The sequence below is a fragment of the Gopherus evgoodei genome, chromosome 10 (assembly GCF_007399415.2).
Source record: "Gopherus evgoodei ecotype Sinaloan lineage chromosome 10, rGopEvg1_v1.p, whole genome shotgun sequence".
In the NCBI taxonomy this organism is placed as follows: Eukaryota; Metazoa; Chordata; order Testudines; family Testudinidae; genus Gopherus; species Gopherus evgoodei.
This window is the reverse complement of record NC_044331.1, coordinates 35,923,104-36,044,999: the sequence shown is the minus strand read 5'-3', so window position 1 is coordinate 36,044,999 and position 121,896 is coordinate 35,923,104. Positions and strand designations below refer to the sequence as shown.

At 42.1% G+C, this 121,896-nt stretch overlaps 2 protein-coding genes across 6 annotated transcripts; both read right to left on the bottom strand.

The window, feature by feature from the left end:
- Positions 1–470: 470 nt before the first annotated feature.
- On the bottom strand, positions 471–17,806 carry FBXO22 (F-box protein 22). 2 transcript variants are annotated; one of them, XM_030578880.1, is made up of 7 exons: positions 13,896–17,806; positions 12,500–12,632; positions 9,977–10,064; positions 6,074–6,169; positions 4,684–4,833; positions 3,598–3,763; positions 471–1,592 (listed from the first exon to the last, which is right to left on the bottom strand). In XM_030578880.1, exons 1-7 carry the CDS (start codon positions 14,084–14,086, stop codon positions 1,166–1,168), a joined length of 1,251 nt encoding a protein of 416 aa, XP_030434740.1. In that variant the 5' UTR covers positions 14,087–17,806; the 3' UTR covers positions 471–1,165. The 2 variants fall into 2 exon arrangements, with proteins under 2 accessions (XP_030434740.1, XP_030434739.1); XM_030578879.1 differs by having other exon boundaries at positions 13,755–14,341.
- Positions 17,807–17,812: 6 nt separating this feature from the next.
- Positions 17,813–96,275, bottom strand: UBE2Q2 (ubiquitin conjugating enzyme E2 Q2). Of its 4 annotated transcripts, none has more exons than XM_030578885.1 (13): positions 96,253–96,275; positions 71,735–71,839; positions 50,203–50,307; positions 46,202–46,258; positions 43,860–44,000; positions 33,078–33,162; positions 30,101–30,161; positions 28,022–28,112; positions 27,264–27,322; positions 25,494–25,542; positions 24,268–24,363; positions 22,033–22,099; positions 17,813–17,937 (listed from the first exon to the last, which is right to left on the bottom strand). In XM_030578885.1, exons 3-13 carry the CDS (start codon positions 50,230–50,232, stop codon positions 17,906–17,908), a joined length of 768 nt encoding a protein of 255 aa, XP_030434745.1. In that variant the 5' UTR covers positions 50,233–50,307; positions 71,735–71,839; positions 96,253–96,275; the 3' UTR covers positions 17,813–17,905. The 4 variants fall into 4 exon arrangements, with proteins under 4 accessions (XP_030434745.1, XP_030434741.1, XP_030434744.1 ...); XM_030578881.1 differs by lacking the exon at positions 96,253–96,275 and adding an exon at positions 95,465–95,938; XM_030578884.1 differs by lacking the exons at positions 43,860–44,000; positions 96,253–96,275 and adding an exon at positions 95,465–95,949.
- Positions 96,276–121,896: the final 25,621 nt, after the last annotated feature.

Sequence of the window (121,896 nt, the reverse complement as noted above, 5' to 3'; positions counted from 1 at the left end):
CTGAATGTATAAATTCAGTATCTAGTAAAGTTAATATTTTGTCAATTCAGCTGTATTGCTCCGAGTGGGTAATAAAAGAAAAACTGCATTTAAAAACTTATGCCCAAAGAAGCCTGGGAAAAATTCTCTGTTCATTATAGTAAAAGTGAGAAAAATGTAACAACAAAGACCTTTTTGCAAAAACTAATTTATAAAAGAGATATGGCTTGGTCTAAGCTTGGCCCACATTTTAGGGTCAGTAAAAATGTCCAGAACTTTTAAGGAACTTGAGGCCAATGGAAACATTTCCATTTTTATTTTTAAGCTTCCACAGGATGTTTTTAAATGAATAAACAGCCCTTTGCAGCATCTGCAACCTCCACAATGCATCATTGTGCTTGTACTGAAGAATCTAAGAGCAAAGGTGACTGGTACATTTTCATTGTCCAAGCTGAGAAATGCAAAAGTAAAACAGCAGACACAGTAAAGAGTATGTCAGATACTTAAAATTGTTTTAATCCAAGGTGTTCTTGAAGGGACTCAGTTTGTAACCTGATAGTGTCCCTTTAAATTGGCTTTTTTCTCTAAACATAGAAGACACTGTACCTTTTACATATATTTTGTATTTTATTTAATAAACACTTCATGATTATTCCTCAAATATTCTCATCCATTTGATCTAATAAAGAGGTATTATTGCTTGTAGGCAGGGCCCAGTTCTAAGTCTGGATGGAATGTACATATCTCTGTTGAGAGAAGACTCAGGTAAAGGTGGAACCGGACACATACATATCAGTAGCTTTTATGTATACTAGAGATCACATCAAAATACTGATGGTTCATTTCTCTATACTGTTGAGCATTTTTGCTGGACTACACTGGCATTTGTGCACTCTTCTAGCCTTAAGAGAAAGAAAGAAAAGCTTCCTTCTGTTGTAAAATTTGAACACATGTACATTTACCTGCAGTTCTGACTTTTGCACAGTATTACACAAAATGCAAAGCGTCCCCATACCTACTGCATTAAACACTATCCTGACTACATGATTTTACAACAATACAAAAGTGATTACTTTAGATTTTGGAAGGTGCTTTTATAGTAAATATATACACATCATTCCAGATTTTTCAGTTCTCTGGAATGGAAACAACAAAGAAGCTCAGCTGGTGTATTTAAAAAACATGTTTAAACTTGGTTTGCTTTAGTTGAACCAAGATGAATAAGAGTCATAACTGTAGTATAACCATGGAGTAGATCATCCTTTATGTCATTGCATTCTCTCAGTATGAAATTCCCAGTGACTATTCGATCACATCCTATTTCTCCATGTCCAAAAAAGCCAAATAGGGGAACATTAGGGAAAAACTTCCTAAATGCATCTGCTTCAAGATTCCCTTTGGTTTTATAATACTGGTGTCCTCTGCCAACACATGCAAACATGAACCCAATGGTGTTGTGCTCAGGAATGTTTGCTGCTTTAAGACGCTGCATTGCTGCTTCTACAGTCCGTTCATCAATTACATCCTGGTCTAACAAAACTGCAGCACTCTGTAGCTGGGGTCCACTGAAAGCCAATCCAACCACACCACAGGAATCGCCAGCCTCAGTGTTACTGAAAGACAACATGCACCAAATTAGAAAAGATTCCAAAGGATCTGGTCTACATTTAAATACAAAGGCTGCACTAGAACTTTATACAAACTGAACACCCATTATAGACGACAATATTCTAAAGAGATTTTTTCAGTCACCCACAAAAGCAACAAAGATGCTCCAATAAATCAAGTCAAAGGCAGATACCTCCTATTCACAAGCCAATGGCAAACCTTTCCTATGCCTCAGCAATGGAAAGATGTTCTTCTTGGACATTTGGCATAAACCCACCTTTGAGCACCAATAATGATTTGATCTGTGGGATCACCTAACCAGGTGCCAGGTTCAGTAGTTTGCAGGGACTCCATCTATTTAGTCCTTGAAATTATATAGGCCTGATACGCTCTGGACAAATTAGTACTCAGAATTCAAGTAACCAAACTGGGCAGCAGGAGGAAGGAGCTAGACAATAAAAGCTCATGATTGCTGTTGCTTCACCCTTTTTCTTAGTTACCAGGAAATGCTGGCTTTTCTCTTAGCCATAATGGACATATACTGATGTCTGCCCGAGTTGAACCCTTCCCCTGGCAAACATACTATAGCACAGCATTCTCCAACTTGCAATACCTACGCACAATGGGGTTTAAAGAGTACTTAAAATCAGAACATTGTCTGAGCATCCATTACTATAGCTACTAGGGCTGTCAATTGCAGTTAAAGCCTGCGATTAACTGAAAGTAAAATTAACATGTTAATCGCATACCTGTGGGTGGGGTGGGAAGCATCGGTGGCAGGAGCAGCCCTAGCCCACAGCTCCCCGGATGGTGGGGAGGGGAATGGAGCCCAGCGCCCCAAACCTCAAGAGCGACTGAAGCCCCATGCCCCCAGCTCTGATCCTATATTTGAAAACATAGAAAACCCCCAAAATATTTAAATGGTATTCTAATATTTTTTAACAGTTCGATTAAAAATGTGATTAAGATTAATTTTTTTAATCGCTTGACAGACCTAGTAGCTACATATTGAAGCAGCATCTTATTGCTAGTCTCAGTCTCTACAATTTTTCAAAAGTTAGGAATCCCAGGCCACAGAATTTTCAGAAACCCAGGGGATTATCACTGACATTGCAACACCTGACAGGAAGTAATTAAGTACAATGGACCCCCGCTAGAACGTGGGGTTTTGGATCCATGCGCAGTCCTGCGTTAACATGGATTCCAATGAAGGTAATTACATTTGGGATCCATGCGTGCTCCCGTGCTATAACCGAATTCATGCTATAAAGACACACGTTCTAGTGAAGGTCTGCTGTATTTGTTTCACATTACAATGGACAAAAATGGAAGTAATACACTTAAGGAATAATTTAACACACAAATTGGAAGACATGATAGGTGCCAGCCACACACACCCCCACACAATGATGAAATCTGAAATGTAAAGCCTTTATAAACTGGCTGGCAAGACTGGCCTTTCTAAAAATGACCAAGCAATTAGAGTGTTACTATATAATGCATAATGAGAAAGAAAAGAGCACAAATGCTGAAGATTAAAGCTTACAGAAGGCAGAATCGATTTCAAGCAAAGAACTGCCAAACTGGAATAAACTCTCACCAGTAGAGAATCTTCAAAGCAGAAAATGTCGTCTAATTCACCTGAAAGTTGCTCTCTAGAATCCAAGATTTAAAACTACTTTTTGTAACAGGCCACAAAGCAAAGCCATATGACAAAGTCTCCAGCTTTTCCTACTGGACCACACAGCAGCAGCAGCCCTGTATCATCTTTCACTGTGATTTCAAGACTTTCCTTAATACTTCATTACTATTATGAAAAACAACACTGGTTAGAAAAAGAAAGTCCTTTGGCATTTCCTCTCCCTGCATAAAAATGACATCACTGTGCTTAGATGGTGCCTTTCACAGATGTCTGACTCAGCCCTATTCACAGAGGTTTCATGTCCAGTGCTGTACCCTGCTATGATTCCACAACGTTTCATCACAAATTAACTTGAAAGAGATACCCACTTCTCAGAGGTCAGTGACGTCAAGTTCTCCACATACCCCCCAGCCAAGATGATACTTTTTTCATTTAAAGGATTGATTATCTGACTAAGAAACCGATCAGCTCCCGGCTTCCAAGAATTGTAGACAAATAGAAGAACCACACGGAGCTCTGGATTATTTTTAAGACCTGGGAATACAAAACAAATAAAGTAATTTTTGTTACCTTTAAGGCAGGGTCTCAGTCTCTGAAATCCAAGCATTTGAATTATTCTCATTATATTTATTTACACCTACTCACAAACACCTTCAGTAATGCTGTCTAGCTCACTGCTGTCGCAGTAATCCTGTGCCCTCAAGTGGTGGGCTGGACAGTTTGCATTTTCAAACACACACACTCTTCTATAGTGCTCAAAGGCTGGCTCTGTTAGCAGGAGGACTGTACAAACCCCTTCTAGCTCTCATCAATATTTAGTGTTTGGGGTTTTTCCAGTCACAGATGAGGTACCTGTCAATTTGCAGAAGTGAGCAAGCTCAAAAACACAAACTGGCCAAATTACAATTTACATTACTTTATATTCCCCGGGGGACTCTTGCTCTCTTCTCCACACCGCTGCTCCTCACCATGGCATACAATTTGGGGACTATGGATGTTGAAGTATGAAAAAATCACCCTGAGCCCCGGTTTAAAAAAACCCAAACAATCTGAAATATTTCCAGTTGCACAGTCCTGATTATTGTGTGATGACTGTTCAATAATGAAGGCGGCTACCAAAAGAGAATGACTGTAGCCAGGATTGCAACATCCCCACTCATGCACTGAGCTGGAACAACAGGACTGCTCAAATTTAACTGAAGAAATCCAAGATCACCTCTCAAGATTACACTTTGTACTTTAGTACCCTGCTGGGGGGACAAAGTTATCAATCACTGGCAGCCTTGCATTTATATCGCGATCCATGCTTCCAGGGAACCTGTGCCCGCCCACCCAGCCAGGAGGCAACAACTTGAGTTTTGCAGTCACAAATACAACAACTCACTTCACACAGAGCCCCTACAAAACCGAGGCTATGGCACACAAAGTATTTGATATAAAATTAAATGACTTGCCTGCTTCAGTCAATTTGCTTTCATCAAAGACTTTTTTAAAGTGGAAGGTATGGATTTTCACACCATCAATTTTAGGGAACAATAAAGCAAAGCCAGCTTCGCCGTCTTCGATTTCTTTAGGTCGATTGCTGCTTGAGCCCATTGGAGTAACTGATAAGGAAGTGTAACATGAATATCTTGTTTATTTTGATAAAAATACTTTTGCCCACGTAATGACATATATAAAGGGAAACTGGGTAAAAAATGAGGATGCAGGTGCTTTTGAAAATATTACCTATCGTCAAGTTGAAAGCTAGTCAAATTAAAAACAAAGTCTCATTTGGTATAGCTGACCCCTGCAAATTTCTGTAGGTTTACAACCACGTGTTCATACTTTTAAAATTTGATGACTCATTCAAACTGGGGAAAATATATACAAAGAGTCAAATGCTTAAGTAAACTAAAAATAAAGGAAAATTCCCTCAATTCTTTCAGTGATAGCCATTGCATGTCCCTTGTAACACAGAAAGTAAAAAAAAAAATGAAGTGCCATTTTTAAATCCATGGTGTTTCTTTAAATTTTGAAGAAACAGATCCAGGGAAGCTTGGCCAAGTTATCTGGATCAATGAGTTTATTAGAGATAGACTCCTCAAATATGGAAGATTTTCTTAACATACACCTAGGGGACTGGTCAGAAACATGACCCCAACCAAAAAATGTAATGTGTGCTTCATGCCATCTTCTGCCTAGGAGACATAGAGAGTACAGCCTATGACCTCTCTGCATAGTCACCTCTTATTTTGGAGCTGCAGTCATATCAAGGATTAAGAAATGTGAACACTGTACAACTCACTTGGACAAAAAGTATCACTTGGATCTTAAAATAATGAAAACACCATAATAATTGGGTGTGGAAGCTAATATGATCACAACTGGGATAGAGTTTATAGTGCTTTCCGAAGTTTGTGTCTGAAATCCCAGAAATCATGTAAGAGTTGGTCAAGTCTGCTATACCATTGACCTTTATATTTGACTGCTGAGCAGGTTTCTCCAGAAGAAATTCCATAATAGCCATCAGCTGATACTGAGGCCTTTGATCCTTGTTCAAATATCTAGCACATCCAATTTTTTCCAAAGTCAATCTTTTCTAGGCAAACTGAAAAACGTGAGTTTAAGAATTTTCAAGTCACATCATATAACTAAGCAGCACTGTCATGAATTCTTTAAATTGTGATAGACATTGAGCAATTTGGAATTAGTAGACAGTGAGATACTAGTATGGTCTACATACAAATCTGTAGGACTGTGCCTCAGTTTGAGAGCATTTGGGAGTCTAATAAATAGTAGTCTGAGAAAGTTAACCATTTGAACTATATCTTGAAATCAGATTGTTATATCGCTTCCTCTTACCTACAATTCCAGGAGTGACCAGGCCCAAAACTTGGCATCGTTTTGGCAACAGCTTTTCTAGTGCAATTGCTGTTTCTTTACTATTTCTTTTCCTTGCTGTAACAAAAGAGGAAAAACTAAGGCACAGAAAGGTTAAAGGTTACAAATTCATATGCAATAGAATTGACTTTGCATATGGATTAAAACAGTGCCTTACCATCAAATCAATGCAATCAAACAATGCAGCTCATTGGCCACCTCATTCAGCACATGACAAATCCTATACAGCTAATGTATGTTACAAAACTATAGTATACAGAATATGAAAAACTAAAGATCCTGAATAGGATGAGGTAAAAAATGAGTTCTAGTACACCCTGATGTATAATTATTATTAGGACTGTCAAGCCATTAAAAAAATTAATCATGATTAATTGCACTGTTAAACAATATTAGAATATCATTTATTTAAATATTTTGGGGTGTTTTCTACATTTTCAAATAGAGTAACTCTTCACTTAACGTGGTCCCGATTAATGATGTTACGTTGCTGATCAATTAGAGAACATGCTTGTTTAAAGCTGTGCAATGCTCCCTTATAAAATCACTTGGCAGCTGCCTGCTTTGTCCACTGCTTGCAGAAAAAGCAGCTTGTTGGAGCTAGCTGGTGGGGGCTTGGAACCAGCGTGGGCCACAGCTCCCTCCCCCATCCCCAATCAGTTCCCCGCTCCTTTAAGTTCCCTGTGCAGCAGCCGCCCAGCAGGCTATCAATTGCCAGGCAGTTCAGGTGTCCCTCCACGCACTGCCGTGTTGCTCCTACCCTCTGCACTGGAGCTGCTCCTGGGACCCTCCTGCTTGCTGTGTGGGGGGGAGACGGGTGTGCGTGTGGGAAAGACGGGTGCTAATGTCAGGGTGTGTCTCTCCCTGCTCCCCCGCTCCTTTACTCCTTCTCCACAGAGCAGTGATAGGGACATGACAGGGCTCAGGACTAGGACGCAGGGAGCTTGCTGGCAGCAGCTGCTGTCTCAACTTGCTGATCAACTGAAAACGGCAATGTACTTAGAGTGGGGTCAGTGTACTTAAAGGGGCAATACACATCTCTCTCTTTCTCACACACAGGGTGTATGTTTCTGTCTCTCTCTGCCGTGCTGTCTCCTCTTCCTCCATTCGTGCTGCCTTGCAGAGTGCGAGGCTACATTAACAATGTGTTAACCTTTGAGGGCTCAGTGGAGTGCAAGTTCATCATTTAGAAGTAAGGCATCCTCAGGAAATATCCCACCCTCTGACTTTACCACCTCAACCAAGTTTCACAATCATCATTGCTGTGAACAGCATTAAACTGTTTGTTTAAAACTTACATACAAAGTTAGGCAAAAAAAATTTCCCTGGAACCTAACCTCCATATTTACATTAATTCTTATGGGGAAATTGCATTTGCTTAACATCGTTTCACTTAAAATAGCATTTTTCAGGAACATAACTACAACGTTAAGCAAGGAGTTACTGTATATTGATTTTAATTACAACAGAGTACAAAGTGTACAGTGCTCACTTTATATTTATTCTTTCTTACAAATATTCGCACTGTAAAGAAGAAATAGTATTTTTCAATTCACCTAATACAAGTACTGTAGTGCAATCTCTATCATGAAAGCTGAACTTACAAATGTAGAATTACATACAACCCCCCCCACATTCAAAACAAAACAATGTAAAACTTTACAGCCTACAAGTCCACTCAGTCCTACTTCTTTGTTCAGCCAATCACTCAGACAAATAAGTTTGTTTACATTTGCAGATGATAATGTTGCTCGCTTATTTACAATGTCACTTGAAAGTGAGAACAGGCATTTACATGGCACTGTTGTAGCTGGCATCTCAAGATATTTACATGCCATATGTGCTAAAGATTCACATGTCCCTTGATGCTTCAATCACCATTCCAGAGGACATACATGATAACTATCCAAAGCAGTGCGGATGAACGCATGTTCATTTTCATGATCTGAGTCAGATGCCACCAGCAGAAGGTTGATTTTTTGTTGTTGGTGGTTTGGGTTCTGTAGTTTCCACATCAGACTGTTGCTCTTTTAAGACTTCTGAAAGCATGCTGCACACCTCGCCCTCTCAGATTTTGGAAGGCACTTCAGATTCTTAAATCTTGGGTTGAGTGCTGTAGCTATCTTTAGAAATTTCACACACTGTTCTCACTTTCAGGTGACATTGTAATTAAGCATTATACAAATTTGTTTCTCTTAGTGATTGGCTGAACAAGAAGTAGGACTGAGTGGACTTGCAGGCTCTAAAGTTTTACATTGTTTTGTTTTTTAATGCAGTTATGTAAAACAAAAAAATCTACATTTGTAAGTTGCACTTTTATGACACAGAGATTGCACTACAGTACTTGTATGAGGTGAATTGAAAAATACTATTTATTTTGTTTAATCATTTTTACAGTGCAAATATTTGTAATAAAAATAATATAAAGTGAGCACTGTACACTTTGTATTCTGTGTTATAATTAAATTAATATGTGAAAATGTAGAAAAAGATCCAAAAATATTTAATAAATTTAGGTATTCTATTGTTTAACAGTGCAATTAATCGTGATTAACTTTTTTGAGTTAATCGCGTGAATTAACTGTGATTAATCAACAGCCTTAATTATTATATGAACCTATAAAGATAGGGCCCTACCAAATTCCAGGTCCATTTTGGTAAATTTCAAAATCATAGGATTTTAAAATTTTAAATTTCACCATTTCAGATATTTAAATCTGAAATTTCATGGTGTTCCAGCCACAGTGGTCCCGACCCAAAAGGGTATTGTGGAGGGAAGTTGCAAGGCTACTGCAGTGGGGATGCGATATTGCCACCCTTACTTTTTGCACCACTTCTGACAGCGGGGCAAATTTCAGAACTGGGCTCCCAGCCAGCAGCCACAGAGCTTCCGGCAGCCAGTGGAGGTTCCCAGAGGTGGGTCTGACCCAGCCCCAGGAGTGTTACATGCAGGGGAAGAGGAAGTCCCATCCATCTTCAGTCCAGCTGGACTAGCAGCTGGAGCCCGGCGCAATGCAGGATCGCCTGGCCGGTGCACCCCCAGCCTGGCCCCTCTCCAGGTCCAGCACTTGTGGGTTTAAGGGACCATGCTCAGGGTTTAGCTGATCGCCATATTTGGGGTCGGGAAGGAATTTTCCTCCAGGGCGGATTGGCAGGGGCCCTGGAGGTTTTTCGCCTTCCCCTGCAGCGTGGGGCACGGGTCACTTGCTGGTGGTTTCTCTGCAGCTTGAGGTCTTCAAACCAATTTTGAGGATTTCAATAACTCTGTCCTGGGTTAGGGGTTGTTATAAAATTGGATGGGTGGGGTTCTGTGGCCTGCCTTGTGCAGGAGGTCAGACTAGATGATCAGATTGGTCCCTTCTGACCTATGAGTCTGTGAGTCTATGTGTGTGTTTGGGAGGGGAAGGGATGAGGACACAGAACCAAAGTGCCCTGGGCATACCCGCCCTGACCCCCTGCAAAAAATGACAAACCCTGCCCCCCACTATACCATACTGCCCTCACTTCTGTGCTGCTGCTGGTGCTGCCTTCAGAGCTCGGCTCTCCAGCAGCTGCTGCTCTACACTCTCCAGCTGCCCAGCTCTGAAGGCAGCACAGAAGTAAGGGTGGCAATTCTGCAACCCTCCTACAATACCATATTTCACGGTCCGCAACATGTTTTTTCATGGCTGTGAATTTGGTAGGGCCCTATATATAGAATTGCCTACATTTACGTGGCTCACATCTCTTGATGCAAACACAAGATGACAATGCCCTCTTGACAATATCACATTACCGGATTGTTTTCCTTTAAGCATCCTACTCCATTACAGTTGTACATAACAAGGTTCTCTTAAAAAAGTACATATGGGATTTAACACATACCCCTCTTTTGTCTGTGACACTCTTCATATCCAATGAAAGTCTCTGCATCTGCTATGTAGAGCACTGTTCGTGGCAGCACGTGCACATTCTGTAAAATACAAAAAGATAAATGAAAAACACAGTATAAGAAAAGCAGACTCTGCTACCTAACTGCAGGCTGCCACACCTTTGTTCCACAAAGAAAATCAAAATGAACTTGAGGCAAGAGAGGGAGATTCCTGGAAGTCAGTGATAGGAATGATTTGGCTATGACAAGCATGGGTACATCTCCTAGTGCCTTTTATCAAAGAACCTCAGTGCACTTTACTGACATTAATTCTGTAACTGGCCAAACAGCTGTTAGATGGGAACAACTTTGACACTACTGATATAGCCCACATTTGTGGCCCTAAAGACAGAGCACTCCATGTCCAGTTGTAAATCCCTACAGCCATCCAGTTACCACTTCAAGAGCTGATTTATATAAACAATAAATCTGTCCAACTGTAGTGATTTGAACACCTGTGTTTCCAGAGAAATATTCTATTTAAATATTCACTGATGTTTGGAACTAGAAATACTTTACTCTTTTGATATTCGGTGGTCCATGTTCTCTGAAGTTTGTATCAGTAGCAGTGAACGTCACCTGCTTCAGCTTTGCTCATTTTAAAGTGCTGTAAACCATGCATTGATCATTCTCTAGTGTGTATTTAAGTAAGGTGTTAGAACTTTTAAAAATTGTAGATGAAAAATGATGGCTTATATTCTCCAGAATGCTGAAAAAATGGGACCCCAGACTTGTCACAGATAACTTACTACCTGGCACTGTTTCCTAGTCGGTACTGCTGTCTGCCTGGTTAGACTAAGTTGCTTAAAATTCTCTCAAATTAAGGATGAGTGTAAACATAAGAATATATTTTAAAATGAACTTTCCTTACCATGCTATCACGATCACCTTTAATTACTAAAACTCAAATGAAAATTTACAATCCAGTTTAAAAACTGGAATCTTGCCTATTACAGCCTGGCTCAGTCCCACTCTCTGAACAGACATCAGTCTGGCGCGAGTGGACCTAACCCACTGGATCCAATGTGTGTTTAACCCCCTTGGGTCTCAGCAGTGACCACTCAGTGTTTGTAGCTGCATGTCTCTCAGGCATACTCCCAAGAGCAGAACCCCATGTCTGGCACTCTTCTTGGGTAGTGGGACCCTGTATTCCAGCTGCCTGGACTTGGGAATCAGTGCCACAGCCTTCCTGGACTCCCAATTGCTTAGACATGTTACCTCCAGAATTCCCCTGGCTTGGGAGCTCTGGCTGCTAGCTAAACTATTCTGAGACAATGTGGCAGAGAAGCAAAGAACACAGGCTTAGCAAAGGAACTTCTTAACTATAGAAAGTTTTCTCTTAAAAAGCATTAGCAAGTTAAAGAACACAAAAACTAACAAAATCCTGACCACAGCCCCCCTGCTCCAAGTCTGATCTCTCCCCTTCTAAGTGTCTTGGCTTTGGACAGTGTCCTTAGACATGGCAGCCTTTCCTGCCCTCTTTAGTTTGGTCTTTTTACCTGTGACAGTGGACTGACCCCCTTGCTTAGCGAAGCACCCCTCTTTTAAAACAGTCTCTGCTTCCTTTGGTCCACATGCTTCAGCTGGTGAAGTCCTTCCTCCCCCCAGATTTAAAGTCAATGGTCCTACCAATAGAACCCTGTCATCTTCCAGAGGGAAGAATCATTCAGTGTTGATTGTGACAGCAATCAAGGGCCGCTTTCCCCCCTCCCGCAGATGCTCTAATCCACACAAGAACTTGCAAGACAACATTAAGGTCACACTTCAAAATGAAGGTTACAATACAAAGCATAGCTCGTGAAATACAATGGGGATCACAAAACAAAAATGGGTTTCTCTGACTTCAATGGATAAAGGGGTCAAGACCAGAAAAAATGAATCGAAATATGTCTGATTTGTATGACCAAACCAAGCTTTATAATGTTTTTTTAGTGAAAGAGTCAGACAAATCATGAAACTGCATAATGTGATACTTAAGGCCAAGCGGCTGAACATTCCATAACCATAAAACAGCTGCATAAGGACATAGAAACATGAGAGTGGTCATACTGGGTCAGACCAAAGGTCCATCTAGCCCAGTATCCTGTCTTTCAACAGTTGCCAATGCCAAGTGCCCCAGAGGAAATGAACAGAATAGGTAATCAAGTGGGTGACAGAGACTGGATCACTTAATGATTACCTGTTCTGTTCATTCCCTCTGGGGCACTTGGCATTAGCCACTATCAAAGACAGGATACTGGGCTAGACGGACCTTTGGTCTGATGCAGTGTGGCCGCTCTTATGTTATATCCTTATATAGCTGTGTATAGATATGAACTGAAACTTAAAATGTGCACAACAACAACAGTATGGAAGAACTGACTTTAGAAAAATGTATCACCACAGACTCGCAAGTGTGCATGTGGATTATACCACAGTAGTTATAAATTCATATTGGAATGGCCAATGTATGCATTTAACAGTGGTATTTTACCTACCTCAAGTTCTTCGGCTAATGCACGGACCAGAGAATGACTATCAGATGGACCAGGCTCAAGTGCAGAGACCCACGCTATGCTCTGCTGTGTTCTCAGTAATCTACGGGCACATTCTCTCCATAACCGGCAAACACTAAAATACAAAAATTTACTACAATATATAAAAAGGAATTTTAGCAGCTGTCATTTGACCTTCGGGGTTTTTTTTAAATTTTTGACTTGGAAGTATCTATCTCACATTCTTATGAGAAACTCTTGCACTTAAAAAAAAAAATCAAGTTTAAATCAAAGTGTAAATTGTTGACTGGCTTTCTAACATCTATTAAAGAACAAACTGAATGCATTATTTGTATGGGTTCTGTTTTAAGATTTGTTTCTGAATTTCAAAAAATGCCAGCAACTTTGATAATGAATTGCCCTGTTCAGTACCATAAATTAAGCAAATAATGTGTCAGGGGCACTTGTCAAAAGAGCATACTGAACAATTCACTCCCAGCTCTTCTCTACAGCACAAATATATAAATCAGCAAAACAAAATACTGTCAGAGTAGAAGGTAACCTTGTTTTATGCTGCTAGGACTCCTTTGATCTGAGGAGCACAAAATACTTTGTCAACATTTACAAACATGGCAAGCACTATCACGAGCTTCTCCCAGAGCCGGGCGGCTGCCTGATAGCAACAGAGAACTAGATAAGCAACAACCCTGGTGTGGCAGCACCGCGGGCTCTCTCGCTGCTTGGCTGACGTAAAGAGCGCGGTTTTAAGCCGCTCTGAGGGCGGGGCTGACTTCACGAGAGGCTGGGAAACAGGGGCTGTTCCCGCAACGCATCCCCTGCTCACCTCCCTGCAGAAGCAGCGAGGCCTGATCAGCCCGGAGCAGGGCCGAGTCCAGCCCTTGCTTCCTCTTACATATTGTTCTCGGGACTGGAGCCTGTGCGCTGGCTTCACGTCACCCCGGCCACGGGCCCAGCCGTTCCCCCGCCGGCGCGGGGAGTGACGCTCGCGTCACAGGCCCGGGCACGCGCTCCTCGGAGCGGACCGTGCTCTTGGATCCCAAACTGTCCTCGGGCTCCCGCTACGCACGGGGCGGGGAACAACCGGGGCCCGGTTCCAGGGGAGAGCGGGGCCCAGCCAGCTCTCAGGGCGACACCGGGGCTGTCTAAGGGAAGGAGCTGGGAGGCGAGGGTTCAGCCCGCGGGGGCAGACCCCAACTCCCCCGGTGCGGATCGAGGGGAAGCCCGGGGCCGTCCTCACCAGGCCGCCCGCAGCAATGCCTTGGTGGGCAGGAAGCTCAGGATCCGCTCCACCACCTCAGCCAGGTTACTCAGCACATAGGCCCCCTTGCCGTCCGACTCCATGGCAACCGCCACCCACGCCTCTGTTCCCGGCACCTGCCTCGCGCACCAAGAGGCGGGCAGGGAGCCGGAAGCCTTGACAGCGGCGCATTCTGAGTACGTCATCCGCACGGCGCCCACTTCCGGTCTCCGCCTCCAGAGCACGTGACCACCTACAAAGGGCTTCCCTGTCGTGGGGATGGTGTATATGCAGACCGGGCGGCTAACGTCTGCGAAGTGACCACGTGACATTACGACAGCCGGTGGAGCCGTGACTTCCGGTTCTTGGCGATGGGGGTTGGGACATGTGTGACTGGTGCAGCCTGCAGAGCCCTGGGTTCGGTTCCCTGCTCAGCTGTGGCCTTCGTGTCTGACTTTGGGCAAGTCTCGTAGCGTCGCCGTGACTCCTGCCCAGTTGTACTCTGAGGACAGCGGCTGAGGAGAAATACCTTGAAGGTTGTGGTGGGGTTTGTTGTTAACGCTGCCGGGGATCGGGGAGGGAGAGACACCGATGCCTGCCCGGGGGGAGGTAGCTTTAGAATGGGGGTGAGGGGGAGGGAGAAAAGGGATACGACAGCCTAAGCCGCAGCCCACAAAAGACAAACAGGCTTCAAAAGCGTGCAGTGCCTCATGCCTGGATGCCCTCCCTTTACATGCTGTCCAAGCATTGCACGAGGAAAGGAGAATCTATCAGGTATGGGTCAGACCACTGGCATAACAAGAGTCCAGCCTAAAAGCTGCATTAACTGGGCCTGGAACAAGTGGATTGATGTGAGAAAGTAAAAGCTACGCATTTTCCTCTGCTCCTCAAAAAAACAAAAAAAACAGAAAAAAAAACCAAACAACTTCCTGTCTCAAGGTGTTTGTTCCAGGCTCAGTTACATATGTGAGTGAGTGATTTTAAGGTACAGGCTGTAGCTGGATTAGAGTTGATCAGCAGCCCTTCTCAACCTAGATGAATAAGAAAAAAAGGGACATAAACCTTCAGCAGCACATCTTAAGGTAAAATCCCCCCCATCCTGCACAACATTTTACTCCTCTATAAAGTAACTATTAAGCCAACTGCACAGTTCTCTGGCAGGAAGGGGGAGGGGGAAGAGAATGAAAATTTTAAAATCATGTACAAAAAAAGGCAGGTAAGGGAGATCTGGGCAGCTGTAGTACCAAACACTGTTTTTTAAGTGTCCTTTTAGAAACCCGGAGCAGCTCTGTCTCGCTCAAAATCTCCTCTGTCTCTTCCACCAGCAAAAGATATTTGAACATCTCACCCATCTTTTCTCTCTCTCATATCCTAGGACTAACAACTACAACACTGTAAACAACTTTCAGAAATGGTCAGCAGTTACTATGTTAATATCCCTTTAATGCAGGAGATTTCTATACAGAGAATAAGACTTGAAAGTTACTTTAGTGTCACCTATATTGAAGGTGACAATTCCTCTACCCACATGCAGCTCAAAACTGCTGAGGATAGAACCATTTTTGTCTTACAGTGGCAATGTCATATGGCAGTCTAAGTTAAAGTAGAGTTGAGGTGAGGTGCACTCTAATGCATTTTTAATTCTTTAGGTTTAGGAAGATTTTCCAATTTTTGCAAAGTAAATGGGGATCAAACTCTCATATGCTCTTCCTGGAAAACAATTATTTTGTTTCCTGTTTCTGATTTAGACTGTGAACTCAAGGCCGGGATTGTGTTAGTTGTTTGACAAAGGGCAATTGTGGGGTAGCCCAGCATTCAGTGTTGTCTGCTTCTATTTACCAAATGAGGCAGGTTTGGCTACATGGCTAATGATTTTCAACTCAGTCTGATTGTGATTGTGTAGGCTTTTGGCTTTCCCAGCATTCACTCAAGATTCGACGATTAGATGAGGGCTGGTATGGGAGGCTTGATTCCAAGGAAGTTAAGGTGTTTGGATGAAGAGGAAGATATTCAGAGAGGTGGAAGATTGAATCTGATTGCTTTCCTCCCATTTGCTCACTTGTTGGTTAACAAGATGTGCAGTTTGAAGGTCCCATTGATCTTAGAGGACAAAGTAGCAGGAGTGAATGAGTATTTCTCATCTGTTGCTGTGCAAGTCCATTTCCCCCTCCCCACCATGGGCATTACTACCAGTGATCCATGTGATTTTTATACTTTAGATTATAGTGTACTTTATGGGGCCATACCTGAAGTCAATTTAGGAACTTCATCTAGTGCAGAATGCATTAGTCTACATACTTAGTGGTGCTTTTCATATAAGCATTTTACACCTGTGCTTATGAGCCTGAAATTCAAAGAGGTTTTGACCTGTTGACCAGTTTTTCCTTTTATACATTGCATTGGTTGGGAACACACACATGTTCACGAACAGAAAGCTATCTATATTCAAAGACTAACCACAAACAGACTAATTCTTAAAATGGTTCTTTATTCATAAACTTGATGCAAGTTTACAAATTACTGTACATTGCCAAATAATTCTGCAATGAAAAATGAAATCCAAAACAAAGCATGCCAAGTGTGCATCTGTCAACCTGCTAGCCCATTAGAATATTAAAGAATTCAATAATGTATTCAAAGATTTTAGCCTCAGGTTTTAAGGAACTTTAATGCTTAAAGAGTTCTGCCTTTCACTTAAGGTTGCTATCTGAGCAATTGGTTATCAGGATTCTATATGAATATATGTACAACCAAGTAAGCAGAAAGGCTGGCAAGTCATCCACTATACTCCCTAGAAGACTATTTGAAACAACACAGTACGTATCAGGAGTAGTGCCAAATTCCTTCAATCTGTTCTTTCAAGCTTAAAAACTGGATCTAGAAGCAAATGCACAAAGGCCCATGAGTGCCTGATAGAGAAAAGAAGAAGAGCACAAATTTGATAGTTGTAACTAAAAACCACGTGCTTCTGGGCTAAAAAAGTGCTTAATCCATGGTACACACCCTTATATCAATCCCTGGCAGTACAAAGGTCTAATCACTAATACTACAACCAAAATAGAATTGATTTAGGTAAGGCAATGAAATATAGTAATTACACAGACCCAGATTCATTTCCTAATAATGAAAGAATAGTTCCTGTTAGTCTTTCAATAACAAAAAGCACTGTCATGACTATGGCAACATTATTTTTACAACTCTGAATCAGGTAATGTCTTTTTTGTGTTTTATTGTAGCTTTTATATAAAAACTTTTGTTCAAGGATTTTCATTTTGATTTGTGCCAATCACTTTAAGTTCATTAGTTTACAAATGATTGCAACAACCCGTTAATAAAATGGAACACCTAAAAAGATTTTTAGTATCTTAAATAACTTCAAGCTTCATACTGTGGCTCCTTTTGTTAAGTAGCTTGAGCCAACAAGTAGCAGAAACAGCCCAGCAAGATTCTGATGCCCCAGTGGAAGTGACTAGTTACAAGGTTTTATTGGCACAGCCTTGCTCTGCTTAAAAATACAACAATCTAATAAAAAGTATCTCTTCCAAGGAACAGTTCATATCCTCACACAACCATGAAAAAAGTTTAATGACTTAACATACATGTTGTTTTCCTATATCTTTAATTTGGCAATACTACAAATGTTTTCATTTTAGACCAGAAAAACTACTGTGATTTACAAGACCTGAAATTTCCTAAAACAGTATTAAACAAACAATGTATTAAACTTTGTTGGCTTTAAATGAAACATTACAATGCAAGTCTCTGCAGTCCACATTCTGCAAAAGGTAAGTAGTAGTGAGTGACTCCTATTGAATGATCTTTTAGTAACTCAATAGCCAGCTTTAAAAAGTTTGCACTTTTAAACAAAAATGGAGAAGGAAGGGAGTGGCCCAAATATGCTTAATCCATAGGGACAAATACAGTAAAGGCCAAAACTGCTCAGTCCAAGATACCTAATAAGAGCAAAATGGTAAGGCTGTAAACTATACTGGATGTGTCTGACAGATTATCCACTAACTTATCTAATAGCTAAAGTCTTCAGTACTGCTGTTATAGGGGCACTCGTAGCTTGAATCTGTGTGTGTGTGTGTTGGAAAGAAATAAAAAAAGAGCTGTCTGACATTGGTCCAGGTGTACAGCAGTCCACAATATTAACCATCTTCTTTTGGAGGAGTGTACCAGCCTATAGAAGAACAAAGAAACACATTAGGCACTCTTAACTTTAGTGCGACACAGCTTTAGGCTCTATTTTGATGTATACTTGAAATTTAAATTGTATTTGAAAACTAGAACAATCCACCACAGACTCTAAACTCCTATTGATTTCAGTGGAAGTTAAAGCACTCAAGATCAGACCCAGTATTTGTATTTGAAAATAAAGCATTAACATTGAGCTCCTGTTGGCAACAGCCATCCTGCTGAATTAGACAAATCTTAAGACACCAATATAGACAGCAAAGAGTAATGTGATCTAGTTTCCATCTGCTTTAGTTAAGACAAAGGTCCAGATTCTGGGATGTATTAGCAGGAATGTTGTAAGCAAGACATGAAAAGTAATTCTTCCACTCTACTCAGCACTTACAAGGCCTCAACACTGGAGTATTGTGACCAGTTCTGGGCATCACACTTCAGGAAAGATGGACAAGTTGGAGAAAGTCCAAAGGAGAGCAACAAAAAATGATTATAGGTCTAGAAACATGACTATGAGGAAAGATTGAGAAACTGGGTTTTAGTCTGGAGAAGAGAACATAACAGTCTTCAAGTATGTAAAAGGTTGTTATAAAGAGGAGGGTGATATATTTTTCTCTAACCACTGGAGACAGGACAAGAAATAATGGGCTTAAAATTGCAGCAACAGAAATTCAGGTTAGACATTAGGAAAACCTCCCCAGTTGTAAGGGTAGTTAACCACAGGAATAAGTTACCTAGAGAAGCAGGTTTAGACAAACAGCTGTCAGGGATGGTCTAGATCAAGGGTCGGCAACCTATGGTACGTGTGCCAACGGTGGCATGCGAGCAGATTTTTGATGGCATGCGGGGCGGGATGAGCCACTCAGCCCGCCGGCACTCTGAGGTTCCCGTTGCTGGCCCCTTGCTAGCCGGGGTCCCATTCAGTGCCCGCTGCTGGACTGGGGAAGAAACCCCAAGCTGGCAGCGGGCTGTGAGCCCAGCTGACAGGAGCCGACAGCTGAAACTCCAAAGCGGTGGCAGGCTGCCACTCGGGGGTTTCCACCGCCAGCTCGGGTCCCACTCAGCACCCGCTGCTGGCCTGGGGGAAGAAACCCCAGGCTTGCAGCAGGCTGAGACCCCAGCTGGCAGGAGCCGGTGGTGGAAACCCCAGAGGGGGGCTGGCAGAGATGCTCAGCCCACCCCTGAAACCCTATAGCTGGGCAGGCTGACCCGCCCAGCCCGCTGCCGCTCTGGGGTTCTGGCTGCTGGCTCCTTACCAGCCAGGGTTCCCACCACAGCCCCCCTCACCTTGCTTCCAGCGCAGGACCCCTGCCAGACAGGGTCCAGGCTTCCGGCCCTGCTCAGCCCTACCAGTCGCCAGCTCCACTCACCTCAGCTGCCGATCTGGGGTTCCAGCCACTGACCTCCTGCCAGCTGGTTATCAGCATATAACTCAGAAGCCTGTGTGCAGCTTAAAGTATCTAAATATGTGCCACCAGATATTGGAAAACTCAGCAAGGAAAAGCAAGGGCAAGGATCACGCTAAACTAATAAGAACTGCATTTTAAAATTTAAATTAAGCTTCTGAAATATTTGGAAAACCTTGTTTACTTTGCATATAACAGTAGTTTGGTTATACAGTATAGACTTATAGAGAGACCTTCTAAAAAATGTTAAATGTATTGCTGGCACGCGAAGCCTTAAATTAGAGTGTATACGTGAAGACTCAGCACACCACTGCTGAAAGGTTGCCGACCCCTGGTCTAGATAATACTTAGTCCTGCCTCAGTGCAAGGGACGACTAGATGACCTATTGAGGTCCATTCCTGACCTATATTTCTATGATTTTTCAATCCTGCAAGCCTTGCATACAGTCATTTGTTTGATTATATTGGTATATGCATATGAATATCCCATTTTGCAAGTGCACACTCAACTTTTGCACGAGTGTTTGAAAATATAGACCAAGACGTTCCTGGTGTTACAAGTCTGTTTCATCCTGCTGAGGACGGAATGGGAATGATGAACTATAACCGCAAGTTCAGAAATGCCAACAAAGCAATTTACCTTTCAATATATATTTCAGTTGCTACACACCCAGAATATATTTCAGTTGCTACGCACCCAGAATAACTTGTGATCATGTGAAGGTTCAGTCTGTGAGACCAAGGTGTGCATGATTTTGTTTTGTTTAAATGGACACTGCCAAAATCAAAAGTATCTATTTAATTCTATCCACCATGCTAGCAAAAGTTTTAAGAGATCTGCCTCAAGTTTTGTATGATTAGTACAGTGCCTACTTAAGCTGTTCCTGAGGACCTACAGTAGCCATAAGTTAACAAAGAAGCCTTTAAACATCTTTAATACTGTGGCTGCTGTGTGTATTTGTAAATCAGTTAAGCGTATAGGTAGAACTAAAACAAAGAGCCATATTGACTTTTTTAGAATGAAAACAACCAGAAAGCTCAAGTAATAGCAGCTAATCATAACATTTCAAAGTGTTTTAGAATCAACTATTTCCAATATACATCTCTTCCACTGGTACAGAAGACATGCTTATTGTACAGATGTGTGCCTCAGTTTCCCTGAAAAACATATCCAAAGTCCAACTGAGACAGAGCTCTCCTGGCTCCCAGTGCCAGGTTTTAACCACTGGATCACACCCTGTCCCTAGATGAAGATTCTTTGATAAGTAAGTCAGCAAAGCAAGGCAGTATAAATAATAGCTACAGTAATTCCTCACTTAAAGTCATCCTACTTAACGTTGTTTCATTGCTGATCAATTAGGGAACATACTCATTTCAAATTGTGCAATGCTCCACTCTTACATTGTTTGGCTGCCTGCTTTCTCCACATGACAGCCTCCCCAGCCCCAGCCTCCAGCGCCTTCCTGCTCCCTTCCCCACCTCCTGCCCAAGGCAATCAGCTGGCTTGTGGCATTTTGGAGGCAGGAGGGAGGGGAAGGAGCAAGGACTCAGTGCACAGGCTCCCTGCTCCCTCCTGAACGTGGCAATCAGCTGGCTTGTGGCATTTGGGGAGGAGCCAGGACACAGCATGCGAAGTAAGGGGGAGGAGGTGGGGGGGAAGAAGAGGCGGGTCAAGGGTGAAGTGGGTGGGCTGAGGGTTGAGCCCCCCGCCCCTGGTGCTTGCAGAGTAGGGGAAGCTGCCCTGGAACTTAACCATCCCATTTACATTAATTGTTGAGGAAATTGGATTCACTTAACATAGTTTCACTTAAAGTCGCATTTTTCAGGAACATGACTACAACATTAAGTGAGGAGTTACTGTACTTCTCTTTGTAACAGCCTTGTCAACTTTAAAAGTAGTTGACTAGTCTAGGTGAATTGTCTAGTTGCAAAACAATGCCAAATCGTGATGTAGGATGTTAGATCAGTTATCTGCTCCCAGGTGGCTCACTGAAGCTGGAAAGTAGTAATACTAATATCTAGAGGGAGCCATGTCCACCTTACCACACAACAGGTGAACAGCAGCACAGCTGGTGGCAACTGGTTTTGTATGGGGGAAAGCATATCTCCCCGCCTTCAGAGCCAGACTGAACAGTTTTCAGGCTACATATTTTAATTTGTACTTTCTAACCCTTCTACTCCATTCTCTCATTGATTATTGCTTTCACATGTCTTGGCTATATTTAGATAAGCTCTTTGGAAATGGAAGACATCTCTTCCAAATAAACCAGGTAAAAGTTTGTATTGTATGGCAATTATATTAGGCCTGGTATACATGGGGGGGGGCAACTGATCTAAGATACGCAACTTCAGCTACGAGAATAGCGCAGCTGAAGTTGACATATCTTAGATCGACTTACCTCCCGTCTTCACGGTGTGGGATCAACGGCCGCAGCTCCCCTGTCAACTTCGCTTCAGCCTCTCACTCTGGTGGAGTTCTGGAGTCGACAGGGAGCGCGTTCAGGGATTGATTTATCGTGTCTAGACAAGATGTGATAAAATCGATCCCCAATATATCGATCACTACCCACCCATCCAGCGGGTAGCGTGGACGTACCCTTAGTTTCAAGCATTACTATCTTTTCCATGCCACTGTACAATTTGTACAGACAAGAACATACAAAATGTAAACATTTACATACCATTTTTCTCATGTATCTGTACTAGAGACTTATAGGACTGCTGTGCTCTTGCTAGATTATATTGGTTCTGAAATAAAAATAAGTCATTTAATACTACCATCAAGTAGTGACATCAAGTCATGCAGGACCAAAAAAAATGGGCAGATACTTAAGCAAAACAAAGTAACTGTTTGAAAAGTTAGACAGTACTATAAGTAGAACAAAAAATTGTCTATTAAGAGGTGCCATGCAAGAAAACCAACTGCAGTCTTAACCTGCAAAATCCATGGCCTCGGGGACTGAAGAGTCCATTCTCATCATACTAAAAAGCCACGTACAGTGGTTGTGTGATGGGACTTGCTAACTGACAAAATACAGGGCTTCAGGTTTCAAAGTACATTGTATTAAAGTGCTGTTCTTGCACCTAGTCTTTTTTTAGGGGGACATGAAATATGCTATCTTAAGCCACTGCATTCTGAATCATGTACAAGTTAAAATTTTTCCACATAGTGCCAATACAGGCAAATATTAGGACAGTAATGGTATGGCTACACTGCAATAAAAACACCCCCGGCTGCCCTGTATCAGCTGACTTGTGCTTGAGGGGCTCAGTCTGCAGGGCTATAAAATTGCAGTGTAGACCTCTGGGCTCAGGCTAGAGCCTGGACTCTGGGACCCTGAAAGGGGGAAGGACCCCAGAGCCTGGGTTCCAGCCTGAGCCTAGACATCTACTCTGCAATTTTAAAGTCCCGCAGCTGACAAAGGCCAGCCAAAGGTGTTTTATTGCAGTGTAGACATAACATTTCATAGATGAATGACTTTTAGGGTAAGGGACATTCCAGGTGGATAGATTTAAAAAAGTCAACCTACCTAACGTGTTTTAAAAGGATTCTTACTGTCAAACTAATTAGCCATCTTCCACACAAGGCTTGTAATATTAAAAACCTGGCTCTCAGGGTAAGACATTCTTTTTTAAAAAAGTGGAGCAGGCAGAAGTAGAAATGGCACAGTTTGCATGCACTCAATATCGGAAATGGCTCCAGCATTAACAGGCTCACAAATTTGAGATGGTTCACAAATTTGTGCTACACTTTGGAGCTGTGAGGCCTAAATAGCCTGCAGACTCTAGCACTCCACTTGACCATAGCAATGCACATCTGATCAGTGTTATAATTTAATGCCCTAAGATGAAATTTAAGTTGATAAGAACAGCAAAACTGCTTAACTTTTAACAGTCAATGGACTGGACCAATAGGATAGCAGTCTCCTGCCACAGGGTAAGTAGAAGCAATAGGTAAAATGCATTTTAAGGGTGCCTACATGATCTAGTCTCCTAATTCATTCATAACTTAAGCCCTTATGAAAGGTCCATGGGACTTAGAATTAAGTGCCTAAGCCACTTTGAAAGTGGGATCTGGGTAAACATTTTTAAGAATACCTAACATGGTTTGTCTCTCTCATTTTATGGTGAATTACTAATCTGTTTCTGTGCAGGTGTCCCCTTAATAGTGGTAAGATCAGACAACTTTTAGAGTCACATACAAAGATCTATGATAGTTATTTCATTAATTTTTCATCCTTTATTAAAATATTTAGTGTTTACCAAAAAGCTTTCTTCAGGTACTTTTTCTCAACTACCAAGAGAAGGCAAAAAGTTGTTTAAAAGTTAGTTTGGATGCAACAATCTCCCTGTACCAGAGTGACATGCTCCAGAATCCTGCATAGGAATGCAGGGCTCCTCACTCATCCTGGCATGAAAATACAGGATGGATTCAGTCAGCACTAATCAGAATTTAAGAAGGGTTGGAGCCTGTCCTCAGGAGCACAGAGAACTAAGGACAGAGTGACAGAGCACTGGCAAAGAAAGCCTTAAGAAGAGTCAATCTTGGGAGAAAGTTCAGGCTGAAGTTTATGCTGCATTAAATTACTAACAGAAGCCAGAACGAGGACAGTAGGAGCTTCACCTGCTTCTTTTACCCTTCCATGTAAACAAATATTTGTCCTTTGGCTCACACACAAATTGTTTCCTAACAAACCCATAACATTCATTTCCAGCAAACTAGCCACAAATATACCAATATGTTTCAGCACACAAAAATGAATCAAAAGTTTATATGGACATTAAATTAATCTTAAAACCAAATGGTTGTTTTATACTTGAGCTTTCTATAAGAGTCAACATAAAATGCAAAATAAAACAAGTATCTACCCACAACACAAAAAAGTCACTTCAATAATTATACATAATATATTTACCTTATTGGCTCCAAACTGTACTCTAGCTTTTCCTTTGACTAAAGTGGCATTGATCTGCATGATGACCGATTCTATTGAATAGGCACTACTCCAGCCCTAAAGGAAGAAGGAAATACTTCTACAGAATATGTGCTTGTATTCTTACGCTCACCTTGCAAATCCACTCTGGAAAGTATGTTGCTTTTTGCTAAACTCTAGCAAACGATGGTATTTTTGGTTAATAGCTTTTAAAACTATAAAACAATTAGTTATTCCCAAGAGAAACACAAGAAACTAAAGTAAACTATGTTAGCATAAAGAGCTTGTAGGAAAAAGGAAAAAGCCAAGTTGCACACATTTCCAGAATCTGGTAAGACAAAAAACAAAGAAAAACACAACTACATTATAGAATTCTACTCATTTTCAGCTAGCTTTACAATAGCAATTACAGCTTTAAAAAAACTCCTTTTAATGACTCAATTAAGCAATTAAGTGAGCAAAAAGATCCTGTTTCCACACACATCTGGGCAGCCTCTCTGGCACTGTTTTACCTTTCCAGGGTTCACACAAGTCTCTAGACTTCTACACGAGCTATTTTTGTAGGGGAGATGCTGTCCACTGCAATCTTCTTTCCATAGGCAGCAGCTATCTACTCCTAAATTAACACTGCTTCAAGCAACATTCACCGAAGCTCAGCACCTGCACCCCCCCCATCAGATTTTGTGGGGCAGCTGCTAGGATAGAAGGTGGGGGAGGGAGGGGGTTCAAAGGAGCAGGACAAAATGATCTCGCCTTTTACTGAATCTGGGTCCCTCTCTCACAGACTCCAGGAATCCATCAAGTTTGGGGTGGGGAGAAAGAACAGGACTTCTTGTTTCCTCTCCCTCCCCAGTCCCTCCAGGGTGAAGAGGAAGATCTGATGGAAGTTCAGTAAGGTGACCCTTACAGAGCTCAAGCTTCCTGGACCTTGTTCCCCTATAGCAAGCATTTCCACAGGAGTGTATGATTTGGCCCTTTGTTCCTAACAGGCAGTGGTGTTTAAGCAAACATACAAAACACACCTTCTTATTACTATTCTTAAGAAATATTCTTTGTTCTAGTCAGGATGCTAACTGCTATTACAATCACCTCCTCCCCCCCCCCCCCCCCAACTAAGCATTGCACCCTTTCACCATTACTCTTGACAATTAAAAAACCAAAAAAACCACACACAAAGAAAATACAAAAGATTTTGATTTTATATTCACCTGTTTAGTAAGAAGTTCCATGCATAATGCACCCCCACCCAGGACATACCTAAAAATAAATGTTAGATTAGAAATTTTGAATTCAACATGGCTTTTATTTGGCATCTTTCAAGACCAGTTTGTAAAGAGATTACAATGCAGTTATACCCTCAGGCTGTTATGAGTTAACCTGTCATGCTGTTTGCTCATCTATAAAAAATTAGAGAGCACTTTCAAGGGCAATATATTGCAGTATGTTAGCCATATACATTTATTTATATAGAGCAGAATGATGTCTGGAGACAAGAGAAACTAATTTGCTTTGTCCAACCACAAGGGAAGTCTTAGTGAGAATCAGTGACTCAGCTAGTCTGGACAGTTTACACAGTCAGAATTGAAAAATGTGGCAGAGGGATGCTATTTTTGATGGCTCTATTGTGGACATAGTACAAATGGATCGTTTTTAGAGTTACTTCCAAAAAGGAATTTAACATAACTCCAGCAACTTTACAAGTATGTGCAATGGCCTCCTCTTCACAGAAGAGACAGGCTAGAGGGGCATTCATTATTTAATCTTAAAACTCACCTTCTCACGCATTTTGTCACTTCTAAACCAAATAACTCCCCAACATGCACTATACATACTGTGAAGTCACTCTGAACGAACATCAGCAATTCACAGCATGCCACGGCAACAAAGGGAATGGGATGGAGTACCACGAGTTTTAAGCCCCAAAGTGCAGACTGTTTTCCTTCATCTGGACTATCAGAGGCATGCTGGACACATTTCTGAAGTTGGAATTGTGTTACATTCCTCTCCGATAGTCATGAAAAAAATCTAGATTTTTAGAGCTATTAACCTTTTCTTTTCCAGCAATTTTGCACCAGGAAGAATGAGTTTAAGGAAGAGAGTGCGCTTCTAAATGGGTAATGAATGTGCACTGTTTTCATATTACTTTTTATATATTTGTGTGACAGCAGCAGTCATGTCTACAATTCAAAATTACTATTTCTTGAATTAAGGTTGACAATAAGTTACGGCAGAGTCAGAATCAGTGCCAGTTTCCACTAAATTCAGACTATTTTTTTTTTTTTAATAAGAATGTCACTTATCTTCCTGCAACACTGATGCCGAATTCCATCCCATCCCAATAAATATCTATAAGCGTCCCCAACACCGCCCAACTAATGTACTTCAGTAATACTCTAAAGGAATCATCCTTAGGAGTAAGGTCATCAAGTTAAATGCTTCTGGGCTATGCTTGCACTAACTTTTCCCCTAAAACTCCCCACTGTTACAGAGATGCAGTTCCCCCTGTGTGAAAGCCAGTATAGACTGGCCAGCAGCGTTATAACCACCACGTCATCTGCTCTGAGCACAGCAGGATTAAATCACATGGAGGTAACGACACCGGCAGTTATCCTTACTGTTACACCTATCATTGCTACCGCTAACATCAATAGCAGGAATTCTAGGGAAAAGAATTAGTGTACATACACACTTTGCAAGGTCACAGTGGACTAAACCAACACATTTCATATAGGCAGCTAGCTGGAAGCTACTTTAGCTCACTGATTTGAATTAGCAGTGATTGAGAAGCAAGCCTCTGTGTCTGTCTGATTTCCTGAGCACTGTCATAGTTTCTTGTCCTACAGCAGTTCATCAATATACATTGTGGGGTCTTGCCTTAAAATCCAGTTGCAGTTCCCAGAAATCAAGGGTGTCTTCAGCAGAGTTTCTACTACAAACCTTTTTATACGAGTTAAAAAAAACAAAAACAAAAAACTTACCCTCCTGTGAGCACAGGAGATACCACTCGCACAAAGGGTGGATCAAAAGGAAAATTATCCTGAAAACAAAGTATAGAGTTAAAAGCTATGCTGCAATACTGATTTCCAGTAAGAAAAGGATATTTCAATTTATTCTTTGGGAAATGCATAGTTTATAGAGTTAGAAAAGTTCAATCTTCACCTTGCATTCATGTAGAAGTTTACATTGCCTCTAGCAGAACATCAGCCTTGGAATGATAGTAATATATTAAAAATCGTATTTGTTTTTGAAAGCTATACCATCATCTTTCAAACAGAGCAGTGGTTCTCAAACTGTGGGTCAGGACCCCAAGGTGGGTTGCCACCCCCTTTGAATGGGGTCGCCATGGCTGGCTTAGATTTGCTGGGGCCCGGGACTGAAGCCTGAGCCCCACGGCCAAAGCCAAAGCCCAAGGGCTTCAGCCCTGGGCAGCAGGACTCAGGTTGCAGGCCCCCTACCTGGGGCTGAAGCCCTTGAGCTTCAGCTTTGGCCCCCCCTGCCCAGAGCAGAGGGCTCAGGCTTTGCCCTCCCCACACCCGGGGCAGTGGGACTTGGGCAGGCTCAGACTTCAGTCCCCACTTCTGGGGTTGTGAAGTAATTTTTGTTGTCAGAAGGGGGTCACAGTGCAACGAAGTCTGAGAACCCCTGAAATACAGCACATGGCCTATTACCATTTAAAATGGTTTCTACATCCAGACAGTAAAAATTTCCTCTCAGTACTATATTGATACCCATTTACCTTAAATGAGAAGTTGAGCAAAATGTATTCTACGCCTTCTTTTTCTTTTAAGACCTGAAGATCACTATGTAACGGGCTGTCAGGATCAACTCTAGGAATTAAACAGGTGGGAAAAGCAAACAGAAATGAAATGAATTATTTCGCTTTCCACAGAAGAGAAAATTACCCTTTAAGAGTTCCTTTATCTCCTTTAATGTTCTTGCAGTTTCAATTAACTTTTATAATTCTTAAATCAAAGCACAAATGCAGGTACACTCTGCAGTTGAAAGTAGCAGCAAGAAGATTCACTGTGATGTATCATGTTCTTACCATACTTATGTTATTCAAGGATTTGAAATGTAGACATAAAAAAAAAAAAAAAAAAAAACCACACAAACCCCTTTTGTTTGAAAATAGTAATTCATTTTCTCGTCACTGAAATTTGATATCCTTCTAAAAGTTAAATGCTTTTAAATGAAGGGATTTTTACGTTGTACTCAAACCTTCAATGTCTACTAACTGAACTAGTTACATTTGATGTATAGTGCAGAGTTCTAGATTACCATAGGTTTCAGAGTAGCAGCCGTGTTAGTCTGTATCCGCAAAAAGAACAAGAGTACTTGTGGCATCTTAGAAACTAACAAATTTATTTGAGCATAAGCTTTCGTGGGCTACAGCCCACTTCTTCGGATTACCATAGAATCAGAAATTCTGCGTCTGTGGCATTAGTAAAGCCGACGGTGTTTGCTATCAGCACAATTTCAACAACCCTGTTTATAAGCAGACACTGATGGCAGGATTACAAAAAAGCAGCCCGTTATCAGTTCTTGCAGTGCTAGGTTAATTCTACCTCAAGAACTGGAATCTCAATAAACTTTTTAGTAAGAACACAGAGAGAGTCCCTTGTAAGTTTGTTTAAATATGGACTGGATGCATCACGCACTTTGCTGAAGACCAGAGATATTCCACTGGAAGCCAGTAGCACTTCTCTGAATGCCTACAACCACACTAAGGCTATGTCTACACTGATAATTGAACGACACAATTGTGTCTTTCAGAGGTGTTAAACCCCCCAGAAAGACAAAAGTTTTGCTACAACAAGCATCAGTGTGACCAGAGCCTTGTCAGGAGGAGAACACAAATGCCACTCGTTGCGGGAGGAAGTTTTGATGGCAGAAGAGCCGACAAACAGTGGCTATACTGCCTGACTTTTAGTGGCACGGCTGTAGCAACACAGCTGTGTTGCTAAAAGCTGTTTAGTGAAGACAAGCCCTCAGAGAGGGAAACAAGGCTTGTGCTCATGGCAGCTGGGGGCGGGTCAGGGTTCCATCCAGAGAGGGTTCCCTCACTGCAGTTGTCCTGTGTCTCCATACAGTTCTGGGAGAACCTCATAGCAGTGTGATGGAATCCACTTCACCACTTCTAGGGGACAGATGTAACTAGCTTGGTTTGGGGTATGTTTTTCCTTCTTAGAGGTTAATCTGTAGGTTAGCATGTTACCCTATCACCAGGGATGATTTCAAGGGAATTGCTCTGGGAATAAGGTAAAAGATATATACACATTAAAAAGTATAGCTATGTCAGTAATATTGGCCAACATGTGCAGTAAAAATTCTAAGATTTTCAATCTTGTTAACATTTCATAGTTCACACACAGTGATTAGGACTGTATCCTGGAATTGTAATTTTTTCATTGTAGGCATATGTCATTGTTGAGCCATAAAAATAAAAGCTGCTAAAGCCAGTAAAGCAGTTCTGTTCTTTTGTATAACTCAAAAAGAATACCTATTTATTCTTCAAGTTAAAATATTATTCAGTATGACAGGTTCACCAATTTTGTAAGGGTTTGGGGAGAGAATCTTGGTGGTCAAAAATTATGGTAAAAGAGCACTGGTTTGACAGTGTAAATTCAGGCATATTCTGTGCCAGCTCTACCAATGCACTTCAGTTCAGTGTGCATTAATTCCAAAGACCTCTATCCAGGAAGGTTTCATAGTACATTCCAGCTAGACAGTGTCAATTCCACATTGTAATCTGTGTAACAGCATTAACATAGGTTCTTTAGGAGAGAGAGTGTTTTAAAAATAAATGTAAACTTACTTTAGAAGTTTAACGTGCCACTCATACAGGCTGTCATTTACAAGTTCCACTGAATAAATCCCTATGGAAGTATTAGACAAGACAAGTTATTAAGGAACCAGAATGTACTGTTCTGAATTAACTGTGTAACACCATCCCAAACAGATTATGTTTTATCATTAATAAGGAAAAGCATATAAAATCTATTATATCCTTTTAAATGCCTGACCAGGCCAGTCTGTGGCTATAAGCAAGGATTAATCTATCAGATACATCAAGGGATAAGAGCCACAATTCAAGATATGGTTATCTAAGGGAAACCATAAGTACTTTCAGAATAAGGTAGCAAAAAAAAACAAAGTCTCCTAATAGTTTCAAATGGGAATACCACACAAATCAAGAGTGTCCTTTCCCATTCTAGAATTTTTCCACTTCTGTTCTCTTCATATTTCCTAACATATATAGCCACATCTCATTCAATGCTAAACAGGCTTCATCTCCTGTATGTATGCACAAGGATTAGTATTATGCACGTTAATCCAAACCAACAATTTCCTAATTTGCAGGTGGGGGCTGATCCAATCAATGTTGCCAGAAAGGTAACCACCGAATAGAAAATAAAAAGGGGGTTGCTATCACAGTGGGTAGTGACAGACTCTCTAACGGCAGACCAAAAGGATGTCAGTCTCTGGCAGTCTGTAAACAGCATGATTTGAGACTCTGATCTGTGTATGTTTAAACTATTTATTGTACAAATTAGAGTTACAGAATATACTGAAAATGTGCCTGTTGCCTTACATAACTAAACTTCACCACAGCATTTTACAGGAGTCAGTATATTAAGTACAGGGAACATAAACAGTCAAGTAAACCTTTCACTGCATAAGACAAGACTGGTACGTTTTTAAAGATGTAATTTTTACATGGATTTAAAAAAAAAAAATCACATCATTACACAGGCAGGAATATTCTGAAGATTTTAATTCCAACAGGAGAGCCTGGTAACTATGCAATCTGTAGAAATCTCATTCCTTTCTGAAGGAAGATACAACTCCAGTAATCACTTCCACCATCTGATTCTTTGATACCAAAGGCTGTGATTTTATCACTGGTAATCAATTATAAGTTATTATTCTCATCCCTCTAACACCAAGACAATCAGTAGGGAGGAAAAAAATTATCTATGGGGCTCTCAGGCTACAGTATTTGACAATCACGTGGTTTCAATACTTTCACTCTAAAAAGTAGCATAATCTTAGCAAATTGTCCACCTATAGACTGGCATAATGGGCCAATCTCCTAAACACTTCACAGAGGCATTGAAATAAGGCACCCTGGGTCAGCAGTTGCATCTAAAATGACTCAATACCATTAAATCCACCTGAGACAGTGCACATGCATATTTAATGAAGACTTTAGCAACCAGGTTTCTTGCCTTTCAAAAGGATACTGCTCTTGATGGAAACGGCTTTCCTAAAATGAACCTGAAATCCCCAAAGAGACAGCAAAACACACTCCATGATTTAATGCAGATTAGAGCAAATGGCCTAACTGTAGATTCTTCTCAGCCTCACTGACTAGTCTGTGCTGGCTTAAAGGGGTAATCTGAACAAAAAGACAGTGGTGGATAGTGTCACAAAATGAATACTCGACAGTAGCATGTAACATGAGCTTAGCACTGTTCTGTATGATCAGATCTGTATTTCAGACCAGATAAAATATAGGAAATCCATAACAACATTAAAGTAAATATTCTGAAAGTGAGACAGTCTCAGACTGGTGGTCTTACTTGTTCAGTTCTGTCGTCTCTTAAATATAAATTAAAATACCAAAGCCACTGAATGAGGGTCAGGCACACTAGAATGAGAAAACTGGCACAGTAACTCAAAATAGGACAGGCAAAATGCAGAAAAATGCCTTTAGACAAAATCAGAGCAGCAATCATTCTTTTTAATTTATTTGAGAACAAGGCTTCCTATCCTGACAGCTGGGACAGGCATTTTCCTGTCAGACAAGCAAATCTGAAGACTTTTGATCAGGAATTGCCCCTATTCCCACCCTGACCTGTACTTGTACTCTTGTCCCTTGTGTGGGCAAGAAATAAGACATTAGGGCTAAGCCAGTATGGCTATGTTCTGCTCAGGAAGTTATAGTAAATTCATCTGCAGTAACAACCATATTATAAAACTTTTACTCACTACAGAAAGCGACCAGACAACACAATCCACTCACCCCATTGTTGTGCTATTTCAGGCAATTTCTATATACGGCACAAAGAGAATAGCCAGCCTTTATCTGACTAAGCTAATCTATTGGGGTAAAATGATCAACACTTGTTTACAAAATAAACATACAACCATGCTTTTTTCAATCGTTTGAGTAGTTGAAAGGGCAAGACGTGTATGTGTTAATTGTATGCATACAGAATCCGAGCATCAGAGTGTGTTATCAAAGGAGAACTGATAGATAAAAATATGGCTAAGACTAATTCTCACTTATTGCATTCAATAGAAAAGGGCTTTTGAATCAAGTACAATCCCTTGTGTGGCAGGAATATTTAAATTGCTTCAGATGTAGCATGCAGTACCACGTGACCAGGACACCACTGCAAGATTTTTGCCCTATGTACCTGGGGTGGGAGGGCTAGATCCCAAGAGATGCTGAAAAACGACAATTCCCACTAAAGTCAATGTGATCTATGGAGTTCAGCATCACCTCTAGACGGCACTCAAGCGGTTATATTAATGCTACTACTGTTAACATGAAATTGTATGTAGCAAAAAAGCCAGGTTAGAAAAATATGAAAGCCAGTAAAAAGAAATTTTACAGCTGGAATTTTTAAAAAAAATTCAAGTAATTCAACTTCAAAATCTAAAGCTAAGATTAAAAAAAAATGCACATAAAGTACAAAACAAAGAGCTATTAGCAGAAGATATTTACCAAGAGATAAAAAGCTTCTGAACTGCATTTCTAAGGAGAGAAATGTAGAATACTTTACCTGTTTTATAACTCTGTGATCTGTATATATCCCTGAGCTCTTTCATAAGCCGATCTGAAGCCTGGACTGACCCAGACACTGCACCCTAAAATTAAAAAACAGGCAACAGTTAACAGCTTCATTTGTATTACTAATGCTTTAAAAAAAAAAGCCTGTATACTCGCAAAGTCTATTCAACTCTATTAAGGTACCACAAAATGGTAGAGTATATTAATTTCACAGATCTAGCATTCATGCAAGTTGAGAAGTCAAGTACCGATGTAGTCAGAATCCCCAAGTCAGTCCCACAATCCTAGTTTAGCAACATTTCACATACTGAATAGTATGGTACATTGTATTTACATTTAACAAAGAAAACAGCAATACAAGAATATATACATGTGACAATGCTTTAGGGAAGAAGTGCAAAAGATTGCAGCAACAAATTTAAGGAAAAAACCCAAAGTTCCTTTAATGTAGTTCAGATAGAGTGGCTGCAATCCAGTGGTGCTTAGGAACTGTGCAGCCACAGTATCTTCAAAATGCGTACCAGTTTTCAAGGGCAAACAAAAAATACTAATGCTTCTACACAAAGCTGCTGGCTTTAAACATCTATCTTTTTATACATGTAGCTTGTTTTCAAATCTTGTAGAAAATTAGCCACGTCTAAATACATTAACTCCTCACTTAAAGTCGTCCCGGTTAACGTTGTTTTGTTGCTGATCAGTAAGGGAGCATGCTCATTTAAAGTTGCGTAATGCTCCTTTCTAATGTTCGTTTGGCAGCCACCTGCTTTGTCCACTGCTTGCAGGAAGGGCAGCCCAGTGGAGCTAGCTGGTGGGTGGTTGGAACCAGGGTGGACCGACAGCTTCCCCACCCCCTCAATCAGCTCCTCACTCCCCTAAGTTCCCTGTACGGCAGCTACCCAGCAGGCTAGCAATTGCAGCTGTTCCTCCCCAAACAGCCACATGCTGCTCCTCCCTTCTGCCTTGGAGCTGCTCCCCGAGACTCCTGCTTGCTGGGGAGGGGAGGGCTAATGTCAGGGCGTCTACCTCCTCCCGCACCCTGCTTACCCCATCTTCCATAGAACAAGGACAACACATGACAGAGGGAGCTTCCAGGCAGTAGCAGCTTCAGTCTGGTCTCAGCTTGCTGATCTAATTACCAAGGCAGTGCACTTTTGACTCCACTCTTCATACTGAAAGGGGAAAACATGCATCTCTCTCTCACACTCACAGTGTGTCTCTGTCTGCCTACCTCCTTTCCTGCTGCCTTGTACAGTAGAGTGCGAGAGTTAACCTTTGAGGGCTCAACCAACGGCTAGATCATTCAGTAGTAAGGCATTCCCTGGAAATATCCCACCCTCTGACTCCTCCACCTCAACCAAGCTTCACAACAGTATTAAATTGTTTGTTTAAAACTTATTGTGTGTGTGGGGGGGGAAATTTCCCAGGAACCTACCCCCCTCATTTACATTAATTCTTATGGGGAAACTAGATTCACTTAACATCATTTCGCTTAAAGTCGCATTTTTCAGGACCATAAATGCAATGTTAAGTGAGGAGTTACAGTATTTAAATGTTCACAGTTGCGGAAAATTATGGGGTGGTGGTAAAATAATTGTCAACCTCCATTGTTTGTGACAGATGCTGAGATTAAAAAAAGTTAAAGCTTTATCTTTGTTAAAACACAAACTGCAATATCACATCTCAATATACAAACTATATTATATCCTTAAATCAAACTTCAATAAGTTCTTAAGCAACTTTTTTTTTTTAAACTCTGCCTATCTGTACATTTCTTATATCAATGGGAATATATTTTGTCAGTTTCTGTGCACAGTGAAATATACTGATAATCTATCCTTCCAAGCCTACCTATACAGTGTACCAGTAAAGCACTCGTCGTGCAGACATGGCTCTTGTCTTTCAACCCAATCTATTATATTGTACCAGCGAGCACATTAGATGAAGAAAATGCAGGGGCTCTGTAAAATTGCCCATAAAATGTAACTGTTAATTCCCCTTTTCAGAAGTAATCAGCTCCTTAGAAAAGGGCTGTAAAGAGTATTGTATTATTGCTCACTTAAGACACACAGGAATGACATTTCAGATTCTTGCCTAGATTTACAAACCTGATACCTCATTCAAATGCCTCAAAACATGTGGGGGGTGGTCAAAGGGGTTTCTCCCCTGACTCCCAGCTTCTCCTCTGCAAAAAATTTCCCCACTAGTTGTTGTCCTGGCCCATCAGGGTAAGCAGCTGGCGCGCCGGGACACTTTGTTTACTTAGGTTTACCTCTGTGCCTGTGGACACTCGAGGTAAATAAACCATGTCAGCTCACCAGCAGCTTATCCTGATGGCCCAGAAGCCAAAGTTTGCTGAACCCTGAATTACAGGGTCATCTTATGAACGGGTTATAAAAATTTTCCATTTTTACTTATCCATCTTTGGGGGGGGGGGGGTCAGATTATAAGTGAACTGGCTTATAATCAAGTATATATGGTATCTACCTCTTTATGAAGCTACAGCAAACTAAACTGGATATTGTACTTCAGAGGGATTTTTCACCACACCTATTCAGTGAATTTAAAAATAATAAAATAAAATTAAATAATAATAATAATAGGGACTTATTTAAAAGCCTCTTCCTGAAATGGAGCACAAAGTCGGAGATAGCAAATAAAATGTGGTTTCACTCAAGTTACATTTCCATTAACAAGAGCCAAGCATATAGGCACACTTTTCAGTTTATTAGTAGCTGAACTCAGATAGCAGAAATCTGAATGAGTCTGATGGGATAAACTTTCTCTAGGAAATTGGCTATTACCTAAAACTGAGAGAAATTAATGGTGTTTGAAGATCCAGAGGATGTGGGGGAAAGCAATAATGGTCGTAATGTTTCACTCCATATTCTTTATTAAAATATACTTATATGACTGTGACATAACAGATATACTTTACGCAAGATGGGTCTTAAGATATTATTGGAAAAGTTATGAGTTCCTGAATGTTATCTGATTTGTAATTATGTTTCATTTATGTATCTAAAGTTAGAAATATGAACTATGTAACAATTACAACTAGGTGTGTATTGGGAAGACATTCACCAGATGACAGGCCATCAAATCTGATAAGCCATCAGAAAGGAACAACGAAGCCATGAAGATACTAATCTCTCTCCCTCCTAGGAGGCATCGGGGACAACTGTGACAGTACAAGGTCAAGTGGTCTTGTCACCTGATATTAAACATTACCTGGGATTGTCTGTAACTTTCCTCTGGAAGGGAAGGGGTGGGGTGGTTCAAGTTTGGGAAACAAATAGGATTTACATAAGGCAGGAATCCTTTAAGGATGGGGAGAAAGGCAAAACGGGACTTCTCCTCTCCATGGCCTTCTGCCCGAGAGGAGAAACTGCTAAAGCCACCTGAAGAGAAGGCAGGGGGGAGTCCAGCCTGAGACAAGGATCCAATCTGAAAAGAAATATAACTGGAACTCTAAACTACAGAAACGTTGCAACCTGCCTAAAATATTATGTGTAAGAAATTACATTCTGTAACTTGTTTCTTAAGTATTTTGAGCTTAGCTTGCATACTTTGTTGTATTTGTTCAGTAAACTTTTCTTATATTCAGTTAAAATTCACCTTTTGTAGTTAATAAAATTTGTTTTGTTTATTATTTAACCTAGTTTCTGTAATTTCTAAATAGGAGGGCAAGAAGTCATGCACATCTCTCTTCACAGTGGGGAAGAGGGCAAGTTTTATGAGCTTGCACTGTACAAATATTTCTCTACAGTGCAAGACAGTAGTATTTTGGTTTGGTCTCCCAAAAGGGGTGGGTACGTGAGTGTGGGGGTAGCCATCTCACACAGAGCTGATTTCAGAGCGTGTGTGTGCGCGCATGTGCGCGCATGTTTTCCAAGAGGCCAGAGAGCCTAATTCAGCAAAGCAGTAAGAGGGAACCCAGGCTGATTAAGCAGGGGAGGCTCAGTTAAACCACAGCACATCAGGTGGCATCCCAGAAGGGGGGTCCAATCCGTCACACTGGCTTCCTTACTTTGGATGAAAAAGACAAAATTTGAGAACTCAAAAAGCCGTATCTGGTAATATTAGCTCCCTCCCCACCAAATACAAAATGTGTAGAGCAGGGACTGGCAAACTTTTTGGCCTGAGGGCCACATCTGGGTGGTGAAATTGTATGCAGGGCCATGAATGTAGGGCTGGGGCAGGGGGTTGGTGTGCAGGGTGCGGGGGGGGGTGTGGTGTACAGGAAGGGGTTCAGGGCAAGGGGTTGGGGTACAGGAGGGATTCAGGGTACAGGCTCCGGCCCGGCACCGCTTACCTCGAGCGGCACCGGAGTGGCAGTGGCATACTACCTACCTGCCTTTGCTCTGCGCCGCTCCTGGAAATGGCCAGCATGTCTGGCAGTGGCTCCTGGGGATGGGGCACCCCTGAAGCTCCCATTGCCTGTGGTTCCCCATTCCCGGCCCCAGGGAGCTGCAGGGGTGGTGCCTGCGGGTGGGGGCAGCGCATGGAACCCTCTGCCTTCCCGCCCATCCCCCAGGCACATGGTAGTGGCCACTTCGGGGAGCGGCACCTTAGCCCTACTGCACTATGGGGCTGGCAATCCTGCGGGTTGGACTGAAAGCCCTGACAGACCAGATTTGGCCCACGAGTCAGTTTATCCTCCCCTGATGTAGGGGCTAGAATACATGCAAACAGTCAGGATAAATATATGAAACTCAAACTTTAATGTCTTTAAACTTTTAAATGATAACCAGAATTCAAAGCAAAACCTAGAAAAAGCAAAATTTCATGTTTACCTAGCACTCCACTTAAGACCAATTTATTATCAGCATAAAACACATCTACGTACTCTAAAGTTATGGATTTTAACATTCAGTATTTTCCTATACTTGATTGGTCCAAAACTCTGGTGAAAAAATCAGGATAAACCAAACAGCTTTTGTAAAACCCAGGAGCTTTTCAGTAATAAAAAAGTAAGACAAACCCAAAGGCCTTATGGATGGCAAAGCATTCCTCCCATGAATGCAGAGAGCTAGTAACCCTGCTCCTGTCTGAGGAACAAGCTACACTAGCAAAAGTACTGGGAGCTCTTGCTGGCACCACTATGTCAGTCAGGGATCACAGCTTTTCTCAGCCCTGACAGACACAGCTGTGTCAACAGAAGTCCATAGTGTAGAAACAGCCAAAGGATATTACTCTTGGGCCATCCATCTTAGTGTTCCATTGGATCTGCATACACAAACTGAAATTCCACTCATTTTTCTTAATACACAGAACTTGTGAAATATGATCTGCAATTAGGCATGCAGACAGAGGCAGAGGCTCCTCTGAAGCTCTGTCTCCTTTCATTTGGTATGCACAGGTACACGATAAGGAGGTAATACTTCAAAGGAACCATGGTTCATTGTCCAGATAAAAAAAAAAGGCTTTTCTGACTCCTCCTCCCTCCTTACAAATACCCTCCTCTTCTGGTCACCCATGGAGGAAGGGCACAAATCCCTCTGCTGACCTGGTCAGACCCTCCCTGTTTCCTAGGTGGACCAGGTAAACCTTCTGTGTGCATGGAGAAGAGGGGAGAGAGAAGCAAAGCCTTTACAGTAGCAACTGACTACTTGTCTCCATTAAGCCAGACAAAGAGCCGACCCCTTAATATGCAATGGGGGCATTCTCCAGTAGCCTTTGCCTCACTAGTTGATGTAACTGGGCAGAGAAGAGAGTTCTATTGCTGTTTAGCAGTTGCACATGGATGGAATTTTAAAGATACCCACTAGAGATTCCATATAAAAGCCGTATTAGATGAAAGTTCAGACTGCAAAATGAAGCATTCAAGTCTGTAAATGCAAAGTTAAGGTTGTCTGTGTAACCTGAACTCACAAGGGGACACAGAGTTATCATACAGAGTTGTGTGGTTTAATAGGTGTGGGTTCAAAGGAGCACTACCTCACGTGCTGCAGAATAGGAACAATATATAGTGAATGAGAGGGGATCATCAAGAAGTGCAACGTCCACATACAGATCTCCAGCTTTTTCAGTACTCTTGGATGCAAGTTAAGGTGCTTGCTTGGACCATTAATGCTGATTTTCAATAAGTTCCAGAAGACTGGAAGAAATCTAATGTTGGGGAAACAAGATGACCCAAGTAATTATAGGCCTATCAATCTGACATCCATGCTGGGCAAGAGAAAAGAGCAGCTGATACAGGACTTAATTATATCACCTTCCTTTAATTCTGTATTAATCAATGCCCATCAATTTAGGTTGATTGAAACTAAATATCATCAAACTCACTTGTTATCTTTTTTATGATATTATAAGTTTGGGTGATAAAAGTAATAGTATTAATGAAACATACTTAGATTTGTGTACGGCATTGACTTGGTACCACATGACATTTGATTAAAAGAGACTATAACTATATAAAATTAACACAGTACATATTAAATGGATTAAAAATTGGCAGCTGATACATTTCGAAATGTAACTGTAAACAGGGAATCAAACAGGTGCAATTCCAGTGGGATCCCACAAGGATCGGGTTTTGGCCCCATACTATTTAACATTTTTATCGATGACCTGGAACAAAACAAAGTCACTAATAAAGTTTGCAGATGACACAAAAATTGGGGAGTAGTAAATAAGAGGACAGGGCACTGATACAGAGCAATCTGGATCACTTAGTAGGCTGGGCACAAAACCAATATGCATTTTAATATGGCTAAATATAAATGCATACATCCAAGAACAAAGAATATAGGACATTTACACAATGGGGGACTATCCTGGAAAGCAGGGACTCTGAAAAAGATTGAGGTCATGGTGGATAAACTGAACACAAGCTCCCAGTGCAATGCTGTGACCAAAAAGAACTAATGCAATCTTTGAATGCATGAACAGGGGAAACTCTAGCAGGAGTAGATAGGTTATTTAATCCTTATATTTGGCACTAATGTGACTGCTGCTGGAATGCTGTGTCCAGTTCTGGTGTCACAATTCAAGAAGTATGTTAAACAATTGGAGAGGTTACAGAGAAGAGCCATGAGAAAGATTAAAGGATTAGAAAACATGCCTTATAGCAAAAGACTCAAGGAGCTCAAACTATTTTGTTTAAGCGAAGGTGAACTGTTAATAGTCTGCAAGTACCTACATGAGGAATGGATATTTAATAATATGCTCTTCAATCTAACAGAGAAAGGTACAACATGATCCAATGGCTGGAAGTTGAAGCTAGACAAATTCTGGTGGGAAATAATGTGTTTTTTTTAAACAGTGAAGGTAATTAACCATTGGAACAACTTACCAAGGATTGTGGTGGACTCTCCATTATTGACAATTTTTAAATCAAGATTGAATGTTTCTCTAAAAGATCTGCTCAGGGAATTATTTTGGGTAAATTCTATGACCTATGTTATACAGGAGGTCAGACTAGATGATCATGATGGTGGTCCCTTCTGGCCTTGGAATCTATCAATCTATGAAAATGAGCACAAAGCAACCAGTGAAACTCTGGATTCCAATACCCACTTGGTGCTGTGCTGACTGTCAGAAAGCCCTTACTAAATTAAACCGCAGATAAACTTGAAACATAACAAATATGGGTGGACTGGTACATATAGTTTTATTTGGGATCCCAAATAAAACTAACTAGTTATCGTCTGCCTCCTCCTTTAAATTATTTTGAATTTGAAGGTTTGATGGGTATTAAAAATGTGATTCCTTTTTCTAATTCCGTATGTACTTGTTTGTTTTGCATCCTCTGAAGATAAAGTTGACAGTAATTGCATAAAAACCAAGGCAGGAATTTGCGATTTGCCTTTGTGCCTTAATGCACTGAAAGAATTCTCCATCATACTGTGCTATAAGAAAAGAAAGCCTAATGCCAAAGAGTTTAGAGTCAAAGTTCATTTTTTCTTACTATGTAGGGCACATTGCATACCATTTTAGAATCATTCTGCTATGGTTCCACCATCTGTTGTCTAGTAGTGCAGCAGTGGACATTAATGCAAGTAGGAGATTAATTAATGCAATTTTAGCTCAGTGGTATATCTGTAGCTTTCAGATCTCAGCTCTGAAGGAACAAAATCTTTTAAGGCATTTAACCAGAACAGGAGCTACTATTTCTGGTGACCCACAAAAATACTGTGGTTCTTTACAGGAGTTGAAGACACCATTCCCTGGGCTCAGATGACCTTGTTGATGCTCGTGCATAAACAAGAGTGTGTTGGCATGAGAAAGCTATTATGTAAGTTGAAGCTGCTGCTGTGAAACAAACAACAAAAAAAAACAGCAATGTTCATTTCAGCTCCGAAAGAGAGAAGAAAAAGCCAACGTTTGCCAAATGGAAGTACATAATCTGTCAGGAAAGAAAATTCACAGCTTAACCATAAAGAATAAAATTAACACTACGGGGCCTATTTTCAACTCCATTTAATTTCCATGGACCGTCAGACTGACTTGATTGTGTCACCTCACACTGTTGTGCAAGTTTTTGGTTTTTTAACTACAATCATTGTACCGTCATCATAAGATCATGTATTTTAGATATACATATTCCTCTAAGTGGTGTCTATCCTGAAGCTCTAAGCGGTTGTACATATTTTAAAAAATGTTTAAAAACCAAAATCAAGCTTCAATGGTCAAGTCCTGGGATGGCAAAAGCAGAGTCCAGTTTGACTTGTTATGCTTAATACTGCTTTTTTGCTCCTAGATACTTTCTGCTATTTTTTTTGCAATGAGGTAGGTGGCCTATACATATTTTAAAGACAAAGTTAGGGATAACATTCTGAACTGCATAACTTTCTGACCCAAGAACCTGAAGTCAGGGTATGGGAATATAGAAGAATCACTCAACAAAAAGCACAGTGCCCTCCATTCAGCCACCCTATTTCCTTCAATCCACCATCTCAAGAAAAGCACAACTCTCAGAATGCTCCACCAGGCTTAAATTCAACCAGTGTCAGACTGATGGGGGGACAGGAGCAGTTCCAGTTGAGGAACCTTCATGGTGGATACCTTGCAACTGTGCAGTGCCTCCACTTATTTTAAAGTGTGATGTTACTGAACAGGAAGAAGCTGTCTCAAGTAGCCAGATTCTAAACTATTTAGAGCTTCATAGGTGGCACAGGCTAACAATCACAAGAAAAGCTTAAAATAGATCTGGATATGTCCCTGACCCAGCTACTGAGATTGTATTATTGGCTCCAGTCATAAGCAGAACCACTTTTTGTCCAATATTTTCATTCTAGACAGATGACAGTCTCCAAATACCCATATCTACTGAAATACCAACAGCAAATCAAAGATTCCTTATGAGTGGGACAGTCATGATAAAGATTTAGGGACAAAACAGCATGAGTATGTAGACGGTCCTCAAAAATCCCACTCAGAAAAGCGTTAAAGAAGATACTATACTGAACCAACTATATTTTATTTTATAGCAAGCATGCCGTGGTCTCTAATCGAATTTCCATTTCTTTAGCAGGAGTCTTGGTTCCAGGAATAGAAGGTTTCAAAAGCTGTTTTATTTGAATCACCTCAATTTAAAAATCAAGAAAAAAAATCTTGACTTAGAGATGTATGCTAATTTTTATTAAGAAAAGAAACTCACCCATAAAAAGAATGGTCTATTTCATTAACGGGTCATAGAATTCCCTCCCAGAATGAACCTGTGGAGATGGAAGATTATTTGGCAGACAGTGTGATTTGCTAAATGAAGTTCCCAAGCCTCTGAGGAGAGGATAGATGCTACAAGGCTAAGCAGTGCTTTTACTGTTAGATTTTCTAGAGGGATTTCTATTGGCTTTCCAAAGGATGATACTATAGATCAAAACTGCTCCCAGTTCTGCCTCCTGAAAGTAACACCTACAAACACTAACACCTCAACTGCAGTGAGATTTCCACCATCAGAAAGAAGGAAGGTGTTTTGCAGCCTACAGCTTGCTTTCTGTGGTTATCAAACAGATTTTGCTAGTCGTCAAGCTTCTTTGATATACTCTGTGCCAAAGTCGAGAGGGCGATAGGACTCCACTTTTTTTAAATTTTTAAATAAAGTGCACAAATGTGTAAAAATACTTCAGAAAGGTGTAAAACTAACTCAGTCAGTACTTGCAGAGATTACTGTACTTTGCGTTTTATATCTTTAATTGTTCTAAAGAGGTATGAGCAACATCTCTTGCTTACAACCTAGCTGCTTGCTGTTGATCCTGCAGAGAAAACAGTCCTCCCATCAGAGGCGGCAAGTAGGAGACAGACTAGGGAGAAGGAAAACCAGGCTAGATACCTCTGGCAAGAGACCTACGAAATGTTATGAAGTGTGAAAAATGGATTTGGTGCAAGTTTTCACTCTCACCAGCGCGAAAGTCGTTTTTCAGCTGAAATGTCAGAAATTCTTTAATCTACCTTACAAAACAAATTAAATTTAAATTGGGCATTTTCCAGCTCAGATGAAAGAGGGCATGCCATGGAGCACTTTGAAGTGGTCACAGTGCCTCTCTGGGACCCAGGCTTCTAGCAGATCCCCTTCAGAGCGAAGGATTTTGAGAAGACATTAGGGTAGTGATCAGTTCACTCTGGAGTTTTAGAAGTCTTTTACCAAAATCAGCTTAACAGAGTTTAGCTTCTCCTCTTAAGTTTCACGGCTTGAGGCTTCTTTTCCCAACACATGGTAGAAGTCAGCTACAATGTTTGCATACATAGTAGCAAACTTTATTTGCTAGATCTATGTAACACTGGGTTCTGCTGCAGTGTAAGTGTATTAAGTCCAATACCTAGGTACACTTACATTTAGGTGGTCTTGTCTTTGATTCTTTCTGATTTTTTCTAAAATTGCAAGGTTCTCTTTTTCAATGCCTTCATCCTCAGATTTCTTTCCATCAACAGGCTCTTCCTCCTTCATGTCATAGTGATCTAGGTCTTCAATGTCCTACAAGATGGAGGAAAATTCACTGAAACACATGAATTGTAAAGTCCAGTTAGCACAAAAGATTACTCTCCATGCTGGGGTTTGGGGGCACAGATTGTGTACTGTGAAGAGTACCGAATTAGTCATCTTTTGATGTTACTTTTATTTTGCCTAGCCTTTGCTATCACCATTAACAGGACATTCTCTTGTAATTTAGAGAGGCTGTGTGATTGTACACAAGGCCCAGACTCATCTATACTTCTGCAGGCAGACTCTGCTGGCAAAAAGGCATCTTTGTGGGAAGGGGAGGTTGCAGTTTACCAGTCCACTGAGACAGGTAGAAAAAATGGGTCTAGAACACCTTTGAAGGGAGCAGAAGGAACGTGACCAGAGAAGCTGTAAATGAACCTGTCCAGAGCATCCTCTACAGAATCTTAAATGCAACTTTCCACTTCCACAGTAGAAACTCAGCAGTTGTAAGATTTTTACTAATCCACATTTGGTGCTTGCCAAACATGAAAGACAGAAAAACAAAAGTACATGTAGTTCACTACGTGAAGCTTTCATCTGAAAGAGGCTAGAGGGAGCATCTATATTACATGGACATTAAAAAAGGACAGAGGTGGTATGTGTCACGGTTGAAGACATTAGACCTCAACCCAGATCTGGGTTCAAATCTCAGTTCTACAGTCATTCTGACCTTGGACAAGTCATTTAACCTCCGTGCCTTTAAAAACAGTGGGAACAGTACTTCCCTACCTCAAAGGATGTTGTGAGGCTAACATCATTATTTGTAAGTTGTTCAAAGTACTAGGATTATGAGGGCCATGCAAATACCTAGATAGGTAAGAGTTCATAAGTTACTAAAAAGCAGGATATTACATCCTCCTTGCTAAACAGAGGCTGAATTTCAGTAATGCCGCAAGTATACAGGATGTGACATAATTTGTATTGAAGGATTACAAAGTAAATGTTATTTACCCAAGAGCCAGACTGGGAGTATAAAACTATATGCTGGAAACCTTGAGGTAGTCAGAGATGACCTGAAAACTAGGAAAGGTTTTAGAAGTATCTTCACTTACTTGATGCATTTGATAGCATTTTGTGTGCATTTCCCATCTGTGAGGTTCTTTCAGATGAAACATTTTTAAAAAGGATATAATCATAAGCAATGCTACTGGTATAAATACTCCAAATTATATGGTTTTAAAAACTGGACTAGATTTCAAATGGATTATTTCTGACACTCATCTGACTTCATAGAAGCAATGTATTGCTTCTATACAGTGAAGACAACCCTTTTGCCCAGTGTCATTTATACAGAAATATGGGGTTGGCAGAAAGCAAGCAAGTTCTAAGACACTTCTAGAAATGCTCCAACCCTAGTTAAATCTGCTCTACCTAGTAGCTGGCCACAGCAGATTCCTTTAGAGTTATTCCATTCCATGAGGTACGTATATTTAGGTTCTTTTTGAAAAAAAGTTGTATTAAATTCTCAATTCCAAAAACAAAGGGAACTGAATTTAATATCCTTTTTATTAAAAATATAAATTTTAAGCCTGAACAGTTCTTGTCTAATGAAACCTTTATATTGTTTAAACACAGACATTTGCTTCTCCCTGAGCCATTCTAGCATATTATGGAAGTAATTTGAGGTGGGAGTTGCATATATGAAGGAGCTTATTAAAATTAGCATCATGTTGCTATACAATTATATTACCCACTTAAAGTTTGATCTCTTCAATATAGCTCTAGTTAAGTTTTTTTTAAATGGTTCAGCTGATTTGTGAGAGTTAGTGAACAAATTTGCTCTCAACATGAAGCCTCAGTTTCAACTTGGGAAACTTTTTAAAACATAAACAAAGCCAATTCATAGACTATTGGAAATAAAGGTTCACAATGCAAACTTGCCGATATGGCACAAGCTTTTAATATATTGTTGGAATAAACAAATGAACAGATGTCCATGTTTTAACATACAAGTACCTCATTTTGAGCAGAATACTTTGAGAAGCTATATTTTCATGGATGAAGGGTTATCTGAGAACACCAGCAAAGCTTTGAACTTTTTGGTCAATGTTCATACTGCAGCACTTTTCACAGGGCCATTTTTGCCTAGAATATGTGCATTTTGTTTTCATTAGCAATCAAGGCAAGGATCATGCAGCCTCTTGAACACAAACATCAGATTTACAGTATAACAAATTCTCATATGCACATACTTCACCCATATCTTCTTCCTCCTCCTCCTCTGATGTTACTTCTTCAGTCGTTCCATTCTGGAATACAAAATTAGGTTTCATGAATTGTATGGATTTTTTTTTAAATTAGCATCACAGTAGCAGCTCTGGTATGGCAGGAAAGAAATGCAGTACATATGACATTTACATTTACCAAGATTCACACAGGACTGCAGCTTAATCTAAATGGATCAAACAGAAAGGTGATGCATGCACAGTCTTATTTATTCCATAACCAGGAAAAGTGGCACAGATATATTCCTGTGCAAAGTCCAAGTTAAAATGCTGCCATGACATTATTAGTTTAGCTACTGTAACATTAAAATCTAACACAGTGGGAGCTTAAAAGGATATGATACAAGGATATCTATTTAAAGACAGTGGTAACCTACTAAAATGAAATAACTTTCTGATGTCATGACAATCATCTAGGTTTTCAGAACATTCAGAGTCCACATGGATATTATGATGGCCTCAATTAAGTCATGAGCTAACTAAAATCTGTTTACTTCTATAGTAAATATGAATTGTGCAGCAATTATTGTAAGGTATTGACTATGTGGTTTAGTTTGAATTTTTAATGAATTGTCGCATATTATAGGGAATAGCAAGTTGAATCAATTCTTCAGTAACTTGCTGTAGATTATCTCAGGTTTGCCTCGAGCTTCCTGGTGTGACCAGAACTGTTCAGTGAAACTACTTTCTTTTTCTGATGATCTAGTGACTCACAAGTCCATCCCAGAGTGGAGTTTCATTTTCCTTGTGTGTAACTGGGGAAAGACAGATACACTATGCAACTAAAATCTTGCTCATTTTTGGTCACATTCCAGTTTAGTCATTACTATATTACTGTAAGTTATATTACCACATGACAACCATTTGCTGTTCTACAGAAGTTTAGAAGCCACGTTGTTATCTTAACACATACAAATAAAAGGAATATTCTCAGAGCTTATTACATATACTTAGGGCTCTGTCAAATTCATGGCCATGAAAAATGCATCACGAACCATGAGATCTTGTCTCCCACCTCGAAATCTTGTCTTCTGTGTGTGTTAACCCTACACTACACAGATTTCATGGGGGAGACCAGGGTTTCTCAAATTGGGGGCCCTGACACAAAAGGGAGTTGCGGGGGGGGGGGAAGAGCCGCAAGGTTATTTTAGAGGGGGTCACAGTATTGCCACCCTCATTTCTGCACTGCCTTCAGAGCTGGGCAGCCGGAGAGCAGCAGCTGTTGGCTGGGAGCCCAGCTCTGAAGGCAGCGCCCTGACAGTAGCAGCGCAGATGTAAGGGTGGCAATACCATACCATACATACTTCTGCACTTCTGCTTTCAGAGCTGGGTGGCTGGAGAGTGGTGGTTGCTGACTGGGGGCCCAGATCTGTAGGCAGCAGCACAGAAGTAAGGGTGGGAATACCATACCATGCCATCCTTAATTCTACACTGCTGCTGGTGGTGGCTCTGCCTTCAGAGCTGGGCTCCTGGCCAACAGCCACCGCTCTCCAGCTGTCCAGCTCTGAAGGCAGCGCCACCACCAGCAGCAGCGCAGAAGTAAGGGTAGCTGTACCACAAATCCCCCTACAACAACCTTGCAAGCCACCCCGACAAATCCTTTTGGGTCAGGACCTCTACAATTACAGAGTTAAATAGCTGAAAACACAAAAGGAGAAAGCCATGTCAGATTTAGGCAAAGGCTCTGTGAGATAGGAACAAGATGTTATGTGCAATACACAGGGAAGTAGAAAAGTGACTCAAGTTGCGGTGGGAAATAGTCAGACAAAATGAATCCAAATTATTTAACAAAAGATTAGACTAGCTAAAGCAGGAGCTAGTTAGGCTGCCTAAGCAATTTGGCTATGGGGACCAGAAAGTGGAGTGGGTGAATTTTGAAGCATCAGAGGAAAGAGCAACAGGATGGCACAGCCTGGATGTTTATGTATTTGGCTGGAGAAGGGAGGAGTTGAAAATTCTAGGTAAGAGCCCATGCTGACAGGGAGAATGGTAAGTTAATTGTAACAAAGCATCTGGGAAGAAAGATATGCTCAGTTGCGGCCCTGGGGAGCCTGAGATAACAAAACCATCCAGGCAGAGATGTCTAAGACAGCCAGATATGACATCCAAAGTGGAGAAGTACAATTGAGTAGACAGGCCCATGTGAGTGGAATCTCTCAGGGTTCTATTTTTGGACTCCTCTTCCAGAGGAGGAGATGCCACCAAAGAAACCACTGACAAAGTGGTTGGAGACGTAAGAGGAAAGAACAGTAATGAAAGCCAAGAAAAGGTGGGTTAAGAATCAATAGTATCAGAGGCACATGAGAGATCAAAGAGGACTAAACATAGGCCCCCTATGACAGCCAGAAAGAGAATGAGCAAGTGACATCAATTTCCATGAAATGGAGATGGTGGAAGGTAGATTACAATAGATCCAGTGGTCTGAGGTGAGGAAGTTAATGCAGCGGTTGTAGGCAGCCTGTTTAAGTTGAAAGATGAAGTAGAAGGAGGCGGCAATATATTAGTCAGAGTCAAAGCTTTTGTTTTTAAGAGGATGTGGCTTACCAAAGCTTATTTGACCCTTTCCATTCTGTGTACAAAGGAGACTTTTATGGTTTATGAGAGGCTGGCTGTCAGAGGAGTATGAGTCGGAAGAGAATAGGTGAGAGATAAAGATCTGTTACTAGCAAGAGCAGGAGGGTAGGAATAAATGAAGATATCAAAATACAACTCTCTCCTTGAGGATGAAGCAGCATGTTAGATAAGAGGGGACTAAGAAAGCAGTTGAAGATGGCAGACAGACAATGGATTCAAGGAGGAAGTAGTAGAGTCATTTGGGGAGCTAGACAGTAATGGCAAAAGATTAAGGGAAAGTTTGCATTGTCAGAAGTTCTCTAGATTTTTCTCCAGAGATTTCAATGCCATGGGAGACAATATGGGTCATGGCTGGAGCGAAGTACATTTGTGGAGAGGGGTAGCGGTGGCAGCAGTGCAGTTGGTGAAAGTCAGATTGGGAGGACAGACTAGAGATGTGAAGGACAACAAGAACAGTGGAAAATTCAGAGATTCTGATAGTCTGAAAGTCACAAACGACAGTTGTGGGATGCTGATGTATTGGCCTGAGATCAGGAATTCAGCAAGAGAGGTAATAGAGAGACCCATGCTTAGTGAAGACTAGGTCCAAGGAATGGCTGTCATTTCATATGACAGAGCTGAGTCAGGACTGAAGACCAAATGAGATGGGGAGAGAGAAAGTAGAAGGCCAATGAGTCAGATGAGACAGTCAATATAATAAATTAAAGTCACCATGGATAAGAGTAGATGACAGATGAAGAAGAGAGGGGAGCCAGGAGTTGTGAGGCAGTATGTGACAGCCAAGTGGAAGGGGAATGGTGGAGTTAATTTTGACAGATGAGCTCCAAGGATGGTAAATAGATAGGAGGAGAACAACAACATAAAAAAGGCAAATCGTTGTCAACATGCCTCTTGCTAGCTGCTTCAGGGCATAGAGTGATGGAGAAGGAATGTCCTTTGTTCACTACGGACCTCCTGATACATGCAGTAAGACTATGAAAATTGTTACTCAAAGTTGTTCTAGAAGCATGGAAAATATTCTACATGGGGTTTGTTTGTTTTTGAGTCCCCAAACTAAAATCTTGGGCCAAGTTCACAACTGACAGTCCAGAGGTTGTACACATGAACACTTCCCCACAACCTCTAACTCATTCGGAATTGGGATGGGGGTGGGGGAGGGGGGGTAAGGGGGAGCTGTACATTATTCTGTCAATGATAGAAAAGGTAAGTAAATCCTACAACAAAATTAAAAAGGAAGGACAGGTGCCCTAAATTTTGGTATAAAGCAATAGTGCTGTGTGTCCAAACACTGGCTACTTTAAGATCATTCCTTTCCTTCTTGCTGTTTATAATCTTGTTAGAATTAAAAAACAGGCTTTTAATTTCCAGTAGATGTCTAGATCTTTTGGATTTACCTGTCCTGTTGGTAATGGCTGATCTAACATCTCAACATCTGGATGTTGAGGAAGGTTGTATAATCTGCAGAGGTCACATATCAATCGCTTCAGTTGTTGAAGAAGCTATAAAAATTAAAAAAAAAAAAGACAAAAGTTTTATTTTAAACACAATTTAACACATTTCTAAGTTTCTGCACTGGAAGATACTGAACATTTAGCCTGTAATTTTAACATATAAAAGTACAGAACTAAGTCCACACAGTATTAAGTCTACAGAATGGTAACATGAGTAATTAAGTTTCAGACACTATTTCTCTAGAATGATCACACTTCTATAAATTCCTAAATCAGAAAAACACCAGCATGGCAAGTCAACAATGGAAACTGTAGAAGCCTTCTGGGTTTCATAGCTCAAGTATCAAATTTGTGCCAGCAACGTCCATGAAGCTGCTCTATTCTCAGAGCAGTGAAATGGATTAGATCTCAAGAGGCACAATCTCTCAGCTTCTTGTCTTGGAAAAATGTGCTTTTTAAATATGAATGCAGCCTACTACCCCACAGCCTAGAGCCATGTGGCCAGGCATTACCCTTTTTCAACCCACTTTGGGGTAACAGCCCTGGAGCAGTGGGAGCTAGCAGTCCCAGCATAAGCAATGAGACTGGCCCTTGTGCAGGGATAAGAGGAAGAGTAATCTCCTCACCTCACACCGGTCCTACTGTAATAGGCTCAGGCATAATCTCAGCCCAAATTACTAGAACTAGTGGATTCCAGCAGTTAATGTGCTATTGATTACTGTATCTTGCAATAAAGTTATAATATGTAAATGAAGAGACTTCACATGGTCATGGTATCCACACATAGGCTGCAGAACTGGGAGTGGGTGAGGCCACCGTGATCATGGTCTGACCACCTTTTGACTGAGCCAAACCTTAGTGACAATGCGATTGGGTGGTGTTGCAACCAGGCACATGGCTTGCTGCACCACTCAGATTTTCACAGGTCACACTCATTAAAATTCACAAGGGGCAGGTGTAGATATTCATGGCTCATGTCAGGCTGCTGATGGTGGAGGAAGGGGAAGAGGAGGGTCAGGTGTCGGGGACGAAGAGGGAGGAGATCTATGCCTTTTCCCACTTCCCTGCATAGAATAAATTCCTTTATTTCTCCATGTGAGGAATAGTGGCATTAATTTTGCCTCTTACCACTACACTTGAACTGTGCACATTAATTCATTTCCATGATTACTAACATTCCAAACCTCTGAGCAACTCACAAACACCAAAAAAAAAAATAAAAAATAAAAAAAATAAAATCACAAAATGTTTCCTTCCTTTCTCCTTTCCAAGCCCTCAAACAACATGAATTAGGCAAAGAAGCAGGGATTTCAGATAATATATTTGCTATATGATCAACAAGGACTATGTATTATAATACAGAAGATGAAGCCTGAATAAGGTTGCCAAACCCTCCAGAACTGTCCTGGAGTCTCCAGGAATTAAAGATAAATCTTTGATTAAAGATTATATCATGTGACAAAATCTCCAGGAATACGGCCAACCAAAGTGGCAACCTTACCTGCAGGAGCTGGAGATAAGGTACTAACTGCAGCCAGGAACAGATCTCCCTTCTGCAAGATATTAGGAAAAGCTTTCCTGACACTTTCAGAGTGCAAAACAAGATTTCTGTTTACACAGGTCTTTCTGAAGTAGAAGCAGCTATTTTTAGGCCAGAAAGCCCCAATTCCCTTTAAGGAGGCAATCCAGCCTCATCAGTCAGGACAAGGCAGATACTTCAATTAGTTTATTTTGGTGTTTAGATGCCCTGGTGATTAGTAATTATATTCCTTCACATCGCTAGTCCTGGAATTGGCAGCCATTTTAAAGATACAAGGCCTTGTGACTAGCTGAGCTAGATACACTTGATTTATCCCACTGGAGCTGAAAATCCAGGTTATCCAATGGCACAAAGCACTTGTTTCTAGCTCAGACTAGTAGCAAGACAATGATTTTTAAGAGACCTCTTAGCTGACAGAAAAGCTGCTTTCAAAAAGTTTATAAAAAATGTTATGAGTAATTGTTTTCCCACTTTGTACCCTGATGTTCCTTAAAAAGGAAGTTAGTTGCAGGCAGAAAGCTATGAATTACAGTACCAGAACATTAATAAAAAGTCTAAATAGCTCTTTTGTATCTTACTTATGCCACACTTTCTATGGGTACGTCTACATCTACAATTTTGCAGCGCTGGTTGTTACAGCTGTATTAGTACAGCTGTATAGTGCCAGCGCTGCAGAGTGGCCACACTTACAGCAACCAGCGCTGCAAGTGGTGTTAGATGTGGCCACACTGCAGCGCTGTTGGGTGGCTTCAAGGGGGGTTCGGGGAACGCGAGAGCAAACCGCGGGGAAGCTGGTCTCCTTCCCCGGTTTGCTCTCGCGTTCCCCGAACCCCCCCCGTGCAAGCAGGTCTCCTTCCCCGCGGTTTGCTCTCGTGTTCCCCGAACCCCCCTGCAAACCGCGGGGAAGGAGACCTGCTTGCACGGGGGTTCGGGGAACGCGAGAGCACACCGCGGGGAAGGAGACCTGCTTGCACAGAGGGGGTTCGGGGAACACTGGAGCAAGCCGGGGAAGGAGACCTGCTTCCCCGCGGTTTGCTCTCGCGTTCCCCGAACCCCCCTGCAAACCGTGGGGAAGGAGACCCGCTTGGGGGGGGATTCGGAGAACACCGGAGCAAACCGCGGGGAAGGAGACCTGCTTGATTACCAGAGAGGCTTCCTCAGGTATGCTGGGATACCTGCTTATTCCACGGAGGTCAAGAAAAACGCTGGTAAGTGTCTACACTTGATTACCAGCGCTGGATCACCAGCGCTGGATCCTCTACACCCGAGACAAAACGGGAGTACGGCCAGCGCTGCAAACAGGGAGTTGCAGCGCTGGTGATGCCCTGCAGATGTGTACACCTCCTAAGTTGCAGCGCTGTAACCCCCTCACCAGCGCTGCAACTTTGTGATGTAGACAAGCCCAAAGTCTCTGAGACTTGCAGGTCATCCTGACAACTGCTCATGAATAACATAGGTCATGCCAATAAAGCCTGTGTACTACCAACATACATCTAGAGGAAAGTGTGTGGTGGAAATATTCAGACAACACAGTTGGGAAGACTGCACTCCTCATGTGTTGTGCTATTTTTCTGTAGCTTTTTATTTTCTAAAAGCAGCTGACACTTCTATGTATTCTGAATGTTAAGAGTCCTAAGGAGACTGATTAGTGGGTGGAGTGCAGGTGAGGCAGCCATAGGCAGATGATAAATATCACATTGATGTCTCTACCACATATGTATACAGGGCCAATCAGAGGGGGGCCCAGGAGGGCCATTCGGCCTGGGCCTCAAATTCAAAGGGGGCCGCAAATTTACACACTTGTTAATTTTTTGGCATTTGATAAGTGTCAACTTTTTCTATGCGCATCCCTATTGAATCAAAATGTGACTCTCTCAGCTTAGAGCTGCAAATTTAAGCAAATAAGATGTGACTTGGTAAATGACAATTTTTTTTTGTTAACTGATATAGATTTAGTCATAAAGAGTTAAAAATGTTCATAAATATTAATAAAAAATATATTAGTTCTGATGGCACAAAATTATATCATGTGTCATCATTTTTTATTTTTATTATGGCTAGTGGCCTCAAAAGCTGGAAGTGGTCCAGACCTCTCTGCACCTCTGAGAGGGCCTGTGTGTATATACACCTGGGAATAGAATAAAAGCACTAAAATTCAGGGATAAATGGAGTCAACATTATTTAAAATTTTATTTTAAAAAGTGAATTTTATTGTAAGAGACCACTCCCCAGCAGGAGCATTTCTAAAGGCGCAAGAGCTGTAGTTAAACTTCTAAAGAGTCTAGTCATTTTTTACATGGCTATCTATAGCTTCTGAGCACATGGACTTTAAGGCAATGTCCATGCTACCAAATTATGTCAGCCTAACTTACATTGCCATACAGCCACCGCAGTTATTAAATATCACTTGTGTGCACATGCATGCACTTAGCTTGCGGCAGGAGTGCACGTCCTCACCAGGAATGCTTGTATCGATTGTATTATCTGTGTTGGGCATTGTGGGACAAATCCTGAAAGCCAGTAACAATCCATGTAAGCAATGCAGTGTGTAAACTGAACAGTGTGTCGACCTAATTACATTGACTGCGACTCTACACTGCTCGGGGGAAGTGGTGTTATTAAATCAGCATAGGAAAGCACTTACATCAGCGGGAGCCAAATTTAAGCGAAGATACTTCAACAGCAAGATCCATGCAAGGCATCTTACATTGCCCTAACCCAGTAGTGTAGACTAAAGACTAAAATTTAGCTCAACTATTACTAATGGGGGCGGGGAACAAGCCTACGAGCAGCAACATAGAGTGGGGTGTGATTGCAGAAAAGAGGACAAAAGTTTCATTATTTCCCTTTAAAAAGTGGTGGGAGGAGGGGAGCAAGGACAGAAGTAAAGGGGGATTATGAGAGAATAAAAAGACACTTTCTCCCTCTCGCTATGGGATACAAGGATGAGAGAAGCTCCCAAAGTCAGGGGTTGGAAGGAAAAAGGTTCCCATTGTCCTGCATCCAAGAGGATGAAGAGGAGTTCTTCCTTGCTTCCAGCAATTGAAATGAGGCACCTTGAAACAACTTCCAAAATTATTTAATCCCTACTAGACAAGTGTGACATTGCACCCCATATGTTTATGGAAATATGCTTATGAGTGTGAATATAGTGTAACTGGAATATGCTTTATGGAAAAGTTCTCTTGTAAGGTATCATTACTAAGCTTAATCTACTGAGTGTTCATCCTATTTGTATGAATGTATCATTCTTGTATCTGAAGCTAAAAATATGAAGTACTACTCTAAAGTCCTACTGTAATTATGCGAAGGGTGGGCCATTAATGGTGGTTTAGAATCTTGATGGCTCCAATTGACTAGGACAATTGGTTGTAAATGGCTCTATTTACTTGCAAGCCTTCCTATGAGCCAGGCCGGGAAGAATGGAGGTTTGGGGTCTCACAGGACATGTGACCATGCCACCTGGTACTGGAATCCTGCCTTGTGCCAAAGATATAAAAGCGGGTGGAACAGAACTAAGGGGGCTGCCAGTCATGAGAAATCCCCTAGTTACCACCTTAGCTGGAACTAACAAGAACTATACTGGGGAAAGGATTGGGCCCAGACTAGGAAGGCATCTAGTCTGTGAAAGAAGCTTATTGGAACATTTGAGGGTGAGATTTACCTGCATTCAGTTTCTTAATGAATTAGGCTTAGACTTGTGTGTTTTGTTTTAATGTTGCTTGATAACTTTGTTCTGTCTGTTATTACATAAAATCACTTAAATCCTACTTTTTATACTTAATAAAAATCACTTTTGTTTATTAGTAAACCCAGAGTAAGTGATTAATACTTGGGGAGCAAACAGCTGTGCATCTCTCTCTATCAGTGTTATAGAGAGGAGACAATTTATGAGTTTTCCCTGTGTAAGCTTTATACAGAGTAAAACCAATTTATTTGGTGTTTGGATCCCACCGGGAGCTGGGTGTCTGGGTGCTGGAAATAAGTGACTTGCTGAGCAGTTTTTGGTTAAAGACTGCAGTTTGGGGGGCATGGCCCAGACCTGGGTCTGTGTTCCAGCAGACTAGCATGTCTGGCTCAGCAGGGCAGGGTTCTGGAGTCCCAAGCTGACAGAGAAAATGGGCTCAGAGGTAGTTTCAGCACATCAGGTGACAGTCCCAAGGTGGTCTCTGTGACCAAACCCATCACAAGAGCTATGGAAATAGTGTACAATAGGCGTCTCATCATGGGCTGCCCATAGACCCAGTTATCTCCTACCTTACCCACTTCTTTCTGGATAGTAAAAAATACTTAGAATTTGAGCTGTTCCAGAGGGAATGTGTTATTGAATTGCTATCTCAACTGCCCTGTGAGGTATGCAAGTAACCTCATTTACGGAAAGAGAAACAGACATCAAGTAAAACTATTTGCTCTAGGTCACACAAAGGCTGCAAAGCTGGGAACTGAACCCCAGTTGGCATATCAACCACACGGCAATTTTTTCCCATCCAGTCTGGCTATTTCCAGGAGTGCACCAATCTGTCTGAGACATTAGCTCCCCCTGATAAAGGTCACCACCACCTTCCTTAAAACCAGCAAGGTTAGCAAGCCACAAATTCCCCAGCAATCAGAACAATGTATAAAGATGCTGTGATGAAAAGTGTCTGTATTACTTGTGTGACTCAATTTCTCTGGCCAGTTTTGTACTGTGACCTGCCTGAATGCACAGTGCTAAAATCAGAGGAAGCTACAGAAGGGGGGAGGGAGGTTACAGAACACAGCACGTGAGATAAAGCCATGGCAGAAATAAGTGAGCCTTAGGCCTGGTCTACACTACGCGTTTAAACTGATTTTAGAAGCGTTAAACCGATTTAATGCTGTACCCGTCCACACTACGAGGCCCTTTATAGCGATAAAAAGGGCTCTTTATATTTTGATTTCTGTAATCCTCCCCAACGAAAGGAGTAGCGTTAAAATCGGTATTACCATATCGGATTAGGGTTAGTGTGGCCGCAAATCGACAGTATTGGCCTCCGGGCAGTATCCCACAGTGCACCACTGTGACCACTCTGGACAGCAATCTCAGCTCGGATGCAGTGGCCAGGTAAACAGGAAAAGCCCCGTGAAATTTTGATTTTCATTTCCTGTTTGCCCAGCGTGGAGCTCTGATCAGCACAGGTGGCAATGCAGTCCCAAATCCAAAAAGAGCTCCAGCATGGACCGTACGGGAGATACTGAATCTGATCACTGTATGGGGAAATAAATCTGTTCTATCAGAGCTCCATTACAGAAGACGAAATGCCAAAGCGTTTTGAAAAAAAAAAAAAAAAATCTACAGGCTACACAGTGCTGCGTGACAAGCGTAATGGGAAGCCAGAGACTCAAACGGAGGGAGGGGGTACTGAGGACTCCAGCTATCCCACAGTCCACAGCAGTCTCCGAAAAGTATTTGCATTCTTGGCTGAGCTCCCAATGCCTGTAGGGTCAAACACATTGTCCGGCGTGGTTCAGGGAATAGCTCGTCAATTTACTCCCTCCCCCACCCCACGTGAAAGAAAAGGGAAAGAAATCATTTGACTTTTTTCAATGTCACCCTATGTCTACTGAATGCTGCTGGTAGACGCGATGCTGCAGCAGTGAAGAGCAGTATCCACTCCTCTCCCCTCCCTGGTGACAGACGGTACATGCTTGATAACTGCTGAATACCCCTGGATGGCCTCAGCACCTGGGTAAAAATAGGAATGATTCCTGGTCATTCCCAGTAGATGGCACAGAACGGCTGGTAACTGTCCTCATCATAGCAACTGGGGGCTGAGCTCCATCAGCCCCCTCCCTTTCTGGTGTAAAGAAAAGATTCTCTACTGCTTGGACTATCGTCGCAGCGGGATGCTTGGCTCCTCTCCCCCACACCGCTTAATGTCATGCCTGGACTGTCATAGCACGGGGAGGCTGCCTCCCCCTCATTTTATCTCACTAACAAGTCACTGTTTCTTATTCCTGCATTCTTTATAACGTCATGACACAAATGGGGGGGGGGACACTGCCACAGTAGCCCAGGAAGGTTGGGGGAGGAGGGAAGCAACGGGTGGGGTTGTTGCAGGGGCACCCCCTGTGAATGGCATGTAGCTCATCATTTCTGCGGGATCTGACATGGAGCAGCTGTACTCTGATACACTACTTCTCTACTACACTTGCTCCAAATTCTAGGCAGGACTGACTATTTTTAGAAACCATAAAGGAGGAATTGACTCGGGGAGTCATTCCCACTTTTGCTTTTGCGCCCCCAGCCCACCTCAGCCAGGGGCACCCATGATAGCAGCAGATAGCACAGAAGAACAGATAATTGTCATCTCATTGCCAAATTACCCTGGCAGCAGACAGTACAGAATGACTGGTAACCATCTCTGCTATCATGCAAAAGCAAATTAATGCTGCTGTGTACCTCTGGAGTATCGCCTCTGTCCGCGGCATCCAGTACACATATGGTGACTGTAAAAAAAAAAAAAAAAAAAAAAAAAAAAAAAAACTGAATGGGCTCCATGGTTGCCATGCTATGGTGTCTGCAAGGACAATCCAGGGAAAAAGGGCGCAAAATGATTGTCTGCCGTTGCTTTCCCGGAGGAAGGAATGACTGACGACATTTACCCAGAACCACCCGCGACAATGATTTTTGCCCCATCTGCCACTGGGCTCTCAATCTAGAATTCTAAGGGGCAGGGGAGACTGCGGGAACTATGGGATAGCTACGGAATAGCTACCCACAGTGCAACGCTCCGGAAATCGACGGACCATGGACGCACACTGCCAAATTAATGAGCTTAGTGTGGCCGCGTGCACTCGACTTTATACAATCTGTTTTATAAAACCAGTTTATGTAAAATCGGAATTATCTCGTAGTGTAGACATACCCTTACATACACAGCTTTAAAGGAGTTAAGGTAATGATGGTTGGGCCATCAAGTGGCAGGAGAATTTACCTCGCTGGCTCCATGCATCCTAGGATGTTTTACTCTTCCCAAGACTAAACCTGGGATCAAAGAAGATTTACAAAATCACACAGACCCTAGAAAAGGGAGGCATTATTTTTGGGTGAGCTGAAAGAGACTGGCCAGGATGTATCAGTGAAACGATCGACAGAAAGTCAGAGACAGGGAGAAGGCTGCAAGCAGTGTAAGCGGCTTCTCCCAAATCAGAGATGTGGAATAAGACAAACTTCCCTGAGATGGGTCTAGAGGCTAAGTTTAGGCAAGGGACTACACTTGTAGGTCTGCTTTTTTAAAATCCATTCTGGCCAAAATAAGCCAGTCTTTGTTTGGAAGAAGCTGTTTCAATCTCACAGCAATTATATACTACCACAGGCTCCCAAAGGATAAACCCTGGTGGACCTGCTGAATCAGTCACTGTTGGTACCCAAGGGGCTGTAACCCAATCATGGGTCAGTGTGGACAACTTGTAGAATTCCACTCAAGCAAAGGTAGAAGCCTGATACCAGTGTGTGTTTGGAGGGGGGCGGGGAAAGAGATGCACTCAAAGAGCCATTTACAGGTTAGCAGTGACACTGATTCCAACAGGCTGGCAGCCTTTTCTTGTCAAAAGATACGTCATTAACATTTTCCCTGCTACATGCACTTGGTAGGGGTTGGAAATGAATAGTTCATAAGGTTTTATTTCTCCAGGCCACAAGAAACCTGTTTGTACCTTACCATGTTCATTTTTCTACTAGCAGCACAGGCATCAGAAAGATTGCAACTTTGCATTCTGCCTTCTACTGCAGATGAGCTCTTCACTTAAAAGTCCTTAGGGTATGGCTACACTTGAAATTTCAAAACGCTGCCACGGCAGCGCTTTGAAGTGTGAGTGTAGTCGGAGCGCCAGCGCTGGGAGAGAGCTCTCCCAGCGCTGCACGTAAACCACATCCCTTACGGGTGTAGCTTGCAGAGCTGGGAGCCACGCTCCCAGCGCTGCAGCACTGATTACACTGAGGTTTTACAGCGCTGTATCTTGCAGCGCTCAGGGGGGTGTTTTTTCACACCCCTGAGCATGAAAGTTGCAGTGCTGTAAAGTGCCAGTGTAGCCATGGCCTTAATCTTTTCTCACAAATGAGGCAGCTGACCATCATGACTGAAGGATAGACATCTCTTGTGATTAACCCCCGTGTTCTGTTTCAAGGGCTTGAAAAGAAGCCAGAAAAATCAGCCACTATTCCAGAAGGAATGCAGCTACTTCTGAAAGGCATTAAAATCAGACAATTGTTTTAATTGGTATTAACCAGCAAGCAGCATAAATGGTTGTACTAATGCTCTGACAAGTCTAGGGCCCGGTCTACACTACGAGTTTAGGTTGAATTTAGCAATATGTTAAATCAAATTAACCCTGCATCTGTCCACACAAAGCCATTTTAGTCGACATAAAGGGCTCTTAAAATCTATTTCTATACTCCTTCCCGATGAGGGAAGTAGCGCTGAAATAGACATTGCTGGTTCAAATTAGGGTTAGTGTGGACACAGATACATGGTATTGGCCTCCGGGAGCTATCCCACAGTGCACCATTGTGACCGCTCTGGACAACGATCTGAACTCAGATGCACTGCCCAGGTAGACAGGAAAAGCCCTATAAACTTTTGAATTTCATTTCCTGTTTGCCCAACGTGGAGACCTGATCAGCACAAGTGACAATGCAGTCCCAGAATCGAAAAAGAGCTCCAGCATGGACCGTACGGGAGGTACTGGATCCGATCGCTGCATGGGGAAAATGAATCTGTGCTATCAGAATTCCTTTTCAAAAAGACAGAATGCCAAAGAATTTGAAAAAAATCTCCAAGTCCATGATGGACAAAGGCCACAACAGGGACTCGCAGTGCCCCGTGAAACTTAAGGAGCTGAGACAAGCGTACCAGAAAGCCAAAGAATCAAATGGACACTCCAGGACAGAGCTGCAGACATGACACTTCTACGCTGAGCTGCAGGCAATTTGGGGGAGGGGGTAGCGCCCCCACTACCCCACCCCTGTCTGTGGACTCCAATGAGATGATGGGGTACTCTCAGTCATCATGCTGGAGGATTTTGTGGATGGAGAAGATGAGAAGGAGGACGACGATGACAACAATGAGGAGGTTGAGGAGAGCAAACAGCATGCCGTTCTCCCCAACTGCCAGGATCTTTTTCTCACCCTGACTGAAATACCCTCCTATGGTGGTATCCCGGACCATGAAGCCGTAGAAGGTACCTCTGGTGAGTGTACCTTTGTGAATATAAAACAGTTTAAAAGCAAGCGTTTTTTAGATGATTAATTTGCCCTGAGGACTTGGGATGCAGTTGTGGCCAGTACAGCTACTGGAAAACTCTTAATGTGTCTCCGGATGGAGCGGAAATCCTCCAGGGACATCACCATGAAGCTCTCCTGGAGGTACTCTAAAAGCCTTTGCAGAAGGTTTCTGGGGAGAGCAGCCTTATTCTGTCCTTCATGGTAGGACACTTTACCACGTCATGCTAGTAGCAAGTAATCTGGTATCATTGCATGACAAAGCCTGGCAGCATATGGTCCCAGTGTTTGCTGGCATTCAAGCAACATCCATTCTTTATCTCCTCAGGAGAGTGATATCGTTCATGGTAACCTGGTTGAAATACGGGAATTTAATTAAGGGGACATTCATAGGTGGCTCTGAGGAAGGGGCGACTGACGACTGTAGCTATCCCACAGTTCCCGCAGTCTCCGCCAACCATTTGAATTCTGGGTTGAGCTCCCAGTGCCTGATGGTCAAAAACATTGTCATGGGTGGGTACATGTCACATCAGCGCCCCTCGTGAAAGCAACTGGGGAAAAAAAAAAAAAACAAAAAACTCATTTCTTGCCTTTTTCCCCCCATTGTCACCATTATGTCTACTGGATGCTGCTGGCAGACATGATATTGCAGCGCTACATAGCGGCATCCCCTTGCCTTGCCGATGGCAGACGGTACAGTATGACTGGTAGCTATCATTGTCATCCCGTGGGTGCTCCTGGCTGGCCTCTGTGAGGTTGGTTGAGAGCGCCTGGACAAAAATGAGAATGACTTCAGGTCATTCTCTAAGTTTTTGTAATGGAGATTCAGTCCTGCCTGGAATATCATGCCACCTGGAGGCTTCTGCCTCAGGCTGTTCTCCGAGTCGTCAGTACTGCACGGTCACACCTACCCCAGCCTACCCCTTGCTCTCATGGCTCATGAAGCCTGGACAGTAGTAATGAGCAGTCCACCTACAGGCTGAGCAAGTGCAGAATGGTGGTTCACTCTATTTCCCTGTAAGCCATCCGCCCTCCCCTCCTCCCTTTGATCTCTGACTTTATTGCCTCTGCAAGCAGTGTTTCAAATTCATTCACTCTTTATTACTTCATCACACAAATGGGGGGCTAACTGCCACGGTAGCCCAGTGGGGTGGTGGAGGAGGGAAGCAACAGGTGGGGTTGATGCAGGGGCACCTCCTAGAATGGCATGCAGCTCATTTCTGCGGGATATCTGGGACTCTGACCCAGAGCAGCCGTTTGCATCTGTGGTTCTTTAGCAGGCTTGCCTGATATTCTAGGCAAGACTGAATCTCCATTAGATAAAACTTAAAGAGAATGAACCTGAGGAGTCATTCCCATTTTTGTCCAGGCGCCCCCAACCGACCTCACCGAGGCTGGCCAGGAGCACCCATGACAGCAGCAGACGGTACACTATGACTGGTAACAGTCTTTGCCAACTTGCAAAGGCAAGGAGCTGCTGCTGAGTAGCACTGCAGTACTGAGTCTGTCAGCAGCACCCAGCAGACGTACAGGACAGCGAGCTGAGCAGACTCCATGCTCGCCGTGGTATGTCATCTGCACAGGTAACCCAGCAAACAAGGCAAGAAACGATTTTTCCCGTTGCTTTCATGGGGGGGAGGGGGGGAGGGGGCTGACGACCTGCACCCAGAACCACCTGCGCCAATGTTTTTACCCCATGAGGCATTGGGAGCGCAACCCAGAATTCTAATGGGGGGGGGTGGAGACTATGGGAACTGTGGGATAGTTACCACAGTGCAATGCTCCAAAAGTCGATGCTAGCCTCGACACTGTGGACGCACACCGCCGACTTAATGCGCTTAGTGGGGACACACAAAGGACAGTATCAAATTGTTTTTTGTTTTTTTAGAAATCAAACAAACAAACAAACAGACTTCTATTAAATTGAACTAATTTCATAGTGTAGACATACCCTCAGAGGAAACACCCAGTTAACAGCTCAAAACCAAAGAGGAAGCTGTATTCTGAGAGCCTTTCCTGCTAAGACACACTAAAGAGAAACTCTGGCCACAGTCAGATGCCTTCCCCTCACTCCCTCTGCCCCAAATTGCTCTTCTGAAACAATCATTGTCAGCTTTTATCCTGCACTATTCTGGCTGCCATGTCAAGCCATTTCTCAGGTGAGAGAATGTACCTTCCAGTCTATCATCTGCTTTGTCCAATTCATTCTATGTTTAGTGTCACTGAGTTGTTTGTTTTGGGGAGTTTTGTTTGTTATTTAAATGTACGGCTCCCAAATTCTCAGAAAATCTGGGCTAGATATTATAGATCCAGGCTATCAAAGAAAGATGCAATCTCTAAGACAGAACACCAGTGACTCTTGTGCATTAGATTCCTCTTCCCTGCCAAGTATCTGAGTACAGCCTAGATTTGAGAAGCCAGAGAATCTTCAGAAGATAGGTGCCATAACAGGATGACTTAGAGAGGGATATGACCATAGCTGATGAGACCTACTGTCATAAACAGATTGTTAAGGGTTAATGTCTCTTCTACCTGTAAAGGGTTACAGGCAGGGAACTGGACACCTGACCAGAAGACCAATCAGAAGACAAGATACTTTTAAAATTGGGTGGAGGGAATCTTTTGTGTGTGTTCTTTGTCCGTTGTGTGTTCTTCTCTTGGAGGGTCTGAGAGAGACCAGACATTACTACAGGCTCTCTAAGTTTCTTTCCAAATAGTAAGTAAAAACAGGAGGTTTAGGCTTTTTGATTGTTTTACTCTATTTGCAATTGTGGATCTGGCTGGTTAACTTTTAAATGTGTAGTTGCTGGGAATATTTTGATTTGTATTGGTAGTGGGGGGAAGTCTCTCTGGAGTCTGTAAGCTATAGGACCTTGTACTATTTACATCTTGAAGTTACAGAGATAATTCTTTCCTTTCTTTTATTAAAAGATTTCTTTTAGAGAACCTGATTGATTTTTTTTTGTTTCCCCTGTTTTATTCCAGGGGATTGGGATAACTCACCAGGACCGGGGGGGGGGTGGGGGGAGAGAGAGAGATAGATTCAAGGAAAACCAGAGAGAGATTCTGTTTGCCTCTTTGTGGAAGGGAAGGGAGATGCTTCTCTGTATGGTGATTTAAGAGGTTGGCTCAATATCTCTCAGGATAGCCCAGGGAGGGAAATTCTGGGAGGGGGAAAGATGGGGGAATGGTTTATTTTTTCCTTGTTTTAAGAACCCAAGGGATCTGGGTTCTTGGGGTCCCCAGGGAAGGTTGGGGAGGTCAGAGTGCCCCAAAACACTATTTTTGGGTGGTGGCAGCGCTATCAGATCTAAGCTGGTAATTAAGCTTAGAGGATTCAGGTGCCAATATCTCATTTTCTGAACTCTTAGGTTCAGATCTGAGAAGGAATGCTATGATATCTACCCACCTCAACTTGTGCACCATTTTAATGAAAACTTCAGTTGTAGGCTGACTGAGACACTTCTCATATCTCAATACCTGACTGTTAATCCTGATATTAAAAACTTACCAAGAAAAATCTACTTTTATTCTTTTAGCAGAATCTTACATCAAAAAAGATTCTGCAGGAGGCAGAAGGACATTAGGATGTTTTCCTAAAAAACACAAACACCACAAGAGAACTGTGAAATAGTCTTACACTCACCCGAGTTATATCATGGTAACTGAGTGACTCCAAGTAGAGCTATGAAATTATTTATACCCCTCTGGGGTCCTGCAAACTTGTTCTTGCAATTGCTGTGATAGTGTTATAGTTCTAAGAGATTTTTAGAGACATTTATTTCAAATTCCTGTGTTCACGTTTTATGAATATGACAACAAGTTTTATTTAACTCTGGCCCACACAAGAGGCCCTTTTATATGTTCTTCAGAGATTTTCTATTACAGCACAAAGAATTTTAGGGATCCTTAATTGTAAAATTAACGTATTCCCTGGCTCCACTGTGAAGCATAGTGCCTTTGACCACCTAGGAAACACACTGGATAAAAGAATACATAGCAATGCAGCAGTAAGTGCTAGCCTTCCACTCTAGGAAATAGCTAGAGAATATGGCGGGGAGGGACAGCATGAAGGGGAAGAGAGAGGGGAAAAAAAAAAAAAGGTAGAGAATATCTTGCTTCATATGTGTCACTCTATTTAAAGAAACATCAACTCTTACTATGACTGAAATATTGCGTCCAAGCATGTCCCATAGCTGTTTAAAGTTTTAGCAGAACAAAAATGAAGCTTCCATCCTACATTATCCCTTAGTATACGTCTACATTATGGTTAAAAACCTGCAACTAGCCCAAGCCAGATGACTCTGGTTTGGGCTAAGGGGCTGTTTCATTGCAGTGTGGACATTCATGCTCTGGCTGGACCCTGGGCTGCATCCTGGCCCCAAATGACTACATTGCAATTAAATAGCCCCTTATCCTGAGCCCCCAAGTCCAAGTCAGCCAGCACAGGCCAGCCGCGTCTAACACATACCCTTAGTGATCCCAGCAGAAACACAGTTGCTACTGTTTGAATAATTTGTATGAGGGAGATTATGTTCTTCACTGAAATAAGAAAAATTTAAAGTGTTTTAATTCATAAATCAGGAAGTTTTAATATGCTCATAGTTACATTAACTTATCCACATTACAGATATCTGTATTGTGTCAAAAAATATTAAAAAACACATTATCAAGGTTGCAAAGTCAAGCACTCAAAATTTCAGAAATGCCAGAAATAAAGTTGTCCATGCAACCCTCATTCAGCTCCCTTGCGCATATGAATTATGATGGTCTTTAATCACAAATTTTTGAAGTAGTATAGTTGGATAAATAGTAGTTTCCCACTTTTTAAAGAAAAAACTGAAAAAAAAAACAAGTGGTATGTGGAACCATATTGATGCCTAATTTGGGTCATCAGCAGGGTCCAGATCCTCAGATGCACAGCACAGATCTCTACTACTCTAACTAGTAGCTCTAGTAGTCTGTTTTCCTTTATGTAGATAAGACACTAGAAAAGGGATGAGAGAGACTGTCAGTGGGTTTTACAGCTACGGACTGACAGAGGAAAGAAAAGACTAAGGACCTAAAACTGCACCTAGGAGCCCCAGAGGAGAATGTGTTCAGACATCCTTCTGCCCCCTGCCATATACCCCAGCTAACCACTCATGCACCTTCCCCTCCTCTGAAGGCCTCCACCCCCACACTCCCTGCATTTGAGTCATGCTGTTTTCTCCTCCTTTCTGATTGGCCACCAGCTGGATGAGCACTGAAAACACGGGAGCAATTGTCTCCCTGCTCTCAGTGCCTCTGCCCAGATAAGTACCCTCTGGCTGCCAGGAAGACTCCTGCTCACCCCAGGCTGGAGCATGCCTGGTGCTGACTGAACATTTAGAGAGACTTAACTCACTTGTGCAGGTACAAACTGCATTTTTTCCAGAGGCTTACAATTTGACCAGAGTTGGGGAAAATTTACACAGGGATAGCAGCAAAAAGGCACACCTGAAACTAGGGTCACCTCTCTACCATGTCTAGAGTCCCTGCAGATTTCCCTCAGCATGGCTTCTTTACTCTTAAGCCACTCCCTGCCTGTGGTAGCTAGCTCCTCTCTCTTGTGTGGTCCAGGATGGCTAACGGGACACAGTTACTTCTGGGCCCTGCTTGGAATCCCTGGCTGTCTGACTAAACCACTCGCCTGTCCCTCTGAGGCCCGGGACAGGCAGTATATCCTATAAAACTACAATGGTGAGATGAACAGGTCACTGCTAGGTGTCACTAACAAAATAAGTAACTTTCCCTACGAAGGTAGCATTCCTGATGAAGTGCATAACGAAAAATCTGTGTTCACTCCTCCAGCCATGAGCTTTGTATTTGCACACACAAAACAGACACTGTGCATATATGCAATGCAATTCAACAAGACAAACCATGGACAAGTTTGTGACAAGTTTTACTGCTTTGTCACAAGTTCTCATGTAGTTCTCTAAACTAGGGCTGTTGATTAAAACGCAGTTAACTAATGAGATGAACTCAAATTAATTGTAATTAAAAATCAATCACAATTACATCGCAGTTTTAATCACACTGTTAAACAATGGAATACAAATTTAAATTCATTAAATATTTTGGATGTTTTTCTACATTTTCAAATATATTGATTTCAGTTACAACACAGAATACAAAAAGTGTACAGTGCTCACTTTTTATTTATTACAAATATATGCACTGTAAAAAATGATAGACAAAAGAAACAGTATTTTTCAATTACCTCATACAAGTACCAGAGTGCATATTTTTATTGTGAAAAAACAAAAAATCTACATTCGTAAGTTTGTGCTGTTATGCAACTGCACTCAAATAACAAAACAATGTAAAACTTTAGAGCCTACATGTCCACTCACTCTTACTTCTTGTTCACGCAATTGCTCAGACAAACAGGGTTGTATACATTTATGGGAGATAGTGCTGCCCAAAGTGAGAACAGACATTCACATGACACTTTTGTAGCCGGCACTGCAAGGTATTTACATGCCAGATATGCTAAACATTTGTATGCCCCTTCATGCTTTAGCCACCCTTCCAGAGGATATGCTTCCATGTTGATGACACTTGTTAAAAATAAATAAATAAATAATACACTAATTAAATTTGTGACTGAACTCCTTGGGGGAGAACTATGTCTCATGCTCTGTGTTTTACCCACATTCTGCCATATGTTTCCTTTTATAGCAGTCTCAGATGGATAACCCAGCATGTTGTTCATTTTAACATTTACACTTCAGATCTGACAAAAATGCAAAGAAGGTACCAATGTGAGATTTCTAAAGATAGCTACAGCACTAAACCCAAAATTTAAGAATCTTCAGTGCCTTCCAAAATCTGAGAGGGACGAGGTGTGGACCTTGCTTTCAGAGTTCTTAAAAGAGTAACACTCCAATGCAGAAACTACAGAATCCGAACCGTCAAGAAAGTTGATTTTTCTTACTGCTGATGGCATCTGACTCAGATGATGAAAATGAGCATGTGTCAGTTCGCACTGCCTTGGATCATTATTGAGCAGAACCCATCATCAGCGTGGACATGTGTCCTCTGGAATGGTGGTTGGAGTATGAAGGGACATATGAAACTTTAGTGCATCTGGCACATAAATATATCTTACAACACCAGCTACAACAGTGCCATGTGAACACCTGTTCTCACTTTCAGATGACATTGTAAATAAGTGGGCAGCATTATTTCCTGTAAATGCAAACAAACTTGTTTGTCTAAGTGATTGGCTAAATAAGTAAGAGGACTCAGTGGACTTGTAGGCTCTAAAGTTTTACATTGTTTTGGCTTTGAGCGCAGTTATTCTTTGTACATAATTCTACATTTGTAAATTCAACTTCCATGATAAAGATATTGCACTACAGTACTTGTATTAAGTGAACTGAAAAATACAACTTTTTATTTCTACAGTGCAAATATTTATAATTAAAAACAAATAAAATGAGCACTTTACACTTTGCATTCTGTGCTATAATTGAAATCAATATATTTGAAAATGTGGAAAAACATCCAAAAATATTTATATAAATAGTATTATTGCTTAACAGCATAATTATTTTTTTTTAATCGCTTGACAGCCCGAATCTAAACATAAAAGCAAAAGTATTCCGTGCTTATTGAATAATTTGTTACTATTGAACAATGATGAATTCACAAAGAGACTAAACAAGCCAAGCGTTTTGGAAAGTTCTTCAAACAAATGGTGTCTTAGGATACAATTGGCCATATGGTCTACTGATGATCACTGCCAGAACCTGAACACATAACCATCATTATAACCCCTCCTGCTAAAGGTTGTATTAAAAAGCTAAATTGTTCAAAACTAAACCAAGAACTACAGTGAGAAGAATGTTCCACTTATACCGAAAGCAACAAGGAAATCCACAACTGATGGTGAAGTTTACCATATTTCCTCTCATAAGTAGGTCCAACAGGGTGCATTAAGTCGTTAAGGGGGTGCCCCTTCAGGTATGTGCACATAGCATTATGGAGCCTCCAGGAGTGAACCTTGCAGCCTGCGTCAGACTCTGGTAGCAGGACTCATGCTAGCGCTCTAAATACAGCCATATAGACAGCACTTTGGACGGGACCTTAGGCTCTGAAGCCCATCCCCCTCCTTAGGGTTTGGCTACACTTGCAGCTGTACAGTGCTGGGAGTTAAAGCTGTCTTTGTACAGCTCTATAGGGAAAGCACTGTAGTGTGGCCACATTTGCAGCAGTGTTGGGAGTGGTGTATTATGGGTAGCTATCCCAGCATTCAAGTGGCTGCAAAGTGTTTTTCAAAAAAGGCGGGGTGGGGTGGAGTGTGACAGGGAGCGTGGATTTTTGGAGCTGACACTGTGTCAGCTCCCTGCCTTGCAAGTTCTAAGGACTTGAAGATGCACAGCACCAACCTTCAATCATTTTAAAAGTTTTGACCCCTTCCCCAACCCCTCTCTCATTCACTAAATGCAGATAGCCTTCAGACCAGATAAGCAGCTGCTCCAAAACGGACCCCTACTCCCTCTGGGCTGCTTCTCTCCTCAAAAAAAAAAACACTAGGGGATCCCCCTGCCTGCCTATGCTTGAGCAAACAGGAGTTGTGTTTGTTTTTTAGATAAACAGCTCCGGGAGCCCCAAATTCACAACAAAACAAAGAGAGGCATCGCAACAAAACAAAGTGTTATCTTTACTTAAAAAGCATTATGGGAAGGTTTTGGAGGTCAGTTACAGTGTAGTAAGATTAATCACTGTTTACACTGGCAGCCCAGTGCTGCAAGAACAGCGCTATAGTCATTATTCCCCAGGCTGAGGTGGAGTACAACCTGGCCTGTAGCCAGCGAGATACAGCGCTGTATGTACCTTGCCAGTGTGGATGGGGAGTAAGTTACAGCGCTGTAAAGCCACCACCAGCACTGTAACTTTCAAGTGTAGCCAAGCCCTTAACAATCTTTAGTACATTAGCGCAAGCTTCACTAACCCAAGTCTGTTGACCTGAGCTGGGAGCCTTCTTCCTGAAGGCTCCAAAATGCTTGTGTTGACATTAACAACTGAAGATGAAATTACCCTTTATGTCTAATTATTGGAAGACATGGTAATTTCCTTGCTATTTCTGCATGGTCTCCTAAATGTAGTTTATACTGTGCATTTTTACATCCAGATAATTAAAAGCCACATGTCAAGAACCAAGTCTACATGCTGAACATTTCCCCCCACCCTCAAACAAATGAATATATGATGAATCATATATAACCAATATTAATCCACATGGCAACTAATATCCTGCAAAAAAAATTAGTATCACCCCCCCTTTTTTTAAAAAACAAAAACCAAAAGCATTGTAGCAATCAAAAGTCACCTTCCTTAAAATACAAGAAAATTTCATTTTATTAGGCAGTTATATTTTACCCTAAAAAAAAAAAAATAAATAAATTACTAAATACACAGCCCTACCCCGCTATAACGCGACCCGATATAACACAGGTTCACATATAGTGCGGTAGCAGCGGGGCTCCGGTGGCGCTTTAAAGGGTCCAGGGCTCCGGCTGCTGCGGGTAGCCCAGGGCCCTTTAAATCACTGCCAGAGCCCTGCTGCTGCTACCCGGGGCTGTGGCAGCAGGGCTGGGCTGGCAATTTAAAGGGCACCAGCTCCTTGCAGCGTCTGGAGCCTGGAGCTCCTTAAATCACCGCTGCAGCCCTCCCACCGCTATCCCAATATAACAGCATTTCACTTATAACGCAGTATGGATCTTTGGGTCCCCGTGACCACATTATATCGGGGTAGCAGTGTACCTTTAAAAATAATGTTTTCTGATTTTTACAAATATATTTTGATTGGCATATCAGGTTTTTCTTCACTGTATTGTAGAGAGAGTTCATAGCATTACAAAAAACACTAAGCATATATGTATCAAAAATTAATAATTCTTCCAAATTATATTAAAATAAGCCATTCCTTCCTTGCACAGTATAAGAAAGTAATGTTTTGATTTGATACAATTCTAATAATTGCACCAAAGGGTTCTCACGCCAGAAATAATGCCACCAAATAGCCTTTACTGGTACAGAACTTTCACTCCAGCAGGTTTCAATTTAAACAATCTGTACATTACAGTCCTCCAAGTCCATCATGTCAGTGGCCAATTTCATTGCCACCTGATGCAAAGCTGTCTAGGACAAATTAGTTATCTGTTAAAAATCTTTCCTACTAAAAGCAAAGAGTCTGAAAAGTGTTCAGGTTTAAGTTTGAGAAATTTTACAGCTGTTGAAACCACAGTTCCAGCTGAATTCTGTAGCACAACTTACTCTAAAACCACACATTAAACTACTCCAAAAGTAATGAAATAATTATATTTCCATTATGCAGAAATTACCAATGACTAATATTCAAATGCTTCCCATTAAGAAATTAATAGGTTTTAAGTTCTTATGTGCAAAACTACTTTGAGTGCATAAGTTACATCACTGACAATTTAACAAATGTTCTCTCAGACAGTTTCAAGTCACGCAAAAAACTCAAGCCTTTTGGAATTACTATTTAAGTACTTTAAAAAGAGCTGCCTGTATTCTGATGTGAAAGTATATGCAAAACAGCCAAAAAAGTGTTGGGGTGGGAGTGCAGCCTTGCCACGTGAAACCACTTTTCATTTAATCTGAACTGCAGTTAAAGTAAAAAAACACTAGTTCCTCACCAGAGTATTGCTCTTCTTAATATCTTCTAATCGCTCCAACACTGAAGTCAGGTTTGGGTCATCTGATTCCACAAACCATATTGGTGATGAAGAGGGATAAGACTCCTGTAATAGAAATGATATAGTTAACACACAGCCATATCAATAGTTAAGTAATATTAGTGTCAGACTAATTTAAAACTGTTAGATTATGTAGTAGCATTGATGCTTTTACCTCAGATTTACTTTAAAGAAAAAAAAAAAACCACATTTTCCCCAGCCTCGCTACCTCAACTTGTTACTCAAGCCTCTTCCTGCAGTTTTAAACTTCAGCCTGTTTTTCTCTCAGTCCAACAGTGGACATAGATAAGATTGAGGTTTAAAACTAATTTTCGTCCACTTCTGAAGTTTAAATCTAGAGGGCAGTGGACACCACAGAAAGTCAGTGAACCTAGTACAGTCAGAGTCATTACATATTGTAAGCTAGACCTATATTTTGAAGGACAAGAGTCAGATATACCTACATCCCAATTTCCTGTTTGTCAACAAAGTTTTAGATTCACTGAAGTAAGTGAAACAAAAACATGAAAGCATTTGGTACCTATTCACAATACTGACAGTACTGCAGAAGAGGACCCAACATTTAACCCTGGAACAAGTTTCTCCTAACTGCTTTGGAAGTGTGCTCTAGTGTACATGAATAAATAATTCATTTAACATGTCCCCATTATGTCCTCCAAGACCAGGACTTTCAGAGGCACCAATTTTATCTATGCTTCTGCTACTGTGGGCTTCTGAAAAGCCCTCCAGAGAGTTTAAAGACTGCCTCCTGGAGAGCAGGGTCTCAAAAACCTACTTCAAGGCTGCTTTCAAGACACCACTATGACGGAAAAAGGGTTTTAAAATTTGTTTTATAGCAAAATGCCAAATATATTTATAAGCTAGTTAGAATAAAAAGAATTCTGCACAATCATAAAGCAAGTCTTTTATGCTATTTAGAAGATACTAAAGCTAAACTCAAAAAGTTAAAACTGCTACGCTACTTATAAGACAGGTTTACTACTCCATCCTGCACTTACTTAACATTCAATATTCCTACGAATTGTTTTTGCAGCTTTTTAGGAAATTCTCAGACTCTTCAGAAGAAGCCTGCTGTGAGAGTTACTGAATAACCCTGGTAGTTAGGATCAGCAGACCATCTGTCCCAGCATAGATAAGTTTGTAAAAGAGGAGTCTCTTCAGCTTTGTGCACTCCCCACAAAAACAGAGGCACAATTAAGGCTATGTCTAGTACACTACACTTTCAGTGACACAGCTGTGCCGCTACAGCCGTGCCACTAAAAGGCACGCAGTATAGCCACTGTTTGTTGGCAGGAGGGAGCTCTCCTGCAGACAAAAAACTTCCACCCCCAATGAGTGGTGGTAGTTTTGTCGGCACGAGAGTTGTCCCACCAACAAAGTGCTGTTCATACCAGCACTTTCTGTCATTCAGGGGTGTGTGTTTTTTTCCCCACAAAAGTTTTACTGATGAAAGTCCAGTGTAGACAAAGCCATAGGCTGGTACTGCCAGGGTCTGCCAAGCCCAAAGCAAGACAGCATCTTACAGTAGATGTAGTGTTGGAATGAGGAGAGAAGGCAGGTGGGAGAAACTCCAAGAGAAGGTGTATAAATGCTATACACTATACAGCACATACCCCAGTGCTTCAAGGTATTCTACCTGCCTCTAACCCTGTGGACATACACTATGCATAGGAACATGCACCTTCAGTATACTTGCATATCTCCCACATATTTCAGAAAAAAAAACAAAGCCACAATTTAACCTCATAGTAAACAAGATAAATCAAAGAACAAAATATATTTTGAGACACTATCATCACTTACACAACTGTATTTAATTTTAAAATTTTTAATATTTTTAAAGTGTATTTGCATTTGTAAGTAATGAAATATTGAGGCCTAACTTCAATCCTCTGCCATTCTTCAGAAATCTGAGATATGGGGAAATTAGCGGCTTCCCCCAGAAAGAGACACAAATTATGCAAGTCAGTAGTAAACTTTTGCCCACCCATCCCCATTTCCTTGATCATGACCACATGGCTAAGCACAACTAAATTGTGCCCAGGAGACCTCTGTTGATGGCCAAGTTCCATGCTTCACCTCCTCAGCCACTCACTGAACTTCACTAGTTTAGACATCCAGACATTGTCATCTGCAACCTATCAACACTATACAAAACTGGATGGGGGAGGGGAAGATGTATAACAAAAAAAATTAAAGGTTTTTTTAATTCACTGAAGCGCCATTGAAAACACCTCAAAAATATCTTTTCCAGGCTGTGAGTGCACTAGTATCTGCACAATCACTATGCTTAAGTTAAAGTTCATTTCACTGCTTACTAACTGCAAGATTACCGGTTGTTTTAGTGACTAATGAAATTAATGGTAGCATTCAAATGTGTACTATCACTATGTCCTTACACGGTTTCCTTCTTGTGATATTTATTCTTTGTTTGACAGTACCACAGAGAGTGTGCCGGGAATTTTTACAGAAGACATGATTCCTGCCCCTGACTTTTAAAATCTAATGTTACCATTCAGTCATTAAAACCCCAAACAAAGTTTTGAACAAGCTTTGGAAGTGAATATTACGGATAAAAAAATACTTTTCTAGATCTTCCTACTTAGGGTTAGGCATTTTGATCATTTGCAAAATCACTATGTTTTTAAAACAGATGTGCAGAGTATGTACTGTCAGACTTTTAAATAGAGAAACACTAGCATAGTAGAATTGGCTCTTATTAACAGTAGACCTGCTTTACAGATAATCCTAACTGAAGAAAAGCTGATTTTTTTTGCAAGAGGTCACAGGACTAGACAAGGTGCAGCAGGTTTTGGCAATAAAGATAGTTGAGTGCAGAATGCATCCCCAACATCATACAACAAAAAGACTCCAACCTCAGAGTTTATAAGATGTCAGTAGATAAGACTGCTTTATAGACAAATTCACAGAAACAAAATTCTACTAGTAACTGACAGTTTTATAAAACTCAGTTTTACAAGACTCCAGAGAAGCTACTTTTCCCTAAATGTACAAATTGCTTAAGAGTATCATACAGGAAGACTGTGTGTGTTACATAGTGAGAAGCAGTGTTAAAGAAAAAAAAAAAAAAAAGGTCATTTTCCCTTTGTTTTCAAGCATGCTGTAAATAAAGCAGGGCCCCTGAGATATCTATCAAGTTTTAGCTACCAGAAATAGTCGAAAGTGTTTTCCAAGATACAGAAATAATTCTCTGTCCAAGGCACCCAGAGTTTGGGGGGGCTTTCTGGGAATGAGCTAGGGTGAAATCAGGCCAACAAGTTTCCAAAAGTAGATTTGTGTTTATTAAATAAATTGTCCAAAACAGCCAGGTTTGGTTATTCACTTTCTTCCTTTTCTCAAGATATTTGTATGTTTAGTGGTCATCTTAATTCAATTTTTTATTCACAAACAGGTTCTTTGTGGAGCCTATTAACCTCCAATTAAGGAGCAAGTTTATTATTGAGCACCACATAGCACTCTTCCTTCCCCAACACCTTACACCTGACATTCTCAGCCACTGGCAACCTAGCCAATTTTACTTTGAAAGTGGGAGGGAGCAGGGTGCAATTCTTTCCAAGATTAAAGCCACTGAATGTGGTAGTTTTTGATCATATATGTCAGATGTCTTCCTATCTTAAGGATATTTTAGACACCCTTTTAGCAAAGGGTTACAATTTTTATCAGAAGACAAGCAATTTTATCAGAAGATAAGCAATACCACACTATACAAACTGATAAAATCGAAAGTTATACTGCATTTAAAATATTCCACTTTGTAGTAATGGAGATCTCTTTTGTAATAGTCCCATCCTCCTGCAATAGTATTGGGCCCTTCTATAACACTCTTCCATTTAAAGATTTCAAAGTGCTTCATGAATGAGTTAAGACTTACTTTTGTGAGGCAGAGACATTATGCAAGGGACTGATCCTGGAATCTGCATTTATATGACCACGGCTGCAGGATGAAGCCTTAAGATTTTCCTGCTGCAGAATATTTTCCAGGGGTCTGCCTACTCTAGCTACATCTCAAGACACTTAGAGCTTCCACTAATCACTATATAAAGTAACTACAGAAAATAGGATTGACAGGTGTCTGGTTTTCGACTGGAACAGCCGGTCAAAAAGGCACCCTGGCAGCTCTGGTCAGAACTGCTGACCAAGCCACTAAAAGTTCAGTTGGCGCAGGGCTGGAAGTCTCCCTACCTGACTCTGCAAAGCTTCCCAGCTCCTAGGCGGAGGTACAGATGGACAAGGTGGCTCTGCACGCTGCCTCCACTCACAGGTGCCACCCCAGCAGCTCCCACTGGCCGCAGTTCCTGGCCAAATGGAAGCTGTGGAGCTGGTGCTCAGGGCAGGAGCAGCACACAGAGCTCCCTTGTCCGTCCCTCTGCCTAGGAGCTGAGGGATATGTTGCCACTTCTGGGGAGCCACCCGAGGCAAGCGCCACCTGGAACCCACACCCTCTCCTGCACCCCAACCCCCTGCCCTAGCCCCTTCCCATACCCTGAACCCCTCATTTCTGACCCCACCCTGGAGCCTGCACCCCCAGCCCAGAGCCCTCATCCCCTTCTGCACTTCCAACCCCCTGCCTCAGCCTGGCAAAAGTGAGTGAGCGAGGGTGGAGGAGAGCGAGTGACAGATGGAGGGCAGATGGAGTGATTGGGGGACGGGGCCTTGGAGAAGAGGCAAGACAGGGGTGTTCAGTTTTGTGCAATTAGAAAGTTGGCAACCCCAACAGAGAAGTTGATATAGAGAGAAAGATCTGAGCAACTGACAGAGGGGTCCAACAATATTTCAACAATCCCTATGGGAGAAGTAAATATGCCAAAAATCCTTCCAACAAGAGACCTGATGTCACTGTCTTCTTCACAGACTTCATATACTAAGCTAGACAGTGATTCTATTCCAGAAAATTCTGATACAATGCCATGAAAAAACTAATAATTTAGATTCTGTAGATGAGCATATTAGAAATCCATCTGTCATTGTAATGAGGGGGAAGACAACCCACTGAAGGTGGAACAACAGAGGGCTAGAGGTCTGCACTGATTCTGACATGTAAATCAATCTGATTATATGGAAAAGAAAATGTGTTCTGCTTGGAGGCAGACTATTCTGGGATGTTCTTTCTGAGGGGCAGTCCTAAGTACTGGCTCAGAGCAAAGATCTGGTCTGCCTCCAAGTGCCACACAGAGAGTCTTCACCATGGGGCATTCCTTATCTGATATGGAGGGGATGGAGAAGCGTACCTTGAAAATAAAGCCTATATTACCAAGTTTTAGAAATCGTTAAAACAGCTGCTACAAGTCTGCAGAATTAAAATTTTCCTCCACCAGGCCTCCTATGCACCCACTGTAACTGAATTTAGCCACTGGTCTCCTGGTTTACAATTGAAAGTGTATATATAGATATAGGAGTTCTTGAACAAACGGAAATTTTTAAAGTCCTGTATTTTCTTTACATCCACAGGTGATCGCAATAAGTCATTCATTATATGCTGCAGAGATGACAAGTAAACTCCAAAAATTTTTGGATTTACTGAACCTTTCTAATTGTATTCTTGCCTTGGTAAAGAGAAGGAAAGATTTTAGAAACATTAAATGCTATTTGAGAGACCCAGATGATATACGTTATTCCATCCAGGCAAACGATCTCATGACAAAGAGACACTGTCAACTTCCATGGAAGCTGGGCATTTGGTTAAGTAATTTAAATCTTAAGTATGAATCTCCCTATTTAATTATCTTCCATATATTAGAGTGATTAGTTACTTGCCCAGAGTTGTGTCAACCTGCCTTTGGGTGCAAAGGGAGATGGGAGGAGACAACATCTTACTCACAATTCATTCTTCCAAACTATGCATTTGGAATCTGTGGGACAGTAGTTTTTTTTATTTATATTCTTTCCCTAGAATTCTAAAGGCTCTTCTCTCACACCACCACATGCCCCCAGCAGTACTAAGATATCCAGAGTAGACTTCTTCAGCTTTGTGAGCAAAATAACCTCAGTCTGGAGGACCCATGCAATACCTTCTGCACCATTTAGAATAACCAGTGTGTTGGGGAGGAGAAATGACAGCAGGGCAGCCTCCAAGACCACCACTAGATTTGTGGATCTGGTGGTCCTAATATGTAAGTTGGGTTGAGTGGCTGACAGGATATGCAGGTATCCTGCATTGGATGATGTTCACCTTCCCACCCTCCCTTCCCATTCCAACACTTAACTGGATTTTCTGCAAGTAAAGTAAATCTCACCCTGTGAGGAAGCATGTTAAGACACAGGCAATATCCAGTCTTGTTTTTGTATGGCACGATACACTTGTCATTAGGCACTTATTTTCTCTTCTATATTCTCAAGCTCTGTGTTTGCTTTTTCTACTTAAAAAAAAAAAAAAAAAAAAAAAAGTAGATTACAGTGACCGTATACTAAGCATAGTATTAATGGGAGTTGAACATGCAAAAGGAAAAGCATGTTCAAGTTCAATACCAGTCCTATGCAGTCAGTGCATGAGAAAAAAAAAAAAAAAAACTTAGCGAGTTAACATTTTAGTTTTTAAACTAATTGTGCATGCACACACTTGTATATTCCAGTCTGGCACATAATCAAGGTATTTAAAGTTGACTCTTAATGGATATAGTCACAATTGTGTGTGAGTGTAACAGCTTTTTAAAAAAAAGCTAAATAACATCAAAAGATTCTATAGATGAACAGATAATATTAACTATTCTGTGACATCATTTGTGTTATACTATGAGTCACCACCCGTTTTGGAATATGGAATATAAACAAGCTCTTCAAACATTCAATCTGTAAATATAAAGACGTCCAATTGAGATCTGTAATGAAACAAAAAGCCATGGTACTTCGGATATGGCAAAAAGTTCAACTGTACTCATGGTTTGGGAGGTCATCTGAATTACTCAGCAGAACCAGGACTTGTAAAAATTTACTAGATGACTAAACCTACCTACAAGCAGCTGATCTGAGAGGGTTGGTGGTTTGTTTTTTTGTAAGAGGAGGAGGGGTGGCATTGGGGTGTGAAGACGAAGAAAAGAAAAATATCCATGTGGTATATAGGGACAACAGCTTCACCTGTGCATCTCTTTACCAAAAAAAAAAAAAATTTATATATATAGCCCAGTTATGACATTTTAGGAAAGCAACCCTTCAATTTGAGAAATACCACTGTATTGATACCTACTGTTATAAATATTACTGTTATTTCTCAGGTAGTTGAAGGATACTTTACCTTGGGCCTTTTGCCACACAAAATTCAACCGGAGATGAGGTTGTATATTGTTTAGATGCAGAGTTACTGTTCACATTAAACGGTTGGCTGTCTTATTATAGCAGTTCTGGAAGGGAACAATTTCTTGCTCTCTACAATGAGAGCAGGAATGTGTTACAAGTAAAGCCTGCATGCTTAAATTTGTGTAGCTTTTTACAAGCTAATCTGTGTACTGTAAAAATTGCTCAGTAACAACAACCAACAACACTTGACATACTGAGCAATTACATCACATCTAAAGCGTACTGAGGCCCAAAGACAAAGGCTCAATGTTCACAGCCAACGTAGATAGTTACAACTCATAGTATCCTTACATTTGGGAGAGCCTTTGTACTAACAAGAGGCCAGATTTGTTGTGAGAAACCCCAAATCTTTGTCTAGTACCCACACGATATAAAAGCATCCAACAGCTAAACAATATCAAGATAGCTGTTAAAACTGGCCCATTAATAAAAGCCAAGGACATGAGAGGGAAGAGCTCTTAGGAGCTTGCCAATGAAGCACAATTTTAGAACTACATGTCAGTTAGTGTAATGCTTTTTCATAAAGCCACCACACAAGGAAGGATGAGAGGTTACACTGAGATACCACTAGTGTGATGTATCAGAGGGGTAGCCGTGTTAGTCTGGATCTGTAAACAGACGTATTGGAGAATGAGCTTTCGTGGCTGAATATCCACTTCGTCGGATGCATCCGACGAAGTGGATATTCACCCACAAAAGCTCTTGCTCCAATACATCTGTTAGTCTATAAGGTGCCACAGGACTCTTTGCTGCTTTCACTAGAATGATAAAATTCACACTGTGAAGCCATGGCTACATAGGCAGCAGGCTGGCTTAGCCACCGCCTTGTAGCTACAGTTACATTGCTAATTTTAGTGCATCGGTTTTAGCGGAGCAGGTATACATACATCCATCTGAGCAAGAATTACACCTCCCAGCTTTTGTGCAGATGTACCCTTAAAATGCATAGGGTTTATCCCTCACTAGACAACCTATTGTACTATTACCAAAGCCATAGTGGATAAATTTAGAAATCACTAGTTTTAATCAAGTCAGCAAGCAAAAAACCTCAGTTTAAGCCATCTAATTGAATCTTGGTTTTGCATTTGTACTTTTTAGTTACTTTCCTAAAGAAAGGTTCATTCTTTGTGGTTGGTTTAACCACCAAAACTGTTTATTTGAAACTAAATATACTCAAACTAGATTTTGTACTAACCAGGAGGATGCAATATAAACTCATTAGATATATAGATATAGATATCTTAACATAACTTAGAATACAAATGTTTCTTATTTGAAAATTGGCATTTCTTACTTCCAAGTTTAAAACAAAAAATCTAGTTTGTGTAAGTTACATTTAGATGGAAATTGGAATTCAACTGAGGATGCACAAAAACATTTAAAAAACTGTTTTTATTAATTAAAACTACTTTAAATGCACTGATACATTAGGAAAAAAATAAAAAATTAAAGACTTGTTTTGCATTTAAAACTGATTAAACAAAGTTTAACTGTAGAATCAGTGAGCTGACAGATGCAAAATGACTTTTATAAACCTTGAGTTGACCTCAAAAGTTGCAGATTTTTCACCTCAATTTTGTATTAAAAAAGCAGCATCTTTTTACTCATTACAATTTGAGGTGTCTGTGTGCGCGCTCATTAACGTAGTGTATTATGTTTCATTACACTGTTTTTAATAGATTACAATAGCTTTAGGCCTTAACATAAAAGTTTTCATTTCAAATTTTAACCAGATTTATTTTTAGAAAAGAGGCATGTGTAAAAAGCCAAAATTTTAAAAATAGATTTGTATCCGCCCTGAAAAAGGCAGACATTTTTAACTGCTTTTCCATCAGGGTTCCCTTACACAAGCCATGTAAATACCTACCACCTACTTCTTTCCATTAATGCACAATAAACAAATCCAACTGTATTCATACAGTTTCAGTTAAGCAGATATATTTTTTTAAAGTTTCCACATAATATAGGTAGAATGCTTATGACAATAAAAAGGTTATTTTTCTTTCACCCTCCCTACAGTCAAAAGCCCACATACTCTATGATAAGCAATATATGTTTTGTGGGAGATTCCCTGGATTGTGTGGCAGGAGTGCAGAAGACTAGAAGTTCTGTTAAAGCTTCATTTAAGATTAAAAAAAAAAATAGATAAAAAAGAGGCTATTATAGTAAGTGTTCCATATGTTCATATTCAGTTCATTAATTTTTATAAAAAATTCAATATGATGCTGTTCCTATACAGATTTTGTATTGACAAGGTATAACTATACTGGAAGAGAGTCATGAAGGTAACTCGAGGTTTTTGTGGTTATGCAGATGACAGTGGGGGCTTTAGTCATATGGGGAGGTGTGGGAGGCATGTTAGAGAAGAACTGTTCTATATAGGCTCTAATACTGTGCTCATCATGATAGTATCCAAGCCCTTTCAGTAGTGCATTAAGCAATGGAACTAATATCTGTCATGTATTTGTTCTTACTCCCTCCCTAGGGGGAGAAGTGTGTGCAGTAGAGTGTTTTGTTCATTGTTTTTTAAAAAAATAAATCCACACTCAACTATGTGTTTGATAAGTCAGGGATCAAAGAAATGTACCTTGCACTAAAAGTGGGACGTGGTGAGGTCTGTGATGGTACTCCGGGTCCTGGGGGAGTTTATTCGAGTCTTGGGCCAGCCTACGTGAGACAGATCTGACTCCCACACAGAAAAGCTTTACTCTTGTAGAAAGTTTTGTTAACATTAGTTAGAAGTTTCTGCTTGAAATAAGCAGAAAATAGTCAGCAAATATTTAACCAATCATTTCTAAGTTTCACAATTAAAACCCTGTTGAGAAGACTGCGGCAGTTCACACCTCTGAGCTATCATTTCAGCCTTTTATAGATTCAGGCAGACCATTATCTCACTGTACATATTTCAGTGTTTTCTTTGCAAGCATATAGATTAGAAATATTTTGTAAGTAAAATGAAAGTTTAGATTATGGATTACAATTCTGCAGCAGGTGGTGGACTCAGTGGCTATGGTGACCAGATGTCCTGATTTTATAGAGACAGTCTGGATTTTTGGGTCTCTCTTATATAGGCTCCTATTACCCCCCCACACCCCCATCTGGATTTGTCACACTTGACGTCTGGTCATCCTATCAGATGCATGCCAGGGCTGTATTCACAGGACAGTGACCACAAAGCAACTATATATACATGCATTAAGTGGGCAAATATTTGGGTGAGAGTTCTCACATGTGCTGGAAGCTATTCCAAAACCATGCAGCTTACAGTAAGTACAAGTTAGTTCTACAGAATTTTCTCGGATTTGTTACAGAATCTATAAGTGCAGCTGAATTGAAAAAAAGTTAAGACAGTAAGTAAAATATTTTAGAGATCAAGATTACTACTTTGGCATAAGGAAAAACCTTTTCAAAAACTTGTTTTTAATTTAAGATGGTCTAAAGTGTAATAATTCTGAAAAATAAAATGGATAGATAAAGCTGATTGCAATTTTGAGTCTCTCTACCCTGTGTAGACACACATGTAACCTCCCACCCCAGCCCATACACTTTTCCTAAAACAAAAAACACATACACAAAAAACCACCACCCACAGTTCTCTAGTATTAATACATCTTACAATAAGCCAGGGTATGTGCAAAGGAAGGTAATAGTCAAAGAATAGATTTCAGTTAAATTGTCATGGTCATGAATGTAGACATATGTCATAGGATACAGTTATTAGGCTTCTTGTCGGCAGAGTTCTATAGCCACTTAAGTTGGGTTTATTATTCAAGATAATACCTACTGTTTCAATGAATGCAATGTGTGAAACACCACATCAACCTTGGGGAGATTATGGGTTGGGTAAACCAGTCTAGGAAGAGAGTCTGCCAGACTGCACACATTTCAGTTGGCACATACCCTTGCTAAATGATTATAAAACAAACAAAAGAAAAGTATCTTGCTTATTGGTTTGTAGTTTTAATACTGAGTGGTATAATTAAAGCAAGCCAATGAGGATGGGGGAGAGAGAAGGACACATAAAAGAAGAGCATATTCTTATTTATTTGAACAATGAAAGGTCACTTTTTTTTTTTTTTTAAGAAGAAACTAGTAACTGGAATTTTTAAAAAGCTACACTATGAGGAGGTAAAGCAATATATATTTATTCTCTAACATATAGTCACCAAAATGTACACTTTAATATTATGCTTTTGATACTGTTCATACAAAAGATATTCACAGTTCAGGTGGATACCACTAAACTTTTGTGAAAGAACAAAACTCTCCTCCATACGCACTTCTCTCCCATCATGGCAGGAAATAAGTAATTAAGCTGTGGCTGCTAACACATCTACAAGAGATGCAGCTTCGTGCTGAAGTTGGTTTACCATCAAGCATAACCAAAGATGAACAGTGTTATGCAGTTTCAGAAGTCAAGGTAAAATGCTGCTTTTAAACTGGAATTAGTCCTCAACTATACTGTAATTAAACCAGGTTCAAGGGCACCCTTTAGCTAACACTTTTGTCAGCAACAGATGATTCTCAGTGTAGACAAGACTAGAGAGGTCAAGTGACTTCCCAAGAGCATAAAGATTACTAGGAAGCCTGTAGCAGAGCTGAGAGCCCAGATCTCCAACTCTGTCTTTTCTATTAACCACAATATCATCCTACAAAATAGAGAGACTTCACAAACGCACAGGATCTTGGCTTTAGTTTATATGCCAATAGAGTATTACAAAATGGTCAGCCAGATCAAGTTATAATACAAGAAAGCTCATTACCCAGTAGGAATTTTGAGCCCTGAATTTTCTGACTTGTCACATTTGTGCAACAATCTTGACTAGTGACTCTCACTTTTTTTTTTTTTACTGGTGACCCCTTTCACACAGCAAGTCTTCGAGTATGACCCCCCCTTATAAATTAAAATACATTAAAAAGCGTTAACACCATTATAAATGCTGGAGGCAAAGCAGGGTTCAGGGTGGAGGTTGACCGCTCGCAACCCCCATGTAATAACCTCATGACCCCCTGAAGGGTCCCAACCCCCAGTTTGAGAACCCCTGCTTTAAGACAATTCCTTCATCCATCATTCAGTCAGATGTCTCCTTTCTGCTCTTATTCTGACATTCATGCCTTCTCACTTTTATTATCTCTTCCTCAAGGATTTCTGATTTTTCCATGGGTGGACCATATCCTACTAGTATGTGGAGGTATCCATGAGACACTCTCCTCTTGCACCAGTGAGTAATGCTCACTAGGTTCTCTACATCCTCTTGCCACTGTACCAGTGTTCCACCTAACCTTCTTAGCCCTCATCTACACTACGAGTTTAGGTCAAATTTAGCAGCGTTAGATCAATTTAATCCTGCACCCATCCACATGATAAAGCCATTTTTGTCAATTTAAAGGGCTCTTAAATAGATTTCTGTACTCCTCCCTGATGAGGAGATTAGCGCTAAAATCGACATCGCCGGGTCAAATTTGGGGTAGTGTGGACGCAATTCAACAGTATTGGCTTCCGGGAGCTATCCCAGAGTGCTCCATTGTGACCGCTGTGGACAGCGCTCTCAACTCAGATGCACTGGCCAGGTAGACAGGAAAGCCCTGCAAACTTTTGAATTTCATCTCCTATTTGGCCAGCGTGGCAAGCTGATCAGCACAGGTGATCATGCAGAGCTCATCAGCAGAGGTGACTATGGAATCCCAGAATTGCAAAAGAGCTCCAGCATGGACCGAATGGGAGGTACTGGATCTGATAGCACGGATTTGTCTCCCCACACAGCGATCAGAACTCCATTCCAAATAGTGAAACGCAAAATATTGGGGGGGGCCTCCAAGGGCATGAAGGACAGAGGCTATAACAGGGATCTGCAGCAGTGCCGTGTGAAAGTTAAGGAGCTCAGGCAAGCCTTCCAAAACGGCAAACGGCAGCTCTGGGTCAGACTCCCAGACACGCCACTTCTATGATAACCTGCATGCAATCCTAGTGGGTGCCCCCACCACTACCCCACCTCTGCTCGTGAACTCCTGCAAGGGGAGGTGGGAGGGGAGTCTCACGCAACAGAAATGAGGATTTTGGGGATGAGGAAGATGAGGGTAGCGCACGGCAGGCAAGCAGAGAAAGCATTCTCCCCGACAGCCAGGAACTGTTTTATCACCTTGGAGACAATACCCTCCCAAGGTGGGCTCCCAGACCTTGAAGGCAGAGAAGGCACCTCTGGTGAGTGTACCTTTGTAACTATACTACATAGTCTAAAAGCAAACATGTTTAATGATTAATTTGCCCTGAAGACTTGGGATGCATTCGCAGCCAGTACAGCTACTGGAATGCATTCAAGCAACATCCGTTCTTTATCTCCGTGTTGTACTCAGGAGAGTGATATCATTCATGTCACCTGGTTGAAATACAGGAATTTTATTAAGGGGACATTCAGAGGCAAAATGCAACCTTGTACCGAAAGTACATGTGCTATGTAATGTTAACAGCTTGGTTCACCGTGAAAGAGTCTACCCATTATTCTCTAAAAATAAAAAATTGGTCTTTTTAAATACTACTCTCCCTTTCCCCCCCTCCTGCAGCTGCAAATGTTTCAACACCCCCCCATCATCTCTGTCCCAGAGGCTAGATAAAAAGGAGGGGGGGGAAGCACTTGCGATGAAGTGTTCTGAGCTCATACAGTCCTCCCGCACTGAAAGAGCTTAGCAAAATGCATGGAGGCAGACAATGTCAGAGTCCAGGAAAGCACAAAATGAACGTGAGGATGGAGGGACATGCAAGAGGACAGGTGGTGGGAGCAAGAGGAGAGGTGGCGGGATGCAATGCTGATGCTACTGGAGGGTCAAACTGATATGTTCCAGTGTATGGTTGAGCTGCAGGAAAAGCAATAGGAGCATACACAGGGGCTGCAGCGGCAGTCTAACGACCGCTCTCCTCCCCAAGTTCCATATTTTCCTCACCCAAATGCCCAAGAACATGTGGGAGGGGGGCCTCCGGGCACCCAACCACTGCACCCCAGAGGGCTGCCCAAGCAACAGAAGGCTGGCATTCAATAAGTTTTGAAGTACAGTGTGGCCTTATCCTTCCCTACTCCACCCCACCCCACCCGGACCCAGAGTGTAGAAAATTGTGTCTGCTGCTGGCGCAGATGTATTATCTCTGCTCTAGATGCACACAGACGGTGGAGTGCTGTGCTGGAGGAAGGAGGGCACAAGAGACATAACAAGCAGGAGAAAAGGTGAGAGGGAATAAGAGAAAGCAGCAGGAGCTGCTGGGAGAGAGAGAGGAGGAGCAGCCTCTTATCTACTTCTCTAGCACCCCCAGGAGCCTGGGCTGATTAACACCAGCTTCTCAGGGAGCTTCCTGCTGCTTCCCTGAACCCACTGGAGGAGAACGGGCAGTCAGCTGAAGTAGTAGGAGCTAGTTAGGCCCTTAAGATGCTGCTATCTTCCCTCACTCAGGCCCTGCTACCAGCCTGCTTATCTGTCCCCTTCAACTGAGTGTTGAGAGCCACTATAGCTGGGACAGAAAAGCAGTCATGAGTGAAAGAAGAAACCACCCTTTGGGGCAGCATTCAGAAAAAGAAGAAAAGCTTCCTTTGCTTTCTTATCTAAGCAGGAAGGAGCTCTCCTGAGATACATAGACACAAATGTTCACGGTGAGACTTCCGGCCCCAGTGAGGAGGTGAGTGATGAGGAGATGCCTGATCTTCCAGTTAGTCAGAATGCAGGTGACCTGGCAGATACTGCAGCATCCATATTTCCATCTTAAATGGATGTAACCATGCACATTCCTGAAGAAAAGTGTAGATCAGATAGGAGTGTGGTGGAGTCGCAAGAAACAGCTGCTGCTGAGTTTAGTTCCTTAAGTCTAGATGATCCAGGACTGTGGACCCACTTGAGCAGCAGCCTGAGGGACTTCCTTGTACTGCATGGGCGACAGCAAGTGAAAAACTTCATGTCCCCCAAAGACAATGAAAATAGAAGTTTCCATCCAACACATTACTGGCATGAAAACCCCAATGGTGACAAAATGGAGAGGCCATGGCTTATGTACTCAAAACCCCAGAATGCTGTACACTGTTTTTGTTGCAAACTCTTCCAGTCTAATGTTCCAGACACATTGGGTTCTACAGGAACAAAGAACTGGAAACATCTGGCTAGAAATCTGGCATGCCATGAGAAGGCAGCAAATCACCAGAGAGCATTCCATAGGCGGAAAGAGCTTGAGATGATACTAAAATTAAAGGCCACCATAGATGATTAGCATCAAGAGAAGACTGCATCAGAGTCTCTTTACTGGCAAAATGGTCTGAAAAGGCTCATTGCCATTGTGAGAATGCTTGCTACCCAAAACCTAGCACTGAGTGGCACTTCAGATCAGCTGTATGTGCCAAACAATGGAAGCTTCCTTAAAATTGTGGAGCTGATGGCTGAGTTTGATGCTGTACTCCAGGAGCATCTAAGAACAGTCACCACCCAAGAAATGGACACACGCCACTACCTTGGAAAAACAATTCAAAATGAGATCATACAGTTACTGGCAACAAAAGTCAAACAGAAGATTGTGGCAGATCTGAAGTCAGCAAGATATTACTCTATTATTCTGGACTGCACACCTGACATCAGCCATATGGCACAAACAACTTCAATAGGGCATTTTGTAACAGAATTTAGTGAAAATGTCCCTGCAATGGTGACTGTCAGAGAAAAGCTGGAAGATATGGGAATTGCAATAGCCGACATGAGAGGTCATGGCTACAATAATGGTGCCAATATGAGAGGAAAGAACAGAGAAGTGCAAACACAGATCCGAGAGTTAAACCCTTGAGCTTTTTTTGTTTAATGCAGTTCTCATTCACTTAACTTGGTGGTTAGTGATGAGGCATCAGCTTCTAGCAAGGCTGCTGAATTTTTCAATGTAATTCAAATCATCTACGTATTTTTCTCTGCATCAACTCATTGATGTCAAATTTTAAAGCAACATCTGGGAACATCCTCTCTGACACTGAAACCACTGAGCACCACACAATGGGAAAGTCGAGTGGAGGTGATAAAGCCTAACACACACCAAATTGGGAAGATAGAGGATGCCATAGTTGCCATTATGGAGGATAATGCCATGACGGGAACTGTTCGTGGGAGAACAGTGGCAGAGGGAAATGGAATCACCAGAAACATACGTACCTTCAAATTTCTGTGTGGCTTAGTATCTTATGCCAGAACACTGTTTGAAATAAATCTTGTAAGCAAGAGACTCCAAGGTGTTGACCTTGAGATATCTGAAGCAATGGAACAACTGGACAAAGCAAAGTCATACCTATAGTCTTACTGGTCAGATTTCAAAACATTCTGAAGAGTGCACAGAAGTTGGCAGAGAAACTTCACACTGAGGCTATTTTCTCACCCATTCAAGAATACAAGAGTCACCAAAGAAGATGACATTTTGATTATGAGGCACAGGATAATCCCATAAGAGACCTCAAACAACAACAATTGAGAGTTGAATTCTTGAACCAAGTGCTAGATTGTGCAATACAGTCAAAGAACATTTCATGCAGCTCAAGGAACACAGCAGTATATTTGGGATGTTGTATGATATTCCAAAACTCCTCACTACACCTGAAGAATATATATACACAAATAAGATGACCACCCTCTTTCCAAATGCTTTTGTTACTCTGCGCATACTTCTCACACTTTCTGTAACAGTTGCCAGTGGAGAATGCAGCGTCTCCAAGCTGAAGTTAACACATCTATGCTCCACAATGACACAGGAGAGGCTGGTCGGCCCTGCAACCATCGCCATAGAGCATTAGCTTGCCCAGACGGTGGACCGTCAGGAAGCAGCTCAAATTTTTGCAACCAAGGCGGCATGGAAAGCACCACTTGGATTATTCAAAACAGATAAAAATGCCAGTGTTTACTATACAGATAAGAAAAGTTACATTTGCTGTTCAGGCGTTTGAAAGTTAAGTGTTACTTAAAATTTTTGACCACGGCATTTTAAGTTGTTAGATATTTTAAGCAGCAAGTCTATGAAGAACAAGTATAGAGGGGTTAATTCTATATAAAAAACATTTACCAACAGTTATCACACAGTGGTGTCCAATATATCATAGGTTTCCTTGAAACAGAGTAGGAAATAACTGGTTTTATTAGATTCATTATTTGGAAGTCAACTAGAACGATTTGTGGCAAGTAAAATAAAACTGCTAGTTCTCTGACATAAGGGCTATTATCAGTTTAATACCACATCGAACAGAAGCAGAAGTAGACATCCTTGCGGTGTACACTTTGACAAATTAAATCGAGAAATAGTAATACTCTTTACAAAGAGTGTCACTTGTAGGGCCACAGAGCACATAAAGCTATTGCTCAATTCTGGCTCAAATGCAATGTTTTTGATAACATGAAACACAAATAGCCACTTTAGGCCACTAAATGTTTTCTAGTTATCCAATGAAGTAAACTTAAACTACATTTTAGTTTCTGTAGAAACAGTGAATAATGTTAATAAACCTGCAAAGATTACCACTGACTTTTCTAAGTTTTACAGAGACCACTTTGTCCGTGTTAACATTGGGAAGCATTAATTCTAATCTGATTGAGCAAGTACATAGCCCAAGACGTGGAAACCAGGGTTCAATTCTCTGCTCTGGGACAGACTTCCTGTGTGACCCTGTGCAAATCACTGTGCTTCAGTTCCCCTCTAATCTGTAAAATGGGAATAATAGTACTTCTTACCAAACAGGGGTGCTTTGAAAATGACTATATTAAAGATTGTGAGGCACCTAGATACTACAGTGATGGGGACCATATAAGTACCTAATGCAGAGCAAACTTTTACATTGTCACCTGATTTCATTAATTTCAATGAGCATTTTTTTAAAAATGCCTTTGGGGGGGAGGGGCGGGAGGGTGTCAGGTGGCCCCAATCCTGAAAATATTTACATGTTTATAGTTCACACGTGCATGAGTAGTCCCCTAGACTTAAATGGGACTACTTAGATGCTTACAATTCGACACATGGAATAAACATCTGCAGCACTGGGGCCTGTCGTGACATCATGTGATATGTTGGGGGCAATTTATCATATGACTAGAGGTACATTGTATAGAGGGGAATGAGAGCAATTTATCTGCAAAGCTCTTAATATAATCTTTAGGCCATGGCTTCTTGCTACAGAGCAGCTGTAAATAATAGAACAGAAATTACAGAAAGCATAGAAGTTTATAAGCCTTCACTCAGTTCTGGTGCAGTTGGATTTTTTTCCAAATAATATTGTTCTAGCAAAGTGTAGTTTTTCCAGTTTGAGCTTTGCAGTGCAGAAGTATATTATGCAACTAGAAAACTCAGCATTCTTTGAGTTTTAGCATTTCTATTCTTGAAGTTTTATTCTTTTTATTTTTTTTCGCAGAAGTGCATTCCTTAAAGGAGGAACACCTTACTAATTTATTATTCTCATAATATGTTGCATAAATAAGATTATTCTGCCTCCTTGCAACATGTCTAGCTCTTTGGAGTTTTATACACTTTAGAATTTAAGTATTACAATTTTCCTTTCTGAAGAAAAGGAAACATATCCAGTAACTTTCAGGTTGTTCCTTGTATTTATATCCTGCACAGGAAATAATCTGAACTCTAACCATCACTAAAAGGATTTACCATCGTACAAGAAGTTTGGTAGTTTCTTTTGAGTTGGTAGCTCATTCATTATGAAATGAGTTGTTTATAAACTGAGCATCCTTAAACACAAACACACACACTTGCAGAAAAGAATATGAGAGTTCTACCTAAAATTCAGTCTCTGCATCTGAGATACCAGTTCATATGGGTAACTTCTTCTCTTTCCATGAAAAGAAAAGAGAACATCCAGTCACAACACTTAACTTTTGGTACCTTACCAGACTTAGGCTGTGTCATCTTGAATTGAAACTCTACAGCCCTCAAATAAAGACATGTTTAAGTTAGAAGCATTGTTATAAAAATAATTTTAAAAAATGCAATAAACTACTGATTTTAAGTCCACTGATTTGCTTTTTATTCAAAACACCCCAAGGGGAGAAGAGTAAATCCATATGGAACTTGTAACACGCAAATTTTGTTCATCCTGACTTTAACTGAGGTGCTGTCAGTAACCAGTAAGGGAGCACAAAAAAGATAGATGACAACTGTGGAGCAGACATATTGCTCTTGGTACAACAAGTGGGAACGTAAAGGTACACAGCCTGAACAAGTTCAATAATTAGATAGTTCTCAGGCCTAAGAATCAGTATTTCTGACAAGGATGACTCCACCCTAAAATGCCTCTGAAACTAATAAGATTAACTATTTAAAGTTCAATATAGATCACTCTCCTGGCAAGGGTAAAGTGAACAGTTTCCTTGAAATGTGACTGGATGCCTACTTGACCACTCCTATCCTATATCCAAGAGGTGATAAGCTATTAATTTAGTTAGATCTTGATTTTATTTCAGGGGTCTTTAAGAATTAGATGGATAACATTCCTGGGAAGTTGTAGAAAACACTGAGCTTTGATAGTTCAACAAACTGATTTTCTAATGAGATATTATTCCAGGCCTTCAAAGTGAAAACGTCATCTCAGTGGGAAATTCTAGGAGACACTCTGCTAGTCAAAGTATGCCAACTCAGCACACTGAATTCCTTGTGAGAACCTGTGTTTCTTAATCAGAGCTCATTTTTTTTAAGCTGTATTCCTTCTACTGTCTCTCTTTAGATTGGAGAGTGGAAAAAATTCTCTAAGATTAATTAGAAAGAAATGTAAGTTATCAGATCTCCTTTAGGTCTTGGTCCAGAAGTTCTTGAAAGAACTTTGTTCCTTTGTAAGAGAAAGATTGTTTTAAATATTAATAGTTTTCACGCCCATACAAAATGCACGAGTGTTTATATAACCACCACACTGTATATGTGGTACAATGGTACCACAAGGTAGAATGTTTTTGCTAACCGACACTATGCAAAGGATCACATGGTTAGTTGCTATTTATTTTCCCTTATAAATAGGAGTCTCTTGGCATTCAGAAACCCACTACTGTGTTAAGTAGCAAACATATTATTCCAAACTAAATCAGCTGGGAAAAAGTTTTTACCACCACCTTTTAAAAAGTAATAGCTAATGTTAGTCTCTGTGAGATCATAAAGGAGGAAGGAACTAAATGTTTAATGGCCTATGGAACTATGGTAGCACTTGCCAGGAGTCCTCTTCCAAAGTAGAAGAAAATATCCTTGAGGATTTTCAGTATTGTGAGGGTTAAGTTTTCCAGGAAAGGCAAACAGACTAGAAGTTACATATTTGCACTGTAATTCCAAAGCCTGGAGATAACTCCTCCAATAGCAATGGCTGAGTTTCTCCAGAGAACCACAGGTTTACTGTCAGCTTTTTATAACATTAACCGTGTTCGCACACAGAAACTTTTATCAGAAGATATATTCTAGATCCTAGAATGCCTTGACCCAGCTCTCTAGAGCCCATGCAGGACAAGGGGTAAGAAATAACTAGATACAACATCTACAGACAAGGCTGGCAGCACTTTGGAATTAAAACCACAAGAGTGAGTATGAGTTTGCTACAGGGAATTCCCTTCACCACTTCAAGCCTTAATAGGAAGGCAAGTGTACACTTGTGGCAAAGCACCAGACCTGGGAATCAGGAGACCAGGATTCTATTCCTGGCTGTCCCACTGAATTCCCACTTGATTTTGTGAAAGTTAGTTTCTGTACCTCAGTTTCCATCCCCAATTTATAAAACTGATTGAATAAGTCACTCTATTCATACTGTGAGAATTTAGTTAATTTTGAACAGCACCAACCTCCTTAGGCAGAAGTGCAAAATATAACTTCCAAGACACTTCAACTCTTACCACTTTGAAAAGCCAAGGCTTCTGCTTTGCAGTCTGAAACAGCCATTTTCAGTTCCTTTGTGGCAAGGTCACATGCCACTTAAACCAGCATAGCTGAGGCTTCAGCCCTTTGGGGCAAGTGACCCTAACAGCACAACATAGTAAACAGACACCACTATAAGCTGGGGAAAGCTTAGGTCATACTTCACATTACTGGTTTCATGCTCTGACATAAGACAATTAAGCAACTACCAAAAACTACTAACCATATTTCAACCTGGAATAAAAAGATGTATGAGCTGCTGCCGAAAATGACTTTAGAGGTAGAAAAAGACTAGAAACACCACAGCACAAACCCAGAATCCATTGCTACAGGTTGCTTTACTACTTATCATTTGACAAGAAAAACACCCATCATCATGAACTGATATTACATGGTGCAGAAATACTATCTTTTATATTCTTCTCAGAAACTTATGAAAAAGAGCTCATGCTCTGTGGAAAGTAGCAATCAATCTCCTCAGCAAAAGAGCAGTAGTTTTCTATCAAAATAAAGTTATTTATAGGAAGTTGTGCAACTCATCTGATTTTTCTAGACATAGGCAACATGTTTTGGAGCCCTATTGCATTATAAAAAGTTATTGGTGTTTTTTAAAAAGTTAGTAGATTTTGATTAAGTGCCCTTCTATTCAGCTACTTGTCATGGAATTTGTTTTGTACTTTAACTGTCAAACCTGCAAATCCTTCTTTTACAATGTAGTTAATTTTTTTTTCCCTATTCTAAGCTAATTTAAGTAACTGATGATACAGGTAATTTAATTACATTTTCAGCTTTCAGTACTTAGACATCAAAGGGTCTGATTCTGCAAATGTCTGTTTGAAGATGCTTTCATCCTTTTCTAAGAGACAAGGAATTATGTCGTCATCTTTACTCTGACCCCCCAACATACTAAACCCCAATTTCACCCAGTCAAGCCTTAAAAACAATCTACCTTTAAGAACAATCTTGCCAAATAGACAGGTACATTTACCTATACATGGTCCCAATGCTGCAAAGTGAACCTAGAATGGCATTCCACATGAAGTAAAGGTCCCATATGTTCAAATTCTTTTGCATGCTCAGGGTCTATAGTATTTCTAAAGCTGGTAAGGGGCATTTTAGACAAAAGTTTACTTATCTAACTTTACCACAAGGAACTTCCTCTCCAGTTTTACTCACTCATTTAAACAACAAAAACCCCACAAATGAGTTATTCAAAACACATCCCCCTCCATAAATTATGCAAGAAAAATAAAGTATTTTATTCAGCAAGCACTCAGTTTTATCTCTTTAAATGGGCAATAATTAAGTTTCCTCAGCCTCCTTGCTAACTCAGTTACTTTCACCATTACACACATATTTTAAAAATTGTATTTTAGAAATGCAGATAAGTAAATACCAGGCTGTAGAAGAAAACAAGAAGATCTGTATGCCTTCTGCCCTCCAAGCCCCAAAACAACAGTTAGCCTTTCTGTAGAATTCACTTGGCTGGGTCACACAGAAAAGCAAGTTGCTCAGCTCAGGCCTTGGTTTTGTACTGCGTATTCAGTAATGTGCACACACTCCACCTTCTTCCTGGGCTTCCACCTTTTGGGGGAGGGAACAAAATACTTACCACGTCCCACTAAAATCCTTTAGGGAGAGGTACTTTTCTCCCCTGCAATCTCCTTTTTCCTTCTCCTCACTCCATGGATTTTAGGGCACAAAACTAACAGCAGGAATGGTGGGGATACACAAGGGGTGGCTCTCGCTCTCTCCAGGGCCTACACTCTCTTTGTTTAGGGCTCTCAGCTTCTCCAACTCCCGAACTAAGAACCAGACACGCAGCATAAATAATCAAGTGGTGGGCAAAACCCCTTTCTCCCCCCATCCCGCAGAATGCCCCCAGGCTAAGAGAGGCGACATTTTCAGCTGAGAAACAGAAAGCAGGAGTGCTGATTCACTACTTTATGAAGAGGAAAGAAAAGGGCAGCCCGAATCGGTGGGGGTGGAGAAAGGGGTGTTTCTCCCCATCTGTAGGGGAAATCAAGGCAAAGACAGACGAGGCTCTGAAGAAGTCAGGCTACAGGCGCAGTGTCTCGCCAGCGGCAGCCCGTGTGTCTCAGGACCGAGCTCGGAGGAGCCGACACAGGACGCCGCTGGCACACAGCTGGCAGGCCCCCCTGCACTGGTTGCTAGGTGCTGTGCCCCCGTAGGCACTGGGTAAACTCGCCCCTGCAGGCGATGGATTCACCCGGGTGCCATATGCTGCTTCCCAATGGGGAGGCCATACCCCGGGGTGCTGAGTCACCCTCTGCTAGGGGGCCATGCCCCATACCCTGGGGGCAACGGGTACCTCCACCCCCTTCCCGTGGGTGCTGGGCGCCCTGCGCGAGCGCCGCCTGCCCCCGGCTAAGTGGGTGCCAAGTGCCCCCTCTCAGCACGGCGGGGGCCGCGCCCCCTCCCCCGCCAGCGGCCCGGCCCGGCCCGGCCCGCACCGTGATGTTGCAGTGGATGGTGAGCGGCGGCGGCGGCGGCGGCGGGCTGCTCCCCGGCGGCGGCGGCAGCAGCACGAACTGGCAGTGCAGCTCGTCCAGCTTCCAGGAGACGATGCGGAAGCGCTCGTGGTCCTTGTCGAAGATGGACTCGAGGAGCTTCAGCTCGGCCTTGAGCCCTGACACCGACATCCTGGCCTCATCTCCGGGCCCGGGCCTGCGCCACCTCGCCTCACGCGCCCCGCGCAGCTCGGCTCCGGCCCGGCCTGACCCGGCCGCGCCTGCTGGGCGGAAGATGGCGGGGAGCAGCCTGAGCCGGTGGAGGAAGCAGGAGCGGCGGCAGCTCCCTTTGTACCAGCCTCCAGCACCCTCTCACACATTTAAAAGGGCAACAGCGGAGCCAGTTACCCCCTCCCCAACCGTGCTGGGCCGGGCCCACCAGCTACCCCGCCCCACGCAACAGTGCAAGAGCGGCCCCTCCTCGCTCCGCTGCCTTCAGGCAGGGCTGCCTCCACGCGGGGCCTCTCTACCCGCCACACATATAGCAGGGCAGGGTCTGTAACCCTTCCTCCCCCCCTCCCAGGACAGCCGTAGGCCAGCCCCCTACTCACTCCCCTCCCCTAGGAGAGGGTTCACACACACACCCCTCCTCCCCCCCACAGCAGGGCAGGGTTCAACCCTGCCCCCAGATGTCCTGATCTCTCAAGCTGGGGCTGGCTTGGCCCCTTACCCCAGACACAGATTGGGGCAGGGCACTTAACTCACCCCTACCCTGAACGAGAGACACACACCTCACTCACCAGGGCAGGGCCCAGCCACCCTCCTTGCTCACTTTCCCAACCACAGACCCAGCAGGCGGGATTGGCCTCCTTCCTCCTATCCTAGATAGGCAACAAGGCAGGGCCCTTACTCACTCCAGCCCTGCCCCATGCACACCTCACACCAGGGCAGGGCTCATCCTCCTTGCTCACCTCTCCACTCCCACTCACAGATCAGTGTAGATCCAGCTCTCTAGTCACTCTCATATGTGCCAAGTTTGCATCACCCCCTAATCTTCCCCCCTCCCAGACACATTCACCAGAGCTTACCTGCCTCCCTACTTCTCTACTCATACACACCAGAGTAGGGCCATCCCTGTACTTACAACCCCTCACCCAGCAGCCACAGGGCAGAGTGGGGTCACTACTCGCCTTCCCACTCCAAAGACATATATAGTAGGCCTGGTCCAACCTGGTCCACTAGGTCTGTTATACACATCAGGGCTGACCTGACTCCCTACTCCATCCCCATCCACTAGCCCTATCAGCAAAGGGTTCACTGTTCTGTAACAGCAACTGCTATCATGCCTGACAAACTCACTAGCCTTACCAGTCTCCCACTCTCTCCCCTAGCTCTGGTGACCATATTTTCCTATACTGAATATGGAACACCTAGTAAATTACTCGTATTCAAGTGAGTTCAACGGTAATCAATAAGAACTATGCAGTACAAACATTCAAATTAACATTAAGTTGATTGAGCCCCCATTAAAAAATACTGTGTAGTTGCATTCTTTTATTTACCTTCTTATCTTTAAGGCTTTAGGGTTCACACAAGGAGGGGTGACACACACACCCCTACCCACACACACACACTCCTGTACACCTCTCTTACACGGGAGCGGGGGGTGACTGACCGAGCTGAACCTCTTTGCCTGGCAATCTCTGCCTTCTATGCCCATCTGGGCCCCCAGGATGAATCCGCCTCTCCCGGTACCTGGCACCTCATCTTCCCTATTCAATTCGCATTCCCCCCACTCCCACCCCCCCCCGCAGATTTCTGGCAGGGTTCACACCAGCATGTGGTCGGCAGCAGCCTTTCCGCAGGGCACTGTGCAGGAGGGAAGGGATGGAAGCTACTTCCAGTCATGGGGGTGGGGAGAAGGGGGAAGGGATGACCTGGCCCTTGTGTTTGCAGAGCTCATCTCTTAACCCACCTCCCACCCCCACCCCCCCATGGCTGGAAGCAGCTTGTCCCTTCCTGCCCGCACAGTGTTGAAAGGCAGCTAACACCTCCAGGCTGCTGCTGGCCACCGACATAACCCAGCTGCCTCCTGTCCCCTGGCTATAGCACAAGCAGGAAGGGGTTAAGCCCTAAAGATGCATTGTGCACCAGGGCCCAGGGAACCTGACTGCAGGGGCTTCAGCAAACCAGGACAGAGAGGGGCTCAGCAGGGCAGGGTGCCTAGGGGATGGAACAGACCCATGCTCCCTGGGGGCAGGACCCAAAGCGTAGGGTTGTGGGGGGAAGCGAGTGCTAAGCCCCTGCCCTAGGGGTCTGCTGTGGAGACTGCAGGTTTAGGGCTTGAACAGGCTAGAAATCGCTTCCCCCCAGCACCCCAGAGCTTAGATCAGGGACAGAGAGGCTTCCCCAAGCCAGCAGTGTGTGGGGCTTTGGCATATGCAGGGCTTGGCTCCTCCTGGCCAGTGCCCCAAGCCAGAGGGTCTTGGGCTTTTCCGAGTCGTCAGCCCAGCCAGAGGCAATAGGGGAAGGAAGGAGCCTGTCGGCCAGGCTGTTAGTGAGCTGAGCACTCTGACCCAGGGTTGGTTCTCTGCACAGCACTTGGAGCAGGCTGCGCCCTGCCGGGGGAAGAAGTGGGAAATGGAAGAGCAGCAGGGCTGGGGGAGGCAAAGCGGCAAAAGCAGGGAGAGGACAGTGAGAGGGGGAGCACATAAAGGGCTGATGGGTGGGCAGCAGAGGCGACACGTAACCAGCTGCTGTCTGGCGCCTGCCCGCACTTACCAGCCACTGCAGTGCACAGCCAGTTCCAGCCAGAAATGGGATGGGGGTGGAGGACAAGGCCCTGCTGGCCAAGAGCTGGCATGCAGCTGGGGCTGCGCTGATGGACCAGCAGGGGGAGAGTCTGGACCCACCACCAGCATTGCACACTCACCCTCATCATCAGCCACTGGAACCCCCAACTCACTGCTGGTGTGAGGGTGGCTAGCAAGCAGGGATCCGACCAGCAGCAGGATCCACCAGTACTGATAAGGGGAGACAGAAAATATAGAACAATTTGCCCATTTTTAAGAAAAAGTCAGGACATCTGCAGGAGGTCTTAAATATGGGACTGTCCCTTTAAAAACGGGACATCTGGTCACCCTACACCCAGCCATCTCTGCTCAGCTAATCCAACCAGATTGCCAATTTCCCTCTAACTACTCTCTGCTGGGCTGCTTCTGCAAGCTTCCCAGCTACTACCCCCCCATCCTGTTCTGCTCATTAGCAGCTTTTCAGTTATCCTTTATTAAACACAGTTATTGTTGTCTAACATAATATGTTTGTTTCTCCCACTGCTTTCCCCTCCCATCAAAAAGCCCATAATCTTCCTTTCTCAATGGACTTGAATTGCAGCTTTCCAAGCAAAATTAATGTTTTACGTTGATTTCACTATCCCATTAATTCTCTAGTCTTCCAAAAGGTTCTCCAGCAGAAGCAGGGAAGTAAAGGTCTCAAATTTTGAATCAAAAAGGGTCTGACAGCACACCACAAACTATGAGCTGAATCTTGTAAAGTGAGGAGCACTCTAGCCCTTATCAAGCAAAACAGCTGCGCACCTGGCTAGCTTTAATCATATAAGTAGTCCCATTGAACTCAGATCAGATTAGGACCAGAGTGCTCAGCACCTTTATATCCCTCCACCACAGATATGTCTCCAGCATACAGAGGAGCATGGAACTAGTACCCAGCATGCTTCTCCACACTAGCAGGACAGGGCAATGTTGGCCAAAGGCAACCCCCTACTTTTAAAAAGGTAGCATGGAGTTTTTTAGCATCCAGAGTGTGGACAAGACCTAATTTTTCAGGTTTCATTTGAAAGACCTTCGGATCTGATGAGGTTCATTTGAGGATTTATTTTAAGTTGAGATTTCTAAATGTCCCACTTTGAAATAAAGTTCCAAACCAAATTCCATTTCTAAACACTCCCAAACTTTGAGGAAAGTTAGATCTAGATACAAACAATGTGGATAGTCCCATTCTCTCTAGCAGTCCAAACCGAAATACTGCACTGGAAAGAAACCCCGTTCCTTGGTCCAGCCATATGACAATAGAAATGAGTTGAGTTCTTCTAAGACTGAACATGGAACTTTATTAGAATAAGGAAAACCAAGCTGATCTATTTAGCTTTGTTATAGAGTTTCTGCCTAGATCCTTCCCGGCCCCCTTCTGCCTGCCTTCCTGCTACAGATTTAAAGAAACAATACATGTCTACACAGACTCCACTCTTCTATAAATCTCCTGTCACAGTTATCTATATTTAGTTCTACATTGTTCAAGCTGCAATGTAATAGGACCTCCTGTGAATTCATTCCTGTGATAAAGACCTTCAGAACACATCAGGGATCCTTTGCTCTCTGGAATAAAGTATACTGCTTTAGAGGTGTATGAAGTTCTTCATCGTGTCTGATTCATCCCTATTGGGCTGGGATTGTGTGCTGAGAGACATCTAGGTAACGCAGGAGCCTTTAATTATTTGGTGTCTAAAGTTAGCAGGTATGGGGAGATAGGCCTTGAGATAGATAGTGAATGGGGGAGGCTTATCCATGAGGAGATCCTCAGGAATGTTGTGTGAGATTCTATCCATCACTCCTGGCATTATGGAGATATCTCTACTAACTCCATAGTCAAGGCTGCATTGCGATTATTTTAAGCAGGACTAAAATTCCTTTTTGCACATTTCAGTGATTGATTTAGTCTCAAAATTTAGCACAGTGGACAGTTTTGACTTCATAGAACAATTATACAATTTATAAAGTAAATATTTATTAATTTTTGTAGAGGTTAAATTTAGAAATTCTCCCTTTGAGAAATTCTGTCCTGTTTTCATTGCATTTCTTTGGGTTCATCCAGCTAAATAGCTACAGACGCCACAACCTGTGCGCCCACCCAAAATTAAACACAAAATAGGTAATTCCCCTTATTTAAGGTAATTTAACTGAATTTCACTAAGGCCACGTCCAGACTACCCACCGTATCAGTGGGTTAAAATCGATTGCTCGGGGATCGATATATCGCGTCTAATCTAGATGCGATATATCGATCCCCGAGTGCGCTTATATCGATTCCGGAACTCCATCAACCCCAACGGAGTTCCGGAATCGACAGGGAGACCCACGAACATCGATCCTGCGCGGTGTGGACGGGTGAGTAATCCGATCTTAGATATTCGACTTCAGCTACGTTATTCACGTAGCTGAAGTTGCGTATCTAAGATCGATTCCCCCCGGTAGTGTGGACCAGCCCTAAGAGTAGCCAAAGAAACTGCTCAGCTCCATCAGCTACTTTTTCCTGCTGCTGCTTTCTTGCCTAGAGCTGACCAGAAAACAGGAAAAACATCATCATAAATTTTGGTTTCTTCTTTCTTTTTTTGTTTAAATTTTCTTTCCATCAACATTTTACAACCGGTTCTGTCCCTGACTCATCAGTGGCACATATGTCTAGTGAGCAAATGAAGCTGGCTAGGCAGCAAAGGGGTATGTGGAGGGGAATCTCTGGGAAAGAGATGAGAATCTGGGGTGCCATGGGAAGGAGGTGAGTGGATGTAGACAGGAGAGGCAGAGTAGCACAGCTTTATGGAGGTTCTCAGGGGACTTTGGGAAGGGAATTATCAGTGAAGGGATGAATGTCATGGTTAGTCAGTCTTTTTTTCCTGTGAATTCTGCCAGCTCTGTTGCATTTCCACTTTTACCCCTCAACCTCCTACACATTTTATGCAGAGCGGCTGCTCTTTTTATTGAGACTCTGCAGCCTGGCACAGAATCTATTTCTTTCTCTGGGAGTATTTTACAGATTGCTGCTGCTTGTCCAATTCACTCCCCAGCCTCTAGAAAGGTTCCCACAGTCTGGACCTCAATGGAGCTCCATGAGAGAGTTGAATTGGTTGGTCAGTTTCAACAACAGAAGTTGTTGAGGAAAGAGCTGCCATTTTAGAAACAAGTCCCCCTCCCTTAGTACCTTTGAGTCATGGAGGAGGGGGAGAGAAGAGGAAGGGAGAGGATTATGGGATCTGAGGAGGAGTAAATTGGTTTTAATGAAGGAGGAGGTTATTTATCAGACCACTTGCTAATAGCTGGATCCCAGAACATGAACACACACTATTATGGTTTTACGGAGGCAACAGCAGAATCCTGAGGACAGAAAAAAATAATTGCTATGGCCCATGTAGAAACAGATGAAGCCAAGAACCTGGCAGTTTGGGCACAGAAGGTTCCATCATGGACAGAAAAGCAGAGGATCAAGCCCAGCTTGGAGCAAAGAGGGCTAGTGCCAAGATCCTCCTTGCTCAGGCTATGATGATTCAAGCTGTCCAGGTCACTTCAGGCACCCAAGTTTTAGCCAGGCCACTGAAACCTCTGAACCGCTCCCCAGGACTCGGAGAATCAAAATCTCTACCAGGATGCTGAAGGCACTTTCAAATAATCTGAGGACACCAATGCAACTGATCAAGACATAAAAGGCACTGAAACTACTGCGCAGGGCATCAATGTAATTCCAAAAAACACTGGGTGACTTCATGCATATGATGGACATGCAATAGCTTAGCCCCTCAAATAACTGGATTACTTACAAAGGATATAGTTCTCATGAAATGACATTTCAAAATCTATTTACATCTTCACCCCGCGAGGGCAGCTGGTTTTGTTGTTGCCCAGGCTTTCATGCAGAGGTATTGGGGAGATGTCAGAAGCACTGAGTACCATGGTGATGAGCTCAGTATAAAAACCAGAGAGACAGATAGGCAGAATTGTCAAAGGACTGCAGAAGACAATTTCAGTTACACTTTCTCTTAGCCCTTTCTTGCTCCTTCTGTGGCTAACAGTAATAGGGTCAAGTATCTTCTTACCTAGGAAGTTTTTGCTCAGAATATGGAAGAATTTTGTAAACTCCATAATCATCAAACATTTTTTAAAGATTTCATTAGTACCCCTAGATTTGTAGCTCTGACTATCTTTTGTGAAGTGCTGAAATAGTAAGTAGGTCTCTGCAAACTGGGGCTAATGATACTTCTCTGCCCCAGAGGAAGGTTGTGGAATTTAATTCATTAGTAGAAAGGTGTTATAGAAATGCAAAGCAATGTTACTCACAATATCAAGATGCTTTAGATGTGGATTAGACCCCTCTATACAAATGTGCCATATACCTAACTGGGCATGTGCCAGCTTAAAAGGTTTGCCATCAAATATGCCCAGTATCCCTCACTATTTAAAAAACGGATGCACTATCTTAACAATAGATAAAAATGCTCTATAACAACAAAGACTATGCAGTCATATTCTAAGTGTGCAGATTAATACTGTAATAATAATGTAATCAGAAGGTAGATTGGAAAAAAGAAAAACTCCACCCCCAAAATAACCACCTGGGATGCTGCTCATAACAGATTGTAAAGATGTTCAAAATATGATCACACATAGCATCTGGGTTCCTCAGGCATGGCTCCTCTTCTCTGGGTTCCAAATAACATACATGGGTTCTGCTAGACTCCTCATGCTTGTCTTCCCTTGGTGAGGCTCATACGCTCAATGGGGCTTATTGAGTTTAGAAAGAGGGGAAAGGAGGAGCTCAGATGCGATGCTGGGTTCTGTTAGATTCCTTGGGCTTGACTAGTGAGGAAGGGGAGGTGCCAAAATAAGTTGTTGCACAGTAGACTACGCAGTTCTTCATACTGTGATCATCCCTCACCTTTCTTATATGCTCTGATGAGCACTGAAATAGTTAACCATGTATCATATTCAGACATCTGAGCTGGTGCCCACTGAGATGAATGAGGCAGATCACAGAGTTATTGTTTCAAGTTCTGCAAATGCAGCCAGACATCACTGCATCAGTTAGCCTTGAAAAGATGAATTGAATGTAGCTCAGCAACCAAAACAACTAGGATCTCTCATAAAAAAAACAAGAGTAAGCTTCAATTTTGGAGCATAAGGCTGTGGCACGAATGAGGTGCCAGTCACCATATTGGCTTAATCCAAGCCCTGAATGTACATGTTCAAAGTGCGGTACAAACACTAATCATTCCAGTACCCCTGTGAAGCAGTCACAGCATGTATTACTATCCCATTCTTGGATGGGGAAAATCAGATCCAAAGAGCCTAACTGTGATCTCACTAACAATGGTGTAACTCAGCTGATTCCATTTGAGTCGCTCCTGACAGTGAGATCAGAATCTGACTCAATGAGAAAAGCTGAGATTCATGCTAAAGGAAACTTAGTCCCAGTTTCTCAGCTGCATCCAGCTTCTGTTTGAGGGGAGGGTGCAACACAGTTGGTAGAGGATCCCTAATTCCACAAGTCCCAGCCCTGGCCTCATCATAGATAAGAGCAGTACCTGCTCTACTACACCAGCAGTCTCTGGCAAATCATACCCCCCACTCCAACACATTCCCTATGCCAGAGGTCCCCAAACTTTTCCTCTTGCATCCCCCCCTTACCAGTAATAGAATGTGTCTGTTGATTTTCAGCCACCTCTTCCAGTGGGATGTTCTGCCTTTGTGCCACCTGTTGGAATAAGCCTTGAAATTGCTTTGAGTCATCTGCAACGGTGGGCGGGAGTGGAAGTACCACCTCATCTGGAGATGAAGATGAGTTGTGGGTTGGTGAGGTGTCTTGTGTATTGGAATCATCCAAGTCTTCTACAGAATCCTCATGTGTCTCTGAGGCTTAGTGCATTAGCTTTAGGAGGTTGTATCTGTTGCCTCTGCGGGGCTTTTGGACCTGAGCTCTGTAGACCACCCATGGGTCCCACTGTGCCCAGTGCATTGGGAATGGCATGGGGGGCATATCCACAGTTTAGCCAGCCATGGGGGCATGTCCCTATGCAGACGGTCCCTGGCACTTGCATGTGACGGTGGTGGAGAAGAATGTCCAGAGTAGAAGACTGCCTCATACAGATCAGCTTCCTCATCACTGTAGAATCATGGAGCAGTCGAGGAGTCTGGCTGTACCAGTGCCATCGGCACCGGAGAACTGTTGGTGCCAAATATAGGCTATCCTGGCATGGATGAAATTTCAATGTCAGCTGATTGAGTGAGGGAGCATGGAGCCATGGGCAGTCGTGCTGTGCTTGTATGTGTAGGCACCTGGGAGGTCGATCCTGTCAATGCTGTCCGCTTCTGTGTGGCCTTGGCTGCTGGCGTCAACTTAATGTAGTCAGGCATCAGCTCCGTATTATGGGGCACCGGTGGAGGTGGCATGGTGAGCAGAGACACTGCTGGCACCGTGTCCTTCCTCGGGGTATTCGGTGCCATGAAGTAGGAGGCTGATTTGTGCCTACTATTCGGCTCCTTATCTCTGCCAGCAGAGGTCCTGGTACGGATGGTGCCAGAGGTGCCTGGAGCATCAAACATGCTCACCTTGCTGGCCATCGGCACCGAGAGTAGTGATTGTGCTAAAGATTGTTTTCTCTTCAATAGTTCTCAGTGAGTCAGAGATGCCTCTCTCTACTTCAGTTTTCTGTGAGAAAGGGAACTTGCGCTGTCCAGTGAGGAGGCACCTGGGGAATCCCCTGAAGGGGTTTTCCCCGAGGTTGACTGTGGTGTTAGGGATTTCTCCATAAGGATCATTTTAAGTCTGAGATCCCTCTCTCTCCTCGCTTTGGCTTTAAGATTGCTGCAGTGGTTGCATTTTTGAGGGATGTTCGCCTTTCCCAGACAGTGAACATAGTGTGAGTGTCCATCGGAGACAGGCATAGCATCCTTACATGAAGTGCAGTGTTTAAAACCAGGGAAGCCTGGCATTTTCATTGTTCAATTTTGTCATGGTACGAGGAGATAGAAACGGATAGGAGAGTTCGCTGAGGATTTTTTTTTTTAAACAGAGAAAGTCTAAGTGGTTAAATGGAAACCTAAGACTAACTATTTACTGACTACTGAGAACTAAACTTAACAATAACTTTTTCTAAATCTTTTCTAGGTAAATTTCTGACACTGCTGTTGGAGCTCCATCTGCAACTGAGGACAGCTGAGAAGGAACTGAGGGGGTTGGGATGCACAAGCGCTAGATGAAGTGCCAATAGTACTGTGAGACAGCTACTGCGCATGCACGTCCCGACCAGGCACTGCTACCAAAAAAGTGGCACCGGGAAACACCAACACCTGAAGTGGAGCACCCACAGGGACAACACTCAAAGAAGAACTTCCTGTTCTCGTTCCTCTAAACCACACCGCATTGTTCAGAATTAAGACAGTAATTAAGTAGGTAATAAAGATACATCTGGTACATACATGTTAAATCACAATAATTATGCTACAACCAACTTTTAAGTAGCTAATGCATGATAACTAGCCCTGTAAAGTGTAGCAATAAAAGTGTAGTCAAGAACATTTGGAAAATTAGCCCCTATAATTTATAAATCAGGGTGATATTACAACTGGGTCTAAATACAGACAGTTTATAGGATGATATGAAAAGTATAGGATCCAATTATTTTCTTGTGTTACTGAAGAAAAGTCACAGAAAACTGAAGAGGTCACAGGAAAGCAAATGTAATGCCAATCTTCAGAAAAAGGGAAGCATGATCCTAGTAATCATCATCCTGTAAATCTAATCTCTTTCCCAACTAAAACAATGGAACAAATACGGAAAGAATCCTCCCATCTCCACTAAACATCTGCAGGATAATGGAACCACAAGCAATTATATTGGCACTAGAAATTGATAAAGAACAGATCTTGCTAGACAAATTGTAATGTTTGTTTTGATAGATTTACAAGACCAGTGGATGAAAGGAAAGTGGCAGAAGTAATATATTTGGATTTAATAAAGCTTTTGAGACTGAATCACAAAAATCTAACTAAATTTAATTCAGAATAGTTAGAACATAACTGAGCACTTGCATGGCTTGAAAGCTGGTTTAAGAACAGTGAACAAGGGACAATAACACTGGTCTACAATTTTTGAGAAGTTGTCTGCTTCAGAGATAAAATGCGATATTTATTATGTATTTTGATGTGCTGAATTCAAATATGACAATTAAAACAACTGATTGGTTACTGTTTCTAAGATATTTAAGTTTTTACATTTTATGTCTATGTATATTGTGTAGATAGTAGAGTTTTAATCATAAATTGTAAACCTAGGTCTTTTCATGTGTTTATGGTTGCTTTACATGATAATATTTCACCTGTCCTGTTTATGTAACACTTTAAAAATCAGCAAAAGGGTTATTAAATAAAATTTATTATGAAACAAAAGGCAAAAAACTATTATGTACATAGTTTAGTCCTATTCAGTGTCTACTCGGCGCTTCTTGGCTCGTCTCTTGTATTCATTAAATGGAGCATCTCTTGTCACTGTCCAGCAATAGTCTGCAAGCATTGATGGGCTCCATTTGCCCTGATAGCCTGCCAGGAGATTCCACTGCTGTAGTCTGGAGCCCAACAGCTCTGCCTTACTCTTGGGTAGTTCCAAATCCCTGACAAGGTCATTCAGTTCACCTTGTGTTATGAGGTGTGGTTCAGAGGAGGAGGATGGGAGAAAATGTGGGTCCTGTGACATTGATGGTTCAGGACCAGAAGTTTCATCCTCTTCCTCTTCCTCGTCTGACTCAAGTGAGAATGATTCTGGTGCATCAGGAACCGGCAGTCCTTCTCCGTGGGGTACTGGGCGTATAGCTGATGGAATGTTTGGATAATGCATAGTCCACTTTTTCTTCTTTGACACACCTTTCCCAACTGGAGGCACCATGCAGAAGTAACAATTGCTGGTATGATCTGTTGGCTCTCTCCAAATCATTGGCACTGCAAAAGGCACAGATTTCCTTTTCCTGTTCAACCACTGGCGAAGATTTGTTGCACAAGTGTTGCAGCATATGTGTGGGGCCCACCTCTTGTCCTGATCTCCAATTTTGCAGCCAAAACAAAGGTGATAGGCTTTTTTAACCATAGTGGTTATACTGCGCTTTTGTGATGCAAAAGTCACTTCACCACAAACATAGCAGAAGTTATCTGCACTGTTCACACAAGTACGAGGCATCTCTGCTCACTTTGGCTAAACAGAAATGTGTCCCTTTGCAAAATCAAACACTGACAAATGAGAGAGCACGACACTGTACGATTTCTAGAGCTGATATAGGGCAATTTGTTCAGCAGAGTTATGTAAGCTTCGTTATGATTGCATCATCCATGACTGCTAGGAATAACATGATGCAATTCATATCATGTATGATGCAATACCAGCTTCAGATTGCATCATTCATTGTCTTGCTAAAAAGCAAGTACTGTCCAAACCCCGTCATAGATTTATTCATAGATCCAGTCAAAGATGTATTTTAGTCATTTCTGGTTTAAATTGAGATCCCTTCCCTTTATAACTCACTTATCTTCCGCCATTCCCAAGTCAAGGGTCATATATACTGACCCAATAGCATATCTTGAAAACTAGAGCCAATTAACAATTTTAAGCATCATTTTCATTCTCAGTGACCCAGAATTAGTAAAGTTGGACTACATTTATTTCAGAAGCATTTTGGCTGTAGAGCAGTGTAAGTAGCAAATTATTGAGCTGGGAGAGGTGTTTAGTCCAGTACTGAAGGGATCTGTGTTAGGTCTGATCTGATATCTTCATTAATGATCTGGGAGAGGGAGTGAATACTACATTGATAAAATTAGCAGAGGATACTAAAGTGAGTAGAAGTGTGAATACTAATGAGGACAGAGAAATAACACAAAGGGATCTAGAGAGATCAGAAACAGGAGAAGAAAATAAATTAATCCAAAGGGAGGTAGAAACCTGGGAAAGAATGATGCCTGATGAGACCAAGGGTTTGTCTGCACTAGTATGTCATGCACTAACTGGCCCTTGTGGACCCTGCTGGCACATACTTGATGTTTCCTAGTGCATATGAATGTAGTATTGCTTTAAATGGGACTACATTAACATGCACTAGGGAACGTTTAGTACATGACATCAGGGTCCACACAGGCCAGTTAATGCACGACATGCTAGCGTAGACAAAAATTCACATATTTCTGGTGTGGACTAAACTACCGTGTAGACAAGTCCTTATAGGCTAGAAATTAGACATATGTTACCTGAAATTGGGCCAGCTAGTAAGCTTAGAGATGGGGGGCGGGGGTGTCACACTCACACTCGCATACTCACGCTCCCAGGACAGGCATAGCACTGGAGATGTCAGGATTCTTCAAGGTAAGTGTCCCACAGCACAGTGATGAATGGTGCAATGAAAGTAAGTCTTCCTGAGGCACGATGGAATGCAATGCAGTGAACCACTGGCCAGGCAGTCTGGGCGAAGGGCCTTCATGGGAGGTACAAGCTTGTGAGTGCACTCCTGAGCACATGACCCCTTCCTCTTTTAAGGACCTGCTCCTCATGGCCTGTGACTAGAGATGACTTGGCCACATCTGGTTGGTCACACTCCACCTCTGGCAGTGTCCATGCATTGGGTGTGTGAATGCTGCCTAATTAGAGTCCCAAACACCTGGACGCTCTTCTTCTTCTACCTGGAAGCTCTTCTAATCTTCCAGCTGTTCAACCAGTCAATTCATCCCACAAGCATTCCAGGAGGGAGGGGGAAAGCCACGTCACAGGTATTCAGAGAGGAAGAGGAGACAAAGGGCGGTGGGGGAAGTATAACAGACCTTTTGAGTATACAGATTATACATAGCATAGTTATACAGAGCATATAGATCACTGCTGCTTCTACAACAACATGAATTTGCAATTTGACATGGCAGTAAAAAAAAGGGTCAGTGCAATGTTAGTCTGCAAATGCTGGGCCATTCCATCATGGGAAAGAGAGGGGAGGTCCCTCTCTACACCACTGTGCTGCAGCTGCACCTGGAATACTGCACTTGGTTCTGGACAGAAAGTTATTGACAAATTGTAGAAAGATCAGAGAACAACAACAAAAATTATCATGGGGCTTGGATGGGCAAATTTAAAAGAGAGATTAAAAGAGATAAATACCATGGGCTTGATTCTCAGGCCTAATCAAGCTCCACTCAGTGCAAGGCCTTCCTTTATGTCCCTCCTGGAGGTCATTTTAGTCCCTGGCACAACATAAATCAGCCTGAGAGTATAAGGCTGAAATTTAAGTGTGGCTAGCACAGGATCACCAGAGTGTGGCAGTGCTCCAGTCACACACTCTATCTCCTAGCCAAGAGTCTCACCTGCCTCCTCTGCAGGAGGTTGACAGGGTGGTGATGAAACGCTGGTTAAGGCAGCTGTGCATCATTGCAAGATGACCTTTGCTCATCTAGCTTAAGCAGATTTAGCAGGGTTGAGGAACTGACTTCATGTGAATACCTTGGCTAAATGATAACTCAGGATGACATAATAGTCTACAGCAATTTACAGGTTGTGAACATCAAGCAAGGGAAAGATTTTTTAGCACAACACAAGGGGAGAAGGGGAGCTGCCCTAAGTAGGAGGAAGGAAATAAAATTAAGAAAGGACAAATGTAGCCTAATGTCAGAAAAAAAAGCTTCCTGACGGTGAGATGCATTAAGCTGTGGAATAGTCTCCCAAAGGAATCCTTGGTGCTGGAGGGAATGATCTTGTATGAGCAGAGATGTGGGCTAGGTGGGACCTACCACTCCTTTTCCATTTACAAAGTCTGTGATTTTTTTGGGGACAAGACAACCAATAAAGGACTACAACTGTAGCAGAGAAAAATTATGGTTAGTATTATGAAAAACTTTTAAGGCCAGTTTGGGCACAGGACAAGCTGCCTGGAGGAGGTTTGGAATCACGCTAACTCAGTGGTTTTCAACCTTTTTTCACTTGCAGACCCCTAAAAAAATTTCATATGGAGGCACAGATCCTTTTGGACATCTTAGACGTCACCTGCGGACCCCCAGGTGTCCACAGGCCACAGGTTGAAAACCACAGCTCCATCTTGAGCTATTTAAGGCTGAGGTTAGGCCTCCACCTAGTGGGGATTGTTACAGGAGAATGAGCCCTCTGTGTCTGATGCAGGGGGCTGGATTCGAGATCCAATCAGAGAGCTTTCCCTCCCAACCTCCACAAAGTCCAAACTACTAAATACACTTGGGTACACACTTTTAAACTTTGATTTAATCCTGACAGTGTTAACAGTCCTGTAAAGAGCAGTCATCAGAGAAAAAAATTCCACACAGACGCTGTATTAACCAGACCCTCTCAGCAAGCATGACACTGGAGTTATTGAGTGAGCTCACACTGCCACTTGGTGACTAAAAATTTTGCTGCAGGAAGAGGATTAAAAACTAGAAGCTTTTCCAGTGAAGGTCAGCTGTGGCAAAATGCAATCCAGGTCCACAGTTTTGGCCAAATGCATGACTCCTCTATTTAATATGTTTTCTGTTTCTGCAGCTGTTTGCAGTCTGGGTGACTTCATTTATATGTGGTCAGTACATAGTCACTTGGGAGGTAAAGCAGACACAGGCAAGTTTTAATGATGCTGTCACCTCTGTCCTAGAAACATGTACATTCCTTGTGCCAGGGGAGGGGAAACACAATGCCAGTTGGGATGAATAGCTGCCAAAAGAAGGAGAGCAGACCACCATTTTCATATTCTTGAATCCCTTTGCAATATTCCGCATGGTCAGTCACATTTTACCCATCACCTGAGAAAGGTGGCAAGGGTTGAAGGAAATGCACTGAAATGGTGGGAGTCCTTAGACTGCACTGATTTGTGCCAGTGGCTGAATTGGCCCTTGGCCAGCCCCATAATTAAGAGGCAGAAAAGTTACTTAAGGTCACCTTTGCCTCTCCTCTCCTTAACTGCACAGTTGAGGATTTGAGCCCAAGGTTTATATAGTACAGTTAATCCTAATCTGTCTCACGGGTAGTTTGCAGTACTGAGGCAGCTCTCCCTTTGTGACATAGTTCTGCTGCACCCCCTGCCTTGAAGTGGTTTCCAGCAAAGACAGGGTTTGCAGTTTGCTTCAATGGCTCTCAGGACTCCCATTATACAAATTGTTCCAGCCCCCCCACTTTGTGATGACCTCAGGGTGGAGTTAACAGGGTCTTTCTGTTCTTCTTTTGGCCTTGTCCATGAAACTGGATAATGCTGACTACAATGTCTCATTCATTCCTTAGACCAGAGTGACTTGTTAATAAAATACGATCATGGATTGGTTTGTTTCTGTCTTATTGCCTTGATATTTGAGAATCAGCAAACCCACCTGAATGATCATTGATTTATATGTAATGTGTTAAGACTCAAAGCCCTTCCAGGAAGGAGATTAGCCTGTAATATTTTAAGATCCTTTTCATTCATAAAAAACTTAGCTGTTTGCAAGCAAAGCTCTTGGAAAAGTATGTTATAGTGGATGACAGAGCAGAGCAAATAATGGAAAGCATTCTCCACAGATATTTCTTTGATTTTGAAAGCAAATTATGACTCGAATTTGTGACCTTTCACATTCATTTCCTATGGACATTTGAGCTCTCGGGCAGATCCTCAGCTGGTGTAAACTGTCATAGCCGTATTGAACTCACTGGAGCTATGACAATTTACACCAGCTAAAGATCTGCCCCCTGAGCTTTAGTAGCACAAATATCCACAAAACATGATTTTTTATCTTGAATAGTGGAGAATTCACTTTAGGTCCAATACTTCACCCAATGAAATCAACAAAAAGGCTCCCCTTGACTTTAATGGACTTTGGATCTGGCACTGACAGTGGATTTCAAATTGTATTTCAAGCTACTTGCTGTATATTTACATAAATCAGTCAACCAGGTCAATAGAAACAACCCCTTGTGACTCACATAACTAACCAACACAATCCAAGTTGTGATATATGCAATAAACTGCTTGCCTCCTTCTTTTGTCTTCAACGGACTTTGAATCAGGCTGTGCCATAGAACCTCAGAGTTATGAACACCAGAGTTATGAATTGACCAGTCAACCACACACCTCATTTGGAACTGGAAGGACACAATCAGGAAGCAGAAGAGAACCCCCTGCAAAACAAACAAACAAATAAACAAAAAAAACAAAAAACACAAAACCCTCCCAAAAACAAACAAACCACCAAATACATTATAGTACTGTGTTAAACGTAAACTACTAAAAAATAAAGGGAAAGTAGCATTTTTTTTCTGCATACTTAAGTTTCAAAGATGTATCAAGTCAATACTCAGGTGTAAACTTTTGAAAGACCAACCACAACATTTTGTTCAGAGTTACAAATAACCTCCATTCCTGAGGTGTTCATCACTCTGAGGTTCTACTGTGTCTACAGAGCACAGTGTATTTCCTGAAGAAATATACAAATAATTTCAAATAGCAAATAAATCTGATAATTTCAGAATCAGATAGAAAACAACACATGTTGAATAAGTAAGTAATTGTGGATCGTTCACTTGGCTTTACTAGCTAATATAAGTAATCCATTTGTGCTCAGTTAGCTGTGCTGTCTCACAGATTTTAAGGTCAAAAGGCACCATCATGATCATCTGGTCCAGTGGGTCTCAAACTTTTCTACTGGCGACCCCTTTCACACAGCAAGCCTCTGAGTGCAAGCCCTTAATAAATTAAACACACTTTTTAATATATTTAACACCATTATAAATGCTGGAGGCAAGTGGGATGGAGGTTGACAGCTCGCGACCCCCTGTAATAACCTCATGACCTCCTGAGGGATCCCACCCCCCAGACTGAGAAGCCCTGATCTAGTCTGACCTCCTGCATATCACAGGCCACAGAACCTCACCCACTCACTCCTGTAATAGACTTCTAACATCTGGCTGAGTTACTGGAATCTTCAAATCACGATTTAAAGACTTCAAGTTACAAAGACTCCACCATTTACACTAGTTTAAACCTGCCAGTGACTCATGCCCATGATGCAGAGGAAGGTCGCCTATTGAAGCTATTTCATTTGTACTAAGGTTCAGGTAACTAAATATAATGGCTGTGTTGTGTGAACCTTGCTGATGTAAATCTATAAAATTTCACACTTTATATTTCAAATGATATTTAAAATATGAATGGAATACTCAGGCCCCAAAAGCATGAGATTAGCTGAGAAATCAAAAGACTTTTTAAAACAATATATTTTGAGTTCTTTTTATTTAACTTCTGGAGGGATTTGTTGTTGAGGTTTTAAAATACCACATTTCCAAGCTTTTCTCTCAAACCAGGAGGGTTAACCCCTCCCCCCACCTTTTTTTTTTTTAATGAAAAAAGAGATTCTGATGCAACCGCATAACTCCAGGAATGGAGGGTTTAAAAAAAACTGCTAAATGTCAGAGGAGTTGGCAACACTGAAATATTCCTTAGATTACCAACCTATTAATTTAAAATGTGGCTGCTCATCACTATCAAATGTCTCCATATCCAGTATTTAATGTCGGAGTCTTTTAATGTGGCAAACTGAATCAAAAGATGCCCTTTTCTCCCATGTCCAATTACCAAGGTATTCATGAAAACTGCTCTTGTTACACTGACTCTTTTCCTGGTCTCAGAAGGAGGTGAGGTGATGTGATATAACTGAGCAACTGACTTCTGAGCATGGCATCATCAGGCCAATGCAGAGGGTTTAAACAGGCCACATGACATAGGCCCACATCCAACAAATACTTAAATACACACTTAATTTTAAGCCTGTGAGCAGGCCATTGAAATCAATGGTATTTCAGCACATATTTAAAGCTAAAAGTCAGTCCTTAACTACTTTGCTGAATCAGGGTCTTAAACCTTTGGGATGTCATCATCACTTCCACAGCAACCAGCTGTGATGTTACAAAGAGAGAATTATGGCCTCTCTGATTGACATGGACCCAGCAGATTATCCACCTTGGTCCCTCTCAGTGTGAATCTTTCTTCAAGGTGGATGGGGACTCTGCCATTTCCAGGCACCATCCCACTCTCTCCATGGGGTCCAGGGTCTGTGTGAGGGCAGGAGGTGGAGACTGGGAGGAGGAGTGAGTGGATGCATATTATCCGCTCTCTGGCCCTGCAGATTATAGGAAAAAACATAAATTAAGCTTCAGGCTGTAATCTCTTTTCAGTGAACCTCCCCTAGGACTCCCAAGGGGAACTGTAGCCTGGGGGAGTCCTGGTAGAGTGGCTATGATGGAGCTGCACTGCCAGGGAGTTTGGAGTTGGAGGGTTCTGCCAACTACAAAGCCAGTATGGAGGCACAGTGGTTCTGTGCTGTTGGCCCAGGCCTCCTGCAGAGCCCCTACGATCCACAAGGCCTCTCTCGCGAGGGAGGAGGAATCTTAGCCCCTACAATGAGATGATTGATAGGGATTCACCTGCAGGTTTTTTCTATGGATCACACAGCCATATTAAAGACATGGATGTCTACAATAAATCCATTAGGCCAAAGCCTCATGCTCCTGACAAGTTGCCAACAAGGCTATTGTGTGAACATAACAGAAACACTCCTGGAAAAGGCCACCACTAACTGATCATGGTTAGCAGCATGATTTCAGCCTTCTAGACACTTCTTTAACACTTAGCCAAATGGTTGGCCATTGCGATCGTTTGTCATTTGGTCCATTCTTGTGCAGCCTCAAGGGCCTGATGGGTTGAAAGTCCAACACTGGAACAGACCTGATGCACCCATATAATAGGGGTTCAGGGCTGCCCACACCCCTTGGTGGGTGGAATTTTACCCAGGAAGTAACAAGCCACTGAGAGAATGGCATTTGCTGGAATGTATTATGGCATTCTGGCAACATGTTTGAAAAGTATAAGACTCCAGCTGCGGGCAAGGCCCCAGTAGTCTGTAGACTGGAGCGACCGCAAACATCTATGCGATGAATGAAGTCATTCCATTTTATGCCCAAAACACAAGGTTGGCATTTTGTGCGGAAAACCTCCAACTTTGCCCAGTCCGAGAGGCACAGTGTCCATGTTTCACCACCATACAACAGTCAGAGAGGATACAACTCGAATAAATCCTGAACTTGGTTGTCATGCCGAAGTGATGTTGGTTCCATATTCATCGTAAATGACCTATGGCAGACGCTGTGATCCAATCTGGAGAAGAACCTCCATATGCAAACTGGAGGAACTGGTGTGTATAGAACCCAGATAGCGAAAGCTGGAGACTGCTTTGACAGTTTCATTATTCAAAGAGATTGGAGTTGTGAGTGGACCTGATCCTAGGTTTTACAACTTTGTCTTTGACCATGAAACATGGAAGCTGACTCCTCCTCCATTTGCTGGAGCGCCTCATGGAGGCACTCATGGAGTGCCTTTTGTTCTCTCTGTACTAGGAGAACAACATCATCAGTATAGTCAAGATCTGGGAGTGAGAGATCACCGATCTGAATGCCTATGGACCTGACGGAATGCTGCATTATGAAATCCATTGCCCAACAAAAGGGTGCAGGGGCCAAGACACAGCCCTACCTGGCACTAGATACTGATTTAAAAGGTGCTGACATCCAATTCCACAGATGTACATGGGCAGTTGTTCCACTATGCAGCTCACTAATCAAGTCCAGAATAGTGATTGGGACATATACACTTTTTAAGGCCTTCCATAGCCTAACTCAGTCAAATGAATCAAACATAGCCTTAAGACTGACATACGCCACATGCAGGGGTTTCGTGAGCTTGCGGTGTACAGTATCTCTGACAACAAGTGGAGGGCCAAAATGGCATCTAATGTGGACTTGTTCTTCGTAAAACCTGACTGTTGGGGGCAATGCTTTTGATGAGCTGGGGCTCCAAACATGCCAGCAGAACATGCACAAACACCTTCCCTGGCATGGACAACAAGGTGATCGGCTTGTAGCTTTTACATTCGCTGCGCAGTGCCTTGCGCTTATAAAGTGAGATCACAGTACTGTCCTTCCAGGCAGTTGGGAAGGCTCCAGTTCTCCAAATCAGGTGAAAGATGGCCAGAAGTGATTCTGCTACAAAGTCAAAAGCATATTTTAGCAGCTCTGGAGGGATACCATCAGAGCTGGCTGCATGTCCATTTTTCAGTTTGCAAATGGCATGTGCTTCACTTCACCCAACTTTGGTGCGTCACTACAAGTGTCGGGTACGAAACCACAGTTGCTGCCAAATTCTCCAGCACTGGGCAAGAAGCAGCTAGAGGGTGGTTCAGTGCATTGTTATAACATTCCACCCAGCATGAGAGGATGAAGTTGAACTTCTAGACACTGGAGGTTCTATTTCATCACTGCCTTGTGGTTCACTTGTTATGTTTGGTCCAGGAACTAGGCAATTCTCATATTCAGTTCTCTGAAGAAACCATCCACGTTCACAAATATAACTTGAGAAGGGTTTTCAAAGCATCCATACAGATGGCTTTTGGAACAGGAGCCAAAATCAAGTTTGAAAACTTAGCTTGCTACCTGCAGTGTGGCTCGGCTGAGTGAGACAGGAAATGCATGTCAGAAAGTGAGATCTCACACTCCTCCCCTTTAGGAACACTAGCCTACATTTTAACAGAAAATTGTTTCACAGCACAACTCTGGCAAGTTTGGGGTTGCAGTACTTTGCCAGCCTCCTGATGCCATACATATTCATAACAGCCCAAGAAAGTCCTCGAACTGCTCTGTCCAGCAATTGGCCCATACAGATAAGGCCCTCAGTATTGCAAAGGAGCGCAACAGTTGCTTTTAAGCAAGGAACTTCCTTTCTAGCAGGTACTCCTCTTTAGAGTCAGAGACATGCTTTACCAGAGAGGTTAGTGCCACTGTGCTTTGAAATAGATCCTGTGGTTAAGTCATCTTGTTCTTTACAAATACAGTCACAGACTATAAATAACCTCTGTATCTTCTACCAGATGCTGTTACTATGTAAGTCTCCTCCCTGGCAAACATATGAGCTCACTGTAAGATAATTTCATGATAACTGGATAGTCTCAATGTAAGGTTGAGTCCATCATCATTAGCCCAATTAAGGTTTCTTTTTGTATCAGGAAATAACTGATACTCAGATAAATCTACCTCTTTGTTCATTGTTTGTTCATCATCCACAGCTGGTATGTGCACTGCCCTGTAGTCAATAAGGCTCACTAAAAGGTTTATAAATGAGTTAACTCTTCCAGGAAATGGCTGGATTTCTGGGATCATTTTTATCTAGTGTTTCTTTTCTTCACTTAGGCATTCACTACAGCTGAAAGTGGACAGTGCACACTTCAGCCAAGAACTGTGTTGATGTAATATACTATTATTATAGTAGTATAGACTGAGATAGGGGAGGTGGTCTTGCGGTTAAGGCACTATCCTAGAGCTTAAGGAACCTGGGCTCAATTCCATGCTCAGTTGCCGATTTCCTGTGAGACCTTGGAAAAGTCACTTAATTTCTCTGGGTCTCAGGTCCCATTCTGTAAAATGGGGATGATAATTCTTTTGTCTATCTTGTTTATTTAGATTGTGAGCTCTTTGAGGCAGAGGCTGTCTCTTCCTTTGTGTTTGTGCAGTTCCTAACACAATGGGGTCCTGATCTTGATTAGGGTTTCTTGGCACTACTACAATACCAATAAACTTTCCCTTTTCCTTCTGACTCTGTCCATACTCCTTTCCTTGTACTCCAGTGCACACCGGCAGTACCACTCCACTTCCAGAAAAAGGTCTCTGTGAGCAGAAATTGCCAACTTTATCAAGCGGTCATACTGTGTTGTGGTGTAATGATATAAACTAATATCTGTAGAGTTTGAATTATGTGACCTAATTTATTTTAGTTTAAATGCAAAGAGCTTAAGGATATAGATAGGGCTGTCAAGCACTTAAAAACATTAATTGCAAAAAATTAATCGCGATTAATCTCACTGTTAATAATAGAATTCCAAAATTTAAATAAATTGTACTTTTCTACATTTTCAAATATATTGATTTAAATTACAACACAGAATATGAAGTGTACAGTGCTCGCTTTATATTTATTTTTGATTACAAGTGTTTGCACTGTAAAAAGACAAAAGAAATAGTATTTTTCAATTCACCTAATACATGTACTTTAGTGCAATTTCTTTATCATGAAATTGAACTTACAAATGTAGAATTATATACAAAAAATACTGCATTCAAAAATAAAACAATGTAAAATTTTAGAGTTTGCAAGTCCACTCAGTCCTACTTCTTGTTCAGTCAATCACTTAGACAAACAAGTTTGTTTACATTTGCAGGAGATAATGCTGCCTGCTTCTTGTTTACAATGTCACCTGAAAGTGAGAACAGGCATTCTCATGGCAATGTGGTAGCCGGCATCGCAAGACGTTTACATGCCAAATGCACACGCGTCAACCAACATTCCAGAGGACATGCGTCCATGTTGATGACTGTTCTGTTCAAAAACAGTGCGGACCAATGCATGTTTATTTTCATTATCTGAGTCAGATGAAACCAGCAAAAGGTTGATTTTCTTTTTTGGTGGTTCGGGTTCTGTAGTTTCCACGTCAGAGTGTTGCTCTTTTAAGACTTCTGAAGGCACGCTCCACAACTCGTCCATCTCAGATTTTGGAAGGCACTTCAGATTCTTAAATCTTGGGTGGAGTGCTGTAGCTATCTTTAGAAATCTCACATTGGTACATTCTTTGCATTTTGTGAAATCCGCAGTGAAAGTGTTCTTAAAATGAACAACATAGGCTGGGTCATCATCTGAGACTGCTATAACATGAAATATATGGCAGAATGTGGGTAAAACAGAGCAGGGGACATAAAATTCTCCTCCAAGGAGTTCAGTCACAAATTTAATTAATGTATTTTTTTTTAATGAGTGTCATCAGCATGGAAGCATGTCCTCTGTAATGATGGCCGAAGCATGAAGGGGTATACAAATGTTTACTATATCAGGCACATAAATATCTTGTAATGTTGGCTACAAAAGTGCCAAGAAAATGCCTGTTCTCACCAGTTCTGGCCCATAACATTTTGGGAGCTCAAATGACACCCCCATTCCCCCTTGCTTGGGCCAAAACTTTGCAAGGTCTCACTTCTGCCTTTTTCCTGTTCTACTCCTCTCATGGTACTGCTCTGCTACCTACCCCATTAAAGGAGAACGAACAACTTAAAATGCCTGGTTCAAAAATTTTAAGTAACACTTCACATTCAAATGCCTGAAGAGCAAATGTAAGTTTTCTTGTCTGCAGAGTAAACACTGACATTTTTATCTGTTTGAACAATTAAAGTGATGCTTTCCGTGCCTTCTTGGTTGCAAAGATTTGAACTGCTTCCTGAAGATCCAGTCTGGGCCAGCTCATGCTCTATTGAGATGATTGGAAGGCCGACCAGCCTCTCCTGTGTCATTATGGAGCAGAGATGTGTTTTTATTAACTTCAGCTTACAGAAGCTGTGTTCTCCACTGGCAACTGTTACAGGAAGTGTTACAAGTATGCACAGAGTAACAAAAGCATTTGGAAAGAGGGTGGTCTTCTTATTTGTGCACATATATTCCAGAACAGCCTTTGGAGTTGATCCTGCTGAAATGTATCTTGAAAGGGCTTTCAGTTCATCACCTAAATAATTCGCATCAATATTGTGCATGTCATCATGTGTCAACACTATCCCTAGTGCCCTCCATTGCTGGTGTAGGTCTTCTTCAGGTATAGTGAGGAGTTTTGGAATATCATACAACATCCCAAATATATTGCTGTGTTCCTTGAGCTGCATGAAATGTTCTTTAACTGACTGTATTGCACAATCTAGCACTTGGTTCAAGAATTCAACTCTGAATTGTTGTTTGAGGTCTCTTATGGGATTATCCCATGCCTCGTAATCAAAATGTTGTCTTCTTTGGTGACTTTTATATTCTTGAATGGATGGGAAAATAGCTTCAGTGTGAAGTTCCTCTGCCAACTTCTGTGCAGTCTTCAGAACGTTTTGAAATCCCTCATCTGACTGGTAAGACTGTAGATATGACTTTGCTTTGTCCAGCTGTTCCATTGCTCCAGATATATCAAGGTCAACACCTTGGAGTCTCTTGCTTACAACATTTATTTCAAACAGTGTTCTGGCATGACATATTAAGCCACACAGAAATTTGAAGTTATGTATGTTTCTGGTGATTCCATTTCCCCCAGCCACTGTCTCCCTTGAACAGTTCCTGTCATAGCATTATCCTCCATAATGGCAACTATGGCATCATCTATCTTCCCAATTTAGTGTGTGTTAAGCTTTATCACCTCCACTCGACTTTCCCATCGTGTGGAACTCAGTGGTTTCAGGATCAGAGAGGATGTTCCCAGATGTTGCTTCAAAATGTACCGATGAGTTGATGCAGAGAAAAATACATAGATGCTTTGAATTACATTAAAAAATTCAGCAGACTCACTAGAACCTGATGCTGACCACCAAGTTCAATGAATGAGAACTGAATGGGACAAAAAAAGCTCTAAGGTTTAACTCTCGGATCCGTGTCTGCACTCCTCTGTTCTTTCCTCTCATATTGGCACCATTATTGTAGCCCTGACCTCTCATGTCGGCTATAGCAATTCCTGTATCTTCCAGCTTTTTAAGAAGCACGTTTGTCATGTCAGCTCCTGTATACCATCAATGTCAATACATTTTACAAAATGGTCTCTGACAATCACCATTGCAGGGACATTTTCACTAGATTCTGTTGTTGTTACAAAATGCCCCATGGAAGTCATTTGTTCCATATGGCTGATGTCAGGTGTGCAGTCCAGAATAATAGAGTAATATCTTGCTGACTTCAGATCTGCCACAATCTTCTGTTTGACTTTTGTTGCCAGTAACTGTATGATCTCATTTTGAATTGTTTTTCCAAGGTAGTGGCGTGTGTCCATTTCTTGAGCGGTGACTGTTCTTAGATGCTCCTGGAGTACAGCATCAAACTCAGCCATCAGCTCCACAATTTTAAGGAAGCTTCCATTGTTTGGCACATACAGCTGATCTGAAGTGCCACTCAGTGCTAGGTTTTGGGTAGCAAGCATTCTCACAATGGCAATGAGCCTTTTCAGACCATTTTGCCAGTAAAGAGACTCTGATGCAATCTTCTCTTGATGCTAATCATCTATGGTGGCCTTTAACTTTAGTATCATCTCAAGCTCTTTCCACCTATGGAATGCTCTCTGGTGATTTGCTGCCTTCTCATGGCATGCCAGATTTCTAGCCAGATGTTTCCAGTCCTTTGTTCCTGTAGAACCCAATGTGGCTGGAACATTAGACTGGAAGAGTTTGCAACAAAAACAGTATACAGCATTCTGGGGTTTTGAGTACATAAGCCATGGCCTCTCCATTTTGTCACCATTGGGGTTTTCATGCCAGTAATGTGTTGGATGGAAACTTCTATTTTCATTGTCTTTGGGGAACATGAAGTTTTTCACTTGCTGTGGCCCATGCATTATGAGGAAGTCCCTCAGGCTACTGCTCAAGTGGAGAGGCCTCCTGATTCAGACTGAGAAAGCAGGGAAATCGGCTAGTTATTTTAGGTTCCTGTGTGACTGGGGTCGGAAGCCACACTGGTGTTACTCAATTAGGGCCAACTGCAAAGAATGGGGTAGACCAGGGGT

Coding starts and splice junctions, on each gene's coding strand:
- FBXO22 (XM_030578879.1), bottom strand. CDS start 14,086: ATGTCACGTGGTCACTTCGCAGACGTTAGCCGCCCGGTCTGCATATAC. Junction 12,633..13,754: donor GCATTGCTGCGGGCGGCCTG/GTGAGGACGGCC, acceptor TTTGTATTTTAG/TGTTTGCCGGTTATGGAGAG. Junction 1,593..3,597: donor ACGTCACTGACCTCTGAGAA/GTGGGTATCTCT, acceptor GTTGTCTTTCAG/TAACACTGAGGCTGGCGATT.
- UBE2Q2 (XM_030578881.1), bottom strand. CDS start 95,653: ATGTCGGTGTCAGGGCTCAAGGCCGAGCTGAAGCTCCTCGAGTCCATC. Junction 46,259..50,202: donor AGCCATTACCAACAGGACAG/GTAAATCCAAAA, acceptor TTTGTATTCCAG/AATGGAACGACTGAAGAAGT. Junction 44,001..46,201: donor AGGAAGAAGATATGGGTGAA/GTATGTGCATAT, acceptor TCCATCTTGTAG/GACATTGAAGACCTAGATCA.